The sequence below is a fragment of the Drosophila santomea genome, chromosome 3R, assembly GCF_016746245.2.
Source record: "Drosophila santomea strain STO CAGO 1482 chromosome 3R, Prin_Dsan_1.1, whole genome shotgun sequence".
Taxonomy (NCBI): Eukaryota; Metazoa; Arthropoda; class Insecta; order Diptera; family Drosophilidae; genus Drosophila; species Drosophila santomea.
The window spans coordinates 22,039,554-22,177,138 of record NC_053019.2 but is presented as its reverse complement, the minus strand read 5'-3'; the positions used below and the strand labels follow the sequence as shown (position 1 = coordinate 22,177,138).

General features: G+C 44.3%; 12 protein-coding genes and 2 long non-coding RNA genes across 22 annotated transcripts; 7 read left to right on the top strand and 7 right to left on the bottom strand.

Annotated features, from left to right (window-relative positions):
* Positions 1-32,222: 32,222 nt before the first annotated feature.
* Positions 32,223-36,695, bottom strand: LOC120452271 (protein fork head). The gene is given in 1 exon segment (XM_039636402.2): positions 32,223-36,695. A coding segment is annotated over 1 exon segment (2,103 nt). The 5' UTR covers positions 35,915-36,695; the 3' UTR covers positions 32,223-33,811.
* A 3,058-nt stretch (positions 36,696-39,753) lies between these two features.
* On the top strand, positions 39,754-43,098 carry LOC120453534. The gene is made up of 2 exons (XR_005616540.2): positions 39,754-42,507; positions 42,600-43,098. It is a non-coding gene; the product is annotated as an uncharacterized LOC120453534 (long non-coding RNA).
* A 6,890-nt stretch (positions 43,099-49,988) lies between these two features.
* LOC120450881 (zinc finger protein 330 homolog) lies at positions 49,989-51,250 on the bottom strand. Its single transcript, XM_039634116.2, has 2 exons — positions 50,674-51,250; positions 49,989-50,548 (listed from the first exon to the last, which is right to left on the bottom strand). The coding sequence occupies exons 1-2, from the start codon at positions 51,163-51,165 to the stop codon at positions 50,093-50,095; spliced, it is 948 nt and encodes a 315-aa protein (XP_039490050.1). The 5' UTR covers positions 51,166-51,250; the 3' UTR covers positions 49,989-50,092.
* A 293-nt stretch (positions 51,251-51,543) lies between these two features.
* Positions 51,544-56,760, top strand: LOC120450880 (heterogeneous nuclear ribonucleoprotein A1). Of its 9 annotated transcripts, none has more exons than XM_039634114.1 (6): positions 51,549-51,727; positions 52,291-52,768; positions 53,664-53,836; positions 53,901-54,198; positions 54,497-54,587; positions 54,957-56,104. In XM_039634114.1, exons 1-5 carry the CDS (start codon positions 51,680-51,682, stop codon positions 54,568-54,570), a joined length of 1,071 nt encoding a protein of 356 aa, XP_039490048.1. In that variant the 5' UTR covers positions 51,549-51,679; the 3' UTR covers positions 54,571-54,587; positions 54,957-56,104. The 9 variants fall into 9 exon arrangements, with proteins under 9 accessions (XP_039490043.1, XP_039490041.1, XP_039490048.1 ...); XM_039634112.1 differs by having other exon boundaries at positions 52,279-52,768; XM_039634113.1 differs by lacking the exons at positions 51,549-51,727; positions 54,957-56,104 and adding exons at positions 51,978-52,136; positions 56,429-56,760 and having other exon boundaries at positions 52,279-52,768.
* A 281-nt stretch (positions 56,761-57,041) lies between these two features.
* LOC120453622 (protein C12orf4 homolog) lies at positions 57,042-58,964 on the top strand. Its single transcript, XM_039638404.2, has 3 exons — positions 57,042-57,334; positions 57,391-58,690; positions 58,750-58,964. Exons 1-3 carry the CDS (start codon positions 57,148-57,150, stop codon positions 58,868-58,870), a joined length of 1,608 nt encoding a protein of 535 aa, XP_039494338.1. The 5' UTR covers positions 57,042-57,147; the 3' UTR covers positions 58,871-58,964.
* LOC120453621 (ankyrin repeat domain-containing protein 50) lies at positions 58,916-95,947 on the bottom strand. Its single transcript, XM_039638403.1, has 6 exons — positions 95,182-95,947; positions 61,548-67,150; positions 61,155-61,465; positions 60,908-61,091; positions 60,592-60,847; positions 58,916-60,524 (listed from the first exon to the last, which is right to left on the bottom strand). The coding sequence occupies exons 2-6, from the start codon at positions 66,991-66,993 to the stop codon at positions 60,341-60,343; spliced, it is 6,381 nt and encodes a 2,126-aa protein (XP_039494337.1). The 5' UTR covers positions 66,994-67,150; positions 95,182-95,947; the 3' UTR covers positions 58,916-60,340.
* LOC120453623 lies at positions 91,361-92,711 on the top strand. Its single transcript, XR_005616548.1, has 2 exons — positions 91,361-91,688; positions 91,757-92,711. It is a non-coding gene; the product is annotated as an uncharacterized LOC120453623 (long non-coding RNA).
* Positions 95,948-96,520: 573 nt separating the features above from the next.
* Positions 96,521-97,115, top strand: LOC120454272. The gene is made up of 2 exons (XM_039639436.1): positions 96,521-96,898; positions 96,942-97,115. Exons 1-2 carry the CDS (start codon positions 96,521-96,523, stop codon positions 97,113-97,115), a joined length of 552 nt encoding a protein of 183 aa, XP_039495370.1.
* Positions 97,116-97,537: 422 nt separating this feature from the next.
* On the top strand, positions 97,538-99,819 carry LOC120453974. Its single transcript, XM_039638926.1, has 3 exons — positions 97,538-98,019; positions 98,081-98,375; positions 98,431-99,819. The coding sequence occupies exons 1-3, from the start codon at positions 97,556-97,558 to the stop codon at positions 99,679-99,681; spliced, it is 2,010 nt and encodes a 669-aa protein (XP_039494860.1). The 5' UTR covers positions 97,538-97,555; the 3' UTR covers positions 99,682-99,819.
* LOC120454271 lies at positions 99,720-101,779 on the bottom strand. The gene is given in 4 exon segments (XM_039639435.2): positions 99,720-100,156; positions 100,158-100,453; positions 100,518-100,810; positions 101,754-101,779. Coding segments are annotated over 4 exon segments (957 nt in total). The 3' UTR covers positions 99,720-99,814.
* A 564-nt stretch (positions 101,780-102,343) lies between these two features.
* LOC120454268 lies at positions 102,344-103,555 on the bottom strand. The gene is made up of 3 exons (XM_039639423.1): positions 103,507-103,555; positions 103,018-103,413; positions 102,344-102,954 (listed from the first exon to the last, which is right to left on the bottom strand). The coding sequence occupies exons 1-3, from the start codon at positions 103,553-103,555 to the stop codon at positions 102,344-102,346; spliced, it is 1,056 nt and encodes a 351-aa protein (XP_039495357.1).
* Positions 103,556-105,304: 1,749 nt separating this feature from the next.
* LOC120452727 lies at positions 105,305-106,861 on the bottom strand. The gene is made up of 4 exons (XM_039637092.1): positions 106,777-106,861; positions 106,502-106,623; positions 106,054-106,446; positions 105,305-105,952 (listed from the first exon to the last, which is right to left on the bottom strand). Exons 2-4 carry the CDS (start codon positions 106,542-106,544, stop codon positions 105,348-105,350), a joined length of 1,041 nt encoding a protein of 346 aa, XP_039493026.1. The 5' UTR covers positions 106,545-106,623; positions 106,777-106,861; the 3' UTR covers positions 105,305-105,347.
* A 7,162-nt stretch (positions 106,862-114,023) lies between these two features.
* LOC120452661 lies at positions 114,024-114,521 on the bottom strand. Its single transcript, XM_039636997.1, has 2 exons — positions 114,361-114,521; positions 114,024-114,302 (listed from the first exon to the last, which is right to left on the bottom strand). Exons 1-2 carry the CDS (start codon positions 114,416-114,418, stop codon positions 114,115-114,117), a joined length of 246 nt encoding a protein of 81 aa, XP_039492931.1. The 5' UTR covers positions 114,419-114,521; the 3' UTR covers positions 114,024-114,114.
* Positions 114,522-133,706: 19,185 nt separating this feature from the next.
* On the top strand, positions 133,707-135,041 carry LOC120451749. Its single transcript, XM_039635670.2, has 3 exons — positions 133,707-133,772; positions 133,827-134,225; positions 134,276-135,041. Exons 1-3 carry the CDS (start codon positions 133,727-133,729, stop codon positions 134,941-134,943), a joined length of 1,113 nt encoding a protein of 370 aa, XP_039491604.1. The 5' UTR covers positions 133,707-133,726; the 3' UTR covers positions 134,944-135,041.
* The last annotated feature ends 2,544 nt before the right edge of the window (positions 135,042-137,585 follow it).

Sequence of the window (137,585 nt, the reverse complement as noted above, 5' to 3'; positions counted from 1 at the left end):
CTATCTTATCACTCTTTGTATCTTTAATCAGAACTATATTAAGTTTTTAGTAAGTATGAAAGTTTAAGCATGGCAAGTTCTTACGGTTTACTATTCAGTCATAAGTGAAGCACATGATTTTCTCACATCCTTGTGAAATGATGCTTCCAAATACTTCCAAATTTCATTCGCACCAACTGCAATCGCTTTAGTTATCCAGTTTAGTTCCGCCGTAATTTATGCTGCTCCCGACTTGACTAACCCATCAACAGCTTCCAAGTCGACCCAACTCGATTGTCCGTCCATTAGCCTACCAGTCCATGAGTCCACGAGTCCATGAGGCCACCAGTCCGTCCTTCGGTGCTCCGGCGTGGCCCTCTTGTTGTTGGTTAAATTTACATTGAAATGCGAGACTCGAAGTAATTCGAAAGTTTGATTTTAATTTGTTTTCGTTTCGCATTAGGTAGAGGGACTCCATCCGTCTCTCTTCACCACGTAGTACGTGTGTGTGGGCGTCGAGTGCGGCTGTCTCTCTCTGTTTACACGCCCAGTTTGCATCACAAGCTGAGTGACAAGGCGGCACCGCCTCGAATGGCAGGCCATCATCATCTCCATCACTCCATTCCCATACCCATTCCCATCCCCATTTCCATCCCCATGCCCATCCCCATCATCAGCATCCCAGGAGATGGATGAGAGCTGGCATATTGCTCCATTTGCGCGCCCTGCTGTCTCCACATTTCCCCAATTTCCCCCCCCCGAAAGGCAACCCGCCCTCCGCTCTTGCGACTTTCTCGTTCCACGGGTGTTGGTAAACTTTTGCCTGATTTTGTGTGCTTTTAACAGTTTTAATCAAATAATTGCACATGTGCTAAATGTAAACATATTTGTTCGATTCCACTAACCAGACACGCCCCCAACAGCAGGCGACCTCTCGCTTTCGCCCTCGCCTTGAAAACTGTGCAAAAATTGTTAAGCCAGTCAGGAAAAGGGGAGTGCGGGTGTGGGTGCACCCTTTTGGTGCACATTTGCAGCTCCAGTTCAACAGAAACCCAAGCAAACCGAACCGAACTGAGTTGAGTTGAGTTGAGCTGAAGTGAAGTGAAGCTCCACAGGAATATTTACAAATGCAAACGAAACAGGAGAAAGTTCAAACATACAAACAAATGAGCGTGCAAACAGCACCGAAGACATCACATCGGCAGAAAGCAAGCAAAAGTGAGCCACCCAAGTCACCCAACCACCCAAACCACCCAACCAGCCAGCCACCCACTCGATGCCAATTCCCGACAGGATTGCAGGACGCGTGCCACATTTTTAATTTTCAGTTCTGGGCCTAAGTCCAAAGGATAATAACTTGCAGCCAGCCAGATGATGGGTTAAAAATCGGGCAAAATAACTAGAATTGCGCTGCATGGTGCGCGTGCTTTTGTTTACACTATTCACGTGGCTCAGCGCAAGTTGGGGGATTAAATGCAACTTGAAAATATTAAAACATTTTGCGACAAGTTGGCAAATGAAAGCCCGCCCAATCATGTCAACAGCCAAGTTCCGGGAGGAGTCCGGAATTCAGGGGATGCCAGGGGAATCGAGGGGAATCGGCAACCCGGGCAACCCAGCCAACGACACCAACAACAGGAAGGAATGATTTCTTGTGCCAATATTTTTCCAGAGCACACAATTTCGATTTGTCGAGTGCAACTTTGGCGCTCATCGTACTCATCATGGCTGGCGCTCAGCATTTGGCTCCAGTTCCAGCTCCTCCTGCCACCTCCTCTTGCCTCCCGCCTCGTGCCCCTGCTCCTGCCTTCGTCCTGTCGGTGCTCCATGCCACGTCCTTGACACCCAGTCGACAGTCAGAGTCGCAGTCGCAGTCGGCATTCGGCTGTGGATGTGGATGTGGATGTCTCCTGCACGAATGTCAACGGAGCTGCTGCTACACTAGGAAAAAGGTCCTTTCAATTGGTCTTCTTGGTCGAGCAGCTTACAACAATACAATAGTATAATAAAAACCTGAGAATAATTCGACTTTATTTATAAGTTACATAGCTTACTAATGTACCATCTCATTAGATGTTTAGTTGCTGTAATTACAAGGACTCGATTTAAAATATACTTCGTTTTATTATACTTTTTTCACCAGTTTGATCCTCAGATAGGACACCCAAGTGCTTTATTCGCAGTGGAGCTGCTAAAAAATACGTTGTGTGAAGCGTTCACATCCGCACACCCACACTCGCGCATTGATGTGTGTGTGCACAAACACAAGCACACTTACAGGAGTCTGGCTTGAAGAGTGTGTATGTGTGTGTGTGTGTGCGAGTGCCTGAAAGAGGGGACAGGAGGAGTGGCGTTTCTGGGGGGGGACTGCTACTCGCTTGCAAATCAAGTGAAATGTTTGCAAATAGAATTTGTCTGTGCTTGCTCGAGTGTTTGACTGAAATCTATATACACATATAGTTAGTGTGTGTGTGCCAGGATGCTCGCTCTCTCTCGCTCGATGAGTGTGTGTGTGTGTGCCTGTGTGTGTACATTATGATCAGTACAAATGTGAACATAACTGCACAAATATGTACATAGCAAGTCGCTCGCTGAGCCACCAAGCCCATGAACCCACCATTTCCACCATATCCAGCACATCCAGCATTTTCCACCCACCCATCAGCACCACCCACTCGGAAAAGCCAGGCAGGCGAGCCAAAGAGTCGTCAGCTTTTTATGCTCGTATTTGTCCACATTTGACTGCGCTCTCTTCCAGGCACCCATATCCACGTATATACGCATCCACGCATCAGCCATGCGCCCTGTTTGCCTTTCCCGGCGTAAGGATTAATTAGCGACCAAGTGTGGCACAAAAAAAATATTGCAAAAAGTGCGGAAATTTAAAAAAATCAACAGAGCATACAAGGAATGAAAATAAATAAAATGATCCCTGCAATTGCATCATTTACCGAATAAAACTCAACTGCCGTGACACCTTAACTGGCTCGAAAAACAAGGTCTTTGTCCTCCGCAGATAATATCTTGGAAAGTAAACCCATTTGGGGCCAAGATGCTATATATGCATATTACTAGAATAAATAAGATATGGTAGAGTACTTTGGAGATTAATCAAACTGCTTATAAGGCGGTCCATATTGGTTAGCAATTCCAGGAAGGAGAGATGCAATCTTATTTTATTTAGCTACTTAGAATGAAATTAATAGTTGCAAACGACGCAGCGAAATCATGCATCGAGATGCATCTTGCAACTGTTTGAATAGCACAATGCACTCAGATAATGCACTCATATTCATGATAATTAAGCAGCAGTCAGCCAGTGTGACATTATTTATATTTGTGAAAATTAGTATACTCTCTATAGGCACGACTTTGTCTCGCTCGTATTTGAATTCAATTAGATGTTATTGCTCTATTATCGGCCCTGTTGTGGAAATTATTGTTTGCCAAGCCAATTAGTTTGTGTTCCAATGTCATTTAAAGTACACATGTTGTACATATAGCAAACTATTCGGTAAATCAATTTAGAACCGAGTATGCGCCTCAGATTACAAGGAAAATAAATATTTAATTTATATAGTTTAATTAGATGAAATGGCAAACTATTCAGTGAGAGTTTCTCTAGTAGAAAAATGGCGATGATTTGTATTTAAAAGGATTCCTTGCGTTGACATCATTGGGTATGCAGATTTTCCTTGAATTTATTTAACTGGCTTTATTTTCCATGAAATTCTCTTAACAACTTTAAGTGTTAATGCATACAGCGGTAGATATATTTTACGAAATATGACCTCATTTATCCTCCTTTCGGGCTGTAATTTAGACAGCTCTTCATTAACGCATCGACAACAAGATTATCGCCTGATTAACATTCCGTTTTCAAGTGCAATTGCCCCGTTTTCTGGCCGAGTTGCGTAGTCGTGGCCCTGCGTTCATTAGCACAGAAAATTATAATTTTTTGTCAACGCTGCTGCTGATGATGCCGGTTAATTGTGCCCGACAATCTTGCAAAATATGCAAACGTTTGAATTTGACATGCACACACGAAACGCTTGGCAAATAGCCGTGCAGCCAGCATCCTCCGACGGTCGACTGCAAATTTACGGGGCCAAAAAAAAAAAAAAAAAAACAGAAAAATCAGAAAAAAAACGGCAAAGGAGGGGCAACTGCAACTGAACTGCACCTGCATGCAAATGCAAACAAAACGCAGTGGCCTCCCTTCTTGCCGAGCCCTGGAAACTGGCAACTGCAAACTGCATATCGCAGCAAAGGCAACTCGAAACTGCATCGCCGGAATGCCAGAGTCCGGAATGCAGCGATGTTGGGATGCAGGGATGCTGAAGATGCCTGGCCTGGCGAATGACTTTGAAGTGGCAACGCATATAGGGCAGGGTGTTCTTAAAAATTCATTTCATTGTCCTGCATTGTCTGGCGAGCGGGGAGGGCAAATACAGCTTTCTGCAGCGGTCGCCGATGTTCCTGCAGCCGCCATCATTTCCGTTTTAGAGCTGCCTGCCTGGATGGCAGGGTCCTCCTCGGTCCTTCTCGCTGCTCGGCAAAAAGATGCAAAGACAGCTAAGCAAACATCATCAGCACAAAGATGGCAGCGACAGGACGCAGCAGCAGTAGCAGCAGCAGCAGGAGGAGCAGGAGAACCAAAAGGAGGAGGAGCAGGACCTGAAGCTCTGTTTGCACAACGTACGACGGATATTGTGCCGATGTTTAGCAGTGAAAAGTAGTAGAGCCCCCTACACTCGAGCAAAATACAAGCGCTTACTGTTAAATAACTTGATAATCATTACAACATTCTATCAGTCTTTTACAACCAGCAAACAGTCTTGAAGTGTTTAACATTCGTAGACAAGAAAGATCCTTAGTTGCTTTAACGAAATCTTTAAAGACGTTGGCATAAATATAAATGGATAATGGAAAGTTACTTCTGAGAATAAGAATAGTAAAGAGTAATACACTTTGTTAGCTGTGATTTTAAACCTCAATAAATAGCGCATGTTTCTCTCAGTGCACGGCTGCAGCCGCGGCAGTCAAGCATTTGGGCAAACACAGGAGAAGAGGCGCCGGCAAAGGAAGCAGTGCCCGCGGCCATAATAAGCGTGACCAGGACGAGGAGCAGCAACCAGGAGTAGCAGCAGCAACTGCAGCAGAACAAGCAGGATCAGGAGCAGAAGCAACAGAGCTGTATGAGCTGTAACCTGATGGTCAGATGGTCTATGGCCTGCAGCGGAAATCCAGGGCTAGGCCTAACCGTAACACAATTTGAGGCAGCCCTAAGACGACAAGCGGCCAGAGAGGCCGTGACAAGTGCAGCAGCAAATAGCCGCAGGATGTCGTCGACAGGATCTGAATCCAGAGCAGAAACAGGAGCAGGAGTAGCTCTGCGCATCTGCTGGCCAAATCACGCCGAAGACAAATCTGTCACAATTATAATGAAAAAGTAAGAAAGTAGAAGGCACAAAAAACTGTCAGGCGATTTCAACAATTTATAAATATTTGGAGAAGCCAAGAAATGGGAAGAAGGAAATGAGGTGCCAGGGATAAATTGAAAACCAAAACGAATTTGTCATTGTTGTGCCATTTTGGCTCATAAATTTCACCTTTTTGGCAAATGCGTGTTGGGACCAGGACCAGGACCAGAGCTCCGAACAGGACTCGGAACAGGACTCCCTTTCCCCTAATGGGCCGTGCAATGTGTCTTGATGCAATAGACTGGCATCCTGCTGGGATCTCCCGCTGGGCCATACAAATCGCATTACACGACTTTTTGACTCTCGCATTCAACTCTAATTACCCGGTAGTTGATTGTGTCCAGGCCGTGTCCTTTTGTCCCCTTTCGACCAAACAGGACCCAGGATAGGGGCGTTATCTGTTTGTTGTGTTGCGTTGTGTTGTGTTGTGTTGTGTCCTGTGCGAATAGAGAGAAGGGGAGGAAGGGGAGGAGGAGAAGAACATGCCCCTCATTTGTAGCCAATTTGTCTGCACTTCCATGGTGGATTTCCGAGAAGAAAGCGACTTTCACACGCCACAAAAACGCCCGTCAAGTCGAAGGTCATTTGGGGTCGATCCATTCTATCGCATACTATCCCATACCCCTGCCAAATCTCGCTGGCAAATCCAACATAACAGCTCAGCGCACAGCATGTAACTATAATTAAAAGAAACGACGCATCATTAGGAGCCTTATCACCAGTTAGAAGATAATGCTAAATTCAATTCTATTGTCCCCGCACAGAAACAACTGTGCGGCTTGTTCAAATATTGTATTGAAAGAGTGCTAAATGAAAAATAAGTATCTCTGTTTCAGCTAGGCAAACAGAACGCCTCGAAATTGAATAGAAATGTAGAAACGGATAGGCGAAATTTCCATCAGCGTCTTGGGGAATAGTCAATGCTCTAAGTGTCGCAGTTCTAGACTATACTATATTTCTATCAATTTTAGAAAACTTTGATCTGACTATGATCCATATGATCCATATAAAATAATTTATCATATCTAAAGTACCACTATATGCACATATCCTTAACACCTGATCAGGAAATGGTTCTTTCAGATTTCTTAAATCGTTGACAACCTGCTGTACCATAATACCACCTAGTGCACTCATAATACCCCCGATTAGAGTAGTTCGATCTTGATATTCTCCGGCGATTCGCCTGTCTGGCGGTTCATCATGCTTCTAACTTTCCAAACAGCTTTCATTATCGCTGTCGGAGTTGTCGCCTGCTATTTGCACAGTTGCTGCATTGTCAGCTCGGGCAAAAAAATTCCAAATAAATGGGAAAAATACAAGCGGCCAGAAATGAGGAAAAAAAAAATAATAACACAGAAATAACATTGTCGCGTTAGGTCAACAGGGTCTGGCATTCGTTCCAATTTCAAGCCTATCAATACGAATGCTGTGATGTGTGCTGTTTGCTCAGGCCCCAGAATCGAAACAGTTTTGTAACGATCTTGGCCAGATCTTGACTCGCGTCAAAACACACGTCAAATGTTTGCACACCCCCTCGAAAGATCGCCAACAATGCGGATGCAGGCCCAAAAACTAAGGTAAGCAATACGGCCCAAAGAAAACGGCTGCTTCCGCACAGGCCCAACAATGGCCTTTATAGCCATCAGTATCAGTACCAGGTAGCATTATGCCAACCTGTCAGCCCTAATGTAACACACAGCATAACAAGGCAGCAAATGGGCATGACATTGCCATGATCCACACAAAACACATCCGGCCCGAATGACAAATCTCACAACTCCGGTGAAAAATTCCCCAATTTGGCCCTCATTATTACGAAATCCATTCGTCTTGGCTTCCGTTTGCAGGAGGTTCCAGCAGCAGATCACCTCACGTCCCACGATTCCCATCGAAAATACAGTAGCGGATGCTGTATGCAAATTTCCCCCCATTCAAGTCCAAGTGCCGCCAAAGAGGCGTCGGCGCTTTAGCATTCAGCTCCACTGGCGGAGATGGAGACGGAGGCGGTGGCTGGGCTCCAAGTGCTCCTCCGCATGGCTAATGAGGCGGCCATTAAGTTGGTCACCTAATTGGGGCCAAGTGTAGAAGCGGCCCGATTGAGTGGTGAACATTTTGAAATGGAAACTGTTTACCATGCCAAGAACTAGACGGTGAAAATCATAGAAACACGCACTTCAATAAAGAGAAGGTCCTTGAGCAATAAGACATAACAGATATATCTAAGTATAAGAGTATGGTGAAGTTATTCAAACTATTCATAAAACAACACTGATGATCTTGCGTAGCTTTTCTTGGAAGTCAATGATATATTCAATATCTTTTTGAGTGTTTAAGTAAGGGATTGGTGCTCTTTTCATGATGTCACGTTTTAACTTTGTTTCTGATCGCATTACTAAAAGTTAAAGCACCTCATTCTTGAGGACTATTGTATGATTTTTTTTAATAATGCCTCAATTAGGCAATCGGTCATGACTCACGAGGCGCATCCGCTTTTTGTGGGCTCCGACCGAAATGTTGATTCATTTTTGTTGCCAAAAGTCATTGAGGCGGCTTAATGCCTCATATAATGGTTGATCGCGCGTATTGATTGCTTCTGTTTCGGCCGCTGCATTGTTTGAACTGACTGCGGCTGATATTTGCATTTGTAATAATTTTTAAAATTAATTACATAAATATCTTCCAAATCTGTTAAATACATTTTATAATAATTCATTTATCGAAATGCACTTTAAAGTGTGTGTGCACACGCGGGCGCGCACACACACGCGCTCTGCTGCCAATATTAAACATTAAATGGCCAATGCCAACAACATTAACGTCCATTATTTGCTTGGCCCGGACTGTTGGACGGGCGGACTTTTGGGCGGACTTTGGGCCATTGGTGGACTGCATGGGCGGTATTGGCCATACGATGTGGCCGCATGAGCCTCCAATTAGCAATAACTGTAAATGTGAAATTTGCACAAACATAAAAAGCCTTTAGCCGCCATTTTTCATTTGTCAATTGTCAGCAAATAGAGAGAGCCTGCCCGCTATCCAGAAGTTTAAATTTCCATTTGCGTTGACTTTAAGATCTGGGCCAAAACAATCATTTTAAAGTTAATAGCCGTTGGGCGGCTAGGAAAACGAGTACGTACGCGTTCACATGTAAAATTCCATCAAAAATCGCGGCTTTCGCCGAAATGAAAACTCGCGGATGAAAATTACTTTTGCCTTCGCGGTTTTATAAAGCAACAAAAGGGGCACAAGTAATACGGCACTCAAATCCAAATAGGATATGGTATACTCTAAGAAATCTTTCTCTAACATTTCTTACATCGAAAAACAACCCCCCAGTTGATGAACATCTTCTCATTGTGTCTTTCTTATAATCTCGAACCCTTACCAAGCGAAACCAATTGATGTTCTGCTGGTTTTTGGGTTGAGGATTTTAATATCTAAATTTGGCTAAGCCCTAATAACTCGGCACATTATGTGCCATGACCAATTCGTGGATGCGAAAAACCTTTTGGCAGGGAATTCGCAGCATCAGGGAACACCATTTCCCCATGCCATTGCAGCTTTTTGTATTGTACTTGGCGAGCAAATATTGTGTCGCTGCCGAATGGGCAGCACGCCTGCTTTGAAAATCAAATTCCGATTGCAACGCTGCGTATACGCAACGCAATTTTTGCCCGGCCAGGTTGTTGGCCCTCTTGTTCCTTCTTTTGGCCAGCGTGTGTGTGTGTGTGTGTGTGTGTGTGTGTGTGTGTGGCCCACCATCTTTATTCGGTTTATTTGCCTTCACAATTTCGACTGTTTGTTGTTCGGGCCCCGGCCCGAAGTTGCCTGTTTGCTGTTGTTGTTGTTTTTTATGAAAGGGGCGAAATTGTAACGTCCTCATTTCTCCACAGCCCAGCGAGCCGTAAGTCTATATGCTGTACATATAAATTTTCATTATAGACTGGAGGGCACGGACACCTTCTGCCCCGGCGATTAGTCAGCGCTCGACATTTATTTGTCCTGTTGCAGTAATCAGCCGACAGCGACGTTGAGCAACAACGACAACGACAACGACAAGCTCTTATTTGCCTTGGCACAAATCCTGGTGCCAGCCATTTGACTGCTCTCTGGCAATATTTGTTTAATTTGCAAGCCCTTCGCTTTCCAGTTAATAAAAATGACAATGAAGCTATTTTCGCAACACAAAAAATGGAGCGAAAAAATGGTTGGAGAAAATAACAGCAGGGCTTCCAGGTTTGAATGCGCTGCATGTCATCAATTTTGGTTTGTGAATTTTTTAAAATGCTAAATTGCCTTGGCCATTGTTGTGTTTAGTGAGCGATAACCAGCGCTGCCTGCCGCCAAACTAAAACCCAGCTGAAAAAGTCGTGCAAAAGAAGGGGTAACCACACCGCACTATACTCTATGCGAAATACACACCAGTGTTTTTTGGGGGGGGAAGGGGGTCGCCATTCGAGTGTGAGTTTTTTGGTTAAATATTTTATAATTAAAAAGCTAACACCGACTAACACCGTGCGAGGTGTGTGTGCAAACAATAAACAAACAAAATCCTTTTCAAATATTTACAGTTGGCATATAGCAAACGTTGACTGCGACAGCGACGTTGACGCTGACCCCCTTTTTTGCCCATCGTTTTGAGCCCCACCCCCTTTTTTGGCCACCCATGGCGAAAATTTAAAATTTCTATTTAATTTCATTTTGCGGCGCTCGAAGGTAAGTGACACAAAACGAAAAAAAAAAAATGAAACAGGCCATGTGTGCTTGTGCTTGTGCGCCTTTGTGTCATTTAATTTTGCATAGTAATTTATTTAGAGCAAAAGGAACATTTTATTGTGCTTTATGTTTTAATTTTTTAACACGTCGCTGCCAAAACAATGGCCATCATGCCCCTAGTCTATTGGCAATTCAATTGCATTGCTTTTTGCCCCATTTGTTTTCTTGTTGCCATTGTGTGTGTGCTCGCCTATCCTTTATTTATAACTTTAGCCAGGACATGCACACACACACACACACACAAACGCACACACACACAATCGCAAGTATGCAGAGAGCAAGTTGCCAACGCGGCAAAATCCTGCGCATGTGTCACATTTTATCGCAAATTTTCACTGCGTGATGAATATTAAAAAAGAAGTTTCAAAGCCGAACCGAAAAGAGAAGGATTTCTATATGTATGCATAGAATGTGTCAAGGATTCTGGCTGAATGTTAGCTGGGTGCTCTAACATTGAGGAAATTCATGACAACAACTCTGAATAACTTCATAAATAAAATGAAATAGTTTATGAAATGGGAACAGTACATTAATAATCTAATAAAAATCATAGAATAAATATATTTTACTATTGAACTCTTTAAATTAAAAAAAAAGAAACACTTTCTTATAGTATGTTTGAACGTAACTCATAGATGCATCCTTTAATCCTGCTTCAAGGACTTCCCATCTCCAAACAACTCCATCCTTTTGATTGTAGCGTATGTGGGACTGGTAAAATTCTAATAATTTTGCGCACTCCAGGCACAAACCGAATCCATCATAAATCTCGGCCCGGCTCGATGACAATGCATCATCCGTGTGCAAACAGAGTGCTAAATCTCTTATAATATCCTTTATGTCCAGGATGCGCCATATGCGTGTGTAGGCTAAGGCATGAGCATGTGTGTGTGTGTGTGTGTACCTCTGTTCGATTTAAAGTTCGTTTATTAAATTCCAGCAGAAATGGCAATCCGAATTGGGGTCTTTAAGCTGAATTGAAATCGAGGAAAGTGGCCAACATCTCTCCACTGTTCTGTTCTTTTTCATTCTGTGTTCCGTGTTTGGCTGCTCAGTGTGTATCTACAAGATACAATAACTTGGTCCACTAGTGCCCCCTTCAAAGTAGCCGAAAAGTACCGACAAAGTATGTGCAAATAGGAGGCCAAAAAGGAGAGCGCATAAAACAAATGAAACTCTTGTCGTCGTAGCAGCCGAGAAAAGCACAAGAAAATTTCAAGAAAAATATTAAGACAACAACAAGGAGAAGGGCAGGCGGAAAATCCTCGAGTGTCTGCTCCACGGATGTGGGCGTCGGGGGCGTGGCTGAGACTGAGGCAGAGGCAGACAGCCAGCCATTTGTAATAGTTGCCAGGCTGCTTCCTGTTTGGCAGCCAGGCATCCTGCGCCAGAACCGCCTCCTCCACCTCCCCAAAGAACCCCACACCCCGTATCCTCGCAGACGGCAATAAAATGATATAAAAGTAAAAAAGTAAAAAATCAAATGTAAAAAACAAAGGGCGGGGAGATAAAGCCGAATACAGAGGGGAAAGAAAAGGGAGCCAGTTCTTGATCTGGTTGTAGCTGCTGCTGCTGCGGGCGATTCCACGTAGTCGAATCAATTCAAAACAACTGCGAATGCAATTTAATAAAATCCGTGCACGGGCGAAATTCTTTCCAAGACGAAACCAGAGCGAAGAGTGAAATCCGGGTGGTTCTATATTGCCGATGGTGGTGGCGGTGCTGGTGCTGGTGGTGGTGGTGGTGGGTTGAATCCTGAATCCCGAATCCCGGAGCAGAAAGTCCGGGGCAAGGAGTAAAGCCAGCCCAGCGCAAAACAATAAAGCGAGCTTGTGTACACAAGGGATATGCTCCTGTCTTTCGGCACACACACACACACATACACACACATATGAGTCCTGTGTGTAACAGTCGCCATATTGGCAGTCCTTTCGGTTGCCTTCTTTGTTTGCCGAGCGTTGTTAATTTGGCAATACCCGCTTTCAATTATCTTATAAATATGAAAATGCAGCAGCAAACGCTGCAGGCAACACCCCAACATCCGGCCGAATCGTAATGAAAAACGTTTCATTTTTCATTAAGAATATACAAGGACCAACTGCGCTGTGTGCCATTCAGATCAATCAAAAAATCATGACGTACTCACCATGTCCAGATTTCCTTCTCCTCTCCTCTCCACTCCACCGCTTTCCACCGATTCCCGATTGTTTGGCCAAGGACCAAGACGCATGAAAGTGGCAAAAGTCACCGGGTTTCGCGTACGTGCCACCAGCAACATTCGTTGCATGTTGCCGGTACGCCGTCGTGACGCAATTGTGGGCATTACCCGTCCGGATTGGGAAACGGCCGCTCGGCTCACGCACCTTTACCTCCAGTGAAATAAAAGGAAAAAAAAAAGAAGAAAAAAACACAGAAAATACGGACTAGGCGAGGTCGCCACTCCGTTGTGCATCTCTGGCAATGCGCAAATATGTGCACACCAGCAACATCCACACCAGCAACATCCATGGCAGCAACAGCAACAGCAGCAATAGCAACGATCATCGCAGCGACACTATTTCAATTAGCAACTGCAATGCACGCGCTAAAATATGCAAAGTGCCTGCCACTCGCGTCATGCTCCTCCATAGCGATCGCTGCTCCTCCTGCCCTCCACTGGCTCCACCCTCCCCCCTTCCTCGGATGCCGCCGATCAATCCCCAGCACTTGACCCCGCCATTTGCGAATGTTGTTGCTGGCACACTTTGCACCGCAGATTGCTTATTGGGCGTGTACCTGCTCGCTGTGTGGGTAAATATTTAACGCGAAATACCGCGAAATGGCCAGATACCCGGGTTACCAGACACCAGACCCCAGACACCAGACCCCAGACACCAGACCCCAGTTAACAGATACCATATACCAGTTACCAGATACTCCAGCCTTTGCCGGGGAGCAGCAGCCATGCGATTCTGCGACGGACGCTCCTTCGCAATGTTTGCAAATCTACGGAGCATGCGCAGCGATCTGGTCAATTATCTCCATGTTTGCCCATGGAATACCGCAAATACGGCCAGTGGTTACTATTTCTTGCCCAGATCGGGAGCAAAAGATCCAATTTAGCCCACTCAATGGCACATCGGGCCTATTTACCTTGACCGAAAAGCATTTGCTTGTACAAAACCTGTCCTGCTCAGAGCCAAATAATAAAAACGCGCGTGAAAGATCACTTGGATGCGCACGACTATTGGCTACCCTGTGCAGAAATGTGCCATACCTTACGGAGCATTTGCTTGTTAATTCTATGCTACCATTAACAAGAAATACACAAGTTGATCTTAAAAAGAAGTTATTACAGGTAACTAATATAATATACATATATAATATACCTCAGCATTTAAACATTCGAATATGCATATATTTTATATGTTATTCTAAGACAATCCTAGTTACCTCTATTTACATACAATACAGCATACCCCTGTACTCCATTAATACCATCTATAAAGACAGAAAATACTCTATCCACCATTTAGAGTCAACCGAGCGCGGCATTTTTGTAGTACGAGTGCCGCGTACCTCGTACTCGTACCCCATTTGAAACACTCATTATAGGTCCAAGATCCGTGCTTGTTTGCGATGATAATGACGCTCGAGCAGAGGTTCGCAGACCATCCACCTAAACAGCTAAACAGCTAAACAGCTAACAGCTAACCAGCTAACCAGCTAACAGCTAACCAGCTAAGCAGCCAGTCAATTCAACGTTAATCACGACTTTTACTTGTCTTTAATTTTTTTGGCAAATAAGCCGGGAAAGAAGGAGAAACGGCTCGAAACTCTCGAGCGTCTGAGAAATGGGCGCGGAGGTATTGGATGGTATGCGTATCGTATGGGTTCGGATCGAGTTAACATATACCATATACAGCGATATATGAAAAGGTGGATATTTCAGGCTAAGTATGGCCGAGTGGTATGTGTAAATTTTCACTGTCGCTTGCTTATTTTTTTGGTGTTTTTCTTCTCTTTCTTTCTTTTTTTTTTTTGTTTCGTGTTCGAATTCAATTTAAAATGCACGTAGTTATGTCTGTTTACTTAAGTTTTTGACGGATATTTTAACGATGTGAGCTCAACACAAATTCACTTTAAACGTTTTGCTGTGACGCGCGGGGGGGGGCGGGGGTGCGGCCACATTGGCGTGGATGAGGGGAGGGGGGGGAGTTGAGGGGACTTTTGGATGGGGACTTTTGGATGGGGCCAAGACAGCGACAAGCATTCGCGTTCGCATCCGCACCGATGACGAACGACAACGACAAACATGTCGAGATATTCACGTCCGAGTGATAATGAGATGCGCGCCTTTTTCCACTGCGTTGCTCTCTCTCAGTATCTCAGTATCTTGGTATCTGCCCGTATCTGGGTATCTCCTCCTCTGTCACATTTTTCTCCTCCTCAGTGGTTTTTTTTATTTTCGCTGATAAACAAGATGGAGTTACATTTTTAGGTTAATTATGTGCTAAAGTGTGGGGCGGCATACGAGAAAAGGGGGGCGGGGAACGGGGAACGGGGAACGGGGAATGGGTGTCAGTTCTCCTTTCGAGGAGAAAACGTCGAGTTATATAAACATGATATCATAGCCAGATTCAGAAATCCCCAGCACACTCTGACTCTGAGCTCGTATGCATCAATGGCTCTGACATTTGGCCAATTACAGGTTACAGGGGAGGCAATTTCGAGTGAGTCCACTCAGCAACATTCAAGGCCCTCCACCCACACAAATACACAAATCCTGTTTGTCTATAAATTCACGTATGACGGGATATGCACCTCATACATGAAGTAAGGGTGATGAAAGTCCAGTTGATTTATTAGCTATTACCTCACAATGTAGTTAGTACTGTAAGAACAGCTATAAATAAATTCTATTCATATAATGTATCAAATGCATTCAATTAATCCCACTGAGGTATCAACACATTCGATCAGCTCGCAGAGGACATTATTTTAGGCCTTGATTCGGTATCTGCTGAATTTGTGCTAATTTATCAAAAATGACCAAAAACCCAGACATGGTTCAACATGGCTCGGCACAAGACGTTTGCTGATGCGGCACGTTGTCCGGAAAAAGGAGCCCAAATCCTCGCCTGGCCGAGACCCAAAACCGGAACGGAAACCCATGCCGAAAACCCACTATCTATGCCTGGCTGGTCGAGCTAGCTGCTATGGCTGCTGCTGATTCATTAAATCTGTGCTGGGAAACTGCCTGTTGTTGCCTAGTTTATGGACACGGGGATGCGGACACGAGTCCTCAAAGCGATGGCAAACCCACAGCAGTAGAGGCAGCAACAGCTAAAGCAAAAGCAAAAGCAGCAGAAACAGCAACAGTGGCGTTGCACTAGCCGAAAGCTGTGCAAATATTTTATGCAAATGTCCGGGACCCGTCATTGCACGGACCCGGCTATACGGCAATACTATGGCTATGGCTATGGCTACGGCTATACGGCTATATGGCTACGGCTTTGGCTACTACGGTTGGGGCCAGTGAAACGAAATTAATTTGTGTTTATACATAATATGCCTGGGTCCGGGTGTGTCCTGTTTTCCACTCACTGCACATACGCACACACATCGTTTGAGTAGAAGAGGGAGAGGAAAGTAGGGGAAGCGGGGTGTGGCGGGGGAGGTCCTGCCGCAATGAAATTTCATTATGAATATGCTGGCCAGCATCATTATCAAGAGCGGCAAAACAACGCAGTGCAGCGCACACAGCAAAGGATATGCACACACAAGGATATGCGAGCGCTTTTATATGAGCTGCCTTTGCTGTTGCTGCTGTTGCAAATGTTGCTGCTGCAAATGCCGCTGCTGCGGTGGCTTTGCCTCCGACTGTTTGTTGTTGGCACTGTTGTTGCGGTTGGATAGAGAACGTCCGCCAGATAGGCAACAATAATGCACATGTGTCTAGAATTGAGTTTAAATATACAGACAACCAGGAGCGGCGCACGAAGTTTGCAGCAGTAGCAAGATACAAATAAAGCACAGAATGTAATTAATTTAAATGCAAATTAACAAACTTTAACTTAACTAATTAATGTAACTAAGAGTTTCCCTTTAATTAAATATATTAATACTGGTTTGTACTATAACTTACTGAGTATACTTCTGATTATATAGAAAACATGATTTTAAATTTTAATTTTTATATCTTTGGTTTTGTTTCTAGACCTTATTGGTCCATCCCCTTTATCTACATAGATAGATCCATAGATAATCATTGTCTGTAGATGCTGGCAGGATGACAACCAAAATCTGAAGTTAAATATTTCGTGTTGCAGCGGGCCAAACTTTGCGGAAGTTGTGCGGGCACAATGGTCACACACACACACTATAATTTGTTGATTTTGCCACTTAAAGTCAGGAGCAGCAGGAGCTGCAAGTCCTTAAACACATGTGCATGCGGAGCTCCTTGAAGAGCCACATTCCGGGATATATGTATGAACCACTTGCGCCGGAGTGTGTGAGTGTGTGCATTTTTTGGAAATTATGCCGGCGCAGCAGAATTCGTTGATTCATACGGTTGACTCCGCTATGCAAACTCCACTGGCTGTAAATCGGGTAAACTGTTGATGCATGTGGCAGTCAGTACCAGTGCCCATGCCCCATCCGGCAATTCGGTTGCCACCCCCACGGGAACTGGCCAAGTCATCAGCCCAGGGCCGTATGCATATGCAGTTGCCTCGATATTGCAGCAGCAGTTCCATGCTACTGGCTACTGACTGCCGGCTGCTGCCACTGACTGCTGCAGCAAACTGCTGCGATGCTGCTGCTGCTGTTGCTTTTGAGCAATCAATCAGCGAGCAAAAGTCAAACATTGACTTACAATCCAATCCACGGATTTAAATTGACGTATTTACCTGCGCAACGACTGTGCCCCAAACCGTGCAGCCGGAGAACCGTAGAGCCGTAGACAATGGCGGCAGGTTCCGGAGTTGCAGTTCCGACTTGGCCAGCACCCACACCCACTCACACCCACTCCCCTTCGGATACCCCGCATTAAATTGGGCGATTCGCCAAATTATTGAGTTGTCGCCGGCAGGAGGACATGGACATCTCAGCAAATGGAGGGAATGGGAGTCGAAATTGGGATGGCTTTTTTCTTTTTGGGAGATATGGGTGGGGGTGGTCAGTTTTCCAAAAGTGGGGTTGCAACTCGGGGATATTTGGGCCTCGTGTGCGCGGGCACGCTGTTTGGCCATTAAAGCTTCATATTTGACTTCTGAATAATTCAAATTACTAATATTGATTCGGGCCACGAGAAAAAATGTAAACGCATTGTTGTTCAGCGACATTTCAGGCATTTTGCTATGCAGGAGCCGCCCGAGCGGCACAGAAACAGCAGTGAAACAGCAGTGAAACAGCAGTGAAACAGCGACAATAAAACAGTCAACATGACAAACGTCGCGTCGCTGACGTTGACATTTGGTTGATTGGCGCCCCAGTCGTATACGTAATCAACGGAATGTTGACCACGTCCACCACGCACACGCCCACATTTGGGCGGATATAGCATACAGCATATATAGCCTAGCTACAAACGATATATGCTTGATTGGATACGCGCGTATACGGAAAAATGGCAGGCGGCCGTCGAGCCAACAGCCATCAAAATCGAAATGGAAATGGACATGGACATGGGAATTGGTATGGGAATTGGTAAAGGTAGGGGGTTTGGGAATGGAAAATGGGTCTAGAGGATAGTCGACGGGACTGACCATGGAAATGGCCGCTTGTCATGCGAGTGTCAGCTCCATTGGGGCACCGAGTTGGGGTCGGGTGCCCGGATCCGGATTCGGATTCGGGTTCGGTATGGATCCAACTGCTTATTTCCTTTTTATTGACAACCCCGCGATAGACGGGGCGGGGCGGTGTGTGGCGTAGTGGCGTAGTCGTAGTCGTAGCTTTTAACTAGTGTAAATAACGTCCTCATCAAATTGTCATAAGGACTCGCCAACACATCACACACACACACGGAACAGGGTTCCAGGCGTATTATGCATGTGGACAGCAATGGCAACCAGACATGCTAAGCAGACGAGGCCCAATAATCAAATACTCTATCCTATTTAAAGGCATAAAGACTACTTCATATATCAAGGCTTTAATCTACAGCTTACAGAAACTTAGATCATTTAGCATGACTTTAAATAGACGTCTTGAGCAACTTCATGGATATGAACTGTTAGATTTTAGGGCATACCTTGCATGGTATGTATTTTGATTTTTCAGCTATTACTTGAACTTCCGCTGATTAGAAAATCACTTGCGTACTTCGAACTTCGGCTTGTCGTTCGGTGGGTGGCACTCCCGATGGTCGTTGTCCTGCGGAAAAGTAATCGTATTGCCGCCCACCCACAACGCCCCACTGATAGGGCGCGATAAGCAAGGCCAACTATTTTCATTGTCTGTCATGTTTGCCAACTTGTTCTTAATTAAGCCAGGCTACAGAGAGAGCCAGGTACACCCTCCTTTCAGTTGGGTCAACAAGCTGTTCACATTTTCCCCCGCAAAACCAAAGCAGCCACCATTTTGTATTTCTTGCCTTAATCAGCAGCCATATATGTGGGGAAGCGATAAGAGCTGGAGCAGATTGAGTCTCCCGGAGAGAAAGAAGTGGAAAGAAGTCCCGGCCACGGCCCCGGCGAAAGTCTGAGCCAACGCTCTATATATAGCCGTGCACACAGGCCCGACCTTTTCGCGTTATTTTATTGTTATCTTCTGGCTGGCTGGCAGAAGAAAGAATCTGCTCTGTTCTTGGGACTGTTTGCTCATCGGTGTGTCGTCGCTGTCGCTGTCGTCGTTGTCTTCTCTCCGGATGCATTTACCAACGGGCTTATCGCCATAGCCTCGACAACTGCCTCATTATACGGCGGTACAGCGGTACGGCGATCGTAGCGATCTTTCGTTATTTGCATTTATGCAGCCCGAGATTAGATAAGGCAACTCCAACGCCAGTTCAAGATACAGATATATTGTATAGTGCGAGTGCCTTGGGCGTCTTCCTGTTCTCAGTGCCCAGGTCGGTACCCGGTGCCCGGTACCTGATCCAGATAATGAGGTGGCTTCCACGCGGACCGCGACTTTATCACATAGCCACGCCAGAGATAAACGACGTCGGGGTCTTACCGTCGTTGATTCTCCGCCATTTCATGCCCCATGCCCAGCCTTTTCTTGTTTACAAAGTGCAATTTACAACTTTTCCGAGAAGTGTACAAAACAAAAAAAAAAAGTATGCCGCCGCATTGGGGTTTATTAAAACGCCGTAAAAATCCACCCAACCCACTTGAGAACGTAAAGCGAGACTTCTCACGGAGTCGCAGTGCGATCCCGCATGCCCCATGGGACAATCCCCACTTAATGCTTTCGCAAATAGTCCACAAACATCCGGTGATCGTCGATCTTGGATACATTTTCAAATTTTCAAAACACCCAGCCGCATTTGAATATCCAAATTACTGTTTGCCTTGCTGCGGCTTTTGTAGCGCAAAATTAAGATCACAGTGCGTCAAAGTAACCAAAACCACTCAAATGGACAAACAAAAGCCAGAGCTAAAATACAAAAAAAAAGGCTTGACCGACTGAGTGCGTTGGAAGCTCCAGTCCGGTGTGAAAAGCAAAAGCCTCAGCGAAATTCCAAGAAATTCCTGCCCTCTTACATGGGCTGGCCATTAACGGGGATTCCACTGGCAAATGGCACGATGAGTACTCCTCTGGAAGGAGGAGGAAGTGGGTAAAGTTCTCAGGAAATTTGAAGGAGCAGCCCTTTTATTAAAACCGAAGTCCTGTATATAATTATATGTCTTACACTCGCAGTAAAGAGTTCATAGATCGCTACTATAGCGTATAACGTAAATCCAATCAACTGCCAATATCCAACTACATCTATCCTATCTTATCTACGATGCAGATGAAAGATTGCTAAATCTAGTATGTACATTCCCTTTCCAACTATCAAGTCTGAGAAATCGTCCCCTCTGAGAGGACGTACTCCCTAGAGCTCCAGCTAATTGTAATCCTCATATTTACCCATGCATATGTAGTATGTGCGCCTACCAAAAACACATCGATTGGCAGTCGTGGGCGTTGTGCTTCGATTGTTTATTATTATCACCTACAGGTGTCGTTCCATAAACATTTTCAAACATGACGACAACATCACCGCCACTCCAGCTCCAAGTCAGGGAGCTGTGTGGCCCAGGTTGGAATCGAAGACGGAAACGAAGTAGGAGAAGGAGGAGGAGGAGTTCCAATGCCTGTATGAATTGAACAATTGCTGCTTGCTGCGTTCGTTTGCGCAAAGCAAATATTTTACAAATCAAGCGCTTTTCTGATTTTGTAAATGTGGGCTACCAATTTCCCTCGGCACACACATAAACTCCACTCCGTGTGTACACATGGACGAAAGCGCAAGTCATTGGCAATGTGGCTTGGCCTGCTCCGGAGATCTACATATCCACCACTCCACCACCACTGGTTGGTTGCTCACACTTTGTGGCAATAAAAATCGGGGAAAAAACGAAGGCTCGTGCCGCAGCTAGTTGGCCCTGCAAGTCCGCAAGAGGCATACTACTAACAATATTTAACTGAAAAATATTTATTATTTACCAATTTGTTTGCTCGACTAATAACAATAATCGTAGCAGCACAAGAACAACAAGAACGGGCGCACAGAGGAGCCGCAACAAAAAAAAAAAAACAAAAAAACAAAAAGTCATTCATAGAGAGCTCCAGTTCCAGGGTGCCACAGCTCCCCCAATGCACATAGCCCCACCATCGATGTGTACCCACTTCGAATCCAGCTCCCGTCCTCGCCGCCAAGGACACTGCACCGCTATGAAAATCGAATACGAAACAATCACAAATATTGGCAGCCAGCGACTGCAGGCGGGGATTCGGAGGAGCTGGGGGACAGTTGGAGCGGGAGGAGCACGAGGAGCAGGAGAAGTAGGATGAGCAAGAGAAGCAGGAGCAGCAGGTCGCCCCCATTTCGCACTTGGCAGACATGCGCTAGACGGCGGCTTGTGTACACTCAGTCCGCCATTTGCCTGCGACTCCGGTTGCACTGAAAAAAAATATTCTACCAGTACCAGCACTATTTTAGGATTTATACATATGTAGACCCTATTATCAGTAAATCATCTTTATTATAATCTTTACATTAAACGAAATCCAAATCAATGCTACATTTTAGTGCAAGTAATTTAGCGATTCCAATTCCTCAGCAAAGGTAGAACTTATAAAACTTTACACACTTTATACACTTTAACATAAAATATACTGTTTTTTTTGTAGTGTACTGATGGAAGTGGCAGCGGGATTGCCTTCTCGCCACCGACATCCTTACTGGCACAGCGGCATTGTTTTTGTTTGCCTTTTTGTATTTCTATTTACTCGCAAGTTTAGTTTGAGTTTAAATTTATTCCCGCCGCCATCCGGAGTCTCGTCCTGAATCCGCCGGAATCGTCCTGGCCTGAAATACCATGCGTGGGCGTGTCCTCCGCCTCCTGGCTGCAATGCCGTTTGGATTTCTTGTTGATTCCGCTTTGCGATGCGGCTCAATTCGATCCAATTGGATCGACCTTGCCCCCTTGCCCACTTGCCACCTTGCCACCCAGCCATCGGTAAGTTGCCACATTCCACTCCCCTGGCTGCATTAGAGCCAAAGTTGTTAAGCAGCGCTAGATAAGTGCTCGAATAAACATAAATAATAAATGACATTTACTAAATAAAAATATTTGCGTTCGCATAATATTTGAGCAGCAAACTCAAACTCGACAGCCGAGCTCCAGCTCTCTTCCATGGCTCTTTGGGTTCTAGCTGGGCTTTGGGCCGTGGATGTGTTGGTGTGTTTGGGATGGCCAACACAACATGGCCAACACCAACACACACACACACACACATACACATTCTGGTTGATTTCGGAAGCAATTTTGGCACCAAAGTGAACGAACGTCGCGCTTTCCTCGTCTTTCGTCTCGCCAACAACCATGAAAGCGGGAAAAAAAGCAGTGGTACTCCATAGTATTCCAAAAAAAAAAAACAAAAAAAACAAGCAAGGCAAAGCGAAAGCATTGCAAAATTTGTGCTTTCACTTTCATTTGTTTGCTGTAATAACAAGCGCAAGGTAGCAGCGCATTTGAAGACTGTATTGTGTACTATATAGTTGGGCTTGGGCACACAACTGCGATTCGGAAGGAGATATTCTGGGTGGCTATTTCGCCTTTTGTTTATTTTCAGCTTTGACTGTGCATTTGTCAATGCAAATACACAAATATATACACAAAATTAAAATCGCATAGCCGAGGTAGAAGTCATTGACACTGGCACATCGATTAAAGCCAAAGTTAGGACCTCCTGCCACTTTTGTTCACCTAAAAAGCAGACCCAATTAATATGCAGATTCAATGACGATTAGCCACGCTAATTATGCAAACTCAATTAAGAAATTCCCAATGAGTTTCTGAAAGAAGAAAAAGAATGTAAATTCAAGCCCTCAATTATAATTATTTCCAGCGATTTTCCTTTCGGCCAAGACAGACAGTTGACCCAATCGTGCAATTAAGCGGAATCGAAGGGCAGACGAAAGATTAAACTGCAATTGGCCAGGCCAATCAATTGAAGTTGGTTTGCGCCAAGTGTAGACAATTTTTTTCGCATTTTTTTTTCCCAGATTAATGCAGAAATGCCTGCAATTAGCTTGAAGTGTCTGCAGGCAGTTTGAAGAGTCCAGATTCCAATTGGCTTATCCTCCGACAGGCAAACAAATGTCGGAATAAAAAAGCAATCAACCAACTGCAACGACTTTGTGCGGCTTAGAGCTCAACAACAGTAACAGTAACAGCAACAGCAACAGCAACAGCAACAGCAACAGCAACCCAAACAAAAAAGGCTAAACGCAGTTTTATATTAGCCCATCGCAGGAATATCAATTGTATTAACGCCGGCCTAATCAAATCAAGATCATCAGCCAGTCAGCCACCCACCCTCCTCCGCCTTCCACAGCAACCTTACTCATTCCGAAATGGGAAAATCAAAGTTCAGCGCCGAAGTACCAAACTATTAACTGCTAAAACGGCAATGGGCCTGAGAGCCAGCAAAACCGAGCCCAGTTGGATTAACATCAGCTCAGGCCAGTCAACACCCCTGCAATCAGTGCCGATCCGTATCCGTCACCGCATTTCACTCCATCCCGGGTCGACTTTTCCCGCCTCTCGCCTCCTGCCTCCCAGCACCACCGAAAAACCCCTCCACCCACCAGCAGGCATCAGGCAGCACCACCCGGTGGGTCGACCTGCTCACAAATTGCTCGCCCCTTGCAGTCACACAAATGAATAATGAAACGCTTATTGTCGCAATTATTTTATTGCCCTGATATCTGTAGCCTCAAAACATACACCAAAAACGAGAATACGAGACCCAGCGAATTGGAAGGGGACGTCGGGATGTCGACGTCGACGGAAAGTGACGATGATGAAGAGGAAACCGCCAGCTAAAGCGTTCCCTTTGGGAAAAACCCAGGACCATATAGGAAACTATTAAAATACTCTTTCATTACTTCAATACACTAATGATACGTTTAAAAATTATGAACTTAAATATATTTCTATATCAAAGTTAAAATGGGGAACCCAGCCTATTTATTTTGACTTTCTATAAAGCATAGATAGCATATACTTTATAAGAAAAAGTATTCATTTGTAATCGATCCTGAGTATCACCTCTTGGAAGAGTATTTCTAGTTCCTTAATAACATTTATACGTTCCTCTCTGCCGTCAGGACAATGCACTCTGTCTCTATCGCTCCTGCGCCCTGTCGCCAGGACTCGCTACGCCAGGACCTTCGAGCAGGAGCCCAAGCCTGCGTCCTGATGTATGGCATAATCCTTGCTATTATTTGGGGTTGATTGTTCGTGAATCGGGTGTGAGGGCAGACGGGCGTTTTGTTGTTGGCCGGTTTAGGGGTTGTCCTGGCCAAGAACAACAACAGTGCATTAGCACTTTAATGCGGCTAGTGAGCATAAAATGTGGAAACAAACGCTCGCGCCCATTTCAATTAAATGCTACACGAGTCCCGGGGTCCAAGGCTCTTCCTGGGCACAAAGACACGCAAAACACAGAGCAACAAGAGCAACAACAGCATCAGCAACAATAACAAAAACAACACAACTCCTTTATGTCCTGCGAGTGAGCAGAACCCACAATGAAATCGACATAACCCACCCACCCACTGGCACTTTCATGTCATGGCAATTTATTTCGAGGGTGTTGATGGGCGGTTTTGTTTTCATTGGATTTGCGTTGCTGTTATTCTAATGCCACGACCACGCCGGGATATTTCCAATCAAAAGGCGTCAGTCACCACCGCCGGACGGAGTCTGATTCCGGGGCTTACATCCCCTTCCTCCCCCGTAAAGGTTGGGGTGCACTTTCCGCAGAACCTGCGTGCTAAATGCCAGCATATGTGAAAATAAGCTGTGACAAATGGCTTAATTTAGTTGTCAGTTCTCAGTTCTCGGGCCAGAGGGCCATAAAGGGGCAGCGACAATTGTTTAACATGTAAAAATATTGGCACATTACGCAGAGATAACAACTAGTGGATATATAATGTGGAAAATATTTTGAGCTTGCTAGTTGACCTGCTGTTAGCATTTGGGCCGCAGACGTTTCAAGACTTTGATCTGACCCCGGCACTTGCACCTGACATTTATTTGCATGTCAGTCAGGTTTAAGACTTTTCTTTTTTTTGTTTTTGTTTTTTTTGTTTTTCTCGTGACCCTAGAACATCTGCACGCATTTTCCCCGGGGTGGCTCGAAATTCCTCGGCGCGGCGACGGTTTTGTCGACGGGTTAGACATGATTGACAGTCGCCTTATGAATGGGCGCCCATTGTGCCCCGAGTGCGGAGCAGGTACTTAGCCGCCGCCGGAGAGCTGCAGCATTACGGATTTCGAATTTTTATTGGGATTGCACCCGCGGCGACAGTCGGTAAGCTTCGCTCCATGGGCCCGATCAATTACGTAGGATTTGCCAGCTCTGACATTTACATGTGCTATGCGGTGAGCTTTGCCACCGGGGTTTCCACCCACCCACTCTAGTAGCTTCGGTAACTTCTGGTAGTTATTGTGGCCCCTGCTCAATTGGCCGGAAAAACTGTTTGAGCACTCTCGAACACATGACATGGAAAAGTGCATTTCCCCCGCTGACGACTCGCCGCTCATTTGCGCATTTGCTCGTTTGCTCATTTGCTCATTTGATGTTTTGCGGGGAATTCCGCCTGCTTACATCCTTTTGACTTGCAATTCGGAAATGATGGCTTATCCTGTTTTCTTTATTGGCTTAAGATGCCGTGAGTCGTCGTCGCTGCTTTGAATGTTCCTTGTTTTGATGGCTTAGCTGGCTTAACAATTGCATTGGGATCCTACCTCGGTCGCTCTCATGTCAGATCGGTTCTGTTGTCCTGCCCGTCCTGCTCATCCCTTCTCCCATTAGCCATTCATGAATGAATGGAATCGAGGATCGAGCCTGCCGGGCAAGAGATGCCAGCGCATTCTCCTTCGAATGTATCTCATCGACTGACAAACATCGACAACAATTCGTAGGAATTGAATAAGTGTACTTAGAATCATTGTGAATCAGATGAAGTTGATGAATTTACATACTTTTTGTTTACTTACCTAGGGAAAAGGCTGTATAGACTCTGCTAAACAGAACCAGATTGAACACGGAATATAAATTATTGCAATGACAAAGAGTTAATCAATTTATTACTTCTTCTTTTGATAACATGCTTTGCAGTTCTTTAGACAAAAATCGCGTACATTTAAATGACGACCAACTCGGATGTTTTTCGTAGTAAAACACATGCGAAATGCCAGGAAAAAGCCCGGAATTAGGGCAGCCGGTTTGTGTGTCAGCCGGAGTCGCCTTTTCCCGGGGCTGTTGCTCAACGCCACTTGAGCCATTTGAAGGACACACATGGACCCTACGATTCAAGCGGTTCGGTTCGTTTTGGTTGGGGCGAGCTGCTCCTGCTGAGCTATGCAAATCCAAAAGCCCAACAAAAGAGGGTGGTGCAAGTGGGTGGTGGTGGTGGGGGTGACATAGTGGGTGGAGTGGGTGGTTTGGGTGCAGGGGGTGTGGCGCCCACTTGACAAATACCATTTTCGAAATTGAAAGACAAACTTTTGAACAGTCGACGTCGGCTGCTGCTGGTCGTGCTGCTTTTGCTCATGGTCTTGCTGAAAATGGAAATGAGACACAATGTGCACCAGCAGTGGCGAACGGCATCCGCATCCTGCTGACGAATTTGCTGAGTGTGTTGATTTGTTGATTCGTTTCGCCTAATCGCACCATCACCACCACGGAGAGCTACAGAGCTGCAGAGCTGGAGGAGAGCTGTGGAGCTGGAAGGCAGGAGCGGCGAAGAGTCGGATTCGCAGCCGGAACGAGTCCGTTGGATGGTCGGTCGAGGAATGGCAGACAAACTTGTCCAGTTGGCGAGCACATTGTCCCAAGTTGGAAGCGGGCCAGGACTCGGCTCCCTTGCTCCTTTCGTACGCAAATGTGTTTGTCCTGTGCACGGACATGTGTGAGTCTGGGAAAGTTTGGCTCACAGTCACAGTCACAGTGTGTGTGTGTGTGAGTGAGGAAATGTGTTGAAAATTTATTGACATTATTCAATTAATTATTGTGCAAATATTTTCGCTTGCAACACACAGATACGCACATACACACACACACAGGCCCACGTAGCCTCGTAAGTGGCAGGGAATTTGTCATTAATTGTGAATTAGATTGCATGAAACTGTTGCCTCTTCCAAATTTGTTTATCCTTGTTGTCCGTTGTGTGAATGTGCGTATGGATGTGAATGTGAATGCTGGAGTAGATGTGGTTGGTGGCTGTGGAGCCCATTCAATCACTCACTCGTCCATTTATGCAGTGAGGCGTTTTCCGCAAACAACCGAGCAGAATCGGACCATGACCATGTCCGTTTCCGCTTTCCGCTGTTCGGTACTCGCAACCGGAACCGGATGGGCCAGCTGCCACGCCCACTCCCACGCCCACGTTCACGTCCACGCCCACTCCCCATTTTCGCATTAATTTCGCCTGCGTATGCAAACACATTTTCAAACAAATCGAATTAATTTAATACGAGATTTTGATTTGATTTTTGCCAAATGCTGAATGTATCTCTATATACCGTACACTCCGTCGTTTTTGCGGGGCATTAACTTAATTGCATTTAAATGAAAAACATTGCAAGTGCATTTCGTGCGAGTTTTAATTAAAATGAAAATAAATAATCAATCTGCGATGCAGAGCCACTCATTCGACCGGATTGCTGAACGCTAAACGGATACTTTTTCCATTTTCCATGGTGGCTTTAAACAACATTTCCGCTGGCCAAACACAGCGTTCTCTGTTCATTCATTCATCATACTCAGCTCCTAATGAGTTCCATTCCATTCCACACTCCCATACTGTTGTTGGCCTGTCAAAATGCAATTTGATTATTAGATGCCAGCCATGTGGTCGTCTGAAATTTCATCCAATCGAATGGGCTGCTGCTCCACGATAAAGGTGTGTTCGAACTGCCAATCGATAAGCCGCCTTTCTCTGCCCGCCCGGCCAACCAACCGCCCCATTCCCGGCACATCAGTCACTGTCAACCCACCGAGCCACCGAGCCACCGAGCCACCCACCAACCACAAATGGGCAACCACCCACTCCCCAATGATCCCTATACCACCACACCATTCCATACCATACCTTACCATGCCATACCATCCAAACCCATGCCGAAACGTGATTAATGCGTTGACGTTGCAGCTAAGCCCGCTGTTGCCGGCCATCATCGGCAGCAGATATAGTCGAAGATATCGGCCAAAACGTATGGCACTTTGTATTCAGATAATGCCCAGCAGATTTCACACTCAGCCCCCATACAGATTTGTAATGTTTTGATTGTCGAAGGCTGGGGACGACGATGCGACGCGTGGCAGGACTTTTTGGAACTCCTTTGCGCTGAAGGACACGTGCCCGCATTTGGCGAGCGTAAGGTTTCGCGGATTAATTTCAATTTGCCAGCGAGGAAATGAGGGTGTGGAGCTGCAGAGCTTTGCTGCTAATTATGTGTGGAATGTTTTAGATAAACAAGGCGAGCGAACAATGCAGCAAGGAACAGGCTGCAGCGGCCAAAAGGACATCAAGGATGTTGCTGTTGGGTGCTTCAGTTGCTGTTGCTGTTGCTGAATGGTGATGGTGATGGCGCTGGCCTAATCCGTAAGTGTCGTTCTCAAGCACGCAGCAGCGGCAGGCGCTGATAGAGCACACACACAGAGCAACGGACCCGCCAAAAGGACACACCGAGTACGCTCGCCAGGACGAGAACCTGGGCCACCAGATGCCCATCCATCCACTTCATAATGATGGGGCGCTGTCGACATCGACGTGTCATCGACAAACGGCAACGGTTTTGGGTGGGGTCACAGCACAGAACGGCACAGCAGAGGCAGAGAACAGCGGCAGCCTGTTGGTCAGAGATAACAGCAATTTATTTTCAAGTCATCATTTTAATTATCCCGTTCGCAATGCCTGGCAATGGCAACCTTGCGTTGCTGGGCGCGGCTGGCATTAAAACGTGACAACACGATGGCAGGCGGCCATTTTGCTCATTAAAATATAATATGTATTTTTTAATTTCACAGAAATGTTTGCACAAAAATTTTCTCGAAACAAAGTTGAGAGCGCCAGTCCGTTGTCTGTCGTACAGTACCCGCTGTATCCACCGTATCCGCACCGTGTCCTTTTTCCCCCTTTTGCCCAAAAAAGCGCCCCCCACATTTTCGGTTCCTTGTACATTTCCATCTTTTATTCCCTGTCTGTCTCAACTGTAGACCGAAAATCCTTTTTTCCCATCTCATTCTTCTACCCTTTCTTTTTTTTTTACCCTAGCTTTTCCATTTGCCTAACCGGGGGTAGCCCCACCCGAAAGGACTAGACTCCCCCCAAAAAAAAAAACCCCACCACCACCAGCACCCATCCGCCATCATGCGTTTTTATAACCGGAAGCGTTCATGAGAAAGTTTCCGCTTTCATAACCGAATTTTAATTAACTTTCGAAAACCTAATTACAAAGTATTATTATAATGAAAAAGCAGTGCACAAAGCGAGTGGAGATTGCAGAGGCGGGTCCGGGTCCATGGGGGTCCACGTGGAGCGATGGAACCATCCTGCCATCCAACCATCCAACCAACCAACCAGCCAAGCGAGTGCTGCCCCTGCAGCGACATCCACGACTACATCCTCTGTTTCTACAACCTCCAACCAGGAGATGGCTACACTGCGAGAAATAAGCAGGCATTCCCATGGATTACATTCGCAATCAAACAAGGCATTCAAAATACCATTAATTATTCTCGACGCTTGAGTATTTAAGTCTGTGTTTCGCTCTTTTAAATTCAGTAGCTTATACTGTTTTCTTACTATTAAGTAAGCTGACTAGATTGCAAAACTATGAGTGCCACAATCGCATTAATCATGCCAAACTTAATGGCACATACATGAGCATAAGCAGCTCAAAATGTGATTTTACTAACATAATTAATGCTTTTGCGAATATTAAAGACTTCCCATCACTGTTAGCTACCAACTATAGAAAATAATGCAAATGAACAAATCGTTATTGGTCAAGTGCTATGTCTTGAAGCATTATGTTCAATCCTAATGCTCAACCACTTTTTAATCCAGTGTACCTGCGCTGTCTTTGAGTGCCTTGCTGTTGGGGATTCCAGGAGGAGGAGGATGAGGAGGTTGGAGCTGGGAGGATGGCGATGGCAAAGGCACTACTTCCTGTGTATCCATCCGGCATAAGCTCAGGAAAAAAGGGTTGCCCGACCACTTTTTCAACGCTGGGATTCGCAAGGATTCTCCTCGCTTTGTACGCCCCAAGTTGGCAGTGTCTCGTTTTAAAATTAAATATTCCATTAGAATATTACTACAAGATTGTGGTTCTCTATTAGCAGCAAAAGCAGCCAGGGCTTTTTGGCCAGAAACTCAACTAAATTCAACTTTGTTGCCACAATCTCTGCTTCTGCTACTGCTGCGGCAAAACCGAACTGAAATTCGGTTGCTTTTGGAAAAGTGTCTAAAAACTTTTGCGCTCTGAATTCAATTTAAACTTGGCATTTTTGGTAAATTTTGCTTGTGTAAATAATACATTTTATCAAATAGAGGCATGCACATAATATATAAAGAGGGGGTTCCCAGACATTATTTTCGATGACTTCCACCCCACGAACTGTGGCAATCATACATTTTTAATGACCAGACAAATGTCATGACAAATTTTTCCTATTTGCCGATTTCGAAATGGCTTTGTTTTGCCAGTTCTGTGAAAGAGAGAGTGCAGCTGAACTTGTTGGTGGAAATGGAATTTTAAATCGTTCTCCGACAAAAATAATTGCCAATTGATGGCTACAGTACAGCGGTGGCAGTCTGTGCTGTGGCATTTATGAATAGCTTATAGCCATAGATATAGATATATGTATATATAGATAGATATGGAGTATAGCTGAGCCGGGTAAGACCGCCTTGTCTAGAGAGCTCAACAAACTCTGGTGCGTCTTTAGCGCGCATGTCTGGCATTAAGGCATCGATATATAAATTGTGGACGGGCTCGGTGGGGGTTCGAGTGGGTGGTTGGGTGGTTGGGTGGTGGGACCAGTTGGGTGGTTGTCAGTTTAGCCAAACCAACCCCAAAACACAGATTTCCTAAGCCAGCCCAGATGGGGTTGTTTGCCAGCCGGGGTAAAATGAAGAAACTCCGCCAGAACACTGACAGTCACAATGTCAAGGAAAAATCGAAATTGAAGCGACAACAAACGAAGCGCCATTTTGTTGTCGCTTTTGCCAGAGACCGAGACCCCCAGACCAAGTCGCTCCCCTCCTGAACCCACAATTCCCTAACCCCTAGCCTCTATCCTCGGACCCATTTCCAGTCCAATCCAATACTGTTGGTGAACAACAAAGCGAACTCTTTATGGAGCAGCTCGAGTCGGCTTGCAGGCTATAAAAAATGTATTAAAGCCAGTCGCCCCCAACAGGCATATGTATGCCTGTGTATGTGTATAAATAAAATGCGGCGTATGGACATATAGAAAATTGTGACCTTCCTGCTTAATTAAAAGCGACAACTGCTCGTCAAACATGCCCCAGCTCTAGATAAGCAATAATTTTAATGTCTGCGGAACGTCCGAGAGTCGTGACTGGAGAATCGTAGGACCTGGATCGTAGATTCTTCCAAATGAATCACACCGATGTTAATCAAAACTGAGAAGGGGGAATGGGAACTGCGTCGGATCAGGCTCTGTTCGTTTATATTGCAGCGATAAGGTCCACGATAGGGAAGGTGCTCGAATTCGAGCTCGTAGTGCTCGTAGTGGATATTACTAGAAAGCAAACACAGTGGGCCGTCGAGCCGGGCAGAAGATATCCACTACCCTTGCCGCTTTTTTTGGCCAGAGGCAGCGGGTTGGGTTCCATTGGGCTGAGATGGGTTAGTCAGTGTGTCAAGTCCGGGAGGGAATGTGTCGGGATGGGTTGGGATGGGAGCCATGTCCCATCCTGGTTGTTTACCTTCTTGTTCCGTTGCAATTTATGAGTGCGCGGCGATAAGGGTTTATCATCGGGTAAGCAGTGGTGGAAAACTGCACTCTGCATCTGAGTGACGGCGATAAGATAGCGACTCCTGGAACTGCTCAGCGGTGCAGCTATCGGTCGTTCAATTCGAATTCGAATTCGCTGCATTGATATCGTCGATAGAGATAGAGATAGTCAGCCATCCGGGCGGCCCAATCAATATATAAATGATTGTTGGAGGTCAGTTGCTTGAGTCAACAAAGGTGGGGAAATGAAAACTAATTTATGATACGTTTTTTTTTTTTTCCTTTTTCTTGTATTTCAAACATTAAAATAGTCGATTTTGGTTGTCGTTGACGTTGACGTTGTGTTTGTTTTGCATGATTTATAATAATATTAATTTTTACTAGCTTTAGAGTTGGATTTTAATTCTTGCATTGACATTTATTGAATTTTATATTGTGTATTTTACAATAATTTTCATTTGTTTCTGTTTCTGTGTCTGTCAGTGTCAGTGTGTGTGTGTGTGTTTGTTTATATTTAGACTATTTTTTATCAAGTTTAATTAATTAGCTTAGCTCAATGTAAAAATGGGTCTTTGTTTCATGTTTGCAATTTCATTTTTTATTTCATTTTTCTTTACGCACAATATAACTAATATTAAAAATTATTGAATAATAATTGCAGTTTCGCTTTTTATGTGATTTTTTTTCGTTTTCGTTTTTGTTTTTTGCTTTCATTATTTATGCTAATTAAACGTTAAATGCTATACAGTATTTATATTTATATTATATTTACTTTCAAGTGGTGTGGCATAATTTCATACAATTTGATTAATTCTCGAGTTAGTTAAAAGTGGGTTGCTTGCAATGGGTCCTTAGTTAAATTGGGTGTTTTGGGTTTTTTTTTTGTTTTTTGGGTGGGGATGGGGAAGGGGAAGGGGTTTGCTTAAAGGTATCTATTTATAGATTATTTACAAAATGCCTTAATCTAACGAATTCGTACAACAACAGAAGACACATAATGTAAATGAAATGCGGGATTTTGCGATATAGCGACGTATATCGATGCGCGTATATATAAATGGGAATTTGTTAAATTATTCAGTTAAAACGTGTCGTTTTTCTTATGCATGGCCAGATTTTGTTGCTTAGATAGTTGAAGATTCTTAGGGTTTTTGCTGGACTGCTCAATATGATGATTTCGGTTTTAGATTTCTTTTTTTGGTTTTGATCTTTTGCGATTCGAATTCGATTGCGTTTGCGATTGCGTTTGCGATTGCGATTGCGATTGCCTTTGGATAAAGGGTTTAGTATTTGTATCTCTCTTTTTGGGACTGTTTCATTTGGGGCTTTTGTTATTTCTGAAAGAACATTACACACGATCCCTTCTCTATATCTTCTCCTATATCTTCTCCTTCCTCGGATACATTTAAAATGTGTTTTCAAATTTTCAGTTATAACCGCTTTGATTGTTATTGCTTGTTTCGAAACAACGAAAACAAATGGCACGGAATTATTATTTTGTATTTGTATTAGCAAAACGTAAAAATGTTAACAAAAGTTCTGCTGCACTTACAACTACATCACGGTTTCTTTCGCTCCACCTCCTCCTCCTCCGTCTCGATTAAATAACCCCCCCGGAACAGAATCTATATAGTACTGGAACTGAACAACTCAAAAGGCAGCGCTCTCGATCGGCTCTTCATAGGTATTTCTATATATGTACAAGTGCGAGTTGCGGCCCAAGACTCACGTGCTCAAAGGATGGCTATGGAGATGCGAGTGCGGATATGGCCAGGTGCTAAAAGCCACCGGCACAGCCACTGCACTCGCTAATTGGCTGGCCCGCAACAAAGCCGCTGCCTGTGCAGATCGGGATCTATCTATAGCTATAGCTAGAGCAGATTCTGCAGGGCGGCGGCCCCATTGAATGCCAGGCCGTGATTCCAATTTCTGTAGCCTGCCGCCGCGGCATACTGCTGATAGTTGTTGTACAACTGCTGCTGCGCCGCTTGGTGCTGCTGCAGTTGCTCCTCGCTCAGATCGCTGGTGATGTTCGACGAGTCCTCCTGCTGCAGTTCCTGCAGCAATTGTTGCTGCTGCTGGTGGTGTTGCTGCTGCGCCGCCGCCGCCGCCTGCTGCTGTTGCTGCTGGTGTTGCTGTTGCAGCTTCTGTGAGTAGTTAGATCCTGATCCTGATCCCGAACCTGACCCAGATCCCGATCCTGACCCAGATCCCGAGGCCGAAGCCGATCCCGCCTTGCCGCTGGCCTTTGCTGATGTTGCTGGTGTATTGGAAGCGGATGTCAGTTGCTGCGCCGACTGCTGCATCTGCTGCTGCTGCTGCTGATGCAGCTGGTGCTGCTGCTGTTGCTGCTGGTGTTGCTGGTGCTGCTGCTGCAAGTGCTGTTGCTGCTGCGAGCGCAGCATCTGCTCCGCGCGTCCTTAAGCCAGCGGGTATTGGTGATGTCACAAGCTCGTGGTTCCGGCGGGCGCATGATAGCCAAGACTCTGATAGTAGGAGTCCTGGCCTAAGGCAGCGTGTGAGTTGGTCAGCGGACTGAGGGCATTGTAGCCGGCATACTGGCTCATGTCGTACATCTTGATATCCGCCTTGGACTCCGTGGGCAGCAGGCGGTTGATGGAGAACGGGTGGCTGGAGGGCGTGTAGCCGGAGGGCTCCTGCTTCAGCGGATGCATCGACGAGTGATAGTCGGTGATCAGCGACGGATGGCACCGATTGGCCATCATCGCCGACAGCTCCTCCTGCTGCAGCTGATGGTGCTGGTGGTGGTGATGGGTGGGCACGTGCTGCGGCTGCTGGCTGAGGCACAGTTCGGCATTGGCATGCAACATGGCCAGGGCCTCCGCGTCCTTGCTGTGCGCCGCACTCAGTACATTCACGCCGGCGATCGATGCTCCGCCCGCCTCCTTGTGGTGCTGATGGTGATCCAGTCGGCTGTGGTGGTGGTGGTGCATGTGGTGCGAATCCTCGTGATCCTTCTTGCCCGGACTGGTCGCCTCCAGGCTGCTGTGCGACGGACTCTTGTGCAGCTGCCTAATGGCCTCCTTCTTCTCGTCCTTGAAACGCTTCTGTCGCCGCAAATAGCAACCGTTCTCGAACATATTCCCCGAATCCGGATGCAGTGTCCAAAACGATCCCTTTCCTGGCTTGTCCGGCGTCCTGGGAATCTTCACAAAGCAATCGTTGAAGCTCAGCGAATGCCGAATGGAATTCTGCCAGCGCTGCTGATTCTGCCTGTAGAACGGAAACAGATCCATGATGAACTGATAGATCTCCGAGAGCGTCAGCATTCGGGTGGGGTTATTCTGGATGGCCATGGTGATCAGCGAGATGTAGCTGTATGGTGGCTTGGCATGCGTATAGCTCCTTCTGTAGGTAGTCGGTTTGTCCACTCGCGATCTGCCCAGCGAATTGGGCGATCCCGTCTCCATTTCCCGCGATCCCGGCGGCATGGCGCCATAGGTACCGCTCAATCCCGCCGCCGACATGCTGGCCGCCGACATGGCCATGCAGCCACCCATGTTCCCGAGCGGTGATCCCATGCTGGCGTAGCTCATCGAGCTGGGGGTCATGCAGTTGCCGCCCATCGAGTTCATGGCCGCCGCACCCATGCTGCCATTCATGCTGGCATTCATGCTGGCGCTCATACTGGCGCTCATGCTGGCACTCATGCTGGCCACCGCCGCCGCCGAGTCCAGGACGCTGGAGCTGAAGGTGGCCGCCGCTTGGGGGGAGACGGATGACATGCCGCCCACCGGCAGGCCCATGCTGTTCATTGTGTAGGCGGATCGGGCCAGAGGACTCATGCTGCCGCCATTGCTCGTCGGATTTGGGTTGTTGTTGCTGGGCGGTGGAGGTCCACCGCCACCTCCGCCGCCGCCTCCTCCGCCACCCGACGGAGGACCACCGCCACCCGAGCTGGCCATGCTCACCGGAGCACTGCTCGGAGGCGGCTCCGCGTAGAGCTTCTGCATGATGTCAATGGTGGTCTGGTGGGGGCTACCCTTCAGAAAGCTGTTCAATAGTTGCGCCGTTATGTTGCCGGCTTTCGGAGGCGCTGCCCTCTGGTGGATCGATGGAAAAGGCAACGCGTTCTGCAACGCGTTAGTCAAAACGAAAATGAAAAAGGAGGTCTTTAAAACGTGGCTTTACTGTGATATATTGATATTGTATATCAACTGTGGTTTCAGTGCACTATCACTGCTTCAATCGGTTTGCATATATCTGGCATTTTATCGAGAGCACTTCGGCACTTGTCACTTGTTGGCTGAAAGGTTCTGTTACCGATACCGATGCCGATTCTGAATTTGAATCTGAATCTAAGCTTTGTTTGTAAACACACCGTGATTTAATTATTTGTGCGGGATAATCATATAAAATATATATTTATTTTCTGTTATGATTCGATTTTGTTATTTTTTGTATTGTATTGTATTCTTGTATTTTTTGTATTTTTTGTTGTCTGCCGCACCGAGCGGCCACAAAACACCGACGCACGAACGTGAATATCTAGCTGGCTGTTGGCCACTGAAGTCTGAAGCTGGGAGTTGTGCTGTGCTGCTGCTTTTGCTGCTGCTGCTTTTGCTTTTGCTGCTTTGGGCTGATGCTCTGATGCCGATGCTGCTGCTGTTGCTGTTGCCGCTTTAGCTGCTGGTCCGCTCGAGTGTCTCTTTGGCTTGAGCTCTTGAATGTGACTGTTTGCAGAGGGGAACGCTTGTCTACTATTTGGCTTGCGCTTGCTGCCAACAAATATTGTTCGAGCCGCGCTCAAGTGCCTCGGCCAACGTCGCCGTCGACGGCGGCAGCGGCAGCAGCTGAAGCAGCAGCAGCAGCATTGCGCCCGGGCAGCAGCACCAGCTCCGACTCGTTCTCGCCAATGGCCCGGCGGTATAGTGCGTCTCACCACCACCTTGCCGGAGTTACCAATGACAGGCGGCGGTTCTCTTACGTACACAGTGGTGCGGCGGCGCAAGCGCATTGGTCCGTTGGCCTCTTGTATCAACAGAGCAGCGACGGTTGCCAGGCAACTGGCCATTGCGGGGGGCGTGGCCAGGCCGCAGTCAGCAACGCCCTCCACTCACACACACCCTCAGCAGTGGCGGACACAGATACGCCGGGCAGAGATACAACGGGCAGAGATACCCATACAGCTGCAGATACACCCGCAGTGGGCCTAGCCTAATGCTGAGCGACGCCATGTTACAGTTAACGATTTTCCCTAATGCGATCAATAATCGCTCGCTCTCCTTCTCGCCGTAGCGTGGCTATCAGAAAATCAAAAGGAAAAAATGTGGTATAAAGTGGAAAAAAGAACTATTAAGACGAGTTCTGGCCGACCGAATCTCTGGGGAGCCTGGGGAGACTGAGAATGCGGCGACGCTCTGTTTTTCGAGAGAAACAAAAAGACCGAGTGCTTTGGCCTGGCCTGGCTTGGCTTGGCTTGGCTTGGCTTGCTTTGGCTCCCAAACAAGACATTTAATAATATCTGTGTGTTTGTGTGTGTGTGTGCTGTCTGTTTTTTTTTTTCAGCCAGTTTTTTCCGTATCCGCACCGCTTTTTCCCTTTTGAGGTTAAGGTATGCCAATGTCACTCTCATTCATTCCCATTCGCATTCGTGGCGAGGCATCGCGAGCGGCAGCAGCAAATCATCAGAACAGCGGCGCAGTTCACCTTTTTTTGGCAAGTCATTGCGAAAGTGACCCAGTTCTGCATCTGGCCAGCATCATCCTCATCCGCATCTCATCCGAGTGCATCCCACTGCATTTCATTGCATCCTACCTGAAATACCCGAAACATAAACATCCACAGTTCATTGATAGCGCGTGCTGGCGGCCACTTCCTAGTATCCTGGCCATCTATCCACGTTTATGGCCCCGGATAAAACGCATTCTAATTTCGGGCCATAAACCATAGACGCCTTTCCTATTACGCTTAACCCTTTCGCTTGACCAAGTGTATCTGCGAGTGCCTATCTGTGTGTGTGTGTGCATCTGTGTGTGTATGTGCCAATTCGTGCTAGTGTGTGTGAGCCAGGCTCATTATTGCGTGTCATAAAAGGACAATTGTCTCGTTTCTCAATGAATGTTTTGCTCAATTAAGATCTACCTGAGCGGGAGGAAATGCGGGGAATTTCCGCATTACTTTTCCATTTGTCAATGCAGCAGTTCCTTTACCGCTTTCAATTTTTTGTTGCCTACATCTAGGCGCAGTACCTAGAATTTTTCATATTATCAATGAAATGGAATGAAAGCTTGTAGAAGAAATCCCAGTTTTATGATCACCCCATTCCCGTGCAATTAAAATGACTAATAATCATGTCAGATAAAGCCGTTTCCTCTTCACGAAAGCACTACTGAGTAATAGTTTTATCATTCCCAAGATTATCTTCAAATTGCTTGAATAATTGTTTACAATAACCATGGGTTAGATAAGAATGAGAGATAAGCGAAACTGAATCAGGAAAAAATCTTGCGCTAAACAAAAAGGTATTCATAATATTTAACCTTTTTAACATTGTTTGGCTTGCCACTCGGATATCTGTATGCCATCGTGATGATCATTAAACATCAAACACTTTCGGTGACTGAGCACATATGTACTCAAATCCTTATGTGCACTTCTAATAACCGTAATGTGCTTAAATATTTAATATTTTTATTGTATTTCACAGGCAATTCAAGTGGCTTTGGCTCATTAATGTTTGCCTTGTGGGCGTTGGGTTGGTAGGTACTTTCGTAGGGGTTTGTTCAGAGCGCATCAAATGTGTGCTTTTTTTGGCGTAGACTCTCTGCAAATAGTAATGCCAGGCAGTCCAAAAATGTGTATTTATTTACCTTTAGTCATTTATCTATTTATTTATTTGCTTTAAAAGCGCGCCACTGTAGGTCGGATTCATATTCGCATTCACATTCCGACTCCGATTCGGATTCGGATTCAGATTGGCTGCGCTTTTGATACACTCGGCTAAATTCGGCGCTAAGCCATGCTCAAACTTTTAAATTAGTTTCAATTGTTGGCGCCCAAACGCATCCCCAAATGGATATTTATGGAAAATATTTGCTTTACTACTTTTTTGCCGCTTTGTTTTGATTTTTGTTGATATGGCTTTAAAATGCTGCGCTTTCTGTTTGTTTTAAGCATTTATGTGACGCATGCGCCGTGTGGCAATGACTTTACAAAATCATATACATACGTACATATATCTACCGGCGCATTTGACCAACATTTCTCAGATAGATGACGTCCGCAGCTGTATCTGTTGGTGTATCTATATCGGCGTAGTGGCATAATACGAATAATATTTATTTTTATTGTTACTATTGCTTATTGTTGATTTATTTGTTTGAACAATATTTTCACACAAATTAAAATACCCGGCCACCATCGGACACCGAACACCGGACATCGGACGTTGGACATCCATATCGTTGTCGTTTAAACGGTTTTTCGTTGTCTTATTTGCTTTGTATTTTTTGGCTTAACCCAATTATCGTGGCTCATTAGTGATTATTTATCCATTTGCAACAGCAGCAACAGATGATCACAACGTTCTAATATGCAGTGCAAACAACTCGAGATCTTGCAGTGTTTCATTAAGTTTACTTTACGTTTCTGCTTGGGATAATTAAATGGATATACTGTATAAAGAAACTTGGGTTGGCATGCAAATTGAAGGAGGGGTTTTTCGTCAATTAAAAAACTTTATATTTTGTTTATGTCATTCAATATTGGATAAAATTGTAGATTATCCGGTTCGCGCTGGCATTAATATCTTGTTTCGGCTCTTTTCAACTAATTTGCATATACTTTTCTATGAAATTCATTAGAGAAATTTTAACTTGAGCATTTGCCATTGTCTTTTCATGTGTTTTTTTTTCATAGAAATTAATAAAACATTATAGATTTACTCTAGTTTCGAATGTTCTGAAAATACTTTTAACAGACTGGTTTGCCCAGCTAAGATTAGATAGAAAGTTTTTTTAGATTTCAATTTCAATATGAAATTGCCGCGTTTTATGGGGCATTTCGAATTTGGGGTGTATCTGCCAGGTATTTTGCCATAGCCCTATGAATCGGTGTACGTATCTGTATCTGTATCTGCGGCTGCGTGTGTATCTTGTTCTTTGTACTGCGTGTGCCGTAATGAGCGTAACCATAAAAGCGTCTTTTGTTTTACGACCGCACTGCGCGCGTGTTTACCATAGAAAACAATGCCAATTTTATGGCTGCCCCGGCCACGCAGACAATGGCCCAAAGAACCGCATCCCGACAGTCCAGCATCCACGTAACTATAGTATATAGGGCTTATAGTACTTTATGTACCTTGGGCCAAAGGTGACGGCGAAACTAGAGCAATTGGGTCGAAAGGGTGATGGCGAGCAGGACGATGCATTAATTAGAACGCTGCGGATATAGTATATGTATATGCATGGGTTTAAGGATCGAAATTTGCTTTCTTCGGGGCCATAAAGCGGCTCTTATCTAAATTAGGATGTTGCTTGTTTGCGGCTGTGTCTGCACAACAACGCCGTTTTCCACTATTTGCGTAGGTGTTTCATTTCCGTTTCACAATTTATCTGGCGAGTGTTTGCCGGCATACTCAGCCGCACAGCGCACCTTTAGCCGCCTCAAGATTTTCCTTTTTCCCTACTTTCACATGTGATTTTCCCTTGCGGCCTTATCAGTTTTCAGTTTTCAGTTTTTGGCGCGTCAGCCGTCGTCATCGTGATTCACATTTTTCCCTCCCTGCCCGTCGCTGTTTGCACTCGAAACAGTGACAGAAACGGAAATAGTAAACGAAAACTGCACTTTTCCAAGGGCCCCAGTCCGCGGGCTTGGAATGAGCCGATGCAGTTTGGGAATCGAGGGAATTTGGCGCATTTGGGGTGCGTGCCTTATCAGTAGGGGAGCCCATGGGGCTACGACTCTAGATATCGCATAAATCAGAGCCTAGTCGCGCTTTTGCTTGATTATTTCCATTTTATCTATTTGGCTGCGGCTGGCTATAAAGTTTCTAGGTTTTTATCTCTGTGCAAACACGGGAAAGCAGTGCTATTAAGACCCTGGCGACCCTATTTCCTCTGGCCCCCAAGAAAACAGCGAGTTCTATTCTTTTAATTAGAAATCCGCAGCAGAGGTGTTGCCCCTCAAACGCAATCCAAGCAGTGAGTTCAGCACGGCAGCGGAATTCAGTTTTAATTTGTGTGGTAAATAGAAAATATACGGCATTTTTCAAATTATGTAAGAATTTACGCACTTAATATAGAGTAATAAATAAGTCTCTTCTTTACTTCGTTATTATTTCTCCTGCATTTATTACTTAATTTAAGAAATCTTGTGGAATATTTGACACACATTTTAGTTAAAACAGGTCCCCCACTTTAGCCGTTTGTTTTTAATCTGTTTACCTGAATTTCACAGCAGACTTTTAATCCATGCTTATCCGATCTTAAGTAATTTTCCAAACAAGATATTTTTTGCCTCAAATCGCGCCAATCGATTTAATTGATTAGAACCCCGAGAGCCGGTTTTCTCGCACCAAACCAGTTCATGCAACCCCAAAACATCGGATGGGATTTCGAGAATGACCACCACCACCGCCACCGCCCAAATTGATCATGCGAAAGAATGTTTTGTGTTTAGCTGCCGTCCAAAGATATAGATTTCTTCTATCCACTACTCTCAAAATACCCATGCAACTTAGCACCAGGCTGCTAATTACATATTCGTTGCCTGAAAAATTAACTTTCCAGCGGCGAACATTGTAGCATGCCAGTGGCGACAACGAGACTGCTGCCAGTTTTATAAAGTCTCCCCCTTAAAAAAAATGTGTTTTTTATCTACCTATCTGACTATGCGGCTATCTGACTATCTAGCAATATGTTATGGACTGAGCCTGGGCCCAGAAGCCTCCCATTTCAATGACGAGCGTTGCGGCTGCCGAAAAGCTGTCAAATTGTCGAAAAAATTATTGTTATCGCGTTGCGCGTTATTGAGTGGCCGTGTTCACACGCAGCTCCATCTCAAGATACAGATACAGATACAGATACAGCTACAGATACAGATACAGCTATGGATACGGATACAAAGATACATTTGTATCTACACATGTCCGTACAAACAATTCAATTAATTGTTGTAGAGCGGAATATGTCACATCGGAGGGATATGGATGGCTAGCTTTGGTATTTAGGGGGCCGTAAGGCCGAACTCTTCGGTAGTTTATTGATTTACAACCTGGGGGCACCGTATCGCAGATAGATGCAAGTTAATGGGTGGCGTCCACTTGGGGTTCTACTACTGGAACCCAAGCCCCAACCCCAAAACCATAACTACAACTATATCACTGTAGCTGGAACTGGAACTGGAACCGACTTATCGCAGTGGCGTTGTGATTTTTTGAGTGTCGAAACGCCAAAGCAAATATGATTGGAGTTTTATTTACACTGGCCCGTCCGATTGGGTCTTAATTACTTCCGAAAACAATGACAACCGATGACCAGTGGCGATACGAGCCCCGTACGCGAGCATTAATCAATTTACAACGAGATTTAAGCAATGGCAATCGGTAAATAATAAAATAAATACAATTTGAATACCGGTTTTGCCATTTTCTGGCTATCATTCATAAACTTTTGCCCGGCCTGACATGAAAATTAGCTCTTCAGCCAAGGCAGACAGCGCAGCGATCTCCGAGATCTCCGAGATCTTGGCGATCGTAGATCGGAGTCGTCTGAAGCTGGAACTCCGATCGCTGAAGAGCTCCAGACTCCGAAGTTCGAGTTGGCGATGGCGATGGAGATGGAGACCTGAAGAGCATGGCTGTTGATCACGGTGATGACTGCGTAAAAACGAAAAGTAAAAACACCAAACTGGCACACAGCTTTGGATGCTTGAGATGTGTTGCCCGTTTGTGTTAATCCCATCAAGACCCAGCACATTATGAAGTAGCAACACCAGCAACAATAGCATCAGCACCACCACCAACAGCATGGAAACAGCACAAACTGGAGCTGCACTGCAAGAAATGAAGTATAACATATTATTAGAACCAGTAGAAGCTATGAACTTTTAGCTATAGTGTTAGGTCTTGCAATATAAACAGTATTTTACCCACTAAGTTATACAAATAAATAAACTTTTAAAGGGCAAAATTAAATGACTTTCAGAATGATTTGTTACTCATGCATCACATATTTAGGCCACACCAGATAGACCCAAATTATTCTCCCTGTGCAACCTAAAGCTGCGACTGGAGTCCCAAGCTGGAGTTGGAGCTGCATGTGGTGAGTGCTCATGTGCTCCATTGGAGGCTCCATCTCTACATCAACGGCACAAGTGACATAAGTGGCGCTTACCCGATGATGCGTGCGCATCCAACGAGCAGCCAAAAGTCAGTCCGGAGCTCCACAGTCCGCTGTCCGCTTGTCTTCATCGTTTTGTAAGAGTCATCTCATCATTTTCGCCCGTCGCCATCTGGTTGCGAGTTGGCCCGGCTGATAAGAACGTGTTAGGGTGTACCATGGAGTTGTTAAATGCAGCACCGCATCGTCGTGTGTGGTCTGCCGTCGATGGCGCTTGATAAGAGAATTTTGGATGTTGTATTCGATCCATGGATCGTACGCCGGACTGCGACTGCAACCGCGACTGGCGGCTGCTCTCCTGGTTTTTGGTTTTTGGTTTTTGGCCCCGGTCTAACCATTACGTGACGGGCGGCTGACGTGCCAAGTGCCATCGAAAATGGCAAGTCATTGGCATTTCAACTGGACATGCGGCACCCTTGTTAGTCCGAGCTGTCTCTGCCTCCTCTGTGGTTCCAACTCTCTGACTTGGACTCTATACTCATATCTGGCAGTGACTGAACATCCTTCGACGCATAACGGGCAGCACAGGATAAAAATCCTCTACCCTTCCCCTCCCCCCGAATGACGCAGCAATCGAAGCGAAAGCGTTAATTTAATAATGGCCAAATTTGTGACTGTAAGTCGGTTATAATAATTTGCTGCTATATGGGAAATGTGTGGCACCTTTCCGGCACGGGAGGTGTGTTTGTTTTCCTAGTCGCTGCTGCCCATTATTGTTACACTCGGCTGCACCAAAGTCAAAGCTACAAAGTCAATGACATCCAGAGCAAACAGCCCAGAAGTGCGGCAAAACTGAAAGTTTGAATCAATCGATAAGTGAAAGGAGGTAAAACTTACAGGAATATGCCAGGAACTAAGCAGAAGTCTATGAATAAAAATATTAAGAACTATATAGACATTACAAAAATGCTTAAATCCCTAAATTTTTATAAATAAAAGTTAATATTATATGAAGATGTCTCAGTACGCAATAAAGAAAAGTGTAGAACGCAAATTTCCCTTTCGCTAAAAATCAAGTGGCACTAAAACACAAAGCCTTTTATGGTCGGCCACAATAATTTGCTGGACAAACAAAGATCCGCCACTTCATAAATAGTTTGCACTTGACAGCTACTGCAGCAGAAGCCGTTGATTTGATTCCCTGCCCCAAACCCCAAGCCCCAAGTTCCGATCCCCAATATTCGAGCCCTGAAGTTCTGGTGTGAAGTTCTTGTGATTCACTCGGTGCGTCGGTGCGAAATCAAAGAGATCTCCGGCCAGGCGGCGGCCAAAAGCATCATAAAAAGGTGGCACCTTGTGTCCACCAGCAGAGTTCATTGATTTTCTGTTGGGGAGCAACTCAATCAAAAATCCAAAACGAAGCCCAAGAAGAGAACAGGAATCTGGCAGCATAAAACCAAACGAAGAACTTGGGAAAACGCGCACGGCGGTGGCACTCTATTAGCACCTCTAAAGCACAATTTACAACAAACATTTACAACTGTCAATTGGCAACAAAGCCGGCGAAGAGTACATCTGATGGCCAACGAAGAGATCGGCCAGAAATTAAGGATACAGGTCAGCCGACAAGGCACAAAGGCACCGCACCGCCGGTTTTTAGGGATCTCGATGAGATTATTTTTTCGGGAACTGGCCGCTGACGAATTGCCGGCAATTAGTTAGCATTAAACAACAACTAATGGGTGCCATTGATGAGGACGTGCATCAAGAACCTTTCAATAACGCACATAACAAATACGAGTATATATGAATGCACCACAAGGCACACAATCGTCGTATCTGTCACTGCGTACATACATACGGTTTAAAAAACGAAATTAATAAAAATTTCACTTGAATTGACAAAGTGCCCGAACGCCGTGACGTTCAACTGACGACAAGTGCCACTTGACAAGCTGCCGAACTTGAAATTTTTTTTCATTTCAATATTTCATTGTTACCCCCGGCAAATACCCGGCATATAACCGACATATACCCGGCATATAGAAGTCTGACTCCTGGTCTGGCTCGATTTGCTTGATTCGCTCGATGAGTTACCTGTCCGCCAGCCTCGTCCCACAGCTGGCGATTAATCTTGACATTGAGTTGCTGCAGAGACAGATGCAAAGACAATGGCCCACTGGCATATATACATATATATAAATTCGATTTCTCGACCATACATAGCTGTTGACAATAAATAATTTAGCCATCTATAATGGCCCGCTGATGAGTGCTGTTTTGGCCTGTGAGAAGGTGACGCTTCCACAGTTTTCCAGTTTTCCCACCGCCGATTGCATGCGAGATTGAGATCATTATTCATGGCGGTTCACGTGCAGAGCACGCGGCCGTTGGAAGGACAAGTGCCAGGACTCGGACTCGTAATCCAGGACATGTAATGTGGATGTGCGAGCAAATAGATTCCCAGGCCGCTTGAACTGGTGCTTCACGACAAGTGCGGGTCATCATAATCATGGGCATCATCATCGCCCTTATTACAATCGACCGCAACTACTTTAATTACACTGTTAGCCGCAGGCAAGCTACACTGGCCAACACAAACTTGGGGCAGTAAATCTGAAAGTACTTAGCTTTTTATAATGTATCAATGTACATTTTACAAATGATATTCAGATGAAAGCTCTTTATTATTGCAATATTAGAATATCTTTTGGGATATCTTACTTAAAATAATTGCTTATGAGAATAATGATGGATTAATATTATAATACTGCATACTGATATAAAGAAAGCTGAGGAATTCTAGTTGTGCAAATAAAGATACAATATATATATTGTACAGTGTTATGATGATGTATTATAATGTTATAATGAATGTTGATACAATTTTTTCCTGCTCACTCTAAATGACCTAAAGAATTCGCGCACACTAAAGCTTAAATACTTGTTTTCTTGTAGTCCAGTGTAAGCTGAGGTTAATAACTGTAGCACGCCGGGGGCGTGGGCCGCGGGGGTGGGCGTGCCCGCTTACCAATTGTAATGCAAAGCGCGCGCGCGTGTGTGGGTGAGTGGAATGGAGTGAAGTAAGTGGAGATGGAGGTGGTGGTGCAGGGGGAGCACGGGGAGTGTGGAGTTCGAACCAGGACCCTCGGGCGTATTGCAAAATTCAGTTTCGCTCGATGGCAGAGCTGAGCGTCTCGCCGCTCAAGTGCCAGCCCGCCGGGCTATTGACTGAAATCAAAACGGGCCAGAATGGGCGAAATCAGTGGGCTCAGTGGGCTAAATGGCAAACGCTGCCCAGATTTGTAGCTTCCTGCGACTGCCCCTTTTTTGCAGTCGGTTGAGATGACGGCTTATCATGGCATCAAAACAAATTCGTTTGAAATTAATTCGGAGATTTGCTTTCATTAGGCGGCTTGCCGGGTGCAAAGTATGTAGCTGCGTTGGCAAACACAATGGAGAAACCACCGACACAGCGTGCGGCTAATCCCTAAGCCAAACTTTTGGCTGGTGGAAAGTCGTTTCAGGTCCAAGTTTTGCCACACTTTCCACCCTCCGCCCCCCGGCCGCCGACACGTGACCCTCAATTGTTACATGCCAACAACCACCTCCACCCCAAACCAGGACATTCGATTGTGTTCCGGAATCGCTTTTCGGGCTGCGTCATCACTTTGAATTTCTGGCGAAGAGCCGTGCATGTTGCTCCTAATGCGACAGTTTAATTGCAGGTGAGGCGCACAGGGTCGCGTGCCCAGGGAAGCGCCGCTGATGCAATTAGACAGCCAACGACTTTCCCATTGTCCTGCCGTGACTTCTCCATTCTCCACTGAGTTGAGTCGCTTGTGTGCGGGCGGTCCTCCTGGTGTCGCTTTCCCGATTCAGTGGCTTCTGCCTTCATCCCGTCCTGCTGTGCGGGTGCAGTGCGGCGCACCTGGAGGAAGCTCTTTTCCGACTCGATGGCGATGACTTTCTAACAGCATTCCGTAAGGATCATGGGAGCTCTTGTCTGCGGATGTGTGCTAATACTAATTTAATATTTAGCCCAGTTTATGAAGTATCTGTAGTATGATATTTAGATAAATTACCACTTACAAATATAATAATACAGCTTGGTTATAAATCAGTTGGCGAAGCTTTTCCCTGGGGAAAGCAAGGGTCAATTAACCCGTCGTTATTTTGAGAACTTATTCTCAGGGACTCGCCCACAGGACGAAATTGATCAAAGGCCTACCTCCGCCGAAAAGCACCGACCAAAAACTTGTGTTCCCATTCCATCCTCCGGATAAAAAAGAACAGAAAAAAAAACAGAAAAAACTTTCTCACATTACATCACGGACCAGTGAGGACGGCTAAAACAACAAGGACGAGCGACTGGAGCTGGAGCGCTCTAAATGGACACCGAACAACATCGTTTAATATTGATGGCCATTGTTTGAGCGCTTTATGATGGGAAAGTGAGGCCATCTTGGTGCCACTGCCTACGCTTTTCCACCGGACCACGTTGTTGGTGTTGCCGGTTCAAGTGAATATTTAATTAAATTGTTTTCTAATAACCACGCGCTACTTTGCTGGACGCAAAACACGCGTCCGCAAGCGGCGAACGGCGGCAGGACACGCGGCAATCGGACCAGGACACACCTTGTTGTGCCAACAACATTAGCAGGGGCCGAAATAAAAAAAAAAAAAAGGAATATGCTGAAAACGAGAGCCACCCCTTTTTCGCTGCGTATCCTGGTTCTAATTTTCCAAATTACGCACCATCAATCATCGCTAGCTTTGACGAACGTCGATGGCAAAGTGGATGTGGATGTGGATGTGGATGTAGATGTGAATGTGGATGTGGCTGATGTTGATGATGACGTTAGGAACTACCCGTACCTTATCTAACCCACCTAGGCCATCCCACCCAATCCTGTCCAATCCAATCCCATGGCGCAATCACTTGAAGCGAGCAACGCTGCGGCAGCCGCAAGAAGAAATTAAATTAAATTTCAAGTGGCCGCAAGGACCTGCTGAATCCTGCAATCCTAGAGTCCTGAATCCCGAGACCTTTAACCCGTAGCCATGGGAAGCAGTGCCGCTCCGGCTGTTTTCCATCGTAATTAACGCTAATTGCGTTTGGCCATAAGCCGCAGTTTTTGACTTTTCCACGTGTTCCTCGGATTGTCCACAGGATTTTCCCACCTTAATCCTTGGCCATGGCTGTGTTTTTGTTATGGCTTGACTTTGGCTGACGAAAATATTGGCATTGCATAAACAAGCAATAGATAATGCTTATCGGAAGTGATTAGAGTTTGCGGGTTTTTTTCTTTGGAATCCTGATCCCAGCGAGACTTTAAACCCGAGACCCCTCCATCTGTTGGTAATTGAGAATGCACTCCGGCTAATGAAAGCGGTCATCGTGATGGGAAGTGACCAAATTGTCTGGACAGAGTGGGCTCTGGGATTAATATCGCAGTGCAATTAAGAGCTCAATCACTGTGACTCGTCGTCTCCGGTCTTGTTTGCCTCTCTCTGATTACATTTATGAAATTATTATTGATGTTTGGCACTGACCACCACAGGCCCACTGCCCACAGTCCATAAATGGCACACCCCCTCCATCTTGCCCCCATAAGCGTAAGCCACCCCGTTTCTAATTTTGTTGAGTAGCCCTAACTCCAATGGCTTGGACATCGCCTCGGCCGGAATAGACAGGCCATTTTGATTGAAATGCAGACACAAATGCTGGCAGGCAGCCATTAAGCTGCTCCGATCTATACATAAGAATGGTCGTGTAAGTAACCACAGCGGGGGGTAAGAAAAAGGATACCAAGGATATGTTACAATCGATCTTTAAAGTTCATAAGTAAAACTTAAAAGTGAAGAGGAAATTTAAGGATATAAAGAGACACAAATAAGTCTTACCGCTAGTTTAGATTTTATACTACATTTAGCTTTGAGTTGTAAATGTAATATCATTTAATACTAAAATATTATATTATGATGAACCCCAAGGACTATTATTATGACCGCAGCTGTATGTGCATCCCATATCCTCTCACACTAATCTGTATTATGTACACAGTTGATTTGCCTGCCACTCACTCACCCAGTCCCGACCCAATTCGTCCACATCCTCGCCCAGGACTCGCCTACATAAGTAACGCCACATATGATTTCATTCATATGCAGAAGAACTATGCTCCTCCCCTCCATCGAGCCGCTCATTGATTTGCAATGCCTAAAATGTTTCAGCCTGATGATGGGCCCGTCCACACTCAGCCCACATCCTATGCCTCCCCCCCATATCTCGCCCAGCAACCATCACCCATTACCCATTGCTGTTGCTGTTCCGCTCTGCCTAACTGCCAAACATTCCCAAATGCCGAAGTGCGTGTCTTTCTCTGGGTGTGTGTGGTGTGTGTTTGCCATCGTTTTTGGAAATATTATATGCTCATACCTCCGTTTTCGAGTAAATTGTGTAAATATTTGCGCTCGTAAGTGGATTGGAGATGGATGAGTCTATCAACAGAGAAGTTGGCGTTGGCAGAGCCGTTGGCATCGCCATCATCATGTGCGTATGGGTTGCCACTGCTGCTCCTCCCTACCCATTCCCATTTCCAATCCCTCAGCACCCTCAGCTCCACAGTTATCCTCTCTCGTGGAATTTTGGTACACATTCGTTGGCGCATTTACCTTTCGATTTTGGCCCAAAGCCCACTTGCAGCTTGTTGCATTACAGAGAATGGCTACTTGGAAGCTCTACAATTTGACAAAGAATTTATTTCCCTATTACATTGAGAGCAACGAGTGCACAGCCGAGAACTCGCTCACTTAGCCATTTACGAGTATATAAACAATTCAGCCTTATTTGGTGGCCTTTTTGTCGGTTTCCTTCTCTGGTTCGCTTTCCGTAGTCTCGTCCTCCTCCTCATCATCATCATCGTCTTCATCACTTTCATCCTCGTAGTCGCCATCGGACTCATCTTCATCATCATCGTCGCCGTAGGAGTAGCCACCACTGGCACCACCACCATAATAGCCACTGCCACTGGCTCCATAGTATCCACCGTATCCCTCCTCGTCGTCGCTGTTGCCACCTTGTTGCTGGCGACCGAATTTGTGCGACCGCGTGGACATGCTGAGGTCCTTGGTCACCGAGGTATCGTAGTTGCACTTGGGGCACGGAATTGGCTTGTTCTTGTCGTACTTAAAGCCCTTGCGACGCACATGATCCTCGCAGTAGCAAGTCTTGCAGCGCAGGCAGGAGTACTGACCCAGCTTGTTGCACGATTGACACTTGTAGTTCTCAGACTCCAACACCTGGAATTGAATGGATTAAATTACCAAATGGACTCATAGGAATCTTATAAAAGAGTTGGAAACAAAACTTAATAGGTATTTCACAGGTTTTACATTGCGACCTGGACGAGGATTTGGTTACCCACCTGACAGCTGGCCTGGTGCTCGAACTGATCGTCCTCGCACAGGAATCCGTTGCAGAAGGAGCACTTGAAGATGCGGCCGCCGTGCTCCCAGACACCGCGTTCGCACTCCAGGCAGGTTGCATTCTGCAGCGGACACGTGCAGGCATGGTTCTGGAGGCACTTGCGTCCGTGGCAGACCCACGCCTCACAGAAGTCGCAGATGGCGCCCACCATTCCGAGGCCCGTGGTGTAGACACCCGGATGCTTGACCACACAGTCGCCGGTCTTCAGCATGCACTTGATCTTCCCGCACTGGGCGCAAATGGGTAATCTCTGAATGCTTTGGCAGAAATAGCAGAAGGCCCTCGACTTCTGCTTCTTCTCGCACTTGTCGCACTCCATCGGCGCGTTGCAAGGCAAATCCGCCAGGGGCACCTCCCTGCTGCGGATCTCCTTGAGACGCAGCTTCTGCTTCTCGGCCTTCTTACGTTGCCCAGTCTTCTTTTTCGGCATTTTGGAAATCGAACAATTGGAAAACTTATTTCCTTACGTGTGCGGCAATGTGGCTGCAGCAGGTGCGCCGAAAAATACCACAAAAAGCTTTCGAATTTACCGCCAAAATATGTAGCTACATCTTGAAACTAGCTAGGAATTTATAAACCAAAGGCAAAATTCACTTGCAATAAGTAAAATGCAAGTATGCAATTATACAAAGTCTTAAATGTTTAAACTTATGTATACCATGCCATTATCCTCGTCGAATAATTACAAAATAGATTCTCAATGGAAACAAGTCATAAATGTATAAAGGTATACACTGGCTAGTGTAGCCGAATTTCCGTACTGGTATTTCGTAAAAGTTGTTTTAAGGTCTGTCGACCAAAGTCTATATACGGCTTTTAATGTCACTGTGAAATATATTTTCACTTTAAAGAAAAGTCGGCTACAGCTAGTGTCGGAATATTTTCATATATTTTGCTAAGAAATATTATATCAGTGCAGTTAAGATACAACTAAGTGCTGCGAAATGGGTGGTCACGACAACTGGAACAACGGCCAACATGAAGATGAAGATGTAAGTTGCGTACAAAAACTCGTAATTTCGAACTGCCGACCAAAAGCCCCAGTTTGTTAAGTATCGTTTGCCGTTTTAACGTTTTAATGTAAAGCCGTGTTCAAGAATGCATACATATATGCATTTTTGAGGCAAGGTTAAAAAGAGGGGTAAAATATTGTAATAGTATTGTATTGTTAAGGGTACTCGTCGAGTTGCTAATCGTTATCGCTAATATCGAATAGCCGTTGGCTTATATCTGTTTCTGAAAACGGTCACATTGCATTCAATTTTTTCATTTGCCGCGTGTGTCGGAAAGTTCTCCATTTGCAAACGGCAAACATAGTTTGAGTAAAATTAATTTAACACTTGCAATAATAAAATGGTGAACTCGAACCAGAACGGCAACTCCAATGGCCATGATGAGGATGTAAGTAGTGCATATAAGCAGACTAGAAATTTCCTGCAAACTAGTGGCTCGCCCTACCGGTCGCCATTTTGAAAATTACGCATGTGTCTCACGGGCGGAAAGTGAGGTTAAGAACGGCTATTGATAAAAATCAATAATTTAGGAATTCCCTCAGGACTCCATCACCGAGCCGGAGCATATGCGCAAACTGTTTATCGGTGGCCTGGATTACCGCACCACCGACGAGAACCTGAAGGCGCACTTCGAGAAATGGGGCAACATCGTGGACGTGGTGGTCATGAAGGATCCGCGCACAAAGCGATCCCGTGGCTTCGGGTTCATCACCTACTCCCACTCGAGCATGATTGATGAGGCGCAAAAGTCGCGTCCCCACAAGATCGACGGTCGAGTGGTGGAGCCCAAGCGGGCTGTTCCTCGCCAGGACATCGATTCCCCGAACGCCGGTGCCACCGTAAAGAAACTGTTTGTGGGCGCCCTGAAGGACGACCATGATGAGCAGTGCATCCGCGACTACTTCCAGCACTTCGGCAACATCGTCGACATCAACATCGTCATGGACAAGGAGACTGGCAAGAAGCGTGGATTCGCCTTCGTCGAGTTCGACGACTACGATCCCGTGGACAAAGTTGTGTGTAAGTAGAAGCATTTTTCATATTAAGATTGCATCGAGCAACCTTTAAGAATGTTTCAAAGTAGCATCCTAGGATAAGTACAGTACCATATGGTAATATTTATACAATACAGATTGGATTCTAGGAAAGGAAAACGTATCTTATGATGTTAATTTTAGATATGAACCCCATTTGTGCACGCCGCGTTTGTGTAACAGCCACCAAACCGACGGGTTGGCTTGCAACAACCCCTAATTTATAGCTCAATCAGCCCCAGCCAGGTTGTAAGGCTTCTTGTAAATATCCCTCAGCGTCGGCTTAACAAATGCATTTATAATATATACTTAATTTGGTGCGATCCACAGTCCCAGCTCCGCATAGCAATGTTCGATGTGCTCGTGCGGCGTTTGTGACTGTAAGATGAAATCCCAGCCAGTATTATATCGTGTTGTTGGTGCTCTTCGTGCATCAACGATGAAAGAGTATTTGGCACACTGTAGCTTCAATCTAAAAATGTATCCTCGAAATCACAGTACTGACAAATTAACTGGTTTGAAACCATCACCAGGGTAGTTTTTTTTAAACGCTGTGAGATGAATTAAAGCGTCGGCTAAGCTATGTTATGCGAATGTAATTATTGCGCCTATTCAGTGTAACACGCAGCCTCGTTACAATTAAACAAATTAATTGTTATAGAAACCGATCCACAGTCCCAGCTCCGCATAGCAATGTTTAATATGCTCGTGCGGCGTTTGTGACTGTAAGATGAAATCCCAGCCAGTATTATATTATTGTTGTTGGTGGTGTATGTGCACCAATGATGAAAGAGTATATGGCACACTATCCTCCGGATGCACTGTATAGCAAAATGTATTTTGAACCCCACTAATAGCTTGCTTTCCTTTTCTCTTTATAGTGCAAAAACAGCATCAGCTGAATGGCAAAATGGTGGACGTGAAGAAGGCACTGCCCAAGCAAAATGACCAGCAGGGCGGTGGTGGTGGACGTGGTGGACCGGGAGGTCGTGCCGGTGGAAACCGCGGAAACATGGGCGGTGGCAACTACGGCAACCAGAATGGCGGGAACTGGGTAAGAACCTAATAATAGCCTTCGATTCGCATTGTGGCTTATGGCCGGCTAATTGACATTGCAGAACAACGGTGGCAATAACTGGGGCAACAACCGCGGGGGTAACGACAACTGGGGCAACAACGGTTTCGGTGGCGGCGGCGGCGGCTATGGCGGTGGCAACAACAGCTGGGGCAATAACAATCCGTGGGACAATGGCAATGGAGGCGGCAACTTTGGTGGCGGCGGCAACAACTGGAACAATGGTGGCAATGACTTTGGAGGCTACCAGCAGAACTATGGTGGCGGCCCACAGCGAGGTGGTGGCAACTTCAACAACAATCGCATGCAACCCTACCAAGGAGGTGGTGGATTCAAAGCAGGTGAGCAACAGAACATCCATTGCTGTATTGATAACAACTGGATAACGAGACACAGTACCCTGACAACTAACTGTTAGAGCGTCGATAGAGTTTGGCAGTTAGCTTATTAAATGCTGTGAGATAAACCAACGATGGCCTTCGCTATGTTATGCGTATGTAAGATAATCCCAGTACGACGTAACACGCAGCCACGTTACAAATTTTTCATGAATAGTCACCACCAGTGTGGTGTAGAAACTAGACTAGAAAGACAACCAACGATTGGATGTGCACCTAACGATCCTGGGTTTTCTTTTAGGCGGTGGCAATCAAGGCAACTATGGCGGCAACAATCAGGGCTTCAATAACGGTGGCAACAACCGAAGATATTGAGAGAGATACCAGACGAGGTGAGACATCCAAATAACCACTACTAACACCTAGATATACATAGTCCAAGGCGAAGTCAGACCATTAACCAACCAAACGCTAATCCCTCCCGTATGACCATTAATCTTTCGTTTGATTTGGCAATCATATGTTGTGCTTTTTTTTTTAATAGCGCCCTTATCGGCATTGTTTTGGTAGTTTATATAACAGCATATTGAGACCAAAAAGCATAACGGCTGAGACAGTCCGACCCACCTTACTCAACCAACTTAAATACGTATTTACACTTTAAAAGTATTTAGAGAACAAAAACCCATCAACCAATTAAGAACCCCCTTTTGCATACCAATTGTTTTAAATAACGTTTCTCATTTATCGACATTTTATAGGTGATAAAGTAAAAGTCGCTCAGTATAAGCCCAAAATTCAAAGTCAAGTAAACGATACGCAATTCAATGATCAATATGAACAAGTATGAACGCACGTTCATAGACCTAAGAAGTTTTCCGAGCACCACAAACCAAACATTACAGAAGAGAGGAGAGCAGATTGATTGATCAGGATCAGTGCAGTGCAGTGCAGTGCAGTGAAGTCGTAAGGAGTTTGGTTCAGTCTTGGATTAGAACAGAAAGAGAGATCAGTACCAAGCCAGACCAGACCAGTACCCAAGTACCCAGTACAGTGCAGTGCAGAGCAGTGTGTGAGCTAATCAGAAGAAACACAGCAAGTGGCAGTACACGTACACAGCAGCTGGCCAGGATTCCATTCGATTTGTCTTTGCACACGGTGATTGATTGATTATTAAGATTCGCATCGAAAACTATCCAATACCCATAGAATTGTAATCTATAATTTCACATTGTAGCAACCAAGTTAAGTAACATTGTAATTAGAGCAACAAAGCCGACGTCAGGCCAAACATTTGTATCTCCACCACACAAGCAACGCAACCGCAACCCTATTTAAAACCAGTCATAAATGAATCAGCTATGTAAAACTTCAAGGCGGCAGCCGAGATATGTTTATTTGTATGTAGACAGCTCCTCCAGTCCACCGGCTGCTGGCAACTTTTGATAATCAGAGCAGAAAACACAAAATATATAAAAAACATGTATTACATTTTACAACTTTACTAGGCTAAGTTCTCATAGAATTAAATCGAGTAGAGCGTGCGGGGCGACTTCTGCATCCATCCGCACGCTGCCCTAGACTTAATAATTTTACTATTCAAGTTCTAAGCGAACCCCTGACCGTGTGTGGGTGGAGGAACCTAGATCTAGATACTTAGATTTTTGAATAAGTGTCGACATGGATATAACCTCTTCCGCTGTTTAGATGTAACCGATCAAAAAACCACAACACTTAATGTAATCTATACCTTTTAGCAAAGCAGTCTGTCTGAGGAGTCAGCGCAATTATACTTAACAAAATTTACATTTTAATGTAGCTAAAAAATACAAGATGCAAAAATACACAAGTGTCCAGCGATTGATGTAAAATCTGACGAAAGAACAAAAAACTATATAGCTAAGTCAAAGCCTCGTAGTTTTCTATATTTCTGTAGCAGCAGGAGCAGCAAAAGGATCTCGATCCGTAAGAGAGGTATTCGGAGTATATTGCAGAGGTAAAACAAAAAAAAGGAGCAAGCAAGTAGGACCAAGTCCAAAAGCCAGCCAAGAAACTCTTGTACTATGTGAATTATAGCATTTGTTGTTGTGGGCGGGCCATTAACGTCGTTCTCGAGAGTTCTCCTTTCACTCGCTTAACAGGATTCACTATCCCCTTTCATTTGATTTGAACCCGCCTCCTCCTGTACCATGTCATTTACAACCATGTATATTATTGTAATTTCTGTTGCAAGTTGGCTGTGAAAAGTATGCTGCGAAGCGCTGAAAGACGGCCGCCGCGCTACTGAAAGCAGCCACAGAAGGTGCCCTCGTTTGCTTGCAACTCCGTCGCTGGGATTCGGTTGCTCCTGGGTAAGTTATCCTCCGCAGATCCCAAATCCGGAACAGTTGTAACTTTCAGGTGGTCGCAATTGGTCGGCTCGTCGCACTTTAAAATGGAGGATGTCGAGCGATTTCCCCTCTCAAGCACCGTAAATATAAACCTCTTTTTTTTATTTCGTTTAAATTGCATTTATTATAATTTTAACAATTTTGGAATAAAGAATTTTCAGAAAACCAATGAAAATGTTTTTCGTTTTGTTTTGAATTTGAATTTCACCATAGTGTGCACATGGGGATTACTAAGGGTGTTTAAACAGTGCTATTAGCTATCAGTAATGTAGCTATTGACTATTGTGAGACCACCAATTTCGTTTAATTGGAAAAGCCTTTTGTTGCAATCTAAACAAAATACATATTGTCATGCTAATTGAAAGCATAAATACTACGTAAATTGTCGCGGTGTATAACATTGCGGTTGGTTTGAGTCCTCACTACGTGGTGAATAAGTTTTATGCGGTATATTTAAGCGGTCGCAGTGCAGTCATACTAATTGCATTTCTTTTGGGCAGGGGGCGTTAACTTGCGAATTAATGACTTTAACTAACTAAAACACCGACTTAAGGCTTTTGAAATGGACTCCACTGCCACTCGCACGCTGCCCTTTATGTACAAGTACAAAAATCATGAAGGCCAAGACTGCGAATCCCGGCTGGACATCACTTTTCCCTTTGACCAGGAGAATCTGGAGGAGTGTGTGACCCAGCTGATGGCGCCCACCCAGATGGATCCCATGATGCGGTACCTGGACGAGAATATTAGTGAGTATCAGCACATATGGATTGGGTACCAACTATACTCGAGCTATTCCAATTAGACCTGGAAAAGGAGTTGCAGAAATTCGTGGACACGGAGCAGCAAAACTTCCTGGACGACCATGCCGAAAAGCTACTCAATCAGGCGGCCAACGAGGAGCTGGACATCGAGGCCATTGTACGGGACACAGAGCGGCTGTACAAGGAGGAACTGCTGCAGTTTGCCGATCGTGTGGGTCCCAGCGATGCGGATATATTCGCCCAGAGCTTCCATAGGCTGGTGCACTCCTCGTCCCTGGAGGACATACTCAAGCGAGAGCGAGCCTATGCCAAGGTGGTGTCCGACATGACCGAGCACATGGACAGCGAGGTGGAGACTCTGAACAACTCCCAGCAGCAGGAGATGGATAGCCAGATAAACCAGCTGGACATCACCACCACCTCGGAGGATATCAACAATCTGCTGGCCCAGCAGTACACTACGCAGAATTATGTGCGGAAGCGATACGAATCCGAGCTGGAGGCAATGATAGGTCATCAGAAGAACGAGTATCGGGATTGGATCACCAGTCAAGTCAGTCAGATGTTTCAAGTGTCGCCGGTGGCCACGCCGCTTGGCAACCGCTCCTCGATGTTCGTCTCGCAGCAGCCATCAATGGAGGAGAGCTTCACCATTCACCTGGGCTCCCAGCTGAAGCACATGCACAACATACGTATTCTAAGTGCCAACGTCACGGAGCTCTGTAGTCCGCTGCACGCCGAGGAGAGTCTCAATGGCCTTAACATGGCTCTGGGATTGTACTCCAGTTCCCTCTGCGGCGTCGTCGTGCTGACCCCTTCGATTCAGGCCCAGGCCAACAAGAATATCATTAAGAATGCCAACAAGTCCACCGAGTTTCACTTTGAGCAAATCGACGTGCAGCTGGAGAAGATTGAAAAGCAGATTAAGAATCTGAGCACTGAAGACTCTAGTGGCAGTAGTACTAGCAACAGCAGTGCCGAGGGCAGCGCCACAACCTCGCCGACCAAGAAGAGCGTGCCGAGACTGAAAACAGGCGACTTCTTCATCACCAAACACTCGAATCTCTCGCAAACGCACGTTATTTTCCACCTGATTTCGGACGAGCCCATCAACAGTCCCAGTGAGATCAACTCGCGGCATCCGGTGATCTTGGGTTTGCGCAACATCCTGAAGACAGCTAGCAGGCACGACATTACCACGCTGACCATTCCGGCTCTGCTGCGCCACGAGATGAGCGAGGATATGACCGTCCAGTGGTGCATCAGAAGAGCAGAGCTGGTGTTTAAGTGCGCCAAGGGCTTTATGATAGAATCTGCATCTTGGGGCGGAGCTGAATTAAGGTGGGTATTGAGCTTTTGAAATGTGGGAATGATCTTGCTAATTGTGTTGCCAATTTCAGCACCTTGCAATTGCTACTGCCTGATGACATATCGGAAAGTTTGTTCACCACTCTGGCGGGAATGGTTCCCAGCGTTTTTCACGTTGCCAATCCCAAGATACTTGTGGACACCAGCAAGTAGACTGCGAACACATTCCTCAACGTAAACTTTGAAAAAGACTTTAAATTATTTGTATGAATATACAGTTTTATTCAGATTCAGAGTTATATATGTATGTATATGCTTCGTTATTCGTCGCTTCGCTCAAAAAGTTGTTTTAACTTCAACACACTCAGAATTTTCTGTAAATGTTCCTGTATCAATTTTTGTCAATAATTCATCGCAACCTTTTCAAAACTACAACACTACAATGTATAAGTACATATTCTCATATTTATAGTTATATGTTAGGCATAGGTATCATGTGTATATTACTTCCAAATGTAAATGTTCATCTTTGGTTTCGAACCCCCACGCATTTCTTTATGTGTTATGTGTGTATCTCTGTGGATTGTATTTTAGTCTGTTCGGTTATCTATTACGATTATAATAATGATACTTTGAATAACTCTGATCATTAACTTGTAAATATGCTTTTGAAATATATATTTATGTATATCTAAACAATTGTATTCTGCGGTATGTTATAGGTTTGTTAACAATAATTAGGTTTCTTTCTGTTCATTAACATTTCGCTGTTCAACTATGTTTCGATTTATCCTTTTTTTGTTTGGATTTAGCCCAGTGCGTTGTTTGTTGTGTCTGTGATTTGCTGCTTTGCAGTGGGAGTAGAGTTTCAGAAAATATTTAATTAATGCTTCAGTTGTGTATTTGATTGGTTTGTCCGGCTTAAGGGTTACATAAAATTAGTGACAAGTGTTAAGGTACAGGAACGGACCGCTTTGAGTTTTAGGTGCGAGCAATATAATACACATATATCGTATCTCTGGGATCTTTCTTGTGCCATTGAAAGCACATTGTGGGAACGGATAATCGGTTTTTGGTATTTTGGGGAACTGGATTCAAAGAATTGACATAAACTGTGTAATTAATTGGTAAAGTAGCTCGTATAAATAAATTACTTTTCTATAGCCGATTGCCAATAAATGCGCATTGGAGTAGTATGGCCAGTATAAATTATATATTATAGTTAAATTATAAGCCGATGCTCTGTCTTACGCAAGGTGATTTAATAAATACTTTAAAATTAATTCTGAGAACAGTGCTGTGGTCTGAGCTCTCTTAAGTATACATTCGTGTCGTGATCTATTTAAATTTCGTTAGTTTTTGCTACATTGAAGAAGAATCTGCTACACTTCGCATGCCAAAAATGTAATGAAGTATTCTATGTATGGGGTTTTAGTTTAATACCTGGCGCATGCCTTAAACTACTTCGTATGGGTAGTATGCCTAAATATATTTAGTTAAATAAAAACATATTAAAAAGTTTACTAAAATTGAAACTATCACAAAAAACAAATACTTTATCAAAAGTACTAAGGTATATAAACTCAAATAAGTTACGATTTAAGGGTTGAGTATGCAAGTGGGTGTTTTGGTGCCTAAAGGTGTGAGTTTTCGGGGAGCCCATTAATATGGTATCCGCTGCGTTTACATTTGACTCTCCTTGCGCCACTGGAAGGTGCCCGACTTGACGCCAATGCTGGAGGAGCCCTGATTGCTGCTGGAAGAGAGTATGTTGTTGGTGCGCCGGATCAACTGGGAGGCGGCATCAAAGCGACTGCGGATGAGCCGCATTGCCGGATTGCTGGATACTCCGCTGCGCTTGTTTTTGCTGGTGGATAAACATAAAAACCCATAAGTTCATTGATGTTGAATTATTCAGTTTTAGCTTTTCTTACCCCGACGAGCTGGGCTGGTTTTCCTTGAGGTTGCCCAGAATAATACGCATGTGCGTGTCTCGCGCGAAATGATTATCCGGCAGCTTGGCACCGCCGCCACTGCTGGTTCCGGCCCTCTCATCGTCCACGAAGGCATTCAGACCTGGAAGTTGCCCAGGTGAACTCAATTCGCTGCTGGGCGAGTGAGGGGGCGTGGCGTACAGCGGCGACATGCACTCCATGTCGTACATGTCCGCCTCGTTGGTCATGTTGGATGCTATATAGAGACCAATAAAATTAGCTGGTAGCTGGGCTATAAAAATACTGTTCGACATACCAAGCTGATGCTCGCTGAGATCGGGCAGAACCTGAGAGTGTCGCTGAGCACCACCGCCTCCACCACTTGACTTGTGTCCTGCTGCTCCCGAACTGGAAGCGTGCTTCGAGTTGACCATCAGATTATTGCGTGAGCTGAGTTTGCTTTGTCGCTGCAATTGCTGTGTGAAGGTAAGCGGCGCTTGCTGTGGGGGATTCCAAAAGATTAGCGATGGAATAACATGATATGATTCCTAAAGGATACTCACATCATTGCTGCTGCCCGTGGACTGACTAGAGATGACGCTCTTGCGCTTATGCAAACTGCTCGTGTCCGACTGCATGGTGTTCTGATAGAAGTTGTTCGAGCTGTGCGTGGAACTGGAGGCATTGAGAACGTGCAGGTGGCTGCCATTGTGCACGGTGGCCGTGGTGGCTGCCGAGCACACAGACGAAGCGGAGGCATGAGCCGGATACGGGGCCAGGTTCTGGTGAAGTGGCAGAGCCGGTGGCTGATCCGGAGATCTCAGCATGCTGGCATGGGCATGGAACTTGGGTTCGTTGGGATTGCTAGCTTCATCTACGTTCAGAAATGGGAAAAGGATAAAAGGGAAAGCATTAGTAACAAAGCAAGAGGCTTCTCCTGCGCAATGAACTCTTACTTTTGGTGTAGCTCTCGAAGATCTTCAGGATGCTGGTGCGACTGGACTTGGCTGCAAGCTTAATGGGCGTCCGTCCGCAGTGGTCCGACTTATAGGGATTAGCTCCGAACTGGAGAAGGGCAATGACACATTTCTCGTGTCCCTCCTGGGCCGATATTCCCAAGGCAGTCGCTCCCTGCTTGCAGGCATGATCAGCCAGTGCACCGTAGTACAGAAGGATGTTCATTACGTCGTGGTTGCCTTGCCAGGCGCACGAGTGCAGTGGCGTACGAGCCTCCAGGTCCATGGAGTTCACATCCGCTCCAGCCTCGATCAGGGTCTTGACCATGTCAGCATGTCCCTGCCAGGCGGCCACATGCAGAGCCGTCCGACCCTCGCTGTCCGGAATGTTGACATCCACGTTGGTCATGTCCAGCAGGAATTTGACAATCTCCAGTTTGTTTTCCAGCGCCAGAATGTAGAGGGTGGTGCGCGAGTCCGCGTCCTTGGAGTTCACATCGCAGCAGAACTTCAGCAGAAATTCCACAGTGTCCATGTGGCCCTCCAGGCAGGCAAGCCGAAAGGCAGTCTTTCCATCGTGGGCCTTTTGGTCCACGAAACTGGAGTGGATGTCCAGCAGAGCCTGGACGCAATGGAGGCGTCCCTCCTGAGCGGCCAAATGCAAGGCGGTCTTGCCCTCGTTGTCGCACTCGTCTATTTTGGCTCCCGACTCCAGCAGTTGCATGCACACCTCGTGGAATCCCTCAAAGGCGGCATAATGCAGTGGTGTCCAACCGGCATTATCCCGATGCGTTTCATCCAGTCCCCGATCAAGCAGTTGCCTTACCGTCTCCACATTTCCCTGGGCGGCACCAATGCTTAGTACCGTTCGTCCCTCGGAGTCCATGCAATCAATTCCGCAGCCCCAGAAGAGCAGCAACTTCACCACGGTGGCGTGTCCTGCGGTACAAGCTGCCCACAGGGGAGTGCGACCCATGAAATCAGCGAGATCCGGATCTGCGGCGTTCTCCAGGAGCAGCTCGCACACTTCGGCGTTGCCTTCGAAGGAGCTGACCAAAAGTGGCGACATGCCATCGTTGTCCAGCTGATCCGTATTGGCGCCGTGATCCAGCAGCGTGGATATAACCTTACTATATCCTGAGGATCCGCACAGGGCGGCTACGCACAGAGCACTGCGTCCATCAAGGTCTAAGTGATTGACATTAGCACCGTTTTCCAGCAGAATTTCCACGATGTCATAGTGACCCATGTAGGAGGCAGCAATCAAAGAAGTGCGCCCCTGCCGGTCCACTGAGTTTACATCAGCTCCCGACTCAATCAGCAGCTTGAGGATATCCTCGTGTCCACTCCAGGCGGCGGCTCTTAAGGCGGTGCGTCCCTCCTTGTCCGCAAGATCGATCTTACAGGCTGGTTGAGCGATGAGTAGGCGCACCACCTCACTGTGTCCACCCCAGGAGGCGGATCTCAGTGGAGTCCAACCGTCGCGATCGGCGTGGTTGACATCCACCCGCTTCATCCGACCAGTTCCATCATTGCAGGGCTGGGAGAAGCTTAGGAGCAGTTTAACCACATCGAGGTGTCCGTTCCGCGCAGCTATATTCAAGGCTGTCTGACCATTGTAGTCCTCAATCTCCAGATCGATTGGACTCTTGCAGGCATTGAGGGCCCTCTCCAGCAGCTGATGATTGCCATCGTTGGCCAGGATGTGGATCAGAGCCTTGCCCTTGTGCAGCTCAATGTGATGCGAATCGGAGAGCTGGTGCAATGTGCTCGAGGCATTCTCATCCTGACTCTCGGCTGGTGGCTCACTGTGCTCCGAGGGACTGCCAGCCCGCTGCGTCTCCATCAGGCAACTCTTCTCGCTGGACAACAGCAGATCCGCCAGTTCAAAGTCAATGTTTTGCGATTTCTCAGAGAGTTCCGGCGACATAAGCGACGACTCGCAGGAGTTCTGGGATTCGGCGTTGTTGATGCCCGTCTCAATAAGCAGCTTCAACATCTTGGCGTCTGTGGGCAGGCTGGGCTTAAAGAAATCGCACAGGAACTGGGCGAAGGGTTCGCTCAGCTCGCTGGCCAAGAAGCGCTCCAACATGGCCCGCGTCTTGGGCAGGAAATTGACGTCGTACTTGAAATCGTGCTCGCACTGTGCACAGCAGTTCATCTGGTTCGTGTAGAAGCAGTCACTTAAATTGAGCCTCGATTCCAGCAACATCAGAATAAGATCCAGATCCACATGTCGACTGGTGAGATACTCCCCCGATCTAATGAGATGGTAGGCAAATCTTCGAACTGTGTTCGCACAGAGGGTATCCGCAACTAGTAGATAGTACATGGAGATCATCACATGACCCTCGTTCACATCGCAGATGAATTTCTTTGTGGCGAACTTTACGTCCACCAGCCAATCGGCAAAGGAGTTGTGGAAGATCTTCAGGCGCTGGGCATTAGAATCGTAGGCCAGAATGTTGCGCATCAGCTGCAATCGCTTCTCGAACTCCTGGCAATCGATCGTGTAGTTGTGGGTGCGCAGGCAGTTAAACAGGAAGAGCTTGTCCACATAGCCGGAGGAAGCTAGCAGGACATTTAGCAAAGGTCGGATCTTCATATACTGCTTCTTGTTGAAGGACTTCTGGCAGATGTACAAGTACAGGCCGTTCAGAGTGCAGGGAATCAGTTTTATCTCTCGGAAACTGAAGAAGTTATCCTTGATGCCGTGAAGGACCTTCTCCAGGTAAAGGATGCAGCCATTCGACTTGATGTACAGCTGGTGTAGCGACTCGATTATCTCCTTGGTCAGCATTATGCTATCCTTGAAGTCGGAATTCAGGCGATTGATGATGTACTCCTGAACATCCTTGACGACGTGGGACTTGCGCAGATCATCAAGCGTGATTTTCTTGAAACCAGTGAACATCTTGGTGATCTGCTTGGTCTGCTTCTTGGTGGTGCACACAAGGAATAGCCATTTGGGAAACAGGTGGATGTGATTCGACAGCAGCTCGGCCACATTACGACTCTTGTGGTTGGTGACAGTGCCCCTTCCTCCCTTTAAAGTCGAGATGAGGTTGCCCTCGTTGATGTAGTTCTCGTCGATGGAATCGATCAGCAGGAGTAATGCCGTCTTTGGAGGAGTGAGTTCCAGCAGGGGAAACAAGAAGGCCTTTTTGAAGCACTCATCCGGATTCTTTTCGATGTTGTCCACATTGAGGCACTCAAGGATCTCCGGATTGGATAGCAGCAGCTCGTAGTAGCCATCCGCTATGATGGTACGACAGCTCTTTGTTTTAGGCAGTGGTGGGGGCAAGGTGTTGGTGCTCATTTTGGGCTTCTCTCCGGGTACAGGTGGTATCAGCTGTGGTTCCTCCTGTTTGCCATTAACTTTGGCCTCTGAGAAATCAATAAGGGGTTCCGCACTGGAATCCGCTGTAGCTTCTTCCTTGCTCTCCTCTTCCTTGGGCTCCTGACTGGATTTATCCAACTCCTCTTTGAGTAGGTCATTCAGTTCCTTGTCCGCTTCGGGCTTGTCTTCCTCCTTGTCTTCGTTGTTGCCTTGTGGTTCCTCCACCTTGTCATCCTTGATGGCCGCTTCGATTTCGTGCTTCTCTTGGTCAGTGTTGAGATCGGCTATATCCTCGCCACCACCTTGCTGAATAGACTGGCCACCATTGCTGATGGTGGCTAGCTTAGAGGGCGATAGCACACCGCTGCCAGAGCGACCACGCTTGACGGGAATCTTTGACTTGCTCTTCGCAGGACTCGACTTGGGCGTCTCCTTGGGTTCCTGAGATTGTTTCTGCTCCTTTTCGCTGCCCATGTCCTTGTCCTGTTCGGCATCAGCTGCATCACCTCGTTCGCGGGATGCCCTTTTCGGTGGATGTGTGCCGTAGTTACTGCCAGTCTTCTCGTCCGGCTTCACTGCATCCACGGCCTGCAACGGAGCCGGCTCCGACTGCTGGCGCGTCAGGCTCGTCCTGGCTGCCTTGTTGACTGTGGAGGTGCGCTGCGACTGAAAGTTGTCCAGCTCCTTGGTGTCGCACTCGCTGGCTCCCCTCTTGAGCTCCTCGATAAGCAGCTCCTCGGCATTCTCACTCAAACTAATGTTGTTCATGGCCTCGTCCAGCTTGAACTCCTGCTGCTGGGCTTCCTCGCGCAGAAAGGAGAATCCTTCGTCGATGATCCGCTGGCTCTCATCCCGGCTGATCAGCGAGGCATGGCTGAGCAGCTGCAGCACGATCTTTCGCATAAAGAGCGACAGACTGTGGCACTCTGGATTCTGGGACTCGATGAGGTAGCAGGCCAGCAGCTTTCGGTTGAGTATGCCCTTGGTTCCCGAGTTGCCCTTCATGATTGCCTGGCAAATGGAGGTCTTGCCGGAGCCGTTTGAACCAAGCACTAGGCAGCCATTGTAGCTAGAGCTGGATATAGCCGCCGCCTTGGCCCGCGCAGATACGTAACTGGAGGAAGCTGCTCCTCCCAGAGCCACGGCTCCTGCCTTCTTTCCCGCCGTTCGTTGCTCCAGGCAAAGGGCAATCTTTTTTAGCACCCACTCGCGATGGATGTAAACGGTGCTCACGATGCGATTGTTTGGCTCCAGGCCTGCACCGTGCACCAGTCCATTGACCTCCTTGTCCGGGGACACCTTGCGTTGCATCAGTGCCTCCAGGTTGCCATCGGTATCCTCAGTTGGCTGGGTCTTCAATCCGCCAGCTGCCTCTTGGCCATCTTCCTCTGGCGCTGAACCGCCATTTGTGTCACCATTTGAGTGGTGAGTGGCGACATCCTGCGGAAAGTTTTGTTGCACCAGATTGGCGAAGTGCTCCTCACGTGCCAGGTTCGAAAAACTGGCGTTGGGACAGTCGCGTCCGGTGATCTCCAGCTTCTTTTGCAGCTGCGTCGTGTCCTTGAGGAAGTTGAGGATCCGCCGATCCTCAAAATGCTGATTGGCGGTGCCAGCTGATGGCTGATTGCTGTACTTGGAGGCGCCGACTAGGGCGCTGGTGGAGGCACAGCCATCTACACCATCGCCCTGGGCATCGTCCTCGTCCGCATCTAGATCGGTGACCTGAACGGGATTTCCGTTGCGAGCACTGGCCAATCGATTCGAGTCCCGGAAGTTGGACAGCTTCGTCTCCGCATTCCCAGTGGCCGCGTGGCGAGTCCTATCGCCGCTCTTGTAGCGATCGGATTTTCGCAGCGGTGTGGCATAGAGCATCTCCTTGGGCAGGTTGTTTACTGTTGTTGTTGGCGGCGGATGATTCTTGTTGATTGCCGGCGTGGCGTCGCAGTTCCCAATGGAGTTGGCATTGGGGTTGTGGTTGCTGCTGGCTGTCTGCGTCGATGACTTCTGCTGCTGCATCTTGCGCACCGAATCGTTGTACATCGCCTGACAGGGCAGATTTTCGTAGATGTCATTGCGCAGATTATCGTTGTCCGTGTGCTTAGACATTGTGGCTTGGCTGCTGGCTGCTGGCTGCTGGTTGCTGTTTGCTCTGCAGGATGTGCGTAATCCGTTTGCCTGTCTGACTGTCTGCTCCCAGAAGCGGGTTCGTTGGCTTCTGCTGGCTCTGTGTGTCTGCCTTTCACTTAAGCCGCTCCTCGGTTGGCTGCAAGAGGAGAGGGAGACATGGAAATGGGTTTAGTGTTATCACTTTAATATGCAGCCACTCACAAAACTAATCGTTGCAAGCGAATGCCAAATGGTTTAATTGCATTTCATGGGGAGATCAGTAGATGTTGGGTAACTCGTTGTGTAGTTCGGTGAATTGCACTTTAATTTGATTACCAATTTGTACTTCATTTGATTGAGATTTCTTTGACTTTTATACCAAAATCTTAAATGCCTAACTTTTCACTGCTAAACACTGATTTACCTCGTCTATTTTATGAACGCCGCCAATTCAGTTAAACTAATTTACAAGTTTTTGAAATTTAAATTTAAAAACAGGAAGAAGCATTTAATGATTATCCTCAGTACCTAGTTTCAACGGATCATTAAAGTTATTAAGACTGCTTCATCCTTGTAATCTCCTTCCTCGTTAGTTTCATTATATCCTTAAGATAACTGAAATTACCTTTTACCATCCTTCCACATTTTAGCTTTTATGTGCCATTACTTGAACTTAACTAGCACTTTCTTCTGCCATGTTTCCCACTGGCTTCACTTTTTAAACATCCTGCAAACAATTGACCTGATTTCTATACATTTTTAACCCTTTGGCAGCTCTGGTCCCATCCCGCTTCCAGCCATTCACCTCATCCACAGCCACACCCATACCCACATCCACATCTACGCCCACATCATCCACGCCCACTGGCTGTGCACACAAAAATACATATACTTGTCATCATTTTTCCTGCGCTTGTCTTTACGCGCAGTGTCTTTTGTTCTTGGGGCTTTTGCTTCTGCTTTTTCTGTGGCTCTTGCCATATCTAAGCTTATATGCCATTTATGTGCGTCGTTGTGGAGGAGCTGCTCCTGGTAGTAGAATGTGTGGACCACCACCTTACAGCTCTGTGTAAATAATGTCAATAATGATGCCACAAAGTTTTTATTTTAAACTTCAATTTACTCGTTGAGTCTTCGTGTGTCCACGTCTGGCGGGGATGGTGATGGGGATTTTGCAATGTAACTAATGATACGTCCCAGCACGCTTGTTGTGCAACTTTCGAGCAGAAATGGAGCAAATTCAGCACGTACTCTTGGTCCGCTGATGGCGAGGCCACAAAACCCTTGCCGTAAAAAATCCGGGCCAAGTGAAATGAATGATTTACGCCTGCTGGAAAGCGGGGGAAAGCCATTTCCAAAATGACAGCGACGAAAGGAGCGACGACGATGGATTACCATAATATTGGCAAGTCAGCTGTAAAATCCATTGATTGAACGGGTGACGGAATGACGGGCCGATGGGGTGGTCCAGGTAGACAGACAGGATAACAGGCAACAGGAACTCTGGGCACTGGGCTAAGGGGGAAACGGGGAGCAGGAGCAGTAAAGTCAAATGGAAATGCTCCGGACTGGCGACACATCAACTTCCTGACCGCAATGGCACGTGAGTGCTTTGGCTTTTCCTCTGCTCCTGGCACTGCGGCCGTTTAAGCGTAATTATTGGATGGATGCCCGCATTGTTTGCCAGCGATTGCCACCGCGGTTTTCCACCCAACCACCCACATCCCACCACAGGCCAAAGGCATCCACAACAATACGGCACGTACGAAGTTGCATTTGACTTTGCCACATTCGAGTATCGCACGTTTTTCACGACTCTCCTCTTTTTATGGGCACCAAATTGATTCGCCATTGTAAACGAAATGGAAATGGCAAAAGTCTGTGATTTCAGCCCCACGATACGATCGGATTTTAAAGATTTCCAACAGTGCTGAAAGTGTGCTAATTATGCAAGTTTAATGGCTTTTCCGAGACGAGTAGTACTGCGTGTTGCAGGCGAATTCAGTAGGAAAATTCAGTCGGGGCGTGCAACCCCATAGCTAATTGCAATTTTCCCGGCTCGGCATAAGTTTGCCCTAGCAAACTTGACAAACTGGCAGACCGTGTAACTCTCGATAAAGTTTCCTTTGGCCATTACACAGCTCCCCCTTTGATTTTTCGTAGTTTCCAAAGTTTAATTGATGCTCCTCTGGCAATTATGCTAATTAAACGGGGAGAGCCAATCGCGCATTGTAATTGAACCAATTTTATTTCACATATGATTCACCGCTAGGAATTTTCCACATCTCTCGCACATTGTAAGTGTGGTGTACAAACAGGGGGAAAATGTTAAACAAATAGCGGAAAAGCGATTTAATTAAATGGGCAAATATATTCGCTGCTGCCAAACACATTGGGTAGTAATCAGACAAGTCGGCGAGCCACATGGGGCATGGTTTTCTGCAGACATCTGGATCTGCAGCTTGAATGTGGCATATATATATGTAGATATATATAATATATCTGCGGCTGGCAGCTGGGTGAACTTGAGCCATGTCGGCGTGGGAATATTTCGCCTGCTGCCGTGTGCCCACAAACAAAATGCAAATGGAGTCTGTCTTTTCGCCTGGAAAAACAGACCCGCCCAAAAATGAGGCGCAAAAATAAGGGCAAAAAGACCAAAAACCCAAGAAGAAAAGGAAGCCAGTGGTCGGTTTGGGATGCAATTGAAATGTTGCACCCACAGACAGGGCGTTTAATGCACTTCGCATTTACATTTGCATTAACCGCCTGGCTGGCATTCAAAAGGATGCAGACAGGAATTTGTATTTACATATTTTGGCTCGCATTTTTACACTTTTTTCTTTCATTTCTCGCATGAGGTGCATGGAGGCGCTGGGCTCATGTTTAAATAATAACTCAGTGACTTGTTGACTTGCTCAATTATTCAGGCAATAACTTTTCGTAAACAAAATATATTCCATGCATGGGCAAACAGTTTGCGAGCCCATATAAATGAATGCAAACAAAGTTAGATACAATATAGTAGGTATAGTATATTTATGGCATGTCTAGGTGGCTGCAAACTATTCATCAGTGCGACAATTGCGAGCGCAAATACTAAATCAAATATTGCATCAAATTGTTTGCGAGCAGGCAAAAGGTGAAAAAAATCAAGCGAATTTCGCTGTACGTGCAGAATCATGTGAAAAACAGCGGCACAAGCAGCTTAGAGGCAACCAGAGTTTGCAAACTCAGGAGCACTTCCGTATCGATTTTCACATTTTCAGGCTCCCCCGGCAGCGAAACCATGAAAAACGACGTCGAATAGGGGCCAACCGAGCTCAAAGTCTGCATACTCTGCAAAAAGTTTGGCCAAATAAATAAATATCCTAAATGATGATGTATGGCCAAATAATGCCGTGAAGTGAAACTTTATCCTGGTATTTCCCAATCAATAGTTATTTATATCCCATATATATTTAATCAGTATAGCAAGAAGATGGCTTACAGCTCTACGTTATTCAATCCTTTTCAGCTTTTCCAGGTGGCAAGCCCTTGAGGAATTGGAATGACACCTTCAACGGTAGGGAATAAATCGTTTGAAATCAAAACGAATGCTCTGCGCTCCGCTTACAGATGCGCTTAATTTTGTAATACAATGCCGCTGGAGGCTGAGCAGCTCCCCACTTTCTAATCCACCTAAGGACTCCCAGTGGGTTGGGCGTTTGCAGCTTGGAACGTGTCCAAAACCAGTGGCATTGTGTGCTGGCTTTCGTATACCATACCCTTCCCGCACCGCTCCTCCTGCAGCATTTGTGGCTGCACCGGAAGCGGATTCAATGCGGGCATCGGAAAGGACAATGGTGTGTGCCGGTGGCATGAAGCAGCATCACAAATGGGAACAGGATGTCACAGAGCTGGCAGGATGCGATGTCCGTGGGCCCTTGGGTGAACGCTTAATTAAACTTAAATTTTTCATGCCTCTGTAAATGCATTTTATGCATTCACAGGACATTATGGCTATATGAAAATGAGAGGCAACAACGCGCGCATATCCTGTATCCAGCGTATCCTGTATCCCGTATTCTGCATAAGGGCAAACATTAAGCCTGACAGCCTGACGTCCCCTCCCCATCATCATCATCAACATGATCATCGTTCTTGGCAGGGATTTTTGTGTAATTTTCCAGCCCGCATCCTTGCCTCTTTTGCGCCTTGGCATGCCAATCCAACTTCCTGCCATGCATTTTTCAACACTCTCCGGGGAAACACAATTTCGTGGAAAACGCAAGAGTTCTTAAGTGCCGAAAAAAAGAACAGGGCGTGCCTTTCTTCTACGCGATTTTCAAACTTTTTATGCATTTATTTACTTTGCAAAAGTAATTCTGCTGAGCACTGTAACATGAACTGAAAACGCCCACTTTTTTGCTTTTATTCCAGCAGCTTTCTGCTCTATGAAACGTGGACTGTTTTTAGGGTCCAAACTGACAGTTGGCCAAGGCAAAGTCAGGTAATTGTTTTTAAGACAAAGCAATTAATATGAATTATTCCAGTCATGCATTTCTAACGACTGAAATCGCATTGTATTCTATCCGTTTTCTGTTATCAGGCAGCTGCATTGTATCTGCATATTGAAAAGCTGGCCCCTGGCAACGCTCCTCTGGTTTATCTGTGTCAACTCCCTTGTTCGCTGTCTGTTTTGCCCAGAGCGAGCATATTGACATCGTTTTTTGACAAACACTATATGCCCCCGATATCACCTTTTCATCCCAACTACACCCAACTATACCCATCCTCACAGCCCGCCTCCTTGACGCCTGTTCTCCGTCCGGAAAATGCAGGCACACGCACTTGCCTCTTGGCATTTCCGCCGCCTCCATTCCGCCCTTTGATCCGTATCCTTGTTTCCCAGTTTCCGCTCCCTGGTTTTGGGCCATGTTTCTCTGTTTGTCTTTCAATAACTGCGTGCTGGGTAGTCTTGTGTAAATGTCATCAGACACACTGGGAGAATCAGATTGTTTTCTGTCAATATCCTTTTGATTTAACGAATTTATACATTTTATTTAAGCTACGAGCTACAATCCAAAAGAGTACATGTTAGTTTGTTTCAGTGCAATGGCAAAACCTGCCAAAGAAGTGGGAAAAAGTTGTTGGATTTGGGTTATGTTCCATGTGTGTGCCGAGTAGCATTTAATCAAATTAATACACACACAGGCAGACGCAACTGGGACAGAAGGAGACCCGAATGTCCTGACAGCTGCCTGACATTTTACAACCTTGTCCTTTCCGCCGTTTATTGATGAATGAGCAGGAGTGGCTGTGGGCTGGCAGCAGAACTGAAGGCAAAGGGAGAAAATTAAGAGGTGGCGGTGCTGGAGGACATGAATACAAAATTTAATTCATGGCCTCCTTTTTTGTGTAAACTTAAAGGGGAACTTGTGTTGCCCATTCGAGACGCCGTGTTCTCTCAGTTGCCTTTCATTACTTTGACTTGCAATCTAATTAAACTGAATACGAAAAGCTGACAGGATGTCTGAAAGGATGAAAGACTGCAAGACCATTGGCAAGTAGCTTTTTCGGTTCTGGCCAAAGAAAATGGAATTAATTCGTTCGGAGGAGCAGCAGTGCATATCCATGTCCAAGGACACTTTTTCCAATGCCCAGACAGAAGTTCGGTTCAATTAAAGGGAAAAGCTGGAGCACGTTGTCGTTGTCTGGCATCCTAAGCTCAGGTTTAATTAATGTCTGCTGATTACAAAGGGGCAAAAAGTAGGGAGCAGAAGGACCAAGTCGCTCCTAACTATGTAGTAACAAATGACCCTCGTTTTGGTATTGATTTACCCACGTTGTCGCCCTTGTCGCTGGCTTTTCTCCGAGGGGAAAAGGAAAATCAGAAAAGCGCACAGAAAATGGGAAATATGTGGGCGGTGCGTGAGTTACCGACCCATCGGTACCACGCCTACACTCTCCACCGAAACCCCCTCGATCGTTCCAAATTCACTAACAATGTTATTGAACCGGGAAACATTGTAGCTAGTAAGCGAATGTCGCAACTGCAGACACATCCGCTTAGAAGCTACATCAGCAAGAATACTATGTCAAGCATTGGACAGTTGGCCGGCTGCAAAATTATAATGTAAACAAACTGAGCTAGCTAAGATATATATAAGACAAAGACATTTTTCAGAACTCAGTCTCAATTCACTCTTTATACAACGTTGCTAACGAACGGACGTGTACTGTCCAGATATATTTTGTATAATTAAAAATATAAATATCACAAACGAAATAAAGTGCTGTATTTACTGAAGAACACAAATGGAAATTTGACTAGAGAAGCGATACATCATCGACGTCACCTGGGCCACGATTGACTGAACCAAGAGGACTCCCACTCTGATGGTGACTGGCGCAGCCGGAAAACGGAATGAACTTACACAAGATTATATTTAAGATTATGCAGTGAGTAGAGTGCAGTGGAAAATAAATTAAAAGAAACATGTAGCAAATATACACAGCTTAAAACTATAAACCAGTGATCGGGTCAAAAAAAAAAAGGGCCTAAATATAACTAAAACATACAAACAAAAGCACACACACAAAACACATAAGCAAAATTAAACTATACACATATAAATAACCAACAGTATATGCCGCAAATATAAACAGTGACGTGGTGGCGAAGTCAAACGCTGACGACGAAACTACATTGTATGTATTTAATGGCAACAAAAAAAGAAAAAAAAAAAAAAAAGTACTGACAAAGAAAAATTCAGTTGCTATAGTCGAGTGGAGGATAGCAAAGATCAATCGCTGATATTGCTATACTTATACATTCGCTTCAACAAGACATCAAACGATGATGTCACTGTTGTTGTAAAATAGCTGCACAAAAGAATACCACACAATTTTAAACACATTAGTGCCGTAGTGAAAGAGTGAAGTGTAGTAATGATCAAACGCTGATACTTACTTACAAACTCACGACAACAGGGTATCAAACGCTGAGACTACTGTTGTTGTCACATAGCACGGCAAGAATAAATATATAAACTATTGGCAAGTACGTATTATGTATTCAAAAGTAGCAATATCTATCGCTGATATTAGACTACAAAGAATGCTGATTCGATCGCAATAGAAGTATACATACATACATGCATTCAAAGTTAATGTGGCACGATCACTGACATACAGAGCTATACTCACAAATTCAAAACTAAGAAAGTTTCTTTTAATTTACAAAAAACTGCTGCACAGCAAAAGATACATATATCTATAAACAAACATATACTAAAGTATCTTACATTACAGAGAGAACACCACAAACACTCACTAACATATACAGTATAAACAAAAAATTATTATTATTACACATATAACATTGTTAAAAACAACACAAAATATTGCACACAATTTGTAACGCACATCTATCTTATATAAATATTCTAAGAACACAATATTTGAAAGAAAAGAGAGTATTAGGATTCGACTTGGAAATAGCTTGCGTCTAGATGTCAAAGAAGATTGTAGAAAAAACTAGACAGGGACTAGGCTCAAGTAAATCCGCAGGCCCAACTACTAGAGCGAGTAGTCAGATTGTTGAACAGGTAGCAGGTAATATGGATTCTGGCAACGTTTCTCATTCGATCTCACCAACGGTGAGTGGAGTAAGCGCTATATCAACGACATTGAGCCCTAATGATATATTATCATTCATTAAGGAATTGCCAACGTTTGATGGCCAGCCGAGTCAGTTGGATAAATTCATCACTAATGTCGAGGAAATAATAATGCTTATTAGGGGCACAGATCAAACTCCCTATGGATTATTACTTCTTCGGGCTATAAGAAATAAAGTTATAGGAAAAGCAGATGAAAGTTTGACCCTAGCCGGTACCTCACTAGTGTGGGATGATATTAAAGAGGGACTCAAAAGATTGTATGGCAGTAAGAAGTCAGAAGCGATTCTCCTTAGGGAAATTCAATCACTCCCAGATAATCTGTCACTTGGTCAGCTATTCTCGACAATTACCAAAATTAGAGGACAGCTCGTATCATCGGTACAAGGAGGAAATCACGCGACCACTGTAATGGAAGCGAAGAAACAACTTTATAACGAGGTTGCTCTGAACTCATTCATGGTCGCTCTAAGAGAACCCCTTAGAACGATTATAAGACTAAAAAACCCTACAACTATAGAACAGGCCTACGAATGTTGTCAGATAGAACAAACCTTTTATTACCAAGGAAAGAGAGATAGAAGTTATGCAGAGCGAGGCAATCAAGGTAATCGTACGAATCCGTACAATAATCAAAATCAGAGACAGATTAACAATAGATTCAGTAGCGGACAGAAACAATATAATAATAATGGCAAAAATTTTGAACAGAGGAATAACCCTTTTAAGAGCAGCAACGTTCCCTCAGCTAGTTTGAATAATATAGAAACGGAACAAAGCGAGGTAGGAAATCAGACAATGACAAATTTTCAGGCAAGAGCCTCCCCAAACCAACCGGGTTCATAAATGGTCAAACACATGGGGCGGGTTTACCTTTCATACTATTACATACAAATGACCACACCCCATTAAGATTTTTGTTGGATACAGGTTCTACTAATTCTTTTGTTGATCCGTTACTTGTCCAACCTAAAAACATACAGGCTCTAAGTTCACCAATTACTATAAAAACGGCCTTAGACAAACATACAATAACAGAAAGAACGGCATGGAAGATGCCGCAAGAATTTAACAGGACAGGGATTATAAACTTACTATTATTTAAATTTCACCCATTCTTTAATGGTCTCTTTGGTATGGACATATTATCACAGTTAGAGGCAAAAATTGATCTAAGTAAACGTAAACTGTTTACGACTGATGCAAATCTTGACATTATAATTATAAATAATACTACATCAAACATATTTACGATAGAGGGACATACTAAAACAATAATACCACTGCCGGTACAAACGAGACAGGGAGATATAATATGCAAAGCAGTAGCCATTGAAAAAGATTTAATTATATCAGACGGGATATATAGGGCCGAAAACGGCATCAGTAATTTCGAGGTGTCCAACTACGCAGATACTGATCGACTAGTATATGTCGAACAACCAATAGAATCAATACCCTATAAAGAAGAAGAAGTTATCGAATTACATACAATTACTTCTGATACATATACACTGCAGAATACTCCCGAAGAATCACAAAAGTTTAGATTCGAACATTTAAATCTAGAAGAAAAGAAAGCGATTTCAAAATTATGCAGGGAATTTTCGGACATATTTTATAAAGAAAACGAACCATTAACATTTACTAGTTTAGTAAAACATAATATTCCGTTAACAGACAAAAATCCAATTTTTATTAAACCATATAGATATGCATTTGCATTAAGGCAGGAAATTAAGAAACAAGTAAACGAACTACTGAAACAAGATGTAATTAGATCAAGTCACTCACCGTGGAGTGCTCCAGTATGGGTAGTACAAAAGAAAGCAGACGCTACAGGACAGAAGAAATGGAGACTAGTTACAGACTTTAGGAAACTTAACGAGAAGACAGTTTCGGATAAGTACCCAATACCGAATATTAATGATATATTAGACCAACTAGGGAAAACCAAGTATTTTTCTAACCTTGATTTGGCTAGTGGATATCATCAGGTAGAAATGAGTCCTGAAGACATACCAAAAACAGCATTCACAGTAGAAGGCGGTCATTTTGAGTATGTTAGAATGCCGTTCGGTCTAAAAAACGCACCAGCAACTTTTCAAAGAGTAATGGACAGCGTACTGAAAGACTTGGTTGGTAAAATATGTCTAGTGTATCTGGATGATATCATTATATTTTCACCATCCCTGCAAGAGCATATATCAAATTTAAAAACAGTGTTCCAAAGACTTAGAGAAGCAAATTTTAAAGTACAATTGAATAAGTCCGAGTTTTTAAGGAAAGAAGTGGAGTTTTTAGGACACGTGGTCACACAGGAGGGGGTAAAACCTAATCCGAATAAAATTCAGATTATAAAAGATTTTCCATGCCCACATAACAGAAAGACGATAAAATCATTTTTAGGAGTACTAGGATATTACAGAAAGTTTATTCGAGACTTCGCCCGAATAACGAAGCCAATGACTAAACAATTGAAAGGGAAAAAACCAGTACAAATCAATGCAGAATTTCTAGAAGCATTTGAAGTATGTAAAACATTACTGACTAACGACCCAATTTTGAAATATCCGGAATTCGATAAACCTTTTATTTTAACAACCGACGCTAGTAATTTTGCTATCGGAGCAGTATTATCCCAGGGCTCTTTAAACAATGACAAACCTACTTGCTACGCGAGTAGAACACTCTCGGACGCAGAAGTAAATTACTCAACAATTGAAAAAGAGATGTTAGCCATAATATGGGCGGTTAAATATTTTCGACCGTATCTTTATGGGAACAAATTCACAATTGTCACAGATCATAAGCCGCTAACGTGGTTAATGAATTTTAAGGAGCCAAGTTCAAAAATATTAAGATGGAGAATACAATTAATGGAATACGATTTCGACATAATATATAAAAAAGGCTCACAGAACGTTATAGCGGATGCGCTTAGTAGAATTGATCATGAGGTACACACAAGCGAAGTAGTAGCAACGGACACCGCAACGAATACAATAACTAATATACAGATACCTATAACAGAAAAACCGATAAATGATTTTAATTTACAAATAGTATTGCAGAGAGGACAGACAACGGAACAGAAAATAATAATACCTTTCAAAAATAAACTAAGAAAATACTTTAGGGAAACAACATTTACAAAAGAGAATGTAGAACGCATATTAAAAGCAACACTTAAACCAAAAAAGATTTATGCAATTTTTACAACAGAGGATATTTTTAAAATAGTACAAGAAGTATTTGCACAAAATTTCCCACAAGATAAAACTTTCACACTTGTTAGGTCACTTGAGCTGCTGCCAGAAGAAAAGGATAAAGCTAAGCAGGAAGAAATAATTAATAAAGACCACCAAAATAGAAATCATAGGGGTATAGATGAATCCTATTTACATTTAAAAAGAGAAATATATTTTCCTAATATGAAAAGCATAATAGGCAACGTTATTAAGAACTGTGAAATATGCCTTAGGCTAAAATATGATAGACAGCCGCCAAAAATACCCTATCAAACTCCGGAAATTCCAAGTGCTCCACTTGAAATAGTACATATGGATATATATACAATCAGTGGGAAGTATAACTTAACGCTAATAGATAAATTTTCAAAATTTGCTTGGGCCTATGTAGTAACTAATAGAAATTCGATATGCATTATAAAAGCTTTTAAAAATTTTGTGGAATTATTTGGAATTCCTAAAAAACTGGTATATGACCAAGGTCCGGAATTTGCGGGGGAAGTATTCAAAAAGTTTTGTTGCCAATACAATATCCAATTACATGTCACCTCGTTTCAACAGTCGTCTAGTAACTCACCTGTAGAGAGATTACATTCAACACTCACAGAAATTTATAGAATAATCACTGATAGCAGAAAAGCAGAACAATTACCATGTGAACATGAAGAAGTACTATCAGAAACCATGATAACATATAATAACGCTGTACACTCTAGTACCAAGTTGACACCCTATGAACTTTTCCATGGTAAAACCCACACTTTTAGTAACTCAGTGAAATTTAATGGAGAGCATGATTATTTAAATCAGTTAAATATATTTCGAGAAAAGTTATACCCAAAAGTAAAACGTAAGTTAGAAGAGATAGTATACAAGAGAACTATGAAATTAAATGAGAATAGAACGGATGAAATAGTAATAGAGGAAGGAGACAAGATCTTTAGAAAAGAAAATAGAAGAAATAAGATTACACCTCGTTTTTCAATCCATAAAGTGTTAAGGGTACATGGACCTACATTTAAAACAAGCAGAGGCCAAAAGATACACAAGTCTAAAATCAGAAAGACTACAAAGAAACAAGAAGATAACTAAATGTCTCGGCCTTTTCTCTTTTTTTTAGATTCGTGCTAGTTTCGGCACAATTCATATCGATCCAAGATATTAATGAGTCCACTAATCCCATCGCCAAAATAGAACTAGGAGAATGCTTAATAATCCAAACTTATAAAAATATTAAACATATAATAGATCTACAGGAATATGAAAGCTGTGTAGAACAATTTAGTAGTACACTAAATTTGATACAGCAAGATGAAACGCTCATTGATGCAGCTTATATCCTAGAGGGTAAGATAGCCCAATTGCGGGAAAAGATAGAAATACTAACACCCTCGGGAAAACAAAAACGGGGTTTAGTGAACGGATTAGGAAGTATCGTAAAATCAATAACCGGTAATATGGACGCCAATGATGGCCAAGAGATAGAAGAAAAAATAGACACATTAAAAGAAAAAGAAAGAAACTTAACAAATGCGCTACTAGATCAAGAAGCATTTAACAATGAGATACAAATAAGATTCCAAGATGTAGCAAAAAGCATTAACCAAGAGCAAGCTATGATAAGTCGATTTTTAGAAACATCTCAAAATAAAATTTTTAAAGTACTATCGAAAGAACAGGACCAAATTAATAAATTACAATACATTAATAGAATAATATATAATATAGATCGGCTTGTAAATCATTTAAATGATCTATCAGAAAGTATAATAATGGCTAAAATAAAAATAATACCTAAGCTAATACTAGATCCAAAAGAGATCACAAAAATTGAAGAGATCATAAGAAAACAAAATATTACTATCAAATCAAAACAAGAGATATACAAATTAATTAAATTAAATACATATAATACACAAGATAAAATAATATTTGAAATTATGATACCTATATTCAAAAAACAAAATTATAAAATTGCTAGAATTATACCATTACCGCTCAACAAAACATTTTTTATAATAGCGCCTAAGTTTATAGCATATAATGATTATAAAATTGTACACCTTTCGAACAAATGCCAACAAACTGCCAACACATCCATTTGCGATATAGAAAACATTGAAACACGACCAACAAACGAATTATGTATCCAGAATTTACTAAAGAATAATCACAGTAATTGTGACATGCAGAATACTGGTATGGTCACAGATATATTTGAACCAGAAAAGGGATACATCTTCATCTTTAATGCGAAGGAAACTAAAGTAAAAACACCAGAAGGCAATGAGACCTGTATAAACGGATCGGCGATAATAACTTATGGAAATGCTACAGTAGAAATAAATGGACTGGACTATGATAACACTATAGAAAGTATATTAGAACATCCAGAGATAATTATGCCACCTACAAGAGGGATTTCAAGAAACAACACGGTGGAAACACTGACACTGCAAAGATTACATCTAGAAGCAATAGACATACATAAGAGGGTAATCATCGCAAGTAACACAACAACACAACACACGTCCATCCTTTATATGATAGTGGCAGTACTATCCATAGCAACAATCATTGTCTGGAAAGCAAGAAGGCCTGTCACAATCTTTACACCAAATCCAGAACATCATGTACCCATGGTCGCGCTGGACATACCGTCACTATGGCCATCGCTTCAATCTGGGGGGGGAGGAGTTACCGACCCATCGGTACCACGCCTACACTCTCCACCGAAACCCCCTCGATCGTTCCAAATTCACTAACAATGTTATTGAACCGGGAAACATTGTAGCTAGTAAGCGAATGTCGCAACTGCAGACACATCCGCTTAGAAGCTACATCAGCAAGAATACTATGTCAAGCATTGGACAGTTGGCCGGCTGCAAAATTATAATGTAAACAAACTGAGCTAGCTAAGATATATATAAGACAAAGACATTTTTCAGAACTCAGTCTCAATTCACTCTTTATACAACGTTGCTAACGAACGGACGTGTACTGTCCAGATATATTTTGTATAATTAAAAATATAAATATCACAAACGAAATAAAGTGCTGTATTTACTGAAGAACACAAATGGAAATTTGACTAGAGAAGCGATACATCATCGACGTCACCTGGGCCACGATTGACTGAACCAAGAGGACTCCCACTCTGATGGTGACTCGTGTGCAGTTTGGGTCAGCTTTATGTCGCTTAATTGCGGCATTTCCGCTGGTCAAGTGCAAGAACGCACATCAGAGCAAATCAACTTGACACTAAGTGAGCTGTGAGTGTGGATTATATGCGAATAACCTCAACCTAGACCCAAGTCACTAAGTGGCTACTGAAGAGCACTTATGAACATGAAGTGCAATCAATGTGATAACTGCTATTGCCACAATAGCATTTTGCCACCCGTTGTTTAAATGTATTAGGCAGATAACACAATATTAAGAGAACCAAAAACAGTTTAAACGGTAAACTGAGTGGCTACTGAAGAGCACTTATGATAAGCACTTATGATCGTCAAAATTTGGGAAAAATGGCCAAAAATTTGAAATTCCTTTTTTGAGCACATGAGGATAGAGAATTTTGTTACGAATTCAACGAGGTATGACATTCTACTTTTGGACAACTAATTTTAATGCTACCGAAAAAATAGTGATTATTTTTTATCAAAAAAAACAAAACAATTTATTGGCCAAAAACGTGATATTTTCAAACGGCGTTTTCGCCATAACTTGACCAAAAATGGCCGCACAGCTAAAATAAAGACTGTTTTGTGCTGCTAATAAACATAGCTAACAATGTCAATCCCTACTTTTTCGATATTTAAAAAAAAAAATTTCACAAATTTTTGCATTTTCGATAAGGGGTACCATCATCAAAATTTGCGAAAAATGGCAAAAAATTAGCATTTTAATGTATGTACATGGATCGATAGGGAATTTTGTTACGAATTCAACAAGGTATGACATTCTACTTTTGGAAAACTATTTTCAATGCTATCGAAAAAAAACGGATTATATTTTATCAAAAATTAGAAAAAAAAATTGTTATAAAAAATCTGATATTTTCAATAGGCGTTTTTGCCATAACTTGACCAAAAATGGCCACACAGCTAAAATAAAGACTGTTTTGTGCTGCTAATAAACAAAGCTAACTATGTCTATCCCCACTTTTTCGATATTTGAAAAAAAAAAATTTACTAATTTTTGCATTTTTGATAAGGGGTACCATCATCAAAATTTGCAAAAAATGGGAAAAAATTAGCATTTCAATGTATGTACATGGATCGATAGGGAATTTTGTTACGAATTCAACAAGGTATGACATTCTACTTTTGGAAAACTATTTTCAATGCTATCGAAAAAAAACTGTTTATTTTTCATCAAAAAATTAAAAAAAAAATTTTGTAAAAAAAAACGGATATTTTTAATCGGCGTTTTCGCCATAACTTGGCCAAAAATGGCCGCAAAGCTCAAATAAAGACTGTTTTGTACTGCCAATAAACATAACTAACTATCCCAATCACTGTTTTTATAATTTTCAAAAAAAAATTTATTTTTAAATTTTTGCATTTTTGATAAGGGGTACCATAATCAAAATTTGCAAAAAATTGGAATTTCCTTTTTTGAGCACAAAAAGATACAGAAGGATAGGGAATTTTGTTACGAAATCAACAAGGTATGACATTCTACATTTGGACAACTACTATTATTATTATAGTGATTTTTTTAAAGCACAATAGCATTTTTCCACAATTATTAGGCAGATTTCACAATATTAAGAGAACCAAAGCAGTTTAAACGGTAAACTGAAAGTTAAATGAGCCAAATGGAAGGCAGAATTAGATTTAAATGTGTAATTCGAGACGGTTAGTGCAATTAGTCGATTAAATAGCATTTTGAATGCTCCACTAAACTACCTGTATACAAACAAGTAATTCAATTAAATATTTGATTGCCTTGGATTGTACACAAATCACTTGCCACTCGAACATGGAAAAGTGATACAAATATCTGCCCCAATTAGGGAAAAATCAATAAACCGAAATTCGTGGCCCCATAAAACGGGTGCTTATTAATGATCATTCACGGCGGTTTGCCCTAATGAGGCATGTAATCATAGAGTGGCAACAATTTGGAGCAGCGATGTGTTAACCAGCCTAATCCATCTCCGCCTCCTTGGCTATCTTCCCAACTCATGAGCTAAGTGAACTTTCGTGATGGATGACGCTAATTCCGGAGGCAGGTGGCAGCATCATCAGGTGTACGGGTTGCTAATCAAAATCAACAACACCCAAATGAACAACACACGCCTGAAACACACTCTAAGGTCCACGCCCAGTCTCTTCTGTTAAAGTTTTCAATTTTCCGGGCAAGTTTTGATTATATTTTGTTGCTTCTTATGCCAAGCGTAAATTGAATCAGAACTGGAGATTTTCCAGCATGCAGAAAGCGGAGGGAAAGGCTTAAACGGATTGAGGTTTCTGCCATACTCTGGCTTTGATGTTGGGATTTTGTGCTGGTTTTCCGACAGTAAAATGTCTATCCGGTTTGCTATTAGTTTAAAGTCACTTGCCAATAGCGTGAGGTTTCCGCACTTGAGTGATGTTTAAATATTTAGCAATAAGGATTTCGGACAGGCTGGTAATAGGTAATAAAGCTGTTTAGTTAAGAAGTTTATTGAATAAATATTTTGCCTTATGCCATTTTGGGAATTTTGTTTTTCCGGAAGTTGCCACAGTTTCGACCTTGGGCATTGCTCAGTTCGCGGTACCAGCGCGATATGCGATAACAACAAAAGCGGATCGCATAAATTACAACGCTCCTCCATTAGCATGTAAATGCAGCCGACAGCGCCACCTCCGCACCACCGCACCACCGAACCACTGAACCACCAGCCACGCCCCCACTGTGCTCGGTACTGTGCCCCACGCAAAAATTGGATGCGACGACAGTGACAATGCTCGTATTTAACTCTCCACATTGCATATTTTATTTAATTTATTGCCGCACATATTTTGATGGCAATGCATGTGGACGGGGCACGTGTTTCTGTTTTGGGGTCTGAAACCCCGTCAAAACCCGGGAGAACTTAGATTGTGCTATGTGCTATATAGGAATTGGAATTGTGTCAGTTGAACAGTTGGGCATGGTCATGGTGGCATCGCATATGAGGCGTGTGTTGTTGTCGCTCTTGAGATACATTTCAAGCGGGGCAAGAAAAGCAATACAAACTGTGGGTAAACACAGGGGTAAAATAAATTACAGAGGAAAAAATTACACATTACACAAGCGGCGAAACTAAAAATAAGATAACTTTAAATATTATAATAACCTAAGTGAGGCCATAGTTCAATTCAATATTCATTAGAAATAAAAGATTTGAAGTTACATGGTTACATTTACATGTTAGTTAAAAATCAGTAATTCAGTTTCATCACCTTTTAACTCTACTCTGGGGCTTTAAACTGATAATATGTTTGATTATACACGAAGTTCATAACCAATAACCCATAATTTAGTTGCGTGTACATTGCTGTTACCCCTGAACAAACACGAGTACAAATTAACCGACATATATACAATGTTTGGCCACTGTTCGGCCCCTGAGTTTTACTTTATTTTATATGGTTTCGTTAGCCGGCCATTTATTTCAAAGAAACGACAGCCGTGGGAGCCATGCAAATGCCCCCAACCGAAGTGCGCCAATTGGTCACTTGATACACATTTCGACTGCCGGTCATACTCGTTACTCGTTTGCCAGCACAATTGCATTTTCAAGCCGACTGTTTTGTTTTTTTTCCGCACTTGGCCAGCAGATGTTAAAGTTATTCATTGCTTTTGGCTAATTAATGCGAGTAAGGAGCAAATTAAAATGCTGTTTAGCCAGTGGCACTTGCAGCTGTCTCATGAAACCCATCACTGCCATCCTCAAAACTACTTTTTTCTTTAGGCCTTCGCTGTCTTCTTGGCCAAAAGGCAGTTGGCCAGCTCCCGGAGTTGCTTGGGCAGCACTTTGCATAATGCGAAAAACCAACTCTCAACGATGGCTTTCAGTTGTTTTTCGTGTCGCCGGCGAATGTGGGTTAAATGCTTTTTGCGGCTGCTGACCGCAACTCGGAGCGCCAGTTGAGAGTCTTTTCTGCCTTTGCTTGCGTTTGCCCGATAAAAATTGTCATTTGCCGCAAAAGTTTTTAATTTATTTAATTGAAACACACACAACAAATTGCAAATGCACTACGGAAAATGAAAGAAAATTGTGGTGGTGGTCCGGGTAATAAACTAAAAATAAAGTCAATTATTTCGCAATTAAGTGCAGTTGACTCTCTGCGGTGCCAGCAAATGCTATTGAGAATTGAGAATGCTAGTGGCGCCCATGTGGGTGGTTTCGGTGGGTTCAATTGGCGCGGCCAGCTAATCAGCTTTGAGAAAAATGTGTGAAATAAAAAACTGGGCTTATTTAAAGTGCCGTAATTAATCTCTGTTGTTCGCGTTCAATAGCCGACGAACCTTATCTATGCGCAGTACAAAAAGAAACCACAGAGATATCGGAATACTGCTACTATATTATTAATTGCTGTAAACTGTGGCGCCCACTGAATAAACAAAGGAAATGCATTGCCCATACGCCCTGTAGTGCGTCATAATTTTGGACGCAAATGCGCGGCCATCCGCGTTAAATCTGTTTATTTGTCATTTCAATTCGACCGCAAAACGAACGCTTTTTGCAGATAAGTGGGCGATACTGAAAGCTGGCTAACTGCACACTGAATGGTTAAGGGGCCGCAAACGAGTTTGCTGCTCTCTTTGGTTTGGTGAAGAATGAAAAGGCCGCGGGATGTTATGCTTGTAAATAAACTTGTTTGGTGCTAAAAACTGCTAGTAATTACAATCGAATTTCCGCCTACCAGCAAGTTGGCCAGTTAGTTGGCTTAACTATGTCAACCCGATAAGATTTGCATTTCCATCACAAAGAGACTGAACCGGAGAGGACTGACTCCTCGTCGTCGTCTCGCCTGTCAGTCAATTGTGTATGCTGACACTTTGTGCGGCTGGGTTTGCTGCATGGGTAAATTGGCAAATCCGTACATGGTTTGCTGCACACGTGGCGTATGCGTAATGCGATCGGCGCTGGCTGCATGTTAATGCGTTGGCAAACAGCATTAACGCTAAATACGCGCCAAGAACCGGGCAGACATGACCATAGACAACACCGCAAATACCCAAAACCCTCTCCAATTAAATGCTTTTCAATTGACGCTGCAGTAATTTGGCTGATTTGGTAGTGCGTTGCCAAAAGCGACGCATTTAATTGCGGCCTATTTGGTGGCAAGTTGAGCTGGCTTAGAGCCAAAATGCGGTGGTAATATTCTCATCATTAAATTTCCAGTTAAGTGTGCCTGCAGCGGAAATGAAAATCTCTTCGAGTAATGACGAAAGCCCACGGAATTGATAAGCGCAAATAGAAGTGGAGTAAGCGCTCAAGAATGCTTCACGTTGAGTCAACAAAAAAAATGGGGAATGATAAATGCGATTATGATGCGCACAATGAAAAGTTTCGGCCACAAAGATTCCTTCCTGATTGGCCATTGTTCTTGTTCAATTCCCAAGTAAGTTCTCAACAAACTTATTCAAAGCATTCGGCTTATCGGATTCGGCTCTAGCCAAGAAAAGCAGAAAGAAAAGGAGAACAGAAGTCACTTGCCACAAAACAATTAGCTGAGTAGTAAGACAAAGTCGCAGTCATTGGCATTTTCCGATATGGCCGCTAAAGTGCAAAGCCCCACGGTCGGCTGCCAGTATATATGTACATATGGGTAATGCCCGTAAAACCCCGGTAAACAACCGAATGGCGCCAATGGGGGCGTGGCCAGACAACCGTAGCCGTAACCGGAATAAAAACACATGCACACGCACTGAGCAATTCATTCATGGAACTCTTTTGGCCAGATTGTGCCGCTCTCGTTGTTCACGCTTCATTTGGCTATTATTTTTTACCACGCTTCATTTGCCGATTTGTCTGTGCCGCTTTTGGCCTTTTGGGGGCAGGGAGTGCTAATTAACAGTTGGTCCCAAATCGCATACATTAACGCTGATATATTTATTGCCATAATTGTGCGGTGCCTGGCCATACTTATATATAGATTATGGGCATTTGACTATGAGCCTCGATTGCCTCACTTCGGCAAAAGATATATAAATAAAACTGGCCCCAGCGAGAAGTAATGAGTAAACAATTCGAGCATTGTGTTTGCTTTGGAATTAGCGAAGTGCAAATTGTCTTGGCACCGATTGCACAATGCTCCGAGTTAGAGCAGCGTTTGGATATTTTACCGAAATTGCGGCCAGATTTTAATGGTGATTGCTGGATATATCAGGATATATCCTGCGGTCAGGACACAGTTGTTAGGTAATGAACACAAATTTTCCAAGCATGCAGAGAAGAACTACATTTGGGGGGAAATGGCAGTGGCAATAAAACAAAGCAATTAAAATGGCCTCCCGGAACTGGCAGACGTATATGGGTCAGGCTGGCAAAAGTTTCGGCCACTTGTCGGCCAACTCGAGCAGTGAATGGCCAATACACGATGCCAATCGGCAAACTGAAGTGGCAGCTCGGCTAATGCAACCGGGGATGGGAGGTGTGTGTTTCAGCACTCTAAACTTTCGGTTTAGTGCACACAAAGGGGGGTTTTTACCCAAACTGCATAGGGCTGACAGGCTCTTTTTCTCCACTTAAACCCCCTGCAAAATGGCACACTGCAAGCTATATTGTTAATATGCAGTAAATGGGCGGAAGATCTCAGCAGAATGAGTCAGCGCAGCGCTGTTTACGTAAGGATTTCTCCGGTTTACTGTCAACATTTTCTCCTTCCTCGTTTGTTGTTTGGTACTTATTCAGACGCCGACTGGAGCCGTAAATTAAACAACATTTCTGTCACTTGACTTCGGTATTCATTCATTAATCAGGCCTTACCCTGTCTATAGAAATTGAAATTGTCGCTGCTACACAATAAAGCTAAATGGAAATCCAAGGGATAGCATGTTGGACACTTTACCCGGGGAGGATGGTGTTGGCTGAGTGGGCGAGACCACCCACACGCACACACACACAGATGGCAAACACTTTCCATTGCGTAAATTGCCTGGGCGCCCATCGAAACGTGCCATTTGAGCTCTGCCATCGATGATAAATGTTTGCTGCATGTTGCACAAGCCTTTGCAGTCGGCTATCAATGATGGACTCTGAGATATGTGCAGAGTGGGTGGGGCATGCTACAATGCAGCCCATTAAAAGCCAACACCCTTTAAAGCCAAAAAGCATTCGGTTCCTAACTTCCACTGGCGGAAGAGAACCATAAAAGTGGCTTACATATCGTGCCACATCTAAAATTTAAGTCATATTTCATGGCAATTTGAGCTTTCCTTCCGAAAACGAGTAATAAATATAAAACAATATGTTTTGCTTGCTATAACACAGTTCATTTTGTAAGCTTACCGTTTAGTTTAACAATTTAATTTGCCAACTGAAATTCGAAAGCATTCGAATTGCTACAGGTGAAAGGTTAAAATGCTGATCAAAATAAATGAAGTTGGTAAAAGTTGTACTGCACAACAATTTGCAAGCAACAATATGAGTCATCATCATTCATCATAAGGCAGTTAAAGTGTCCTAATGGTTTTTCTCTATTCCCATGCCGGGGCGCCAAACGAATTAAGCAAATAGCTGAATTTATGAATATTTAGCTAAAGCTCTAAATAGACCCGCATTACGAGCATTTTCGCTTTCACCTCACGCCTCCTGTGGCAGACACGAAATCCCTGACCTTTGCGGCTGCCTGCTGCCTGCTGGCTCCTCTCATCCTGCCACTCCCCCTCCCAGCACCGTCCCGAGTTAATTACAGCCCGCGATCTCTGGATTTTCCGGGGCCATCCCCGCGAGCCAACCACCCACTACCCACCACCCATCTTTGCCAGCTCACAAAAGGCCCCATGGAATTTTCTTTCTGGCAGCAGGGGCGGCTTCGGCTTCAGCTTCGTTAGCAGGTGGCTGTCAAATTTAGGTCAGGCACTAAGTGCAAGTGAGTGTTATGTAAATTATGGTGCGCTGCTTAAAAGGACCTGCAAGGTCTGCCCCTACCATCCGTCGTCCCAGTTTAATTTTTAGGAGTATTGCGCTGCCTTGTGTTGTGTGTTTGTTTGCATTCATCTTGTGAGCAAATGGAAAACTAACTGAAAATGGAAAACTGAAATGGAAATGCTAACACCACACCCATTTGTCAGGCCGTTAGTTAAACTGAACGGCACTCGCTGGCGGCCCTCTCTATACTTCCTCACTTTTTTGCCCCTTTTTTTTTATTTTTTTAATTTAGCCATTGCTGTTGGCAGCTGACAAAGCGGCAATGTGTGTGTGTGGATATATGAATATGGCGCGTGGTTTGGGGCTCTGGGGCGCTGGGGAGCTGCGAGCGAATGATGGAGCTGCCACCACGCACGGCAGCATGGAAGTCTTAGAAGAAATGTTATTCCACTCGCTGGCAACCGCAGATTATATCATAACACACATGCCCCATGGTATCCCCCATTCCGTATTCCGTATTCCATATCCCATAGCCTCAGATTCAGATTCAGAGCCCACTTTGTTCTGCGGATCGGCCATTGACCATGGCGATGTGCTGCTCTAAAGCAGAACGTAAATAAAGCACAATAATAAGAGGAGTCGCGTAAAAGTGCTCATACCAAGTACCAACAGTTGTCGGCAAAACAATAGCATCAAGTTCTACGCATTAAGAATATATGAACAGTACAATTTTTACTAATATTACTCAACTTTATATAGATACCCAAATTCGTTCATGCAGGATACCTCAAAATACCTTTATAAAGTCTTAAGAGGAATATTAATTAATTAAACAAATAAATATGTTAGTAAAGTCCATTACAATCCGCCTTTGAAGGAAGATTAAAAGGATTCCTTCACAGCTGGACCCAACTTTTGTTTGAGTAACGAAAGTTCTTTGCAGTTCTGTAGCATTTATTACATTATCTGACCCCCTGGAAGCCCAAACTTTTTGAGAGTTTTCAAAGAAAAGAAGTGCTAACTTTACAGTGCTATTATTCTGGCTCTCATTGTGTTGATATATATAGCCCATAGCAGCAGCTCCGCCACTTTCACCCCCTTTCCTCGAATCACGACGCACAGGAAGGGAAGGCGCACACAAGTCAACAATCTCATAATCAGTTGAATTACAAAAGGCAAACCCAGCAAATACTGGGGGGAAATCGCCGAGCGACAAGCCCGCTTGTCTTTATGGCAATTTCACTTAATGAGTTGGGCCTGTGGGGCAGACAATCGATAGACACATGGCCTGCAATGCAAGTGCAAGCCTGCAGCAATTTAACACGCCAATAAAACGCAATAACCAAATTTATCTGATTCTGGAGCAAAGGCCAAAAGGGCAACTAACGCCATGGGCGTGGCAATTGTGACGCAACATGGGCGTCGTCGCAATAATCTCATGATCGTCATGTCAACAACAAAAGGCAGGAAACCGCCTGCCGGCTTACAATTACAATTGCTGACCCATTTCAGAGGTGAGCTGCTCGGTTGAGGGTGATCCAAGCTGAACCGAGCGTTGAGCCGACCGAAAACCGTTTGGCCAATGCAATGAATTAATTATTCCCTCTGTCATGTGCAGTGTCTTTCCCCCTTGGGTGCGTCGAGTCCAGTCCAGCGTTCGCGTTTGGGCCAAAAATAACAAGCTGCACACACTTGACGCCGGAAAAAATATCTCTCAACGAGTTGGGCCTTTGAACTATTTGTCATGGGTTTTTTTTTCGATTTATTTCCCTGCCCGGCTGCAATGGCCACAAAAATAGCCGTGTGCACAAATCTCATTTTTGGGAGCTGCGCCGTGTGCTCCATTTGTTGCACCAAAATAAACGGAAAGTACCGAAGCTTAGATGCCCTTAACTTTATACAGAGCATGGGATAAGTTTGGACCCATTTCCTAGCATTAGACATTTTAAGTGTTCAATAATAAATGTACTTTTCAGCTTTTAATCAAAGAGTTTCCTGCAGTTAATCCTAAGAGTCGGCATATTCGAAGGGGCCTGACTAAAATAGCAACAAAACGAAACTTTGAGGATTAGTAGGAGCTATAAATAATTTTCTACAAATTTATTCGGCTGTCAAATCAGTTTTAGCTTGAACCCCAGATCCCCCAAAGTCAGATAATTAATACAATATTATTGTAATGACTAACTTTAGCAGCTCTTCGCAATCCGTTTAATTCTCAGACGCTTTTGATCGTTTGATTTCCTCAATAAATTCTCATTCCGTGTGATTAATCAATGACCAAATCTGCTGCTGCCCTGGGAAAACAAACTGCACGAGAGCATCGTTCTTCCCCAAAAAAAAAAGGAAAATAAAGTGTACGAATTGCTGGATGAGAACGTAAATCTCAGGGGTCTCAGCTGGCTGCCCGATCAAATTCAAGCGGCTGTGGCTTTTCGTTGGGCCCCTGGATGCCTTCCAAAAAATAAAAAGAAAAAAAATGGGAAAAAAATCGTTTATTGGAGAGGAGAAAATTTACTGCGGTCACTGGCTTTTTGACATGCCGCAAACTATTTTCAAATGTGCTCGTAGACGGAGTCGCATTGCTATTTCCTACAGAGTATTCATTTCGCTTTGGTCAGCGCATTGGGAGTTTGCTTTTTTGTTATTTTTAGCGCCGGCTAGAGTGAAGTGTGCCCGGTCCGTGGAGCATCCTTCAACGTTTCTTATGTAAATTTTCCGTCGATTTTGTGTTATTTTTTTCATTATTTTTTGCTTTTTATTTGGCATGCCACCAGATGACGATGGAGATGATGATGTTGTCGGTTTGTTAGAGTGCGGCTGCTCGGGGGCCAGTTGAAAACTAATAAAACGTCAAAGCAATTTTGACAACATGCAACTTGGAGATCTTAAGAAGGCACAGAAACACACAAAAACCCACACAAATCTACGGTTTGTGTTTGGAACAGCCTGTGAATACTGCTCTCCGCAAAGCGAAAAGTTACTTCGTAAGTTTTTCATCTTTTGCCAGTTTTTCTTTTCGCAATGCTGCCTTCATTTCGCCATATTCCATATTTCTCCTGGCCCTTGTTTGGCCAGGGGCCACTGTCTGGAGGGAATCCAGAGAGAGCAATGCGACTTGGAACGGGCTTAAAGCTATCTAGCTGGCATATCAGCCATAAAACCGAGCATTAAAGCCGTGTGAAAATTGCGGCTCAAGTGCTAGACTTTGGGAAACAAGATACATACATATGTATATGCTAGATTAAAGGGTCGAGGAGGTGTTCTGGTGGTGATAAGCGTTCTTTGTTTATAGAGTTGTCAAGTGCTCATAAAAATCGAGATACTCTGTGACCCTACGGCTACGACTACCTGCCGGGCGGAATTGGACACGCCCGTTTTCGGCTAACATGGGTTAAGTGCGGCGTCATTAGCACACACACCCGCACAGTGGGACAAGAGCCGAGGATGGAGCGGGATTTGCGATATGCGATTTGCCGGAACCACAGCGTGTTGCCGACACATAAACAATACACTCGGCTACAAGGTTGCGCGACAGTCAAACACAAACAGTTTTATGGCCGATAGTTGGAGGCTCTTCACACTCCGCATCGCATCTCACTTTGAATGGAAATGACTCAGTCCGACTTGACCGTACACTTAGAGAAACAAGCCCTTAACTTGTATCCTTTTTATTGTTCTTTATGAAGTTAAACATAAAAGTCAGGCATTAAAGAAACCTAATTATCACAAGCTTCAAATAATAAATAAATATTGTGAAGGAAAGCCATTTCTTTTTAGCCAGAAACAAATATTGTTCTCAGTGCATCCCCTGCGCTTGTCATGGACTGCGTGAGTTCGGAACATTAACTGCCAAGGACCTTCCATTTCCCCGTCATTCTGCCAAATGGGAAAAAGTCTCCTAATAAAATTATAAATGTATTTGATGTGCCAGCCGCCCACAGGAATCGTTACCGAAATAATTTCTCTTTTCTGCGGCCACTCGCAAATGTGTCTCAATTCAATTAATTTGTGCTGGGAACTGGGACTGAGAACGGGGATCTGGGATCCAAAATGTTGGGCTCTAAAGTGGCCCCAGTCAGTAGGCAATTTGGCCGCAGGACCTGCTGCGTTGTTAAATTTTAATACTGCGGTTTATGTGCTTGCTGCTACATACATACATATACATACATATATCTGGAGGTTTTGGGCAAATTAAATTTTAATTGCTTGTGGTCCGCCCAAATTGGCAGTCAGCGGTGGTTTGGTGCGCTGTTTGGTCTGCTGGGTTTACTAGGCATCCAGTATTCCAGTATTTATCAGACCATTCATTACTTCTGTGCAATTCCGACAATAACCCAAAAATTCAGCCGAAAACTTTTGCCAAATGCTTGACAAAAGTGCAACGAACCGTGCGGCGGACCGGGCGAGTCAAAAGGAAAAAAATGTGCTGGAAAAATCGGAGAGCGCGAGCAGAAAATTATGAAAAATACCCGCTGAAAATACGAGTATTTTCCCGGGCCGCCGCAAATGCAAATTCATGAAAAGACCAAGGCAAAGCCGACGTTGCTCTTGAGCTTGAAAAAGGCGCAGACGGGAGCGACGCTTCCAAATGGAAATGGCAATGGAGATGGAGATGGAAATGGGTATTCAAATGGCCATGGAGCTGGGAACTCTGCGAATGGTTATACTGCAGTTGGGGATCTCTGGAGTGGCGGTGTCAGACTGACTGCTGACGGTTCAGTTGAGTAGTGTGTCTGGGCCGGGTCTGACAATTACGTCAATGGCGCAAATGTCGAAAAATGTAACAAACAAAAAACCCGTTAAGCGCAGAATGCCATCGCAATTTATAGCAGACTCATCGTCGGGATCTTTGTCATGGCATTTGATACACTCCGAATCAAATGGGTCACTTGGCTGGAACGCACTGGCTTGACTCAATAGTTAACTCTCTGGTCATGGGCTGGCTAAATGCTATAATAGTACTACCTGTTTCTAATTTGTTACTTCCCATTCCTTACACATTTCAATTAACTTGGATATCTCTCAGTTCTCTGTACAATTTGTTTGTTATGTCATCTCTAGGATACTATAATAATTTATATAACATTGAACTAAAAAGGGTATTAAGTTTACGGCCAGCACTTTCTGCTTGCCCCTTTCTCTGGTTTTCCCTTCTGATTCATTGCAGATTCTAGTGAAACTTTAGTGCAATTGTTTTTTGCGTTTTGTGTGTTGTTTGGTTGTTTGTTGATGATGGCGATGGCAATGGCAACCAGTGAGCTGGGCAGACGATGCGTCTGCTGACTGTTGCCTTTTGGCGCTTTGCCTCTGCTCTCTGATTAACTCATTCATACATTCTGGCTTTCCAGCGAAAAAATAAAACAAGTTAGTGGTGGTAGGTGGGGGACTCGAGTGCTGGGGGATTCGAGTGGGTGTGGCATTGTTGAAAGCCTCCCACTTCTGCGCCCAGCCCTTGATTATGATTATTTTCATTTCAAAAAGTTGGCGGCGCAGAAAAAACCGCAGCCTAAGCACAATTCTCTGTGTAGTTGGGTAAAATATTTAAAGTGCGCCGCGAGTTGGTGTAGTATTGCTAACCAAAACACACTCACACCCACAAAGGGGCACCAACACTCACGCGATTTGTGTGCCCTTTGTACAGTGGTACCTCTGTAACCCGAGCTGTTTTTAGAGATTAATTTGATTTAACCATCTAAGAACTGAAAGATAGTTTTCGGATATGAATTACTTCATTACTGATTTCAATATACATTTTGTTTCCCAAGTTTCCTTTACCCCCCATGATGGTTTTTAAATCAAAGAATGTGTCTTTGAATGAAAAGGTGTATCTTTCGGATACAAGCTAAAGTATTATAATGACTACTAGTGTGCCCTTCTCTGAGAGGTTCCACTGTGGCTGGTGCGTGGTTTTTGTTGTTTCTGCTGTTACTTGGCTCGTTTAACTTTGAGCAGCTCTGAATTGCAGCAGCCGGCATGCCGGTTTTTTTTCATTTCTTTTTTTTCCCTACTGCAACTTTAATTGGACATGGGTTCTTGTTGTTGTTGTCGCTGCTGCTGCTGGCGTTGGCAAACGTGTTTTATTATTTTGGTTAAATTTGGCATTCGTTTCCTACGCGACTTGCAGCGAGGTCAACTCTTCAGTTTGTTATCTTTAGGTGCAAGTTTTGGGTGAAGAATTCAAACGACTTGATTTACTCACCTCCTGGCTGGTGACCTATGACCTTAGGGAGCAGGGGGTGGTGAAAGTGCTGGTGGCGGTGGTGGAAAGGACATCCCCTTTCGCACTGCTTGTTGTTGTTGCAAAATCGAAGCAAATTAAACGATAATTTGTTGTGAGCAAAGTAACACGAACACACACACACACACAGAAACGCACACGCGAACGCACTGCACACAGATACACCAAACACTCCCTCTCTCTTTCTCGCCTCTCTCTCACTTTGTGTATTTTGTTTGTTCTGGCTTTGCTTTGCTTTGGTTTTGCTTTTCTTCTGCTTCTGCCTCTGCTTCTGATTATGCTTTTACTTGGCGATGCAAGCAGCGCGACGTTGCAACATCGTTCACATTTCACATTTGCCCCAGCTGAATGCACTTGTATCTCGCTTTTGTTGCATTTCCTCTCTTGTTTTGCCTTCTGCTTCTTCTTCTGCTGGTGCTGCTGCTTATCCTGTTTGTGCTCCCCCCTCCTTTATAGCCTATCGCCGCGTTTGCTTCACACAGCTATCCTGCGTGGGCAAGGATGTCTTGCGCTGCGTTTTCCTTTCCGTTTCGATTGCAGATCCTTTTCGGGCGAATGTTTCGAACACACACTCACATTTAATTCGGTATTTTCACGGCGGTTTCGTTCGCGTCCGACACTCGACGCGATTTATTTTTCTCAATTTTTTCGACGGCCCAGCCGCATTTTACCATTTGAAGAACCAATCGAATCGAAACGCGCAGGGTGTTTGCTGCTGTTATAATGAAAATCCCCCAAATGCGCAACTGAATGTACTAAAAAATCCTGCAGTTCTGCCGATCTCAAAAATGCGTTCGCTATCGATAACCGATTACACTTTATCACTACGCTTTAAGCCATAAATTTTAATCTAGGCTTCAAAATGCTTAATATATGCAAAAGAGAAGGACTAGACAAGAATGAAATAATTCTATATAATTTTATTAATAGTCTCCTGTGCAAGCAGTGCTTTATATTTAGGGTGGCGAACTGCGCTAAACGAAGTGAAACACGGCTAAGATGGTTTGAATCGGTTTTTTGAAATACCGTTATCAACTTAGGAGTTGCAAAAAGTGAAAAGTTTATTTTGAATCATATAAATTATTATTTTTAAAGATTCTTAAAAGGCTAATCATCCAGATAATCTCCCAATAATTTGGTAAATTAAAACGAAATGCAAAAGTAAGCACCGTTTAACCGCCCGATTTTTAAAGCTTGTGTTTAAGCTAGTAATACTAATTGCTTTTTGATGATAGGTTTAAATATTTAGGCATCCGACGACAGCGGTTTTTGCAATTAGTACATTGTGAACTTCAACGATATGAACATCCCACTTATGGTTGCTTGGATGTGCGTTTTCGGTGCTCTGGTACACGGACTGATCACAACTCGCCACACAAACATGAAGTGCGAAGTTCAGGATGAATCCTTTGTTGAAGTAAAAGAGTGTCGATTGAAAGTCCTGGGTCGAGGCATTATCGGAGCTAACGTTTATTTGAAATTAAAAGTGCTGCCCGTGAAGACGGTGCAAGTTAATTTCAGTGTGTGGAAAAAATTATCCGGCTACCATCCATATCTATTTAATACCACCGTGAATTTCTGTCACATTTTAAAGCACCCGAATCCGTCAAATATATTCTTCTACTTTTATAGGGAAATAAGGCCCTACTCCAATGCTAATCACTCGTGTCCGATCAACGTGAGTTCGCTTCGAAATATCGCATTTAATGGTTTTCCAATAGTTCTTTACCCAACAGCACGACATTATACTGAAAAATTTCGTTTTGAATGAGAAGATGTTCTCCCTTTTTCCGGTTCCCACGGGTAACTACATGTTTGCTATAAAAATTATGGCCAACGATGCTTGGAGAGCAACTATTTTTTCGTATATGGATGTTACCGGTGACAAATCGTAGATTTTGTATTAAAACACGTAACATTTCTTTTTTAGCAATGACACCATCCATATTTTTTGTACTTACTAGGTGTAAAATTCTATTTTAGCAATGACTTAACCCGTTTTATTTCGACCGTTAAAACTGTTGGAATTTAAATTAATTTTTAGGTATCACATATTGTATGATATCAATCAGCATTTTAATTTTAAGTTAACAGACATGTTTTATCGAAAAAAAAAAAAATTAAAAAAAACACCGTTAACTACAGTGCAGTTTCAGCAATTTTTGAGAGCTTTTCAATTATGTGTTTCGGCAAATGTAAAACTTTCATTTTGTAAGATAGCATCCGGTTGGTGATAAGAAGGATAGATACCCTGCTACTCGTGCTTCTCTGTAAATGATAAGACACTCTGGCCGGGCTAAACAGTTTGTGTGTGAACTTCGCGGGCTAAACAGCCATGATAACATTATTGCATCCGATTCTGAAGTGGCTATGCTTCTGCCTAATTGCAATAATCGTAATGCTCTGTCTTACAACCCAAAGGGCCAAAGTAAAACATATGAAAGTAGCGGAAGTGCTCACAGTTTCGGAAGAGACACAATCAGTTAACTCAGTAGCAGATGCTCTTCCTACTGAAGAAGAGCCAAAAGTGCCCGCTTATTTTGTGGAGTCCGCCAAGTGCAAGATCCCGTATGTGAATCCCTTTGACGCAGATGCCATGGCCGTTTTTCATCGCGAGCACTTCGAGACCTGCTCCAACGAAACGGCCCTGGTTACCCCGATTTATGACATCAATCGACAGCGATATTTGCTATTCATCAATGAGTCGCTAGCCTCCATCATACTTAAGTCCAATGAGGAGGAGTACAATTGCTATTACCAAGAGATAACGCGGGACCGGGAGTACGACAGCTACGATAAGTAATGTAATCGACTGATTTATTTCTTGGAACTAACTTCTTTATCACCAAACACGCGACAGGGTGGAGCGCAAGTACTTTACTCAGAATTACGAGGTGCCGCTTCATGTGCATGCCCTAATCCTGGCCTGCCATCGTCTTGGCAATGAGTCCGATGTTTTGCAGAGCGATGCGTATAGCCTCATCCAATACAGGCCACCCCCCAAAGGACTCTCACTGCATCCGGCCAAAAGGAAGCCAAGTGTCCTGATGTTCGGCATAGACAGCCTGTCGCGGATCAATTTGCGTAGAACAATGCCAAAGGTGTATAAGTACCTAACGAGGGACGGTTGGTTCGAGCTGCAGGGATACAACAAAGTGGGTATAAGGAACAGGATTAATAACCAAAGACTGAATATTATATAATGTGTAGATTGGCGACAACACCTTCCCCAACCTGCTAGCCATTTTGGCAGGCTACAATCCTGAGTCGGCCCTGCAGAAGGTGTGCAACTGGCACGAGGATGGGTGCCTGGATAGGACACCTTTTATATGGCACTACCTTCGGAATGCCAGCTACCTCACCGCCTACGCTGAGGATGAGAGTCAGATGAGTACGTTCAACTATATAAAACCAGGCTTCCTGGAGCAGCCCACCGACTTCTACCTCAGGCCCCTTCAGAAGGCCGTTGAATCGGGCCTGAACGTGTGGAAATGCAGTGACTGCTCACTGAGGTACTGCATCGGCCGGCGGATCACGAGCAGCTATGCCTACGACATGGCCAAAGATTTCGCCAATCGTTTCGTGTATGAGCAACCCATTTGGGGTTTGTTTTGGTCGAACAGCTTCAGCCACGACAGCTTTCAGCAGCCCTCGAAAATGGAGGACTATGTGCTTCAATACCTGCTGGACTTCGAGGCAGATGGTGTGTTCGATCAGAGTATTATGGTGTTCCTCTCGGATCATGGGTCACGCTATGGCAGAATCATGTCCTTGCCCAGTGGATTCCTGGAATCGCGTCTACCCACGATGTTTATCTATCTGCCGCCTTGGTTCCGGGCTCAGTATCCGGAATACGCCACGGCCCTTGCGCTAAATCAGAATCGGCTCACCTCCAATTATGATCTGCACAACACCCTGAAGCACATCATCGAACTGGGCGGCACTCCAGATGGTCCTTTGCCCAAAGCGGCCGACTGTCCCAAGTGCCAGTCTCTGTTTTATCCCGTCGATGAGACGAGGTCGTGTGAGGATGCCGGCATACCAGAGCACTTCTGCACCTGCGTGCCTTACAAAAGGCTGTCTTACAATTGGGCCAATCGCATTGCCCCCAAGGTGATAGGTCGAATCAACGAGTATCTGGCCGAAAGGAATCTGACCGATATATGCTCGGAACTGAAGCTCAGCTATATTTACGAGACAGAGATGAAAGTGGAGCTGGACCAGAACTTCCACGACGAGGTGCCACCTACGGAGGTGGCCACTTATCGCACCATGTTCAAGGTGAAGCAGAACACCGCCGACTTCCGGGCTACCGTACTCTTTAACAATTTAACGGAAACCGTGGAGGTGGTGGTGCCCACTATCAGTCGGCTCGACAGCTACGAAAATGATTCGACATGTGTGACAGATAAAACTGATAAGATGTATTGCATTTGCAAGTGTGATATCAAAGATGATTAGAATAGTTGTTCACTACGTGTTTCACATTATGTTTTCCACACAATGATTGGGAAAGATATTACAATTACTTTAAGCTTTTTATTGTTTCCTTTACTTGTATGATTATATCATTGACCGTATTTCAAAGATCTCTTTAGAAAACACCCTTTAAATGTGGAACGTTTTTGTTAATAAACCTATCGGGCTGGCAGCAGAACGTAAATCCCGCACCACTGAGTTTCAGATCAGAGTCACATGGGATTTCCTGGCATATGGCTCCAGGGTCCGGTCTATCAGTAGTCCATCCGTCGTTGTAGGTTAGTAAAACCCACTTTTGGCCGGAGGAATGGCTAACGATTTTGTACATCCACTCTGGAATGGGGATCTTGTCGCCGTTCAACAAGTACATGGGGGTCATGACACCAGCGTCACTTGTCAAGCTGTGCACTCCCAGTGCCCCGGTGACGACCTGTAGGACATCGAATCCATGCCTAGCCAGAAGTTTTTTTCACCCAGAATTCGATCCTCTTCCAGTTGCCGTTGTTAATGTTGGAATACTGGGGAGCAACGTTTCTCAACTTGTTAGTCGCCTTCTGGAGCTGATCAAACGAATAATCGCCGCTCGGTGCGAGGTGACCATGATGGAATGGATTGATTAATGTTACCACATATTTTTGCCTCTGACCAAGAACTTGATCAAATCGTTCATGGATTCTGGAAACTTTGTAGGCAGCAGCGGCTCTTGTGGTCATCGCTCCATCGGACGTAAACGTTTTAGGCTGACGCTGAGCGGCTTGAAGATAGATTATGAAAACAGATTTTGAATTTTTAAAATTGAATGTTATCATTTTACATACATTGTCTGCTGGGGTAAACCTTGTTGACGGCGAACTGCGCTGCGTAACTTACGCTATCGTAACAACTTCGATAGAGCTCCATAAACCAATCCTGTATCCTGTAACCCACGCGGTACATGGTTTTAGGACATGAGGTATCTGCTACTTGTTCAACAAGGGGCTTTAAAGGGTTTCTGCAGCCGGCTCTGGGAAATGGCCCATTGAATCTACCATTCGACTGACAAACCAACTGAATAGGCGGTGTTGCATCATCGCAGACCAAATAAATTACACTCCTGGTGGCCACAATATCGCTGGTTAGGATATAAAAAAAAAACAGTGTTTGTGCTGAAGACTACGTAGTTGGACGTCAATACGTTCATATCAATGTAACACATAGCCCTAGTAGCATTTCCAAAAACTAAAATTTAAATTATGAAGTCCAAAGTTTTGATCCCAAACCACTTGGATTACTCACGGAAAATGAGACTTATAATCACCCGAAGAAAATTAGGATCGCGCATTTTAACAGTTCAAGCTTCGTTCCAAAACTGAGGACTGTTTTTATACCCACTCATTAAAGCTTATTAAATAAAGATCCCTTTGTTGATTCGGATTTGAATTGTTGTATTTAATATTATGCATTTTTATTGATTCGCAATCCAGTTTCTTTTAAGCTGGTTACTCGGTAAAATGAGCTTTAGCACATCTTTTAACTTTCCCAAAAGTTAAGGCAGAGTATTCCAATTTCAGTCTGTTTCGAATTTTAGTTTTTTCTTATCAGTAATTTTCATAGAGTTCAACTTTTTTGATAAGCGGTTGGTGTTATACTACTTGTTTGGTTGTGATTGATGTAATCTTAATTGTCTAATCAATTAAGATTACATCAATCAATTACATCAATCAATGCATTAATTGCTATTAATAAGAAATCATACAAGTCAATCAGCAAACACCAATCAAGTTGTGACCAACAACGATTATCTTGTATTTCCACTGGGGAATGGGGACATGGTTATTGTTATACCGGTAAGTGGCTATCATTTGAGTTGTAAATACACTCGAAGAACCCAAAACCCTCACTATGAGGGAAATGAGATCGAAATCACTGACCTCGCAACCTCATAAAATGCATTGCGCAACGATGGAACAGCAAGTTCTCAAGTGGCAAAGTAAATTGCAAACGTAATTAGCGCTGCCAGTTCCTAGAACTGAAAGTAATCTTGTTCATTGATGGCATCTAGTAAATTTACTCACAGACACAGATACTTTAGTTCGATCATCTTCACAGGAGATTAGAGCTGATCAAAAGTCCAGACATTCATCAAGGCGCCTCGCAGGTCATCAGTGATAAGCTGCGGGGTTACCTTGCCGTGGGCTTTCCTAGGTTCAAAGGGCGGCTGGCAGGGTGGAGCACCATCCCCATTCGAGCTCACCTCTTTCTGCGAGCTCCTTTCAGTCGGTCTTATCTGCGCTTATCATCGCGTGGGTTGTTTACCTGCACAAGCGCACGTTTAATAACAAAGGAGTCGTCCTTCCCATTCCCTGCCCGCCATCCAGCTGCATCCAATGAACTTTATGTGGCTTGCATTTTGTCAGCAGCACTCATAAAAACCTATCTAAAATTGAATCTAAGGTGCAGCAGAGAATAATAAAATATGATTCCGCACTTGAAACCGTTCGTCGGGCGCAATCATTAAGCAGGATTTTATCATGTGATGGGGCCTGAGCTTACGTGACTCAGTGGCAGAACGTTGAGCTTCTGGTAATTTCCAAATTGAAAGCAAGGTTCTTTCTTGAGTGACAAACAGTGACTGGAATGCATCGAATGAAATATATTTATTGAATTAAAGTGCAAAAGTGGTGGCATTGCAGCAGTATGTCCAGCCAGCGGCTGCCACACTCTCCAGGGTCATGGGGCAGGTGATGCTGGTGCAGAAGGCTGGAGCCGGAGGTCTAGTTCTGGCAAAGATGTTGTTCAGTGTGATGAACACACTGTGCGGCGCATTCGAGGAGGTGCGCACCACCTTGTACAGCCACAGGGGCATTATGTTCTTGGTGCCGGCGCCCAGGATAATGCGACGCTGGCGATTCCGATTGTCGGCAAGGAACAGATCACCATTGGTCCCGGTCTTGATTCTCAGCGATCCGCCGGCACTTATGCGAGTGCGAATCCACCTCTCGATGGTCTCCCAATTCCGATCGTTGATGCTCTTGAACATGGGCGCCACATTCACATACTTGAAGGTGGCGCACATCTGGTCGCCATAGAGATAGTCACCCGATGGCGTCAGATGTCCACGATTGATGACCACGTCTCTATCATTGGGAATATACCTCTGGTTATTGCCGAAGATGGTGCGGAATGCACGGAAAATGTTGCGAGGCAGGAAACTTTGGGTATCGGCCTCGCTGAGCACACCATCCCTGGAGAAATCCGCGCAAGGACGTTGAGGGACTGTAACGTGAAGCAAATACAACCATTGCATTCTATGCTAAGAACCAGAAAGAGTTAGCTTACAGAAGGTCTTGTGGTACACGGAGTGGGTAGTGAACCTGGCCCGCACTCCATTGCGATCGTAGCAGGCGCGATAGAGCTCCAAACGCCGATTGTCGATGGTATAGCCCACGGAGTACATGGTGGCTGGACAGGAGGTATCCGTAACAGCCATGGCCGTGGCAGCCAGTGGTCTCTGGCAGCGCATTGGGAATGGCCTGCTGAAGTTGTTGTGCGTCCGCTGGCAGGTCGTCTGGACGATGTCGTTGGGCTGGCAGATCATGTGGAGCACCTCGTTGGTGCGGACCCTCTGCAGGCGCTTCAGTTCGTACTGTCCAGCGGCATTGCGGTTCGTGAAGATCCTGTTGGTGCCCTCGATCATTGCCCTGGAGAGCGGGCAGTCCGCCTGGGACAGCAGCACTGGAATGGCAAAGGCATTGTAGAAGGATTCCTTATTGCATATACCATATAGAACCGGCAGGATATAAGTGAGTAATATTTATGTGTCCTTACCCGATCCCAGCCCAATGGCTACGACTAGCAGCAGTTGTGGCGCTTCCATGTTGCTTGTTGATCAATAAGTTGAGCCACCGGTGCTTATATACCGTTTAGGCCGGCTTTTTTGGCCTGGCCCCTTTGTTCTGGCCAGGCTTGTGCGCACGTGCTCGCCTTCAGACAACAGACTATTTTTGGCCATAGACATACATGTATTTCCTCTCTGTCTTCTGTCTACTGTATACTGGCTTAAATGCATGAAAAAGCGATTTTATTACTTTTTACTATTCTGGGCGGCTGAGTGCAGCTCAGGCACATTTTCCACTTGGAAAATGCGTAGTAATTGGTGCATATTTTTCCTTTCTACACATGAAATTTATTTCAGTAACAAGAGCTGGCTTAGAAGGAAATATATACAGTGCACGCATGGCTAAGCATAGTTGGCCATTAGTGGTGCATATGGATGGGTGTTTTATTGGAAATTTGATGGCACTATTCCGGGTAAAAGGTGTTGTGGTTAGTTAACCAGTGATTTTCATAGATTTTTGTGGCTAAAAGCTACGTTCAACTTTTACAAAATTCATGCCAGACATGGGCTGCATAATGGCCTTGTTTTATTCGTCTGTCAGTTGTTGTCTGGTCATTGAAATGCTTGCTGTGCCCAAATGTTTGAGTGTTGGCTAAGTGGCTATGTGTTTTAATGGCCATGTTGCGAAATGGTTAATGCTGGCTAAAGTATGCTATGCTTTTTGTCTGATTTCCGTTCGCCTGGATTTGAAGTGGGCGTAACGCAATTTCCGCTGCTTACGAGCAATTTGGCGCTATTTGGGCACTTTTAATGCATGCTCACAGCGGCGAACCGAATTATGCCATATAAAATTTGTGACTCAAATCGTGTGGTTGGTGTGAGACTGGAGCTCTGCCTCTAGAATTGTAATGGTCAATAAAAATAGAAATAAAAGTAAAAGGGGCAAGAGGCAAGTGGCAAGAGGCAGCAAAATCAACAAGCCGGCCACAAAACGGGGCATAAATTAAATTGTGCCGCAGTGCAGGATGGATGCATAGAAATGGTCAGGATGTGGGTGCTCTGAATGTGGTGGGGTGGTGCAAGTGCTCGGCCCATTCACAACGCCATTGAGTTGCGTGTTTACAGCACAATTACAACTGTTAGGTTTTATGAGAGCCCAGTTGAACGCATGTCCGGGTTGCTAAATTTATTCTGCACTTTTATGAGCTCCCAGTGTCCCCTGTTCCTTTTCCCATTATACACCCAGGATATCCATCAGCTCCATTCCAGCAGCACACGCACAAAACAATTTCGCAGGCGTGCGTATTTAAAAGCAACACACACAGCACAGACAAACAAACAGCCCATGCCCTGCTGAATAATTTATTTAATGTCTACTTTTAGGCGCAACCCCCGGCCAAGCAATTGCCATGGCCTTTATTGCACTCGCACGCATTGAAAAGCGTTTGCCCTCCGCCACAATCGCAGCTTGAATTTAAATGGGCCAAAAGCGAGTGGCACTGGCAGTGGCAGTGGCAGTGGCGGCCCGGAGGGGGTTCAATTTATGAGAAGCCGCTGAATGACCATTAAAACTGACGTCTCGAGTCCATTCCGAATGAGCCATGAATTCGAAGAGGCTTTCGCACGCGTTTTAAACTGCCACGCAAGCATTTACGATTTATGAAAACGACAATTGATTTGCGACCTCAAGGCGAAGTAATATATTTTTAATTTCAGTTAAAAGTATCTCAAGTTGTAGTATAAGTGATCTGTTGATTTTAAATTTTGTGTTATGTTTTAAACCCAGCTAGTAATTAAGTTACTGATATTTGTGATACTCAGAGGCCTCCATTTATGGCCTGAAAGTGGCGGCGTTGCAGCAGAAGGAATAGCCAGCCTGCGCTGTGTTGACCAATGCCACTGGGCAATTCACGGGCTGACAAAAGTTGGGAGCCGTCGGCCGTTGACGGGCGTAGATGTTGTTCAGGGTGAGGAAGGCCACGAGTGGCTGGTTGTTGGCGTTTCGCACTATCTTGTACATCCACAGGGGCACCGGGTTCTTGTTGCCACTTAGAAAGACATTCCTGGATCCACGGCTCGCGGGCAGCGAGAGCACACCCCTGGCACCGGTGCGCACATTCACAAAATTGTTACCGGTCACCGAATTGCGAACAAACCGCTCGATGGTCTCCCAGTTGCCATCGTTGATGCTCTTGAACTGCGGCACTGCATTCACATACTTGAAGGTGGCGCACAATTGGTCACCAAAGAAGAAGTCCGCCGAGGCGGCCAAATGTCCGCGATTGATGATCACATCGCGGTTGTTGGGTATGTAGTTCTGGTTGTTGCCAAACAGCCTCCTGAAGGTGCCGTGGACATTGCGGACCGTGTAACTGGCCTCATCTGCGCCACTGATCACGCCATCGGAACTGAACTGGACGCAGGGTCGGGTGATATCTGGGAATATTAAAGAGCATCTCAAGTTACTAAGTGTTCCCCTGAATCTTGATGGGAGAGGATAGAAGCCTGTTTGTGATTATTTGTTTATATATACTTACAGAAGGGCTTTCCATATATCCGGTGCTGCACGAAGATCGCCCTCACAGCTCTGGTATCGAAGCAGGCGCGATAGAGCTCCAGGAACTGGTTGTTGCCCACGTTGTAGCCCACCCGGAACATGGTGGCCGGACAGCTGCGATCCTGGACCGGCGTGGTCATCGCCGCCGGAGCAGTGGGACAGGTCATGGGCAACGTTGGCCGGAAGCCTGGCATCTGTCCCGCCTGACAGGTGGTGGCCATTATGTCCCGGGGATTGCACCACATTTGCAGCGTTTCTCCCACCGCCGAACTGGCAGTTCGCTTGAGGGACAGCTGGCGGTTCTGGCCACGCACCATGAAGATGCGATTGGTTCCTTCCACTTGAGCCCTGCTGAATCGGCACTGTCCGTGTGCTTAAGGAGATAAACTTTAAGTCCAGTAATTGTCGAGAACATATTTTTGCATTACCCAAGGCACAGAATGCCAGCAGCGGCAGCAGAATTCGCAACATATTCGAATGATTCCACTCGACAGTTAATCGCTTGCAGGTGTATTTATATGATTCGGAAATCGGAGAAGTGTATGCACAACTGTTTCAGAAATACTATACGTGCAATTCATTGTCGAATTTTATTGTTTGCATCGACTTGCACGAGCGACATAAAATTAATTATATCACTACATCATTATTGGTCGAACTGGGTAACGAATTAAAGTTGGAAAAATGTGGCCTACATTATCACCTGGTTGGTTGGCTTAATTACTTCCAGATCAGAGGCACTAGGTAATGTTTAACCAGGGGGGCCTCATGGGTATATTGTCAACTTGTGTGTGCATATGCTGCCATTCGATTGCAAATGCGCCTGGCAGAGTAAATGAAATTAGTTATTGGCCCGATGCCACAACCTGACCAGAACCAACCGAATCACTTTCCATTTACCCAGCGCCCCATGATTTCATTATCGTTGTTTGTTCCACAAATAACATTAGTTCGGTTTGGTTCTGTTTGGTTTTGTTTGGTTGGGTTTGGTTTTGCATTGATTTTGTCCATGTCCAGCTCCTCGTCCACGTCCACGTCCACGTCTACGTCCAGTGGGCAACAACAACTTGTTTTGTGGCCAAGATTGTGTTTGTTGGCCCATCAGAATGGCTGCATGGTAGAAGCTATAGCTGCTGCTATAACCAGGCCAAAACGGTCTGATTTTCTGGTTTGTTTGCGGAAAGGTGCAATAGAAATAGCAATAGCAATAGCCGGCATCTCGCATATCCTTGCGAATATTTCATAAATTTATATTTGCCTGCTAAATCCCTTAACGGCTGTAAGCTTTTCCGTTTCTACGGCATGCAGAGATGGCGGCCAAAACTAATACATGCGCATATATAACGGCGACTTAGAGAGCCATGTATATAGTACACCTACCTATGCGTGTGTGTGTCTCTGCCAGGACGTGCAAACTTTGCATGTGTGTATTGGATTCTGCAGACAAGTGGCAAGGAAGCTTTTTGGGCGAAAGGCACAGACATTTGACTTTTACGCGCAATTGAGCCAGAGAATCCAGGAGAATCCCCGCACGGATGTTATAGTTTGGAGTAGCTCTTAGCAGCAGATCTAGTCCTGCCATCGACGGCCCACTCAGGGCGGCTCTTATAAATATTTATAACAGCCCACTCGACACCCACTAAATTATTAAGTTAATGTGTCGCGCTATTCAAAAAAGGCATCCAACCAGCCGGGGGGGACCAATAAAATTCCGTGACCTCAGCCCCAACCCCACATAAATGTGGTTGTGTGTGTGAGAATTTCACGCGTCCTTCATCCCAGGATCAGAGTCCTGGGTGTCCTGAATGGAGAGACGTGCTTGATGTTTCTGACTATAAGGGTGCGACGATTAATAAGCTCGTTAATGTTGCGCGAAATTATCGGGGAAATGGGAAAAGTTTTGCAAGTCTAAGATTTATAAATGGTCCATGTTTAGAAGTGCAATTATAAGACCACAAGGACATATGAGTGATGGTAAGTTAACCAAGTTAAAGACCATAAATCAGAGATGGGTCCTGGGGGCGGATGGCGAAAGTCTTATAAAGTTTGCGTGATTTTGCTGGGATCAAGGCTGCTTGCTGTCCCAAAAGTGTCACGGGGCGTATACGTTATGTTGCATACTCGTTTGCCGGCTCTGCTACGTGTGGACAATACGTATACGTATGGGTGTACGGCCATACAAGTATGCATTTCGGCGTGCCACCTTTTCACTAACATTCCCGAATGCGGTCAGCGGCAGGTGCAATGTTTGGACCCTCGTTCTTCTTTGCCACTCAGCTTGACGTTTATTAAATTTTTCGACCAAAAACCACAGGAAGCGGAAACCAAGGAAGCTGCCAGCTGGACGGAATCCTGGCCAGCGGGCGGGGGGTAGGTGGGGTGGGTGTGCACTTTATGCTTGGCTGCTCGGCGGCAGCTTAAATTCTTTTATGGGCGAAGAGTCTTTAAGGTTTTCTCCATTGACTGCGGTAGCCTGAGCAAACACTTGCCAAGTATTTCACTTCATTTTACTGTTTTCCACCAGCCGAACGAACACACAGGCGCTTTATTTGATTCAGAGTTCTTTTTGGGAAATATCATCATTAGGGCTTCACATGCGACGACGTTCAAAGCGAAACGGCTCCATTACATTACAGTTTGCATGGCCCCAATTTCTGGGGCAATTATTTGCTTTGTAGCCTGCCAAAAAGGCTGCCAAAAGCAGCAAGCAGACAGACAAGGCAGCCAGCACATATAGCGTTCTTGCCGCTTTTACACAATTTCCTTCCGCTTTGCTTTGCGCCGGGAAAGTATTACGATGATTTGCATAATTTTAGCGCACCTACAGCAGCCGCAAAAAAAAAAAAAGAGAAGTAAAGAAGCAAAGAGGCCTAAACCACGAATCCTGCAGCGCATCCTTGTGTGCTTGATACTGCGGCCCTTCAAGCTTGTTCGTTTTTTCGGCTCGTCTTTATCTGCTTTGCTTTCACGGGTCCTTTGTTGAGGTGTGGGTCTGGTTTTCAGGATGTTCGAGGGTGTTTTTTTCAGGGGGTAGCCGGTAGCCTACATTTTTGTAACTGATGTGCTGCGTTGGCTCTCTCTCACCCTCTCTGCTTGAATCCGCTCCTTATCTTTGTGCCTGATCGAAATTGCTTTTGTGTGGTTGGACGGGGACGAAGGACTTGCCGGAGGACCTCAGCTCGTGCCTCCCCGCAAAAATATCCTTCTGCTCATCTGCTCGGCTGTTGCTGTTGCTATTTTAATTTCAGTCATGTGTGCAGCCCCTTTTTTCCTGTGGATTCTTTTTAGGCACTTTTGCAATTTTCTGCCTGTTTTGGGCTAGATATTCATATCAGCCCTATTCATATTATAGCTATTTTCCGCTATAACTGTTACTGATTGCCGCTTTGTGGCAGCATTTTTTCACCCATACCCATATACCCATACCTCTATCCAAACCCATGAGCACTGCCATTCCGATTGCCATTCCCATCAGATTCTTCCTGCCGCCGCCCCTCAATTTTTGAGCAGCAATTGAGATGCAAATTGCTTTTGCCTAGAATGATTTGAAAATAATTCAGTTGGTTAGCATTTTTGCCTTTACATATTTCGCTCCTCTTTTATCTGAAATTCCTGCACTCGAATTAATTTGATTCACTGGCGATAATCTTTGGCTTTAAAGTTGCGCATTAAATTTTCAATCATGATTTGGGCTTTGGCTTATTTTGATTGCTGAGTGATTGTGTACCAGGGGAGTTCACTTTTATGATTTCATCGTAGAAAAGCCTATTAATGTAATGATCAATATAATTTTAAGGTATGCGAATAACCAATAACTCTGGAATGAAAACACATATGGCCTTGATATTTTGGAACGACGTGGGAAATACAATTTGTATAGAGTTTCGGTGACTATTTGGACTTAAAGCCACAAACGGCATTTCCTGGCCATTGTGCTGTTGTAGAACAATACATGCATTTTCCAACGAATTTTCTTTGAGGTATTTCTGGATCAGGGTTGCTGCAAATTTTTGTGTGTCCAAAGAGGCACATTTATTATCGTTGCGGACACCAGGCCACATATAGAAAACGTTTTAGCGCTTGTCGCTGCCACATGGCGCTTGCATTTCCTTGTTCATTTTCATTTGCAAATATTTATTTGTACATTTCCTCCTTGCACTATTTACCCACTTCCGTTGAAAAATCCTTCCCCCTCCCCCACACACACACACACTCACACACACTCACAGACATTCACACACACTTCACAGATACACAGACACTAAGGGCTTTCATTTTCACTTGCCAGAAACTTGGCAAATTGCTGACCCAGAGACTCGAATGCAGTGCTGCAGATGTGAGTGCAAAATGCGACGTTTTAGTTTTCATTTCGGTTTCGGTTGGATTCGGCTTGGGGTAAATGCCTCCCTGCAATTTGCTAAAACCTAGCCAAAATGCCAAGCCCTTCAGGCGATGTGCAAAAAAGGAGGCCAAAGCCAGAAGCTGGAGCCCCGAAAATACAGCGTTGGTTTTATATATTAAATTCCTAAAAGCAGGCTACTTTTGAATAAAATTTCTAAAAGGATGTGCCCGAGAATTGCTGTCATCCATTCACTTGATACGTCAAGAGCTGCCCAATTAAGTGCAACTTATCAAGGCAATTGATTAATTGTCTCATGATTCTTAAGCCAGCCCGGCTGGCTGAATTAAAGCCGCCCAGCCGGAAAGTCCTGCGCACGGAAGGTCGCCATGGGAAATCAGTTCTGCAAGTCCTGCCAGAAGCTGAGAACAGGAATTCGAAATCAGGAATCAGGAATCCCGACGCTGACATGCACATCATAAATGCTTAATGGCCACACACGCACTGCACTGCGACTGCGATTGCAACTGCAATTGCATGTGAAACTGCTTGTGAATCTGAATCTGAATCCGCATCTGAATCCGCATCCTCGCCTGACATTCGACTGCGAAAACTCGAATTGCCGGCAATCGGAGCGGATGTCAGGAATCGCATCGAGATAACTCCATGTGCATTGCGTGTCTGTTAAATTAATAAATAATTGCTCGTTCAATTTGCCGCTGCCTGTCCTCCATCTGTGTCGCACTTGGCTCCGGCAGTTTGCTCGTCCTTTCTTCTCCATTGATGTCCGGCGTATGAGAAACACGGCCATGCCAATGGCAACTGGCCAGTTTTCAGTTTTCCCGGCTTTCCTATGCTGCTTTTTCGCGTACACACACCTGTCCGCAGTTGAGCCAGATTAATTGCCTATTTACCTCTCTCGGCAAAAATCCCCATCTCCACCCACCATCCACAAACCGCCTTTGTTTAATGATAAGCCATGGCCGAAAATCTCTGACACTGACATGCTAATTAATAAATTATTTTGCAACAAATTAATTAGATCGCTGCGGCTGGTGAAAGTGATTGGTCATGTTGCGGCATGGCAAGTCGAAAGGAGCTGGCATTCGGAATTAAATGAAGCGATGGGTTAACTTGTCTGCTGATTGATGGGTGTCGAAACGGAGTATCCTTCAATGGAATGGAATGAATTTAAAAACCAACCTACTAGCGCTTCTATTTATTAATTGTATGTCCCATTTTTCAACACTTTTTACATTTTAACCCATCACCCATGGTAACCCCATCCTTGGTCCTAGTTTTCTTGCCTTTTGTCCTGACACGCACGGTCCCCTGAGTCGGCGTCTGTCATCATTAAAATGAATTATCTTCGTTCGGATCAGGTGGGTTTTTTTTTTGTTTTGCTGACCCCGAACTAATTTGATAATAAATATTTTAATTAAAGGTAGGTAATTATTGGCCAATGCCTTTATCGCATGCTCAAGCTTTTGAGTTAATTAAAAGGAACGTTGTTGTTGCTGTCAGTTTGTTTTTATTTGTGCTGGCAAAATAGTTGTTAAAGTTTTATGACAGCCACATAAAATATGAATTCCGTCTGCTTTCAATTACAAAAGCAGAGCAGAAAAAACAAAGCAATTTCTGTTTAAATATCGTTTATTACTTTGCGCTCAACCATTAATTAAGGGCAAATGCCGGGCGATTATTGCGTGCCGGGCGAACCAACTTGCCGCACCCGTGACCAAGTGACCGTCCATCCGCCCACCTGCCCCTTGACCCCATCACCCCTCTACCCCTCTAGCCCCTCTAGCCCCTGGCCATAGAATAGCATCTGGCATCTTGGCGAAGGGCAAATGAATGCGGAGACAATTAATTGTTGCGCTGTGTGTTCAGTTCGCGCTTTCAACATTTCATCTGCAGTTGTCAGTTACTTTTGTCGTAAGCTTCAGTCCGCTCTCGAAACCCCACTGCCCCCTAGGAGCACCACTCCTCATCAGCACCACCACCACCACCATACCATACCATACCGTACCATCATCCCCACTGCAGCACGCTTATGATAAATGAGTTGTTTTCACAATGCGGTGGCACAATCCGCCGCCTTTGTGTGTGCAGCGAGCATTTAATCCTTTGGGCTTCAAGGCATTTCAAGCGGCCATTCATTTAGTTTCCATTCCCAATGCAGGAGCCACTTAGCGCGATACCCTCGGCAACGGGCATAATGAGCACCCGGTCACCAAGGGTCCGTATTCAGAGAGCATTCTGCACTCCAAAAAATCTGGGCAAAATTGAAATATGATTTGAATGAGAAAATAACCGCCACTAAGTTCGATTCGATGCAGATACTTTTAAGGAAGCATTCTGCACTCCAAAAAATGTAGATTCAATTTAGATGCTGCTAAGTTTCACTCTGTGCAGTTAGTTTTTAAGGAGCTTATCGTTATCAGGCTGTTAATGTAAGCCCTACCCATGCCAGTATTCTAATTACTTCTGATTGGAGAAAGTTGCACGTCAAATCCAGAGCATCCCTTTCGCTTCCCATAACTTTGGCCACAAGGTGGCAGCTTTCCCTAAAGTTGAAACAATATTTTTTCGAGTGCGAGTGGTTAGTCTGGCAGTGGCATAAATAGAGTCGCTTTAAAGCAATCCGCAAGTGAACAGGAAAAGTTTGCTGGGGCAAGTTCGCGCCCAGTGCCCAAGTGGTGGGCATGTTGCAACTTGCAGCGGCCAACTGGTAACTGGTAACTGGTAGCCGGTAACTGGGAACTGGGAACTTGCATGTGCTGCTGGCACATTCAGAGGAAAGTTTACCACTTCGGCTTTGGCCAGTTTGGAGAACACCTGGGTGCTGCATAAAGCACATGCCCATATATTTATTTAATGCTGCCAAAGGAGCACCCCACAACTTTACCGGAGCACTTGGCCAATTAATCTGTCAAGGACCAGCACACAATGATGATGATGATGATGATGCGTTGTGGTCGTGGTCGGTTGGGAAAAGTGATTGGAACGGTTTGAGCCGTATCCCACTGTGTGCATATTCGATTAACCAAATCCCGATGGAAGCGCGTGCCACAACTTTTGTAATATATTATTTTGCTTATTTTGTCAACAGAACTTACAAATCCCCCCCCTTCTGAACCCACTGGGTTCCTGACAAGCCGCCGCAATGCGACCAAATCACATATAAATTATTGCGTCAAATTGAAGCTGCTGGCCGACCCGAAAGCCGATTTAAAACTTGACACAGTGTGACAGATATACACATGTGTATTTATCGCACGCGGCCCAGGTCGTATCGAAATCCCGCACATAAGCCGAAGGCATTAAATATTTCACTTTTTTTTAACTTTAAGCGTAGTCTTATGCCCCCTCGAAAAACTGGAAAATCCTGAAAATAAGCTGAATATGTGCGCTCGCTTTCTATGGTATCATGTCTATCGAATAAGCATACCGAAAGTCTCCAAAGGAGCTTAGCATTCAAAAAATCATACTTAAGAGCAGCTTGGTGACAAATTTGGAAAAGTTTTGATTGTTCTCAAATATTTATATGTGCCTGAAACAGCCTAAATATCCGAATGGTGTTTAGTTAGCTCTAAATTAAAATTCGATACTTTTGTTTTTACTTTTGGACTTGCCAATATGATCTATAATTTTGTTGATAGGACCATGAATTCTGCAACAAACAGTTAATAAAACACACAACTACCAAGGAGGCAACAATTTGATGGGAGAAAGAGTACTTTCCCCAGCACGAGTCCAATGCACGACGAGCTCCTCAACGCTCTTCTGCTGGAGGAAGTGCAGCGGGTTCTTCTGCTCAACAGGTTGCTCCTTCGGTTGTTTCTTGATGGCAGAGCCGCATTTACCTTTGGGATCCAATTTTGACTTGCCTGCATGCGGTACATGAATTCTCCTATTTATGGTTGGCAAGTATGTGAAAGGACTCACGAAGACATGGCTGCTTGGCTGGTTGAAATCCGTAGGTTTCCAGTACTCGACGGGGCATTTTGTTTGTCCGAAATCGAGGCACAGAGACTTTGCTAACGTTTCTACACTTCTCACATCTACACACTGTGTGACACGTAAGTCGTGGTAAATCGTTTGCTACGAACGTTCACAAGCATGTGAATAATCCCTCAATTGTTATGGGGATCATGACGCCTCTGGCGCGGTGTACACAACATATTACCCATCCGCAGCGTTGTCATCGTTCCGCTGATAAACCTAAAGAGATTTGTTGCGCATCCATCAAAGTGAGCATTCTTATTATTCAAAGTACTTACACTTACACTTGCGAACGAACGTTTCGGGCAAGTGCGTGTCCTGTTTGTGTTTGGGTTTGTGTTTGCTGGCTCCTGGTTCTGATATGTTAAGGAGCAACAGTGGCAGAAATCCAAATCCATGGAGCGCAGATAAAAAGTAAGCGCCACAAAAGTGGCACACTCACACTTACTCACACACACACACACACAAAATCCATTAACTAAAGTGTCAATTTAGTGACAGAGATAAAACGTCACACGCACAAAGACTTGGACTTGGACACATCCACAAAACGCACACACACACGCATATGTCCTTGCGGGGCGGCCAAGGAAAAGGAAAACAAAAGTGTGGGTGGGGAGGGGAGGGGAAAGTGGGGGACAGGAGAATGTCAGTGGAACTGCCTTGCCTTGGCAAATAGCTGTACACAATGAATGACAGCACTTTGTATTTTTCCAAGTTTTTTCCTCAGCATTTCCATTCCATTCCACTGCCATTCCTTGCTCCTTTGGCTGTTGCGTGCTTTCTTCGTTATTTGTTTGCTCATGTCAAAAGATCTTGGGATAAAGTTATCGTTATCAGTTTTTGTGCCATTGTCTGCCTTTGCTTGGCTAGGTCAAATCACCTGTTACGTGTCACATGCTCTTGTCTACGTTACGCATACGCCGCATACGCCGCACAGGACCCTTAATAAGCAATTGCATGCTTTGAAATGAACGGCTGATGTCTGCACAAAGCTGCAACAAAAAGTGGCAGGCAAACAGTAAGCACAAAAGTAAGAACAAAAGAAACCACCAATTTCAATGCAACTTTTTTTGGTGCGTAATTCCTTGGAAATAACAGAACAAGTGTTTTCACAAAAAAAGCTACGAATATATTCTAAGTTTTTATCTCAAGGCAGTGGTAATCAACTTGTTTCAAAAGAAATACCATATTTCGTGGTATTGTACGTTGCCACGGGTGTTACAAGGAGCTCAAAAAGGAGTGCGAATAGGAAGCACAATCGAAAATTGAAATGCGCTCAAAGACGAACCGCAAGTGAAAACTGTTTTTATGTTTTGTTCCATCATTTCCTGGCTTTTCTGCCACTGACGCTTCCTTTGGCGAATTGTCTTGCAGGCATTTCGTATGCATCACGCAATACCGCAAAGCGCCACAATGTGCAAGTCAATAGAGAGAGCCCGCGAATTGAAGAAGCTTTCAATCCATTGCCTGCCAATCGAGAGTGCGGTGCGTGCTCCAAAAATTTCCACGACTTAGCAAACATCGCCACTTCGAGCACACATAAGCAGGGCTCTGAAAATGTTTCGATGATGGCTGCCGCCTGGCAGGCGTTTGCTTTTATGCAAAGTCGGGCAAATTGTATAAGCTGCATTGAAATTCAAGAGCAGACGCAGCAGAGCCACTGATAAATGACAAGCTCGTGCGAATGCAGCTCCATCTCCAGCTCGGCCACTCGATCCACTCGCACCATTCGCACCAGCAGGCAGCTTGAATTGGAGACAACAGGAGTGCCATAACGATGCCACCTCGATGACACCTCAATGCCACCTCGTGTGGCAGCAAAAAATGCGAAAAAAAATGGCAAAAAATAGATAAACGAACGCAGGGGCGTGTAAGCTGAGAGGAATCGCCCGACACGTTTTAATTATTGCCCCAAAGGGACGGCGGGGCAGGCGGTGCAGCCCTTTGGGGGCTGAGCACTTCATTAGGCCCATGGCGCGGCTCTAAGTAAGACACGCATATTTTTCATACTTTACAAAATCCACAAGCGGAGCGGAGCACAATTATTCAAAACAGCCGCACTGCCCAAGCCACCCGAAATAAAAGCAAAGAAAAAGGAGTATAGTTTATGGAACGACTGCGGCATACCCTTAACAAAAAGGGTTGGGTTCCATTGATAAGAAACCAAAAAGCGGAATAACATATAATATAGGCTTGTATTGTGGTTAATCGTAAGATCTAATATTTCCTGTATTCTAAATGTACCCGAATGCAGTATACCCTTTACTCGATGATTACCGAGCACGGCATGTGGAGATGGGAAGATTGGAGGATTGGGAGATTGGGAGGTTGGGTGGCCTAGACACGTTGACTAATGTTGATATGTCGTCGTTTTTTGTTGTCGGTTTTTCCCAGCATTTGCCTGATGGTTTATTTTTGATGTGTGTGCAGTTGAGCTTTGGCGACGTGCGTCTCCGGCGCCGAAGGACGCTCGGATGTTCGCATGCCAGGATGTGGGGAATGATGGGGAATGCTGGGGAATGCTGGGGGGACTCATCGGGATACTCGGATGCGGGCATACTCGGATGGTCGTCCCTTTTGTAGCAATTGCTGTCGTTGCTGCCAATTTGCTGCTGTGCGTTTTGTCCTGTGACAGGAAGCGTAGGCTTCTATTGCGCCTCTTCCAGCGTGAGTATCGATGTGTGTGTGTGTATCCTTCGAAGGGGGAGTGGGTTGTGGGTGGTTACGTTCTGACGTGACACATGGTTGTAAAGGATTTTCTTTGATGATGTTATCGTTAATGGTGCATGGTCGCAGCTCAACTCAGTTCAGCTCAACTCGGTTCGCTTCGGTTCGGCTCGATTTCGCATCAGTTTCAACTGAAGCTGAAGCTGAAGCTACAGCTCGACATTGGCAGATCGTTAGCGCGCCCAGCTAACTTTTGCCAAACGTCTGCTCCTTGAATAATGATGCTGTTGATGTTTCTGCCACACCATATCGCCCACTCATCTGGTGGGTGGAGGGGTATGGGGCGTCTTTAAAAGCAGGACTTAATTCATCCCACCGGATTGTATTCAAAACAAAACAACAAAGCAATACATTTTAATTAGCCACCCGGGTCCAAGAGCCCAGTGCTAATTCAACCGGCTGACCATTGCCAGGCAAATAAGCTCGGCGGCTTGTTGTTATGTCATGTTTTCGGTTGGCGGCTTTGTGTCGCCGGAGTGTCGTTGTTGTTATTGTTAATTACCTGGCGGTGGACGTGAGTGGGACCGGGATAAGATGAAGAAGTCCTCCGGCCTCCTAGCTTCCCGAATGGAATGCTAATTAAAATTAAAGGGCTGAGAGACTGGTGTGGTGTGGTGTGGTGTGGCAACAGTTCTTGGCAAGTTATTTGGCTTAATCCAAGCCGCATGTCTCTTAATACTCGAGCAAACTGATTGCGGGCCCAACCAGATGGAACGGAATGCACTCAGCTTCGGTCATAATGCAGCACTTAATGTCTTATTTAATTTAACCACACAACATAAATTCATCATGAAATGGGGCTGGAATTCAATTTCCTGCTGCAATATGCAATGTGCATTCTGGCTCTGCATTAAAATTCTTATTAAATGATATGCACTGGCCGCACACATTTCCTTCTCCGGCCTACGCCTTAACAACGGCCCAATGTTTGGCCACAATAATGCTAAACACCAGGCAACATAAATATCAAGAGGAGCCCGAATGCCTGCTCCTTGGCTCCTAGCAGCTGGAAGCCACAAAAACCTATGCTGACCGCACATTAATTAACTTGTGGGGGCACCACACACAGATATTTTCTACAGATGCTGAAACAGAATGCTCCCAAAAATATATATGTATGTACATACATATATATACGAGTATAATGCGTATACGCAGCGTTGGCTTTTTGGGGTGAGTGCGTGTGTGCATAAATCATTTTTGAATTGGCAGCCGTGCACCTCAAATTTGCGATGCAATCTATTACGAACTCTCGATAGGTGTAAACTTATTGGGTTGATGGCGTAATTTATATGCCCACTCGGCACGCCCCTTTGCTGTTTGCTCGTCTAATTAGCCGGTGGAAAAAAAATGGGGTTCGCCAAAACTGCAGGCACACAGGTAAATTGTAACAACTGCAGTTTGGCTGTCTAGTCAATTAGCTCAAGCGTTCGGTTAATGCGAAACTTGGCTGGTTAAATGGAAATTGCAAGGCTTGTTCAACAATTCGCAGTCGTGTTGAGCATGGCTGTCATTGATGTTGTTGCAATTTCAGCAGTTTCAGTAGTCGCTTGTAGCCTAAACAAAATAACAATTTTGGTTTTACATTTTACATGCATGCACCAGTCAGGACTCCTATTGATGTCCTTACCAGCGAATATCGTAAGGGCTGCTCTTAGGGGTTGAAACTCTTCGTTCTCTTCGCTGGTTTAGAACAGTAGAAAGCTTTCTCTCACTCTCTCTCTCTTCATGTTGGAAATCCTCTCTGTGGTTCGGGTTTCGCGGTTCTTATTCTTTGAAATCCGATTACTAGGACAACGACAGTTCAGTTGCCTTTTGCCACTCAGCGGTTTGCTCTCGAGCGTTTAGCAGAAAATCATGCCAGGACTTAATGCGTAAACTATGTAGTTTATTAGTTCAGCATGGCCCGTGGGCCAAGCGCAGATTCATATTCTGATTCAGATTTAGAAACACCCTTTGCACTGTCAGCTGTTGTTGTGCAAGAATCCATCTTCACAGCTGCAGTTACAATTACATACAACTTGCTTACAAGTAGTTGCCCGTAGTAGTGGCGAGATGAACTGATTTCATTCAGGACACGTGACAAAATGCTTGCACTAACCCCAATAGTTTTGCCACCCGCTGGCTGTTCGTTTTCTTGTTAAGTTTTATGATATTTTGCTTATAAATAATGAATGCATATCGCTTGGCTCCCCGCAGGAGGACTTTCAGGACGCCTGGGTGTCTGCTGAGCAGGGGTCACGTTCATTGCAGACGTTTCACACCAATTACTCGCAATTTGCATACAACAGAACCGCATGCAAATGACACAATGCAAAGTTATCCACGTCCTGTTCCCGATTCCCGGCTTCCCAGCTCTTCAGCTCTCCAGCTCTCCAGCTTCGCAGTTTTTGGGAACCCAAGTTCCTAGATCCCCCACCTCGTTTTCTGCTCCCCCATTTGCATTGGCCATGCATCTCAAATGTAATCAACGAAAGCCGAAACCAAAGCAAACTTTGCTCCCTAACCGCCAACCAACCAGGCAGGCAGTCAGCCAGCCAGTCAGTCAGTCTGACGTTGACTCTATTAAGTAATGAATTAAGATGCGAATCGAGATCAATTGTTCGAAAACGCCACAGCGTTGAGTTTCGGCACTCGGCTCTTGGATTTGGGGTGGGCTGCTAAAATGCATTGGGCAAATTGCAAAAGTTTCCACTTTTCATTGGTTTTGCATCGCATCGGAGTTAGATAGAGAGAGAGTGAGTTCTGGTCGCACTTATAAATTAATGATTTCCCCCGAAAAACTTTCTGCCACTGTCAGTTGTGTCGATTTGCCAGGAATCTGACGTAGCCTCTGGCAATCATGGCCATCCTGGCTGGTTGGCTGTTTGACTGGCTGCTTGGCTGCTTGGCTGCTTGGCTCGCTGACTGACAAGTAATCAATGGCACAGTCACAGTTTCTCGATTGTCGTCCACTGCTTAACGAGGTTTAATTGTGTCCCCGATAGCCGCGTTTAATTAACAACCGCATCATATGCACGGGGCGGATAAGTAACATGTCTCGCGTACCCCATGTCGTATGCGTGACGTGTCATTAGCCAACCTATAAATACCATTGGCCCCTAATTAATTCGTCGAGCTCTAGCTCCCGAAATTGGTGTATTGGTGTAAGTGGCGTTTCAATTTCACTTGAATAATTTATAAAAGGCGAATCGTTAATTGGCCCAGACGGAGCCATATGCGTGCGATGTCATAAGCCAAGGTTCAACAAGTGCCAAATGAAATTTGCCGCCGATTTTCCTCGGCGTCGCCTTGTTTGCAAAATAAACATGCGAAAAAAATTGTTGCGCTGTAAACAAGCAGATAAGCCCTTGGTATAAAACCCACATATACCGCCTGTATATACAAGTTAAAATGCATATGAAGATGGGCGCCGACTGGGGAATACTTAGTTAGGTTAAGAAGGCAATTCAGCCGGGATCGAGTTTAGGCATTAAATTCAATACATTTCATTCATTCATAGGGCTTAAAGTAGAAATAAATATATATAGTTTGTATGTCTCTACTAGTAAAACCTAATACCTTACTATAGGGGTATGTGTTATTATATCTAACTGCAGTGGACTTGGCCAAACGCATCTTAAGTCCATTCTACCCCTCAAAAAGCAGGGTATAGCATGGGTCTTTGGATCATTTGCATACACGATATGGCGGAACGGCTGAAAAGGAGAAGGAGCTGTTTGCTGTTTGTCGGCGCAAAGTCGATTGTCGATATATACCAAATTGACGTTTAGTATAATAAATTGTAAGCCATGCCCCACAATGTCCCCAAGCCGCTTGTTTTGTTGTGGATCCTGGGATCCTAGGATCCGGGATCTGAATGAGCTGAGGAGCAGTTGCCATTTCGCATTGTAAATTATATTAAATATGCAAGACAATGCTTTCATATAAATCCTCTAAATGAATTTCAAGCACGCAAACACACGCGCCAGCGAGCACAGATACTCACGCACACGGTGGCATGTGTATAAGTGGATACTCTTGTTGTGCCACAAAACCAAACACAAAAAAAAAAAGAAAAAAAAAAACACACGAACAAAAAACATAAGGGGCGAGTGCTGAGCAATTTTCTGCGCTGTTTTGCACGCGCATCGCAAAAAACTTTCGAGCTGTTTATTGGAAATTAGTTAAAGCACCCCCCAGGATACGAGTCCTGCGTGTCCCTGTGCCACTGGGCTAGTTAAGCTGCTTGGCAACTGCGCTCAGTGGCTTAATTTCTAGCTGGGCTCGTAAATCTCGGCAAAATGCTGCAGACTGTTTAAAAATTACAAAACCCGATCACGTTCTGCAGCGCAGAAAGTTTCGACTTCCTATAAACACTTGAGATGCTTTGTATTGTGTCGTAAACGGAAATGGGAAACAATTGCATAAGCGTTTTCTGGGTGGCGGCTGGGTGGAATAAAGGGGGGAGTGGGGAGGGGGCCTTGATTCCTCGATTGATGCGCTTAGCAGTTTGTGCGAATGCACACGTCGCCAAGGTGAACCGCACTACAGGGCGTATACTTAACCCCATCTCTGCTGGCCCCACCACTTAACCCACTGGCATTCGCATTCGACTGGGCTTAACCCAACATGGCATGGCCCATTTGTTGCCGCTGCTCTTTGGCACGCTGTCGCTTTGAATGCTTTACGCTCGATTGAGTATTTATTTGATTTCTCATTTGTGTCTGCCAGTTGACTATTTCTTCTGCTTCTATTTTGCTATTTTTTTTTCTTTTGCAAGCAACCATTTTTCCCCTCCGATTTCTCGACTTTTCTCTCCATTTCTTGGCTCTTCGTGTCGCATTGCCCGGGGGCAGCGACTCTCCTGCCACGTTGTAATTCAAGTTCTGTGGCCAAAAGTTAGCCACAGTTGATTGGTTAGACAAGGCTTTTTGTTCCAGCAAACTTCGATGGCTGTTCCTGGCTTGTCTGGCCTGTCTGGCTTATTTTCTCAGGAATTGTACAGCACCAAGTTAATGAAACTTCTGCCATGGAGCGCTGTAAACTGCATTAAAGGCGCCGGGAATTGCAAAATCAGGGGTAAATTGTCGGTGGCATTTTTCCATTTTGTACCCACACTGCACACTGCACACTGCATTGTGTAGTATATTTTTTCTGGATATTTCTTTACTCTCGAAAGAGAACCCAGTATATATGGCCTGCCATTTGTTGCTGTTGCCTGTTGTTGAATGCACTAAATATTTTTCCAGTTGATATAGTGGGCAATATTGCGCATACGCCACGTGGCCATAAAATACTCACCGAAAAACGCGCCGACAAAACGCAGCATCTACGCGGCAGACAATGTAGCAGGCCAATCGATGTTGGGGTAACAACTTTAGCATACTTTATGCTCCGCGGCAATATCGTTTAATCGGCGAACACGTGTCCCAACTGCCAATGGAAATGGCTACTGGGTAATTGCTATCGTCGCGGAAAAACGGAAAAGCGGAAAACACCGCCATCAGATTATCTTGGCTGCCAGGGCCCTCGCTCTTCATTCAGCGCTTCACTTTTCAGTTGAGTTTAATGTGTCCGTGCCGGCAGCCGAATTCAATTCACTTTGATTGGCAAAACGACGCTTTTAAGTGGCCCTAAAATCAGAAGATAGCGATAATTATGCCATGAAAGTTTGTCCCAGCAATCTCGGCTTATCTCCTCAAAGTTTTCCCGTTCCCGATCTGTCAACAGCTGCAACTTTAAGTTGCCATCCTCCGCCTGGATGGCAGTGACAATCTGCGGATCCGGTTGAGATCTGACTTCTGCCTTCAGTGCAATGTGTCAGTGGAAACGTGTGACACTGAACATGCCACATGCTGTCATCTCTTGATTTGCGGCCGTCACTCAGCTGAAGGTTGAATTAAAAGCCCATAAAAGTGAGCTGGCCGAAACGAAAATAAAGCAAACATTGGGCAGGCCAGACTCCAAATTATAGATTCTGTTTTAAAATTTTAATAAAAACGAAGCACATTTTTTGTAAGCAATTAAAATGCCAGCATTTCAATTTGATAGAATTATAAAAGGCTTTCGGTTGCTGTTGCAATTTATTTCGCCCACAAAATAAAACATTCTGTATTTTAAAAATACATTCAGCAGATTTGCTGGTTGATTTCATCGGAGCGGAATCTTTTTTGCAAATATACACTTGCGTTTCAAATAGTAGGAAATGTATATGGCTAAAAAAAAACGTATATTTGCTTACTAAATTGACTGAGGGTCATAATATGCCAAATTCATCAAAATATTGCAGTTACTTAAAGGCTATACGAGTATTTCACCAAAATGGCGTTTGAATTGTTGAGCTTTTATGTTGCCAATTAAGTTATTCGATGGGCAACAATATTTTCTGCCATTATTATCAGAATAATATTTTAATTGATGAGATTTTGAATTACCCATTGGCTCTAAAATATTACTGAATACCATTCATGCCATTTTCACATGCAACTTTGTGTACAATTGTAAATGACTATTTGCCCCGAGTTCATTGCAGCGAAATGTGCAGCTGTACTCATTAGACTTACATGGGTTTTTGGCACAGTTACGCGCGCATCCAAAGTAATCACACGAAACCCCAAAAATGTCAAACAAATCTGACAAATTACTCGAGGCGCAGCTGGATGGCACGCACAAATTTATATTTCACATTTGACAGGACTTGTGTGCCAGCAGAGTGCAGTTTCCAGGACTCAGAATTGGGAAGCGTTGTCATTTATTTGCAGTAGCAGCTTTCTTGCGGCAAACAATGCGAATGCAAATGAATGCTGGATGCAAATGAAATGCAATCGGTTTGTGTATTTTTCATATGCATATCTCGGCTTCTGCATCGGCACTAAGCAAGCTAAATTACAAAAATTTCTGCCATTCCATTTCGGATTCTCCGTCCAGTTCTCAGAGCATTTGAATATTTAAATTCGATTAGAAGGCAGGCAAGCCGGCAGGCAGGCATTCTGTCTGAGAGGCAGGTCTTCACATCATGGTCGAATGTCCGTAGTCCGAGTCCTGATGTCCTTGTTTCTGGGAGTTGCTTGTTCCTGTGGCAGCTACACGTGTGTGCATTACCTTTTAGCATCGGCGCCTCTGGGGCATTGCTACGATTTGGTAATCTGCTTTCGAACTCGTGCTTGAGAAGTCCAGCTCCCTTTTCCCGGTTGCCAATCGAATTTTTGGGGCTTTGCCTTTTGCTTCAGCTTTGAGTGCGCCCTGAACACAATAAAATGTTCGTTTACTGCGTACAATCAACAAATACTTTTCAATATTTAACTTGCACATTTGCGGATTTCCGCCTCCTCCCCCACTCCACCGCCCCCAAGAGGCGTGGCACACATCCTTCGTACTGGATCGACTTGCCTTCCTGCCGAGTTGTTTAACTTCTGCGCCAAGAAAGGAAAACCCTTTGAAACCCGCTTGAGTGGCTCTCATAAATTTGAGTTCAGCCCCCAAGAACGCCCCTTCTATTTACACTTGCCATATAATTTGGGCCCGAATTTATGTGCCATGTGCCACGAGTCGTTTTTCTTGGGCTTCCAACTACCAATTTGTTGTCATAATTCATTGACGGAATTATTACGGGACTGGCAATCGTTTTGAATTTAATTGGCACTCTCCGCAAGAGTGGTAAAACATTTGGTCAATCGCCCGATCCGGTTCCCAGTTATTTCTAATACTCTTGATGGCTTTTTGCTTACATCAACTTGTGGCCCGGGGTTTATGTTATGAGTGTGCTTCATAAGTGGCCTTTAACTCGCTTGCAAGCTTCGCCCAAAAAAGAGAAAGGAGAAGGAATCTAGCTTGTTTAATCCGACAAACAGTTGCCAAACTTTGCCATAGAAGTCGTCGCCCTGAAGCAGTTTTCTAAAACATTTCCCCATCTGTGGGTTTTTCCTACCACCCTGCTGCATCTGTAGTTTTAAATGCTTTAGCAGCTTGGAGTCCTGTTCCAAATTCGGATCACAAAGACACAATGGAATACTTGGCTAAACTTTTTCGCTATAAGCATTTGCATCTATCTGTAGACGTGCTGCAGTTCCACTTGCAGATGAAATTAGCTGCAGTTTGGCAGGAGAAACTTTCAATTTTTCATTCTGGCACAAAGCTTTGAGATCCGCGCAGCACTCGCAGCTGAATTTTTGAGCTATTAGCGAGCTGAGCGAAACAATGCCGTGCTGGGCCGGCTAAACAATGTGCATCTATTTTTCCCTAGTTTTTCATAAATTATTCACGACAAAAGGACTTGCCAGCTACTGCAGCAATAAATGCAAAATAGTTCAGCATGTTTTATTGCAGCCAGCTAAAAAGATGGCGTAGAAAACAACGTGGGACAAAGCTCTCATTCCTTGCCCATTCACCATTCACTATTTTACCATTTTTTCCTTTTGTGCATACACAAATGCATCTTAAACTGGGTGAGTGGATAATTTCTTGAGCACAGCACAATGGAGAAATTTGAATAAATTTAAATACATTCTTTAACCAAATATCTCATAGTCACAAATATTATTTATTTTGTTTTGTCTATTTTTACGGATAAACAAGCTTAAATTACTTTTTCTATCATTGGGACTCCAAATTGATATCAATCTGTTGTATTTTTGCCATTATTTTTTGACTGCAACCCATTAAATCCCCATCCAATCTGATTTAGCCACTTCAAGTTCTAACCCCAGTCCGATAATCCATTAACTGCTGGGAGGACTAACTCACTCTACTCACTCTACTCACTTATCTAACCAAATGAGTGAATTCATGAACTCGGCCACAGGCAGGGCACACATGTTGCCAGTCGTCTCACCTTTTCCAGCTGCATAATGACCACAATAATGGATGTTGCGACTCCGTTCAACCGGCTTTTGGGTGTGCACTTATGCTTGGCACACTTTCGACCGTTTTTTCCTATTTTTTGTTCTTATTCTCGCATTAGTTTCGCCAGCTTGGCTGTTTTTGCGGTAAGTAGGTTAAGTGATTTTCAGCTCAATTAAAATGGCTGGCAAAGTCGATGGGTCAATGGGGCGTATGAGCTCTCCCACCGCTGACCGGCAAACAAGGCTCTGTCATATTAACTCGACACTCCTGCCGGCCAGGCTGCAGGACACAGAGCCAGGACAAGCTGACAGGCTGTCGAGCGTAAAACACTAAAGGCCACTTGCGGGTCGTTGCTGCTGGCGAGGCGAGGAGAGGAGAGGCAATGCGACTCCATACTCGACTTGACTCAAGTCGAGAACTCTCTTTGCAAACTTGAGCGTGAATTGCTACTAAATTGCAACATCACAGTTAACTGCTCTAAACTTACGTGACATAATTATGCGTTTGACTAAGGAGTCCCAACAACAAGCGGGGTAAAGGAGCGGCCAGAGGGGGCTCTGTTGGGGCAGGGGGGGCGGGGGTGGCGTATGGCACCCGGGGAGAGTCTAATGTATAAGCGTGTGTGTGAGGTTGTTTACACAATTACTACGAAATGCATGCACCACGCAGAACGTGCAGACAGCAGGACAGCAGACAGGCACACCAACATGCACTCAGAAAAATGTATTGGAAAATGTTAAAAAAAAACATTTTTTGCAAAAAGAATTGCATACTTTTTGGGGTCCCATAATAGCAAGTAAAATGTTTGTCTGAGCACAAAGCTATTTTAAGATAATTTTCAAAACATTTTCATTTTGAAAATTTCTATTTCCTTCTATGAATGTTTTCTTTGAGTGCACAGGATATAAACAGCAGTAGGATCCCCGTCAGTTCGTGCCTGGCTACATTTACATAAGAGTGCGCTTATGGTCCCCCAAAAACCCCCCAGCCCCCAGCCCCCTTTCCACGCCCAACTCACACATTCACAGCTGTTTGCCAGCGGAAGATGCTTAATGAGCAGGCACACACTCGGCGCCATAAAACAGATTTTTATTGTGCCAGAATTAACTTTGTAGCACGCACGCCAGGCAGACAAAAGGACAGACTGACAGACAGACAGACAGACAGACAGACGGCGGGATTGGGAAGGCGATTTCAATGAAGTGGCCCCAAAGCATTTGGCTGGCCAAAAATCACTTCAAGGTCGCTAAATGGAATTCCCCGGCATGTCATAACACCACTGCTGTCTGTCCGTGTAAGCCAACTCATTGAATTAGGGTAGGTGGTGTGTGTTGTGTGGTGCGTGGTGTGTGCTGTGTGTTGTGGAGGGCTGGTTTGTAGGTGGCCCGATTTGGTCATAGGTCGCATAGCTTCATGCCATTGTGGCTGAAACAACCCAACCATTGACATTCGACACATGCCCGGCATTAGGCTGCCAGCTGGGTGGATGTGAGGATTCGGTATTCGGAATTTAGGAATCCAGAACTCAGAACTCTGGCTGCTGGATACTCGCACTTGGATTGGGCTCGAGTCGAAAGCATTTTGATTAACGACATTGTGCACTAATGTCAAAAGTCATTCAATCAGCTCGAGCTGCGAGAGTAAAGGCAAGTCGAAACGAACTGAAAGCTTGAATCCAGTTGGGCGATGCTTCATTCATGGCTCCATTGGCATTGTATTTTGCGTTGACAGTATCGATTGATCATTGGCACGTGATTGAATTCAATTTGATGAAATACTTTAGCCAATATGTCGGTGGTGTTGCGCAAATTTTTAACGATGTGGATTTTTTTTTATTCTCGTCCTCGTTGTCGCACTGAATGAGCAGATTGAACAGAAATAATAAAAACGTTCTAAATAGATGATGATGTTCGGTTTTAATGGTTGACACTTGCCAGCCATGATGACATTATAATAAAGCCCTGACATCAGATGACAAATGTGTTTGCCAACTTACATACGAGTATATGCGATACGTTTCTACATGCTCCCCCTTCCATTGAAAGTTATGTGGCACATTAGCATTCCTTCCGGCCGATCCATTCCAATTAGAGTTTGTTCGCGTTACGCATCGATGGGCGGGCGGCTCGATTTAAACATTGTCCCGGCCAGAACCCAAATTTCAACTCTGCTTCTAATTTGAATCAGCGAAAATGTGCAGCTATCGCAAACTAAAAACCAATGGCCACAGATCCGCAGAGCCACACAGAGCCACATAGCCACATGGCCACATTGCCACACCCACCGCCAAAATCCATCTGCCCATCCGAAATGTTCCATGCAAATCAATTAAAATGGACGAGAAGCGGTCGATCCTGACCGAAAGTTGACAGCCAGCAGAGCGAAATCCGCTTAAAATGTTGCTACTTCCACTTTTGAAGCTCTTTCGATTGTTGTTGCTGCTGCTGATGCCGCTGCTGCTGCTGCTGTGGCAAACAACGAACAAACAGACAAATGGATATTATCTTTTTATCTCCTGGGTTTGCCATTATTGTAACTGTTGTTCTTCTTGCCATTTTAGTTGTTGTTGCAAATGGGGCAAAGCTTTTAGAGGAGCAACAGCCGATGGCTAAAAGTGGGAAGTACGAAAGTGGCGATGCGAATGGTTTGGGAGCGCAGACCAAGCTGAGCTCAGCTTCTCGGGAGCTGTTAAAAATGCCTTAACTTGCGCAGACAGCGAGAGGGAAGTTTTATGTGCGGCCAACGTGGCGTATACGTAATGTGCTTAAGTCTCGAAATTTAATTTGATTTTCCAATTAAGCCAGCGCTCGCGTCAGCCTCACCAGTCGCGCTTTAAGGTGTGTGTAAGTGCAGTCGCGCTTACAAACACATCCAAACAAATACGCACCTATGTATGTATATAAATGTGTACAAAAATATGCAATTCTTAATTGAAAATTGATTTCGCCTGGAAGGCAGGCAGCCTCAAGTGCAAATTGCTTCATTTGTATGCAATTTGCGGGTTTGCCTGTGCGTTTCGGCTTTTGGGTTGCTTCGGTTTGGTTTTTGGTCGTTGGTTTTTGCCATTGCAACTGCATTTACGCTACGTTTCTGTGTGTATCTTTGTGTGTGTGTGCAGCATTTTTCCTCGGATCGGATCGGAATGGAATGGATCCGTGTGCCACAGAAGTTGCTCTTACCTGGCAGCTGTTTGCTTTGCAGTCTCGGCCATTTAATTTAATGCATTATTCAACGCAAACAATTTGGGCACCCGCAATCCAGTGTCGATGCGAATGCCCATACTAATACCAATACATACATAGCAACTAATGCCCAACGACATGCCCTAATTTGGCAATAATATCAATCATTGCATACATTAAGGCGCATCCGCTGATTGCACGCCAGGTTGTGGAAGTGCATAGTATTATTATTATTGTTATTATGGCCAGTGACATGAGACCGCAATCTGCAATCCTCCGTATATATGGACATCCATACTTGATAAGCAGTTAAATGAGCGATGGCTGTGCATATGGAATCGACCATCACCACGGACACAGAGGCTATGTTGACGTGGGGATTAACATGTTGCGGCTTGTCGCACGTAATTATTCAAGCAACATGTCGGGAGTTCACCCATGGACCCACGGACCACAAAAGATGTTAATTAAGAAGCCAAAGTTAATCGATTTGCGGGCCAGCATGTTGATAGCCTCTGTGGCCGAGGGCTTTCGTGTTTGTTTCGTTGCAAAAGGGGTTAAAACCAACTGTGGCTGACGCCATTCACTTGGCTCGGTCATCGGTATTCCATATTTGCCGGCAGGAGAACGCGGCTTATGGCAGTCAAAGCAAAGTTCTGCATTTCTTTTAACTAAGCGTGGCTTATGAAAATGGGAAAAATTCATCCATCTATCTCGCTGTCCAGTGAAACAAAAAAACTAAAACTGAAAGCACACAAATGACCAACAGATAGGATAGATCGAGCATTTTCCCTTTGGCCTTTACAATTGTTGCAATGCAACCGAGATTGCAGAAGGACAGAAGCAACGCAAACAAAAAACAAATAGAAACAGAATTAAAAACATTTTTAGCTGTTGCAGTTGCTGCCACCGGAAATTCACTAATTCAAAGATGGAGTCCGTTCGCTGCAAACTTTAACTTGCACTGTTTCCGCTTCCTCTGCTACAGTTTTCCGCATCCTCAGCTATTTTTCCGAGGAAGATGGGGGTCAGGACCTCCAACTTCACCTCCACCTCCACCTTTCAGCTATCCAGCGTTCCTTTTCTTTGGAGCGATTGCTGCTGTGCCACTTCTTTCGTGCTACTTGGGGAGCTTTTAATGTTTTATGCCTGATTGAGTTCTGCTTTCGGGTTCGGGCTTGGGTTTTTGCAGCAGACTTTTGTTCTGTTTGCCATCGCTGGACATTTCTATGAGATTTCCGCCTTTGTGGCTTATGTTTTGAGCATTGCTGTTATTAAACTTGCAGCCACTTCAACCGGCTTTGTGCTCCCGGCCGTTGCTAAGTAATGAGATCGATTCTCTTTATTTTCCATTATTTATCCCGCCTCCACCTCCGCTCAATCTCTTTGTTTTGCTTTCCATCGTCCAATGTCCATCGTCCAATTTCCATCGTCCACTTCCTAATTGTTGTGCTGAGACTTGATGAATTGGAATTCATAGATGGTTGGTGTTTGTTTGCGGCGCAACGCTTATTGATTTCAGGGTTTTTAGCCCACAGCAAAATAACAACATAAAATAGCAATTCCATTCGGACGGACCATGTCATAAAATATTTTCTATTTGGGCATGATTATATTTTGCTTATATTAATTAATACTTTTGTATGCGATTTGGTGCTGTCATGAAAAGTGTCTGGCTTTTTGAAACCCATTCTGACTTCATTCGACCGTGTTACATCAAGGATTATTTCATTATGTTAGCCCGACCCTCGAACCTTAGGGCTTCGAATTCCAGATTAGGCCGCGTTGCATGTGAGCATATCGTGTACTCAATTAGTCATTGCATTAGATGGCTTCTGTGTGTCTAATTGATGTATTTGCCCGGCAACATTTTGTTTCAGTCCAGGCTACACTCTTACACCACCAGCCGCCACCTACTTCGCCTGCGCCTGGTGTATTCATTGTGTTGTGCTAAATAAATAAAGCAATTTGTAACGGAGTCACGTAAATTGTAATCTGGCAAATAAATTGATTTGTTTGTTAGAATCGCTGCTAGCCAGCACGAAGGACCAACTGTACCGACTTTGATAGGACCGGAGCCGTAGCATCCACACCCTGAACTATCTGAAAAATATCGATATCCATTACAAACTTACTGTCAGTCTGTATTGTTTTGTCGTTTATACCTAAACAGGTCATGGCAAGGAAGATGTCCTTATCCTTTCAGGTAAACCAAAAAAGTGAACAGACCAAATGGTGTTTTGTTTGTAGCAGGACGAGGTTCTGAAACTGCCAGAGGCATGTTTTTTTCTGGCCTTCTACCAAGTGCAGATTGAATTGTATGCCTTTCGACACCTGAGACACGTTGGCATGTGCTAAAGCTGAATTATTTGCTAAATTATTAACCGGTTGGCAATGCAATTAATGTAATTTATGACTGTTAATTTGCTGCATTCCATGGACAAGCGTTTATCGTATTATTACAGTGCATCTTGCTTCAACTTGTGGCTGCTGCATTAGATCGGTAAATAATTCAATGTTGCATGCCACACAGCCGGGCAAATATTTGTTTGGGCCTGCCAAAATGAGATTTATCTCGAGGAATTTGATTTTAATATTAAACAGGTCTGAGCTCTTGCAGGCCAGGTAGGTTGACACACTCTCTCTCTCCAATTCCAAATCCAAGTCCAGATCCCTTTCCCAATCCCAGAGACATATGCAAAAGCGGTCTGCCAGGTTGGCAGAGTCCAACTGGTTCAGCTTACTTTCCGATGCCAACATTTTGGTTTTGCCCAGCTTGAACCGAACTAAGCCGTCTGTCTAACTGGCTGAATGTCTGCATGTCTGAATGTCTGAATGTCTGAATGTCTGACTGCGGCTTGGACTCTGATTTACAAGCGTAAAATAGCAGTGGCATAAAATATTTAACTATTTTGTATCGACCGTCTGTGTGTCCCTGGATCCTCTGCCCGTAAATTTCGGAGCTTGCAGTTCGGAGTTCGGTTCGGTTCGCCGGCCTGCCAGTTTGTTTTTGCGGCTACTCTGAAGAGGTTTCCTTTCTGCGGGGTCGGTTTGGGTTTGCTTTTTTCGCAGCATTCTGCTCTAATCCATAGCATCGCGTGTATGTGTTTTGTATTTTTAATGACTTGTTATTGTTGGTGCGGCAAATATTGAAATTTTCGCCACTTAAAGCCGCAACTCCATCATACATATTGAGGCTTTAATGCTGCATGCTAACAATGCCGACCGAAAAAATCCCTCTGTTCGACGCATTTATTAAATTTTCATTAAAATTTATAGTTGCCTCGCTGTGGCCAAAGCACCCATAAATCAGCAAATTAATATTAGGTTGCGGCAATGCCGCCAGGAAGGTCGGCTGGCCATTGTGCCTAACACGTGGATAAGCATAATTCATGTTCGCTGTGGTGGTGAGCGGATTTCCCCACTGCGCCCTGTAAAATTTCTGACACATTCGAAAATATTTCGTCCAAATATGCGGCACCCTGGCATGTGACAAATTGAATGTGCAGCATTTAGACACTTTACTTTAAGCCGAGAGTGCATTTTAAAGATGTACCAGACCAGTCAGCTTCTCATCCATTAGGCCCCTACTGCTTCGGTATCGGTTTGGTTCTGGCTCCCGGGTCCTTCGTCCTTCATCCTTCGTCCTTCATCCTTCATCCTGCCTGCAGAGAGACTGCGACTGCGACTGCCATGTGGCGTGCAAATAACAAATAAATGGCCAACTAAAACCAACATCAATCAGGTCATGTTTATGCGGGCGTGCTGCGATGAGTTTGTCCGATCCTCTGACTCGGAGCAGTCATGCAGTGGAAAGTGGCCAGCAGTGTGCATGCTTGGCAATGCTGCAGAAACCATGTTCTATATACACATGTACAAAGCTCTGGGTCTCAGTTAATGTTGTAAAGCTAATAACAGCCAGTTGATAAAAGAAAAGGAGTGTGCTATTCAGCCAGCTTTCCCAAAGAACATTTTATTATATTTCTGTTATGACTAGGTAAGTAAATTAATGTAATGCGTACTAGCCGTTTTTAAATTAACTCTAAATCGTTGGCCAAATATGTGATAAATATGGTTAGTACCTTCAGACAAATCTGGTGAATAATATAAGATACAATATGAAGTGAGTAATTGGCAATTCTTGGGAGCTTGGTATGACTTTAAACTGATAAGCTTAAATTAATAAATAAATTGATAAAAAAAACAACTAAAAACAATTGCGTTGTAACTAGTAGGTGTATCCGATTATAATACAGCTTCATATCTTATCATTCAGGAGTTTCTCATTAAGCCAATTTTTGTTCTACCTTCTATGCGTACAGTGCATAAATATAAATAAATATGTTGAAAATGTTGTTAGGTCGAAGTTGATTGTCTGGTTAATCGGTCGTTAATGAGCGCTCCGTTGTCTCATTATTGCTCAAGAATCAAACCAAGTGCTATCGCATATAGCTGGGCTCTCTCCCAAGAGAGAGATAAGAATAATGGCAGATGCTGATAAGAAATACTTTTAGTAGCCACCGCTCAAAGCTTTTGAGAATTCTTAGTTCTTAATGCAACCTTAAGCTGTAAAGATGCCGGATCTAAAGTATCTGTTGACTAGTCTGAGCCTGTATTTCTGTGAGTATAAATATCAAAAGTTGTATTATTAACAGAGGTGCAACCCTTCTTAAGTTGTAGGAAGTGTTCAACCCAGATGTCTTATCGATTTGGCTCATTTGCAAGGCAATAATGTGTACCTAAGCAACCATAACGGAGTCTATGATATTCAGCGCAGTGATATTGTTGAAATCGGTCATTCGGTGCATCTGCTATGCAATGGTGGACAAATTTTAGGCGTATTCGAGTGTAAACCTAACAGTGTTTTCAGCCCAGCGCTAAGCTCAGCAGCATGTGTACCACCAGAACCTGCCGTGGTAGTGGTATCAGATACTTCGTGTTCCTCTCCACGCAAAATGTACGCTGTAGGGTTTATCTTCAATGGAAGGCTCTTGGAACTGTATCGCAACTGTTTTGATCACAACAGCTTGGAGTTCCAACATTCTATCTACATGGCTTATCGCTACGTAAACAGTAAGTGGGAAATATTGTGTTAATCCAATAGTAAACCTGTTTTTCTTTAGCCGCTCCACGTCCCCATCCAACTTGGCAGTCAGATCAATTAAGTGGTGGATTTGATAATGCCTACGAAGGAAAAGCAACTCAAGCTTGCTTGCTCACTAACCTGGGTGCAGCACAGCCGCAATGTAAATTTGATCGTGGCCACATGACACCGGCTTCTGCTTTTATATCAAAATCACTTAAGGAGACAACCTTTAGGTATTTAAATGCCATCCCTCAGTATGGTGGAGTCAATCGCGGCAAATGGAAGACCGTTGAGACCTGGGTGAACAATATGGTTAGGGGAATGCATGATCAGACCATCATCAATAACATACGAATAACGCGTACATACGATGTCCTTAAGGTTTGCATTGGGGCACTGGGAGTGCACAGACTAAAACATAATAGAAGTAACAACATGATACCAATTTACCTGTTGGATAATAACAAAATTCCCGTGCCAGAGTGGATGTACAAGATAGTAAGCCATCTCTCCGGGGATAAATGGGTGATGTTGACCTACAACGACAGAATAAGCCCCAGTGCCAATGCAATAAAGGCCATCTGTGAAGAGATACCCTGTCATCCGGGTCTTCAATTTACTACCAAGCTTTCTGGACGTACTGTGTGCTGCGAGCCGTACTCTTTCATTACAAATAACGTTCCACACTTAACTGGTGTGTGCTGAATTCGTCAAGCTACTTTCATCATTTGTTTTATTATTGTTCAGTACTTTAAAATATACATTGTAAAAAATATAAGGTATTTTGGAAACATAAGTGCGTTTTCCCCAAGCGAAGATGAGTTTTATTGCGAATGCTTATCAGTAACATCAGTAACAAGATTGGCGGTATTCTCAGAATTGGAAAGACCTTCAACGGAAAAGTTCACCACCCTTTGTTATGCTATAATATATTAGGTACGCTTTGTAGTTTGGTAATTTTCCGCCTAGGTGTCGCACGTGTGCAGTTTCGAATACTCAATAGTGGGCGCCAGGCATCATCCATTGGCGCCATCTATTATCAGAAGTAGATTTAAGAAAGAGAAAGGAATAAGAGCGACTGAATACGCAACAAACGGAAAGCGAGATAAATATATGCGCATATGCGCGAAATTTAAAAAAGGGAATTTTTTATTAGTTTGAAATTAGTTAGACTAGAAAATAACTAACTTAACTTTACTTAAATGTTTTTAAGTACTTAGAATTAGGAGAAATATAATTTAAAACGATAATCCAAAAACTAAATGGAAAGTTAGTTAATTGTTAAATGTAGTAAATTATCTGGGATAATGTTGCCATGCTCCTAAAACTCAGTGGCCCAGACTTTTCAATTATTGGTCCATCTTACTATAATAATAATATCTGCGATAAAGTATTTTTCAATTTAACTATTATTTCCCATTTACACCTTAAGTCATTTGGGATTGTTTACAAATAAGTGCATTAAATGAACATTTAAGTGGCCATAAACTATGGTGTCGTTTGGACGGAATTTCACTTCCGACGCATACATCCAACTACCACAGTTTAACAGTGGTTGCTTTTGGCCAATTTACTTATTGGCTTACTCTACATACTTCGCTGGTGGACGTTGACCATGTTTGAAAGTTATACGCACTTTACCCGTCCGTGGCAACATTTTTCATCTAATTTCATGCACTTGGAAAACCGATTTTCCTGCTGGAACTGTGTTTTCCCGACTTCCGTCAAGGCGGCTCTGCCAAGCCGGTAAGCTGCCCAGTCGGCGAGTTGGGGCTTATGTAATGTTTGCAAATTGCAGTTTTACTTCTTTGGCGGTTGCGGTATTTGTTCGCTATGGCCACAACCAACTCGTTGCTCATACGCCGTGTGTACGGCGGTAGTCTGGTGTCGGCGCTGTGGGCATTGTGCAACTTGTGACACAAATTCTTTGGCGCAGTTGGTGGTGGTAGAGTGGTTTTGTAATTTTGGTTATTTACCCGGCATCGACGGGAAAGGCTAGCCGATGTAGTCAGTGGTCAACGCCTTTATTGAATCACCCGAGCCCGAGGAACTCGCGTAATTATCAAATGCAGTTTTACCCATTCAAAGACACGCGGCACACAAAAAATTCGTATACAAGACCGCCAACGAAATGATATCAAAGAGCAGGCGGCAAACAAAGTGTGCTTTAAACTTTCTTTTCATGCGCCACTTTTAGCATTCATTTCTTTGGACAAACATTCGTAGATGTCTCGATTCGTTTTTTTTATTTGTCAGCCGCTTCATTGATTTTCATTTACACCGACAACTCGCCGCCATCGTAATTGTTGCAATTTAACGACACCCGCCGATGAGGTAACCCATCCTCCGATTTTTGCGGCGAGTGAAAGAGCACTTTTTGTGGCCAAGAGAGCAGGCCATTTGCATTTTGGGAAATGCGACGACAGTATGCCCGCCATTTGCATACCAATTCGGTCTATTGAAAACAGCATAAATATTTAGATAAGCTTTTATTTTAAGACCCGGCTATTTAGTTTCTGCTGCAATTTGCGCAACACTTACCACCGCTTTCACTGGCCCCTTCGCTTGAGCCGGAAACTTGAAAACTGACCTCTGATCGAGGAAAATTGCTTTGTTTTGACTTTGTTTTGATGCATTTGATTGGTTTTAATGCCTGAATAATGCAGCGTGAAATTCCCTCTGTATTTTAAATGAAGATGTCGAAAAATATGCGGTTTTCTAATTTGATCTCTGTCACGTTGACGTGAAATGTGTGAATTATACAAGTTTTATGCAGAGAAGTTTTCACCGAATGACTTTAGCTTCGCTTTTTATTAGCGCTACTAATTCAGTTTCGTTTATGTAGTACACATCTTGCTATTTTACTGCCATAAAGATACCATTCCGTTGATGGGTAAACGACCACCGCTTGATAATCGCTTTAAAGTTCAACACTCTTCTGTGTAGTTCATAATTTATGGTGGCGCGTAACGCGACAGTAAGAGGTTCGTATTTAGGACCCATAAGGCGCTTTGGGGGACTCTTAACGGTATCGTGTAATGTCTTAATTAAGGCCCAACAAATGCCGTGAAAAATGGTTAAATGAAGCACACTGGGTGTAGCCAAGCTAGTCGAAAATGTGATTTTCTAACGGCTATAATTAAGCTCATTTTCAACTATCTATTGCTGCAAGGAGGAAGTATGGGTGGCTAACACAAATAGCGTTGCTACTCTGGAAAATATTTAATTATATAATTTAAAGTTTGCACTCTTCAATTAAGCCAAAACAAAATAAAGTCTTTAAAACACGAAAATATGTTATTTATTTAACTATCTGCACAGCGATTTTAGCTCATTACCTTTGCAAT

Excerpts from the sequence above, each read along its gene's own strand:
- LOC120450880 (XM_039634107.1), top strand. The coding sequence starts at position 51,680 with ATGGGTGGTCACGACAACTGGAACAACGGCCAACATGAAGATGAAGAT. Across the intron at positions 51,728-52,278 it reads GCCAACATGAAGATGAAGAT|GAATTCCCTCAGGACTCCAT; the intron begins GTAAGTTGCGTA and ends TCAATAATTTAG. Across the intron at positions 54,199-54,956 it reads AGGTGGTGGATTCAAAGCAG|GTGATAAAGTAAAAGTCGCT; the intron begins GTGAGCAACAGA and ends GACATTTTATAG.
- LOC120453622 (XM_039638404.2), top strand. The coding sequence starts at position 57,148 with ATGGACTCCACTGCCACTCGCACGCTGCCCTTTATGTACAAGTACAAA. Across the intron at positions 57,335-57,390 it reads GTACCTGGACGAGAATATTA|ACCTGGAAAAGGAGTTGCAG; the intron begins GTGAGTATCAGC and ends TATTCCAATTAG. Across the intron at positions 58,691-58,749 it reads TGGGGCGGAGCTGAATTAAG|CACCTTGCAATTGCTACTGC; the intron begins GTGGGTATTGAG and ends TGCCAATTTCAG.
- LOC120454272 (XM_039639436.1), top strand. The coding sequence starts at position 96,521 with ATGAACATCCCACTTATGGTTGCTTGGATGTGCGTTTTCGGTGCTCTG. Across the intron at positions 96,899-96,941 it reads ATCACTCGTGTCCGATCAAC|TTCTTTACCCAACAGCACGA; the intron begins GTGAGTTCGCTT and ends GTTTTCCAATAG.
- LOC120454268 (XM_039639423.1), bottom strand. The coding sequence starts at position 103,555 with ATGGAAGCGCCACAACTGCTGCTAGTCGTAGCCATTGGGCTGGGATCG. Across the intron at positions 103,414-103,506 it reads AGCCATTGGGCTGGGATCGG|TGCTGCTGTCCCAGGCGGAC; the intron begins GTAAGGACACAT and ends TTGCCATTCCAG. Across the intron at positions 102,955-103,017 it reads CGTGTACCACAAGACCTTCT|TCCCTCAACGTCCTTGCGCG; the intron begins GTAAGCTAACTC and ends TTCACGTTACAG.
- LOC120451749 (XM_039635670.2), top strand. The coding sequence starts at position 133,727 with ATGCCGGATCTAAAGTATCTGTTGACTAGTCTGAGCCTGTATTTCT. Across the intron at positions 133,773-133,826 it reads TAGTCTGAGCCTGTATTTCT|TTGTAGGAAGTGTTCAACCC; the intron begins GTGAGTATAAAT and ends ACCCTTCTTAAG. Across the intron at positions 134,226-134,275 it reads GGCTTATCGCTACGTAAACA|CCGCTCCACGTCCCCATCCA; the intron begins GTAAGTGGGAAA and ends GTTTTTCTTTAG.
- LOC120453974 (XM_039638926.1), top strand. The coding sequence starts at position 97,556 with ATGATAACATTATTGCATCCGATTCTGAAGTGGCTATGCTTCTGCCTA. Across the intron at positions 98,020-98,080 it reads GAGTACGACAGCTACGATAA|GGTGGAGCGCAAGTACTTTA; the intron begins GTAATGTAATCG and ends AACACGCGACAG. Across the intron at positions 98,376-98,430 it reads AGCTGCAGGGATACAACAAA|ATTGGCGACAACACCTTCCC; the intron begins GTGGGTATAAGG and ends TATAATGTGTAG.
- LOC120450881 (XM_039634116.2), bottom strand. The coding sequence starts at position 51,165 with ATGCCGAAAAAGAAGACTGGGCAACGTAAGAAGGCCGAGAAGCAGAAG. Across the intron at positions 50,549-50,673 it reads AGCACCAGGCCAGCTGTCAG|GTGTTGGAGTCTGAGAACTA; the intron begins GTGGGTAACCAA and ends ATTCAATTCCAG.
- LOC120452727 (XM_039637092.1), bottom strand. The coding sequence starts at position 106,544 with ATGTTGCGAATTCTGCTGCCGCTGCTGGCATTCTGTGCCTTGG. Across the intron at positions 106,447-106,501 it reads GCTGGCATTCTGTGCCTTGG|CACACGGACAGTGCCGATTC; the intron begins GTAATGCAAAAA and ends TATCTCCTTAAG. Across the intron at positions 105,953-106,053 it reads GATATATGGAAAGCCCTTCT|ATATCACCCGACCCTGCGTC; the intron begins GTAAGTATATAT and ends TAATATTCCCAG.
- LOC120452661 (XM_039636997.1), bottom strand. The coding sequence starts at position 114,418 with ATGCCCCGTCGAGTACTGGAAACCTACGGATTTCAACCAGCCAAGCAG. Across the intron at positions 114,303-114,360 it reads AGCCAAGCAGCCATGTCTTC|GCAAGTCAAAATTGGATCCC; the intron begins GTGAGTCCTTTC and ends TACCGCATGCAG.
- LOC120453621 (XM_039638403.1), bottom strand. The coding sequence starts at position 66,993 with ATGTCTAAGCACACGGACAACGATAATCTGCGCAATGACATCTACGAA. Across the intron at positions 61,466-61,547 it reads CTTCGAGAGCTACACCAAAA|ATGAAGCTAGCAATCCCAAC; the intron begins GTAAGAGTTCAT and ends TTCTGAACGTAG. Across the intron at positions 60,525-60,591 it reads AACCAGCCCAGCTCGTCGGG|CAAAAACAAGCGCAGCGGAG; the intron begins GTAAGAAAAGCT and ends TTTATCCACCAG.